Genomic DNA, 141,136 nt, shown 5'->3' with positions numbered 1-141,136 from the left:
TGGGTGGGCAACAGCTCCCCTCGCCCACCAGCCTCTCGGCACCGCATGATCTCCTCTCTCAGGCCAAGCATTGCTTCTCTCCACTCTGCCTACGCATGGCCTCTCCTCCCCAAAGCTTCAGCGTCTCCAGCCCTTCTCAGCCTGTGTCAGCGTAAAGCCTGCCACCATCAGCAGCTTTCCTCTGGAATCCTTCATTCAAACTCTCAAAAGAGGAAACCCAATTGCCTGGTCTATGTGCTCAGGTCACAGGTCTGAACTGGCTGTCTTGGGGTCAGGGGCCACCCTTCCTCTGGCAGCTGAGGCTGGAGGTGCGATGGTGAGCACAGACGGTGCAAGGGCAGCAGGGGTGGATGGGGGTGGGAGGACGTTTTTATGAGGGCCAATGCAAGGTCAGGGGAGGGCAAATGAAGCCAGGCAATGTGATGGGACAGAATTGACCCAGATGTGAATATCAACATAATGAAAGCAGGGTGCTATGGTCTGAATGTCTGTATGCCCCCCTAAATTCATACGTCGAGAGCTAATCCCCAGTGTGATAGTATTAGAAGGGGGGGGGGGTCTTTGGGAGATGATTAGCTCATGAGGGCAGAGCACTCATAAATGGGATTAGTACCCTTATAAAAGAGACCCCAGAGAGCTAGCTAGCCCCTTCTTCCAGTTGGGGACATAGCTAGAAGGTGCCATCTATGAGGAAGAGGGCCCTCCCTCACCAGACACCAAATTTGCTGGCGCCTTAATCTTGAACTTCCCAGCATCCAAGACTGTGAGAAATAAATTTCTGTTGCTTATTGAGCTATCCAGTTTATGGGATTTTTATTATAGCAGCCTTACAGACTAAGCCACAGGATGTGTTCACGCATTTGGCAGATGATAATTCAGTGCAAGATTGAGGCGAAACCTCTCCTGACTGGCATCTTGTGGTGCCCCATGGGCTGGCACTGAAGACAAGAGACCCTTCTATCCTCCTTCCCCGCTCTTCTGGGACAGGCGCAGGAACCACGACTAGTACAAAGTGCATTCTGGATGGGGATGTAGTGGATGCTCTTGGGGCTCGCCCACACCCCCTTACCAGGCCCCAAAATTGGCATCTGCTGCTAACAGCTCACAGAGGCCTCCTTTTCTGGAGAACTGCTCTCAGCCACCTTGCCTTGATACTGGAGAGGCTCCACTCCTCTCTCACCCCAGCTCCTGGCAGCCGGTGACTGCCTGATGCGGGGTATAAGAAGCCGCCCTCTTGCCTCCAGGGGCCGACTCTGTGATGCTGTCCATGGTCCAGAACCTCCCGCCGGCTCAGGCCTCGTCCTTGCTCAGCTTGGCCCGTAGCCTATCCTGATCCCTTCACTCTTACACAATAAGAGGCACACTAAGAGACAATAAGTCACTTGCGAAGAATTCCCATGGCAGGCTCTGCTCGAAGGGAGAAGTTAGACAAGGTGACATCTAAGGCTTGTCCACGCTGAGATCCAGGAGCCTGGGATTCTCTTCCATCTCACAGGAGCTCTCCAGGGGCGAGCACAGGGAGTGCAGGAACCCATCTCCTCCATCTTCCTGGTTCACCAGTCACTCCGTAGACATTCTTAGAGCACTCACAATGTGCTGGGCTCAGTAAAGGGTTAAGTAAGAGGCACAAGACACAGCCTCTGATTTCAGAGGCTTAAAGATGTTTAGTGAGGCAGGTGGAGCCTATAAAAAGGGAAGCAAGCAGCATACGCCAAGGCCTGGAGCTGGCCCCAGCAGACGGGAGGAAACGCAGCAGTCAGGAAGGGCTCCCAGGAGAGCTGCGAGTTGAGTGCACGGGACCTCAGAGAGGATTAAAATTTTGATAAAGGAGGAATGATCCAGGGCTCAGCTGGCCCAATGCATAGGCCATCTGGTCAAAGAGGAACTCTGTAGAGAAGTGAGGGAGATAAGGTGGAGGCGGCAGGTTGCTGCCTGGAGGTACCAGGAGGGACAAGGGTGGAGGATGAGATCAAGATTCAGAGCCAGAGTGATTGGGAAAAGGAAGCTCAGAACGGGGAGCCCCTGGGTCTTGTCCATTTGTCATCTCCACTTCCTTCCCCAGAAAGCTTTGCACAGTGCTGGGCACATAGTAGGTGTTTTGTGTTTGCTGAACAGGACTCCTACCCATAGGGGTCCCCTCCTCCTCCGTTTCTTCCCTGGATCCAGGCTCCTCTGAGCAGGAGCAGGGGCTGTGGAATGGGAATGGGGGTAGTGGGTGGAGCCTTCTAGGTCAGCATGATCTGGTCCCCAGAGGATCCGGAAAAGAGAAGGCCCTCCCTGTCCATCCCAGCGGGGATTTAATTAGGAGAGCTAATTAGTGGACCGGGAGTGGGAGATGGAGGCACTGGCGCCTGTGTGCGTGCAGGAGCGTGCAAGCTGAGGATAATTTCAGGCTCACTTTCCGCAGGGAATGAAGCTGTGGGGAGGGGGCTGCTGTGAGTAGGAAAACAGCCAGGGCCCACATGCTGGGCTGGTTCTGCCCCTCCATCAGGGCCAGCAGACTGGGGCCCCAGGGGCACGCCCACGCTGACATCCATGCTCACATGTTCATCCTCACAGTCACACACTCATGCACATGCACACATTGACACGTACCCAATTCATACACTTCCACTCTCACACCTTTACACATAGTCACACACTCACACAGACAGCCACATACAACCACATCACCCAGTTATGCGCTCACATACACACTCACAGTCACAGACACATTCACACACTCCTATGCCTGCATTCACACACATGCTCACAATGACTCACACACATTCATACACTTACACACTCATACACAGGGTCAGTGGCGAACTCACACACTTGCCTACATGCTCACACATATACTCATGCACTCACATACATTCACATACACACTGACATACACACGTATGTGTGGGGGCAGCACACCCACACTCCAGGGCTCCACACCCACGCCGATCCCTCTTAACTGTGCTAGAATGCTCATCTCAGCTCTACCCCAGGGCCATGAACAGAACCCTGCACCGTACAAACCCCAGCCCTCTGCTGTCACCCTCAGCCCCTCCACAATGTCCTCTCCCACCCTGTGGCTTTTTCAAAGGAAAAGAAACTTCTCAAAGTGGATTCCACAGTCTCCCTTGCTTCTGTGGCCAGCACATCCCAGCAGAGGGAAGTTCTTCCTGCCAGCTACCGTCAGGCCAGTCCAGTTCTCCAGGACAGAGAATGTTCTCACCTGACAGCATGCGCCCTAGAACAGCCCCATAGCCACACTCTGGGGCCTTAGATCTAGGTGACTCTGAGTGACCTTGGGCAAGTTACCAGACCTCTCTGAGCCTCAGTCTTCTTGTCTGTAAAATGAGCATAACAACATTATGTGAGGTTGGGTGAGGAATAGATGAAGTTATATGTGTAACCTGTTTAGCACAGAGCCCAGTGTGCATATGTGCTCAGTAAGTTCAACACTTATCATCCTGGGGCCCAAACCCAACACTCGCAGCTCCCACTCCCCAGCCAGGGCTCAGTTTTGCCCTCTGGGCCTGGCTCTCTCTTCCCTGCCTTCCTCATCTCAGAATAAGAAGACAGGTTATTAGTACAAATTTGATCAAAATGACACATGGATTAGCATGTACGCTGCAAAGTCTAATTCTGTTTACTGTTCTAGGGGAGCATGCAATTATTACAGGAGCTGGGACAGAGTGTTTTTAATAACATTTCTTGTTAAGATTTAATTACAGGAAATTGTATTTTCTTAATCACTGAAAACTCAACTGGCTAGGAAAAGAATCGTGATAATTTTGTTTGCAGTTTATTAAATCCTTAGGATATTCTTTCTCTTACGTTTGCTTTTATTATATGCTGCTGCTAAGTGCTTTTTAACCCTTGGAGCTGTGAAGAGGGAGGCCTGCTAGCCCCTGCCTCTCCTGTCCCAGGCCTTCCACTCCTGGCAAACTCGGATGCCAATAACTCCAGAGACCAAGGCAACTTAGGAAGCGGAGTTGTTTGGTTTCCTGTCCAGTAGGAAGAACAGGTGTGTTCTCCTCCTTGTCTGAGGTTAGTGAGCTGAGAAACCATCCCCAGAATACCTGGCCCTCACATCAGCCTCCCCTGGAAACACAGCCCTGAGGTGTCCCCTTGCCCAGAACCTTTGAGGAAAGTTGCAAAAGTGACAGCATCTTTCACAGGGCCCATTCAAGAGTCTGGAGCTAAGGGCAGTGCCCTGAGGATAAGGTGGCACTGCTGGAGCTATCTGACCCCTGCCGGGTCTCTTTTGGACAGGGCAGAACTGTGAGTGAAGTTTCTGCCCTGTATCTGGCCTCATACAAGGCCGCTTTCCTGCTGGCTGTTGTGCTAAGAATTGGGATACAGAAATGGACACGACAGAGCCATGCCCAGTGTGTCCCCAGGCCCTTCTGTTTTTGTGGGAGCATGAGCAGGGCATGGGGAGACAAGGGGGCCGTGGAGAAGGTTTCCACTCAGGAAACGGGATGTGGGGAAACCAGAGGCACAAAGGAGCCACAGTCTACCAGTTCCTCCAGGAAACCGTGCTCAGGGGAAACTATACAATATCACCAACAACATGAGGAGTTGCTTAGAAAAGCAACGCGAGACACCAACCCCACAAGGGATTTGTGCTGCCGTGGCTAAGTAAGAATTCCTCAGTCAAAGGAAAGCATTTCTGACTGCAAATTTCTGTGATCCCAGAAGTGCACGCGTGCATGAGCATGCACGGAAGTGTGTGTGTGTGTGTGTGTGTGTGTGTGTGCATGCGCATATGCTGGTGGGGGCCCTCTTGGCCTCAGTCTACAGCTCCATCTCCATCTTTACCTGGCCCCACGACTCGCTAAGCCTGGACCATCTCCATACAGACACTGCAGCCACAGGCAGCCTTTCCTCCAGAGAGCACCACCTTTTTGGCCAACAAGTACCACTTGTGTCTCTCCTGCTGCAAATCCAACTCAGGTCCTCTTGATCTTTTGGGAGGTGGGGGAAGAGGGACAATGAGATAATGAATGGAATTCTCAGCAAAACAGCCTCATCTGACACATCTCTGGGTCTTTCCACTCTCTTTTCAACTCTGAGCCCCCAGCTCTCTTAACCATCCCCCAGTGGCCTCTCTGTTCCTTCCACGTCCCTTTGGTCTCTTTGTTCTCTGGGGCTGGGGAAAGCAGGTCTGACAGCATTAACCCTGATGGCAGAGTGCAGGACATCAAAGAGGCTGCAAGAGAGGTGATGGATAATAGATAGGTGGAAGCATGAATGATACATATGCAGATAAATGATGGATAATGGGGCCCGCATGATGTATAGGTGGTCGCCAGAGTAATAGATGGGTAGATACATATAGATTGATGGAGGGAGAGAGTTTCAGAGACAACAGACACAGGGGCAGCTGGAAGGACTGATTCCGGAGTTCTGATAGATGCATTGCTACTAAATAGGCAAGGAGAGGAGAGGCAGGACAGGCACCTAATGAGATAAGACAGAGGGATGTACGCCAAGAGGGGTTCCTGGGCACAAGGGGCTAGAGGAAAGGTAACCATCAATGGATGGACATCCAGAGCCTTCCACTGACCACTGACAGTGTCCCTGGTAGGTGGCAGGATGGAGGGGGTGAGCTGAAGAAGCCCCGGTGTGTGGATGGGTAATGGATGTGTGGAGAGATGAGGAATGGCTGGGCCCATTGATCAGGGTCCTCACTTCCCTGACGTCTCTCTGTCCAGGGCTGGGCTTCCAGGCCCCTGGGTGCAGCCGGGGCGGTGGCGTGCTGCTCCAATGTTGGCCGCGCGGGGGCGCCCACGGCCGGGGCATGGCGCAGAGGGGCGAGGAGCGGGTGCGGGCTGCAGCCTGTCCGGCACCCTCCTAGAGTTTGTTTCCATGACAGCGGGGCCCACGTGACCCACTCCCCACTCCCCTCCTCTCTTTCCCTTCCTAAATAAAGTCCCTGGTTGAAAACTGCTCCCCAAGGAAGGGCAGAAAAAAGGCTTCTTGCTGGGCTGCTTTGCCTAGCATCGGAGCAAGTCTTTGAAGCCCGGCCGCCTCCCAGAGCTGCAGGAGCCAGTGTGCGCCTTCTCCGTTACTCCCTCTGCTTGTCCCTCTTGCCCTGTTTTAAATCGTTTCCCTCTCACCACCCACCGCCCCCAATCCTCAGGGTCTTCCCGACGCCGGCTCCTCTCCAGAGCCAGCTAGTATGGAGCGGAGAGACGGGGAGGGAAGCTATTGTTCTGGAAAGGGCAAGGCTAACTCCTGGAAGCAATGGGGGCTGGGCGGGGTGGGGGGTGCTGGAGCAGATAAGACCCTCTCTCAGAGGAAGCTGCTGCTGCTCCCAGCAGCCCTCCGAGGGACCTGCCCAGCCCAACTGGGGTGAGGGGCCTGTCACAGCCTGACACAGCTCGGCAGCCCCTCCCCAGCCCCCGCCATAGGCAGATGCACCCCTCCCTCAGCTCCAGCTCTGCTCCATCTCCCAGGCAGGTGGCGCACAGCTGCAGACCAGACAGCAGGAGCATAAGCCCCGGCAGCAGCAGCCTCAGGGAGGGCTGGGGTCTGGAGGTGGAGCTGTCACGACAGGAACAAAAGACCTCTTGCCTAAGCCCAAGGTTTCATTGTGTCCACTGGAAGCCAGACACACAGACTCAAGCCCTCCAGAGGAGATAGGCGCTGCTGCCTCAGAGATTTGCCTTCACAGTTCTTTTTAGTAACCACTTATTACCCTACCCCAGGTCCTCTGGAAACAGAAAACCAGACAGCCCAGCCAGAGAGGCACAGAGAGGTGAAGTGACTAGCTCAACACACCACAGTCTGGCAGCTGCAAGGCTGTAGCCACCATCAGACCCAGGGGATTCTCAGCCCTGAAGAGTTACGGAAAACAGCAAGGAAGGGGGAACGCAAGGCATGCAGAGAAGGTAGTGTAAGTGTTGTGGGGAGGGGGTGTTTTTTAGGTACCGGCTTCCCCTCCAAACAATGGCCAAGTCCCGTCCTCTGCTTCACATACCGAATTCTCCTTGAGATTAAAAACAAACAAACAAAAAATAAAACCTGGCTACTGTGCCTCTGTCTGGAAGAAGTGACACAACTTTAAGAAGCAGTGAAGGTTGTCCCGGATTGGCCAGTGGTTGGAGGGGGCAGAGAGAGAATTCCAAGCAGAAGGGACAGCGTAGCAAAGGCAGAGAGGCATGGAGTGTGAGGGGAGTGGAGACTGCTCTATAGTCCCAGGGCAAAGGTGCAAGAGAAAGAGGCAGGGCTCAGATCATAGAGTCTTGTTCACTATCCAACAAGCTTGCAATAGGGAGCCACTGAAGAGTTTTGAGCAGGGGAGTCACCAGTTCAGATTTGCAATGTGGAGATGTATTGGAGTGGGTGTCAGAGACTGGGATGTAAGTTAGGAAGCTTCTGCCACAGTCCAGGGAGGAGAACACGGGGTAGGATGATGGGGAACCATGTCAGAGTAATAAGGATTGGGTTGGGGGAAAGGGAGAGTCAATAAATATTTTGGACATCCAAGCATCAGCACCCAAAAGGAGAAGACAGAGTAAGCAAAATCGCAGTCAAGGCCGACTTCTGGGTACCTGGCCTGGGTGTCGGTGAACCGCAGTGCCACTCTCTGAAAGGTTACATGGGAGGAGGAGCAGACTTAGGGGAAGAAGCCCAGTTTGGAACACACTGAGTTTGAGGTACCTGACGGTGTCCATATCGACTTCCAGGAGGTAATTGAATATTCTGTCCTGAGCTCCACAGGTGAAGGCTGGACTAGCCACGTACATGGTGGCGGAAATCCCAAGGGCTATAGAGGCGACTGCCCAGGAGAGAGAATAGAGCAAGGGCCTAGGTCAGAGAAAGACGAAGAAGGAACTGTCAGAGAGAGAAGGAAGCTGGTGGAGCACTGTGTCGCGGTGGGGTTGGGATAGAGGGGCTCTTGAAGGAGGGAGACCGATCAGATACAGCAGAAAGCACCAATGAGAAAAACACAGGTGTTTCCCATGGATTTGGTGCTGGACCTTCTATTAACAATTCCAGTCTGGCAGTAAACTCAAGGTATATTCAAACTGAGTGATTCAAAGAGAGTTTAATGAAGGTTCAGGCCAGGTGCAAAGGTGTGGGCAGAGTGCAGGGACATCAACAGGAGATGCTGAAGCCCCAGGGCTTGGAACAGGGGAGCTGGGCCCAAAGGGACATGGACAGAGCCATGCGGAGGGCCTGCTGGACAGGAGCTGTAGCCTTGTGTGGAGAGACACAGCAAAGAACCAGCCCCCTGGAGCCCCGCAGGGGAGCACATCAGGAAAATAAAGATCTTGGCTTCACTCTCCTCCCTCTGATCTTCTGTGGGGCGCTCCCTTTGTTGGCCCTCCCTGGCGCAGGGAGCCTGGGCCATGCTGGTCACGGAGGTTGGCCTGGGAGCACAGTGCTGGTGGAGGAGGATTCCAAGACAGAGAAGCCTGCCTAGTTATTGGCAGCTTATCAAGAGCATATTCAGGGCTTGGAGGTCACAGAAGCTTTGCTGTTGAGAACTCAGAAAAGGACAGAGAGGAGAGGATATGAAGACTTGGATGCCTGGGACCCAGGGAGGGTGTTTTTTGTTTTGTTTTGTTTTGTTTTGTTTTGTTTGTTTTGTTAGAGACAGGGTCTCACTATGTTGCCCAGGCTGGAGTGCAGTGGCACAATCATAATCATAGCTCACTGTAGCCTCAAACTCCTGGGCCCAAGTGAGCCTCCTGCCTCAGCCTCCCAAGTAGCTGAGATTATAGGTGCAAGCCACTGTGCCTGGCGAGGGAGAACTTTTTTAGGATAGGAAGGTTTTGACACAGGAAAAGGAATGCAGACACACTGGAGGAAAGGGAAGTGAGAGTTGGAGGCCGACTGAGGAGGCAGGTGGGGGTGTGGGGGCAGTGGAGGGCTCTCTGGGAGGAGGGACAGAAGGGACTTGATCGGGAGGACAGAGGCCCATCCTCTGCTTCCTCCCGAAAAGGCTGCAGAACAGCCTGAAGCCAGGGGGTGGGTCTTTCAGGGCCAGAAAGGGGAGTGTCTCTCTGCCAAGGACCAGGGCAGGGGTCCAAAACAGAGACACACAGCCCAGCCCAGGCCTGAGTGGTGGCTGGAGGGTATGGAGGTGTGAGAAGAGACCCCCATAGTCAGAGAGAAGATTCAGAAGCAGTTTCTGGAAAGGACTGGGATCCCACCACTGGGGCCGTCCCAAATATCCCTTAGCCAAAGTTTGAGGAAACGAAGCTCACATTCAGCCCAGGTAGCAATTAGAAAAGCTGCTCTTCTCCTTTTTTTTTTTTTTTTTTTTTTTTGAGAAGGAGACTCACTCTATCGCCCAGGCTGGAGTGCAGTGGCAGGATCTCGGCTCACTGCAACCTCCACCTCCTGGGTTCAAGTGATTCTCCTGCCTCAGCCTCTAGAGTAGCTGGAACTACAGGCACACGCCACCACGCCTGGCTAAACTTTTTGTATTTTTAGTAGAGACAGGGTTTCACCATGTTGGCCAGGCTAGTCTCGAACTCCCGAGCTCAAGTGATCTGCCTGCTTCGGACTCCCAAAGTGCTGGGATTACAGGCTTGAGCCACCACACCCATCCAGAAGAGCTGCTTTCTAAAGCACGTACTGGAGGAGTCTCTTAACAGGATGATTTAGCAACCACAACATCTATGGAGAACTTCAGTATGTGCCAGTGACCAAAGCTTTATACAGATTAACTTCAATGTCATGAAAATCTCATGGAGCAGCTATTATTATTATTAGTCCTATTTTATAGATTAGAAAACCGAGGCCCTACAAGATTGTATGTTTACATGGGGTCCCACAGCCAGTCAGAAGTGCCAGGATTCCTACCCAGGCCTGCCTGACCCCTAGCACCCTCGTAGAACCACCCCAGCTTGGGAGGTGTAGGGGAGAGCTGGCCTGGGACATTCTCACCTAACAGAAGACCCAGAAAGCCCCAACCCAGGCTGTCTGCAGTTGTTTCTGCTTGAGTGGAATTCCCATTGTGTTGTTTTGCTGCCCTCTCTAAAAGTTACCGTTGAAGGATAAAAGACTTGGTGAAAATCTAAAGGGGATTTCTGCTTCTGTTTCTGAACCAGAAGAAAAAGAAGTAGTGAAACCAGGTGCTTCTTGGCTGATCAGCCTGGGAAGAGAGAATTATTAATAACCAGGACCATTTCAGTTGCCAGTAACAAAAACCCAATTCACATTGGTTTAGGAAATCATAATAGCCAATGTCAGCTGCTCACTATATACTAGGCACTGTTCTGAGCACTAATGTGAATCCATTCATTTAATTCTCAGAAGTATGCTGTGAAATTTACACTATTATCGCCACGGAGGAGACAGAGGCACAGGGATTAAATAAGGTGCTCACATCACTTAGCAAGATTGCAGCCCAGGCCGCTGGGCTGCAGAGTCCACCACAGCCTTAGAGAGCAAGCAAATAAACACACTGGCCCATGTCATTATTGAGACCAGGCGGCACTTGATCTAAAACATCTTGTTCCTTTCTCTCAGCTCTGCTTCTTTCGGCCTGGCCACTCATCCCTCCATGGCAGGGACAGCTGCACATCTCACCCTTTCCTGTGTCTATCACCCCAAAGGGAAGGGGCGCTCCACTTCCCTGCTTGCTCCAGCAGCAAAATCCTGGGGAAGGTGTCTGAGTGGTCTGGCCCAGGCCACACGCCTATCCCAGAACTAGTCACTCTGCCTGGGGCTAGGAGAGAGGGAAATTGTGCCAGGCGGCCAAAAGCAGTAGCCACCCCAGGAACACTCAGGGAAGAGAGTAGCAGCTGCCGGGAAGAGAAGAGGTGGAGATTAAAGCTGGGCGTGTGGTTAGGAGGCAAGCGGGACCCAAGATCTGGCCCTTTGTGTTTCTACCTCAAACAGGAGGTAAGACAGCAGCAGAGGGAAACTTCCCTTCTTCACCACTTGCTGGGTGTGGACCAAAAATACCAAGACTTGTATTCACACACACAACCTCCAAACACACGTGCTTCTATATATATTAAATAAATATTGGCACATACACATGCTTAAACACACATCCCTGGACACTTTACACTCCATACAGACACCTCCACAATCACAGGCATGTATACTGCATCAGTCAGGATAGGCAAGGCTATGCTTCATTAACAAACAACTCCAAAACCTCTACCGCTTAAAACCAAAGGGCTTGCTTCTTGCTCACACGACATGCCAGTCACAGCTTCTGCACATCATATCACCCCAAGGCCCAGGCTGATGGAGAAGCCACTAGCTCAAAGCTTGCTGGTCATAGTGCCAGAGGGAAAGAAAGACCCCTGGAAGATGTTGCATTGGCAATTACATTCTTCTGCCGGGAAGTGACACTTTCTCTTCTGCCCATTGGCAGAACTGGTCATACGGCTCCATCCAACCACAAGGGGGCCAGGGAGTGCAATTTGGAAGCCGAGACCCAGAAATATTTAGCAAATAGCACTAGTGACTAGTGACTAGTGTCCGCGCGCACACACACACACACACACACACTCTTACTGCTTTTCCCACGGTCTCCTTATTTTATCCTTTTGTGTCCTGGACTCCTAAACAATTCCCTGTCCCTAGTAATCAGGGTGGAAAGTCTCCTGCCAGGAGGCAGAGGTCGTGGAAACTTACATCCCCTTTCATTTCAGTCCTGTCTGCTGCCCTGAGTCTCCCCATCTCACTCTGGGCACCATCATCCATCTCCCTCCACGCCCATTCGTCTGAGCCTCCCCTGCCCCAGCTTCTGCCTCCTGCCAAGAAGAGATAAAAGAGACAGCTGCGTATTTATTCAGTGCTACTTCTACTTCTCACTGCTGCCCCACCACTTGCTTCAAGCTCCCCGCTAGCATCCTCCTCCCTTTCTTCTTTCTACGATTGCCTTGAGAGCTAAGCGTGAGCTAGTGGCACCCAGAGAGGCGGCTGCTACACAGGAAGGGAGGAATGAGGGCAGTGGGGGGTGGGACCTCAGGGCCCTTGGGGGTGAGAGGAGCAGGCAGACATGAACAAAAACTCAGAGAGGGCGTGAGATGTAGAATAACACTCACAAGCAGACAGAGACAGAAAAGAAACACAAAATGTGGCAGAGAGAAATGGAGACGCAGCGAGGGACAGAGGCAGATGGAAAGAGACACAGATTGACAAAGACAGAAATAAGTGGAACAGAGACACAGAGACTGGGCCAGAGGGATGAATGCAGAAAGAGAAAAGATGGAAGGTGGAAGTGGGGATGTGTTTAGGGCGTGTGTGTATGTTGCTGTACAGCTCTGGTTTTTAAGCCACGCTTTCACTGAAATGGATTCACGAAGGCAGGTGCTGTGCTATCTTTAAAGATACGGAGAGGATGTGGCACTTTTGAAGCCAGTGGTGCAGGTTTAAGGCCAGGCCATAAGCTCAGGGCGCTGGCAGGGTTCTCTGGAGATCTCTGGTGCCAAGTGGTCAGCTCCACAGCATTAGCTCTGTGGTGGGAGGAGGCTGCAGGTCTGAGTTGTGAATGCCTCCTCAGTGGCCTCAGCCACACTTCTGCTCCAGCTCCAGCTCTGCCTGCAGCAAAGGGACCCTAGGAGAAAGGGGAGAGGGGCGGAAGCAGTCCGTGCCCTGTGCAGGGGTTGAAGGGGGCCCAGGCTGAAAAGGGAGGCAGATTCCTATCTTTAAGGAGCCCTGAGTCTGAGCAGAGGTTTGAGCCTCATTCATTCCTTCAACACTTGGTCCTGGTACCCTACCCTGTGCCAGGCCCCAAGACACAGTGGAAGACAAAAGCTATGTGCCCTGTAGGTTTTAGCCTAATGGAGGAGACAGACCACAAACAAACCCCAATTACATAACAACAAACCAGGTTCGGTGCTACAAAGTAAAAGGGCGTCATCGTGGGAGAATCTTGGCGGTGGGGGCTTCTTTACACTCAGGAAAGTCTCTCCAAGTAGGTGATACTGTGGCCAAGACCTTCCAGATGAGAAGGAGCCAGGTAAGAGGAAGAGTAGGGGGTGGCATGGGGTGGGGAGTGGGGACACCAACCCAGGTGGCAAAAACAACCCAATTCATAAAGCAACACCCAGCTTGGGCACTACTCCAAGGTGAGCCCGCGGCGTCGGAGTGGGTCAGCCAGCTGTTCAGGAGCTGGCAGGGCAAGCCTCCATGGACTGTGGGTTTGATTTTAGGGACAATGGTGAGAGACATGAATGGTGTCCATGCACTCATGCTGGGCACCTATGGTGTGCCGGCCTGAGCTGGGGGCAGGGGGCTAGCTCAGTTGTTGGGATAGAAGTAAGAAGACCTCGGGGCAGAGGGAACCAATGAATCTGATCAGGTCACTCCTTGGGTTAACTCCCTCAGCAGCTCCTACCACCCTCAGGATAAAGGCCAGACCCCTCAGGAGGGAGGCAAGGCCCTCTCACCCTGTCTGTTCCCCATCTCCTCTCTCTGGCCCTTCCACGTGTGGGACTCAACGCTCCCTCCAGGGCCTTGCAGTGGCTGTGCCCTCCGTCTGAAACACCCTCCCCACCACTGTCTCCTCCATTTACTGGACACCTAGCCATCCTTCAAGACTTAGCTCCATGCTCCCTCTTCTTAGTGAGGTTTTTGCTGAGCCCGGCCCCTCCCCAGTGAAACTGGCCATTCTCCTTTGGGCCTCACAGTACCACATGTACCAGAATACTTCACTGCCCTTATCTGTCTGTCTGTTTCCTGCATGAGGTCCCTTAGAGCAGAGGCTATGCTGTTGGCTCAGAATCTTCAGGTGAATCACTCACCTGTGCTGCTCCGGTAGCTGATTAGAGGCAGAAGGGTTGTTCCAATGTCTACCCCCTCAACACAGCCTCAGGATAATTGGAGCCGAGCCCTCGCCTTGTCAGAAGAAGAGTACAGGGACCAGAGTCTGGGAGATTAGCCTAAGAAATGTTTCGAGGCAATTAATGCCACTCAGAGTTCAGAAGGAAGGGCAGGGTCATGGTTTGTGGCAGAGGATCGGGAGCTTCCAGTTGGGAGAGGGTGGGCTCAGGGGTAGAGAGTGTGCTGAGGACTCAGGGTGATGAGGCAGGGCCTGAGAGAGAAGGTCAAGGGAGGAAAGCTGCTGCCCACTCTGCCATCAGGTACCAATGACTCAGGGCAGAGTCCATCTGGGGAGGGCCACCGTGAGAGTCGGGCTAATCCCAGGAAAGTGAATCTGCCACGGAGAGATTTTTATCCAATTTGCCGTGGTCTCCCTCCAGGGACTTCATGTTCTGCTAAGACAGAGGCAAAGAGAAAGCTCACCCCTGGAGATGACCTCTTTAAGTCTCTGGCTGTGCTTCTATTCCGAGGAAGACATAGGCGTCTGTGCCACAGCATCCCCTCGGGAGGACCTGGAGCGGGCTGCAGGGAACAGAGCTGAGAAATCGGGGAGAGGTGGGGAAAGGTCAGGGGAAGCAAGGCAGAGGTTAAGGGAGGCCTTGGGAGAAGGCAGGATCATAAAAACCATGGAAATGCAGGAGGCCCCAGCCCAGCACCATGGGGAGGCTGCACAAGGAGGCCCACAGAGCCCCCGGAAGACAAAAGCCAGGGTCAGAGAGGATGTGGGGCTGAGGCTAACTGCACTGACGGATGGTAGCTTCTCTTTCCCTGGGTGCTCCTGAGGGAGAGGGGGATTTCTAAAGTCCCTTGTGGCTTGGGTCCTCATACACCAATCCACAGAGGATCGTATGACTAAGCAAGACCTCCTGGGCCACCAGAGTGTCCTGTCAGCATCCACTGAGGTGGGGACTGCACTTGGCGCCTGGAAAGAAGACCTCAGTCTGCCCTGAGCCTAATGGCCAAGATGGCTGCATCTGGCCCACTGTAGAGTCAGGGCAAGGGCCTAGGTCAGAGGGAACGGGACGCACTCCCTCCAGATCACGAGGCCTGGACAGCCGGACAGGTATCAAGACAGTCGCCAGGGAGGGATGGAAAAAAGAAGAGGTAACGCCACTGCTGTAAGAGGCTAGCCCCATCTCAGTGGCTCAGCCTGTGAAAGTTCATTTCCTGCTCAGTCACAGTGCAGCACCAGCACTGCTGTCAGGGTGTGCAGCACCGGCACTGCTGTCAGGGTGTGCAGCACCGGCACTGCTGTCAGGGTGTGCAGCACCGGCACTGCTGTCAGGGTGGCCTCCCCTGGCTCCCTCCCTCCTCCGGCTCTGCCCCCTTGAAAAACTCTGACTTCTTGTGCAGCCGCCAGACAGGAAAAGACCAATTCTTGATCCTTCCATCTGAAAGCAGCACACCACGCCTTGCACACAGTCCATAGGGGAGAACTAGAAATTCGGCCCCACCTATACACAAAAGGGTCTGAAAAATGGGGTTCCTGGCTGGGCAGCTACTTCTCAGCCAGACACTCCACACCGAGGAAAGGGGATCCTGGATTTGTAATGGACTGTGGGCCAGGTCTGCCTCCGGTACCAGCATCCACTGGATACCTCTTCTGGGCTGGGCTTCTCATCTTTGCAGCCACTGTTGAAAAGGAAAGACAGCTATTTTTTATGTTTTATGTTTTTTGGGGACGGAGTTTCACTCTTGTCACCCAGGCTGGAGTGCAGTGGCACAATCTCAGTTTACTGCAACCTCCGCCTCCCGGGTTCAAGCGATTCTCCTGCCTCAGCCTCCCGAGTAGCTGGGATTACAGGCATGAGCCACCACACCCAGCTAATTTTTGTATTGTTAGTAGAGACGGGGTTTCACCATGTTGGCCAGGATGGTCTCGATCTCTTGACCTCGTGATCCACCCGCCTTGGCCTCCCAAAGTGCTGGGATTACAGGCGTAAGCCACCGCGCCCAGCCAGGGCTTTTCTTGATGTTAAAAGTTCTCAAGAGGAGAAGAGGAGATTTCCAGGACTTTCCAGGGTCCCATACTCATTTGAGCGTGCTGAGATTACAGGCGTGAGCCACCACGCCCGGCCTAGACCCACTTTACACGTGAGAAACGGAGGAAGCTCAGAGATGTCCAGACTCAGGGGCAGTGGCACAGCTGGCTGTGAAGCCGGGTGCTCGCAGGTGAAGACCACGTCACTTCCTCTCCCCAGCTCACCGGGCTGTTTCTCTAGAAAATGCCCGAGAGATGGAGACAGACAAAAAGGAAGTAGGGGAGTGGTGAGGGGGAAAAAGAAAAGACAGGGGAGAGAGAACAAGCCAGAAAGAGGCACAAATGGAAAGAGAAAATCTCAGAGCCTCACAGTAGTGAAGCTTGAGATGAGAAAGAACCTCACTCAGTCTCCCCACCCACCCCCACTTCTCCTGCAAAAATGAGTTGTCTCCCAGGGAGGGCCGCTGGGCATCCCCGTTCCACACCCCTGCCAGCTTCAGGGCCAACCCTAGGTCACCTCCCCTGAGCTCCCCCTGCTTGGTCTCACCTCTTTGTGGGAAGGTCTGGCTTTAAATGTGCCCCAGATACCCAAGTTCAAATCCAGCCTCTGCACTTACTACCGACAGACCTTGAGGAGTTCAGTAAAGATGCGGTGGGTGAATGAAAGCACTTTGTAAACCCCAGCAAGAGATGGTTCTGGGGTGCCTGTTCTCAGGGGCGAGATGGGGAGCAGCTCAGGGAGCATGAAGGGGATGGCCTTCTGGCTTCCTGCCCTAGACAGCGCCCCGAGGGAGGGATGGGAAGATATAAATAAGACATTTAAAGGCCTCTGTGCTTCCCAGCTGCCCTAAGTCAGGAGTGGCTTTCCTGACACGGAGGGTGGCTTGGGAAATGAAAAGTGAATGGGTTGCTAAAATGTTTTACTTCCCTGGTGTTGTTGGCGGGGCTTTAATGAGGAGCCATGCATCACTTGGGTCCCCTCACCCCGGCAGATGATAAAGGGCCACCGCTCCTCGCGGGCCTCAGAACAACCCAACACTGCCTGGCTTGTAAATTGTTATGGCCCAATGAAGAGCTCGCCCTTAAATGTCACTCACCCAGGAATTAAGGTGAAGACAGGCACAGGGACTTGCCAGTGGCACGGCCCAAGGTGGGGGCTGGCAGGAGTGGGCCCTGCAGGATGGGGTGAAGGGCAGACTCCTCAGGAAAGGCAGTTGGATCCCAGGTCTGGGGTTAATGAAAAGTGCCCCCTGCCCCCTAAGTGATCATTATCTCCAGTAATTATCCCTGCTCCTGGGGGGAGGCAGGGAGGGGCACACTGAAGAGCTGTCATTAGAATGGATTGGCTAAAGAATCCAGACCTGGCGCGCTGGCCTGGGGTCCTCAGCCTCTCTCCCCCTCTCTCTTCCCCACTCCGTCTCCCCCCCCCAACCCCACCTGTCTTCCTCCCCACCTCCACCTCTCTCTCCGCTCCCTGCCAATCTTTCTCTCTCAACCCAGTTGCCTGCACAGTTCACAGGTTTCTCTTTGCCCTGTGGACCCCAGGGCAGACTGAGAAGGAATCTTAATGAGTCTGACTCAGGCCGGCATCACGCAGGCTGCCCCGCTGTCTAGCTTCACTTTCTAACTTTGGGGGCACGGAAAGGTCGGCTTCCACCTCTTCCCTGGAGGCCTTCTCTAGAAGAAGGTAGAACTTCAGGTGCCTTCCAGGAAGAAGGTGACCTTCAGGCGCTTCCCAAGCGTGACCCTGTTCCCTCTCCCGTAACCTTTTAGCGTTGTGGAATAAATCTCACGTCCAGAAAAGGGCATGAAACAAATAGTTCATTAACACATTATTTCAAAGCAGAGTAGCCACCACCTCAGTCACGGACCAGAACCTCGCCAGCACCCAGCAGCTTGCGGATCCCTTCCCCTTGACCTTCTCTTCCCCAGAGGTCCCAGGCAGTCGCTTCCTACCTTTGTCTGTTTGTGTGTTCCCTCAACAACATGGTTCGGTTTTCCCTGTTTCTGAACTTTATATAAATAGAGTCCTGCCGGATGCAGTGGCTCACACCTGTAATCCCAACACTTTGGGGGGCCAAGGTGGGTGGATCACGAGGTCAGGAATTTGAGACCAGCCTCACCAACACAGTGAAACCCCGTCTCTACTAGAAATACAAAAATTAGCCAGGCACACACCTGTAGTCCCAGCTACTCGTGAGGCTGAGGCAGGAGAATTGCTTGAACCCAGGAGGCGGAGGTTGCAGTGAGCCGAGATTGCACCATTGCACTCCAGCCTGGGAGACAGAGTGAGACTCCATTTCAAAAAAACAAAAATAGAGTCCCATGTTACGCATTCTTTCGTATCTGGCTTCTTTCAGCCAGCCTGGCGGTGTTTGTGTGATTCATCTCTGGCTCGGGTAGTCACAGTTCATTCATTCTCATTGTCCTAGAGAGCTTGTCACTGTCTGCATGCTACAGCCCCACCACTCATCTCCCCAGCCCACATGTCACCAGCTTGCAGCATCTTCAAGTTTTCGGGCTCCTGTGCAGGAGAGATGTGACTGATCCTTCCTGCCAGGAAACTCCCCTTAGGTCTAACCTCTTTCTCCCTCACCCGCACTTCGCTGGTTTGCTGCCTCTGATGAAGTCAGGGGAGAGGGAAGATACTGCAAAAATAACACATCAATAGCATTTGTAAGGCATTTTTCAATGTATGAAGCACTTCTTAATACACTAATTAAGTGAGATGGTCATTATCATCCTGTTCTAAGCATTTTATATTTTTAACTCATTTAACCCTCAGAACCACCTTTGAAGTAGGTGCTATTATTATCCCTATTTTATAGACATGGGAACTGAGAAGTTAAAGAATTTGTCCAAGGTAGGGTTGCCAGATAAAATACAGAATGAGCCGTTACATTTGAATTTCAGACAAGCAGGGAATTTTTTAAAGCATAAATATATCCCAAACATTGCATATTAAATTCAAATGGGCATCCTATATTTTTGACTTCCTGAATCTAGCAACCCTGGTCCAAGGTCACAGCGCAAGTAACAGTACAGCCAAGATTCAGACCCCAGCTCCTACCCTACAGCCTTGTGCCCTTAGCCACTGCTCTCCTGTTACAATGGGACCACACTAAGGCTCTGGCGTCCAGGGAGAAAAGCAGATGCATTTGAAACTGTTGAATAAATCAAACAAGCAAGGCTAGGAAACAGATTTGCTATGGAGGCTAAAGGAGAGGGAGGAATTAAGAAAGGAGCTCAGTGGCTCACGCCTGTAATCCCAGCACTTTGGGAGGCCGAGGCGGGTGGATCACCTGAAGTCGGGAGTTTGAGACCACCCTGACCAACATGGAGAAACCCCATCTCTACTAAAAATACAAAAATTAGCTGGGCATGGTGGCGCATGCCTGTAATCCCAGCTACTCGGGAGGCTGAGGCAGGAGAATCACTTGAACCTGGGAAGTGAAAGCTGCCGTGAGCCGAGATCGTGCCGTTGCACTCCAGCCTGGGCAACAAGAGCGAAACTCTGTCAGAAAGGAAGGAAGGGAGGGAGGGAGGGAGGGAAGAGAGCTCAGTTTCCAGCTCCAGTAGGCAAGATTCAGACAGGAGTCTTCTTGCTAGGAATCGCCCAGCTCAGAGGAGATAGGGCATCTCCCAAGGCTGGGTCACCTGGGGGCTGGTGGCCAACCCCTCCAATCCTCATTCTCCATCTGGTCTGAAGGGATTTGGCTCAGCCCTGCCCGGCTCAGATACTTCAGTCCATCCATTTCTCACATGGCCCCAATTTCCAGCCTCAAAATTCATAAACAAACCACCTTATCCAACTGCTCGGCTCTCACCAGGGCCTGCCCTCTGCCCTCCACGGGCCCTGTGCCAGGGCGAATCGCCCTCTTTGGATGGGATGCAACCAAAAAGCTTCCCAACTGTAAAAATCACAAAATGAGTGGGATGGTGTCAGAGGCTGCAAATGTGGATACGTGCTTTTATTTTGCATAGAATAATGCATTTAATTACTTCTTCCAGGGGAAGCCTGTTTGGAAGATAGTGAAGGCAATGCTAATAATAGCACTTTGCACCCAGGGCCTCAGACGTAGAGGAAGAGCCATGAGAGCATCTCATTTCTGTTCCTGAGAACTTGAAAGCTCCTGCAAACACTTGCGCCTTCTTCCTCAAGAGGCAGAGGGAATTGTGAAGAAAATGCTGCGGGTTTTTGCTTTTAACTCACTGTTTTGATCCTCTGCAGCCGCTAGGATGTCGGACCCCCAGAGAGACTGGGCGGGGTAGAGGGTGGTCATTGTCTGGTGGAAAGAGTGTGGAACTGGGGAACATACCTTTTCTTCTCCTTCCTTCTACCATACCCCAAAGGGCAGGGCCAGAGGGAACCCCCCAGAAATGCCTGCCCTGGCTGAGGCGGTTTTATGCACAGAGCAGTGCACAGTGAATCAGGATAATCTATTTTGCCAATTTGGTAAATTATGCTCCTTCTCCGGCCTTTGTCCTGCCCTAGGGTGTTAGGCAAATTACTTAACTGCCCTGAACCTTGTGTTCCTCATCTGTACAATGGGCTCATAACCATACCTGCATAGAGGCATGCTGTGAGGGTTAGATGAGTTAGATCATACGAATGGGCTTAGAACAGCGTCTGACCCATAGGAAGAGCTCCATAACAATAATAATTATTGGTTTCTGAGCAACGAGGAGTTTGAACCAGATCAGGGACCAAGGAGATAAGGGTGTGAAGGGTGTAAGGAGACCTGGTGTGAGGCTTTAGGGAGCGGAGCCAGCTGTGGAACCCAGAGACAGCAGCCTGTGTAAACAAATTCAAATGTAAATTCTAAAAACGCCCTGCAAGCCAAACACAATGGGTCTGTGGAGTGTGCAGAGCTCTGGGACCAGCAGTTTAAGCGGGCTCAGCTTTATGGTTCCTTCTACCATGACGAATCTCTGTTATTTAAGTTCAGGCTCTACCACTCAAATATGGAACCAGCAGGGCCTTAGAGCCCTTCAAGTCCAACCAACCCCTTCACCCATTTTACAGGTGAGGAAAGTGACACCCAGAGAGGGGAAGTGGCTGTTCCCCATGCAGGGCACTGTCCCACACGGCCTCCTAGCTTGCTGCAGTGTGCTCTTGGGGAAGTGGCTCCAGACTGAGTTTTGCCTTTGCTTTGCACCCCTCCAGGCTGGGTTTTGCCTTTCCTAGAGAAGGAAGATCTTGGATTGGATGCCAACAAATGTGGTGAAATAAGGATGAGTTTAGGAGCCAGAGAGGCCTGGATTTAAATCCTGGCTAAAACCTGGGCAGGATCTCTAGCCCCCAAGCCTTATCCCCATCGCCTCTCTAGGGCTTGGTCTGTGGAGATACCACTACTCTAAGTTGCTTTACTTGGAGAAAGGCATTTATTCCTGGGAAGTGAGTCCTATTATTATCCCCAATTTACTGATAAGGCAACTGAGGCCCACAGAGGTCAAGTAACTTGCCCAAGGTCATGCATCTTGTAGGGTTGTCTCTGGGAAGTATTCACTGTCCATTGTGTAGCCCAGTGCCCAGGACACAGCGTGCCAGGCACTCAATGAGCATCAGCCCCATTGCCAATCCAGTCAGTGACTTCTAGGATGATGTCATCACAGCCAACACTCCCAGGAACCAGGAGACCTTTCACACACTGCATGACTGTGGAATTAATAAAGTGTTGTAACCAAAGATTGGAAAAGAGATTAGGGGACTCGGCTCCCAGAGTGGAACTATTAAAAAAGAAAGAAGGCGCTCAGCTCCGCTACAGAGGAGTAAGAATAGGGCCCAGGCCTCCTCTTAGATGCTGGGCAAACACCAGGCGAGGGAGCGTCCCTAACCAGCTCAATGTGTCTGCTGTTGGCCATAAAGACGGGGCTTATTGGCGCTATGGTGCTGGGAGAACCGAAGAGTAACAAAACGGCGTCTTCGGAGGGGGATAAACAGGCAGGTTTATTACCCTCAGCAATGAGGGATGCTCAGGACCACAACCAGCCTCTCCTGATGAGGAGCCACAGCCCACCCCACTGGGATGCGAGGCCACCCCCACCCCACAGTCTCTGGACCTTTGCTCTGACACGACTCCCCTGGCAGGAGCCAGAACAAGCTCCCTGACCTGTGCAGTCCTCCACCCTTGCCCATCCAGGCACAGCTGCGCCCTGCTTCCTCCTTGGTTTGACTGCCTGCTTTCAAATTACTGGCTGTGGGACCTTGGGCAAGTCATCTCACGTATCGGGGTCTCAGTGGCATCATCTGTAAAACAGAGAAATAATAGAGGCCAATTCATGGAGTCGATGTGGGGATCAAGTGAGGGCTTGTAATGTGATTAGCCCAGTGTGTGACGCTGACGAAACCCTCAGTAAAAGTCGCTTATGATTATTATGAACAGTTTGGCCCTCACTGCACGTTGTGTTGTAATTTGATGATTTGATCTCCCCGTTGAGACCATGGGCTCTGAATTCTCATTTCCTCATAACAACCCATGACATAGTTATTAATGTCCCCATTTCAAAGATGATGACACTGAAGCTCAACGAGGGCCCCAAAGTCACACAGCTCGTACCAGACAGGAGGCAGGTCCCAAACGTGGACTCTGTGGTCCTTCCACTCTGCTCCAGGACCTCAGCCCGCTCGAGTGGCCTCTGCAGTTCCCAGCTCTGCCACCTCAGCCTGCACTCTGTGCAGTAAATAGTTAAAGATGCTGCTCCAGGACTCAGGCAGGAAATAATTAAGGGAAAGCAGCCTCAGCTTAGGAGTGCTCAGAAGCCAGAAACCAGGTGTGCAGGCCCCTGGGATGTGGGGAGCCAGGGGGCCAAGAGGGCTCTGAGCTGTGGAAGGGAGCTGCCGCCACTCCCAGCAGAAGCACCAGCCCCAACTGCTTCATCACCAGATGCTGCTGCTGAGAGGACGTGTGCACAGATACAGGGACACACACAAGTGCAGAGACACAGAGGAGATACAAATGCAGAAACAGACCCCCACATACAGAGATGCACACGCACACCCACGCCCACTCACTCTCCTGCAAGGCTGTGTTAGACGGATTGTACCTTCTTCCTAAGGAGAGGGACTGGGTGCTGTGGCCAGAATGGCTGGGGGCTCCTTGTCATATAGGAGAGATTTGGGCAATTGTGGAAAGTTCAACTCACAGGCCAGCACTACAGTGGGGAGAGGGGGTTCCTAGTGTCCTGTTGAGGATAGAGGGTGAGAGGTCAGAGAATCTTAGGGTTAGTAGATCTGCTCCCCCCTGACCAGCATCCAGACGATTATCTGACCCTCCCCTCCCTAGAGGTTTCAGACTTTCATGGATATCAGATCCACCTAGGGTGCTGATTAAAAAATTCAGACGCCTGGGCCGCCCCATCAGAGATTATTATCCCCACCTGGCAGGAATGGACACTGAAGCCCAGAGAGGCTAGGTAACTTGCCCAGGACCACATAGCAGGGCTGGTGTACGGGCGCTCCAGTGCCCAAGCTCTGAACCACCATGCCAGGCTGTTTCAGGCACCTGCAGACCCAGGTGCAGACATCTGAGATCACACCACAACCAGTCCCTGAGGGGAGCAAGATGGGGAGCAGGGTGCAGAGCTGGACACAAAGCCAGGACCCCAGTCTCAGGGCTCTGTTCCCACGTGGGCCAGGACACTCAAGAGAAAAACCTGAGGCCCAATCCCAGCTGCATGAACTGGCTCGACAAGGCTGCGGGATGCAGAGGTAAGTGCCTAGTGGTCAGGAACACTGGTTCCAGAGTTAGCTGGAGCTATGTGACCTTGGACAAGTGACTCAACCTCCCTGAACCTGTAGTAGAACCAGAATAACAACAGTCCCCACCACAGAAGGCTGTTGTGAGGATTAAATAAACTAATACAGGAAAATTAGCGTCTAGAGGTGGCATCTGGGTGGGTGGCAGTTTAGTCTCCTACAGACTCAGCTGTGGGGTAGGGGCTAGGTGCATGGCCAGAGAGCTGCCTGAAGAGGATTGGTCCACTCCTCTTGACCCATCCCAGGGCAACTTGAAGCCAGTATGACTCATCTTCCCCTCCAGGAGAGGGACAGAAGGGAGGCTAACCCTGGCTCCAGATGCAGCTGAGCTAGATTTTTCTGCCCTGATCGTGGGCTGCCATCTGTGCAAGGCTGGTTGGACCCGCCAGCCTCAGAGGGCGGTTAATTTACAACCCGTGCTGCTCCTTGTCCACACCGGGCCAGAGCGGCCTCAACCCCCAATCCCTCAGTCTCCAGCAGAAGAATATGCGAGCACTCCTGGGAACAAGTTCCAGCTCGAGTTCCTTCCTTCCTGCTTCCGTCAACTCCATCCCTCCAAGCCTTGGCCTCCCCTCAGCACCTCATCCAACTGGCAAACTTCCGAGGAGAGGCAGGACAGTGAGCAGGCGCTCTGCCCAGACTGTCTGGGTTCAACCTCCAGAGCTTACCAGCTCTGCAACCTTGGGTAAGTCGCTTAGCTTCTCTGTGCCTCTGTTTCCTCATCTATACAATGAAGATAATAATAGAAGCCTCTTTTTCAGGAAGATGCGGTTATGGGTGCTACAGAGCTCTGGTCCGCCAGTTCCTGCTGCAAGTCACCGCTATTCGCTCACCAAGAAACAAGTTGGTCAGGAAGCTGCACTGCAGCTGTGGTGTTTTTTTGTTTTGTTTTGTTTTGTTTTGTTTTTTGAGACATAGCCTTGCTCTGTTGCCCAGGCTGGAGTGCAATGGCACAATCTCGGCCCACTGCAACCTCCACGTCCCAGTTTCAAGTGATTCACCTGCCTCAGCCTCCCGAGTAGTTGGAATTACAGGCATCTGCCAACATGTCCGGCTAATTTTTGTATTTTTAGTAGAGACAGGGTTTCGCCATGTTGGCCAGGCTGGTCTTGAACCCCTGACCTCAAGTGATCCATCCACCTCGGCCTCTCAAAGTGCTGGGATTACAGCCGCGAGCCCCCACGCCCCGCCCAGCTGTGGCTTTTAAGGACACCAGAGAAACACTCATGGAGCCAGAGGTGGCAAATCACCGAATTAGAATTACCCTAACCAGCTGCAAAGAAAAAAATCCCTGGAGGTGTGTGCTGACTTGATCAGAGGCACCAATGCAAGGACTCTCGAAAGTGACAGGACCAGTTCTGATGCCTCTCAGGACTTTGAGAATCACCCTAAGAAAAACTTGTGGTGGGCTGGGCATGGTGACTCACGCCTGTAATCCTAGCACTTTGGAGGCCAAGGCGGGTGGATCACTTGAGCCCAGGAGCTCAAGACCAGCCTGACCAACATGGTGAAACCCCGTCTCTACAAAAAAATACAAAAATTAACCAGGCGTGGTGGCGCACACCTGTAGTCCCAGCTACTCAGGAGGCTGAGGTGGGAGAATCGCTTGAACCCGGGAGGTGGAGGTTGCAGTGAGCCGAGATTGTGCCACTGCACTCCAGCCTGGGCAACAGAGCAAGACCTTGTCTCAAAACAAAAAAAACAAAACAACAACAACAACAAAAACTTGTGGTGAAGGTTCTAAGATGCAGGATGTGCATCTTCCCACAAGTGACTCATTGACTTGCACCGTCCTCCGAGGTTATCAGCTCATTACTTCCATTAGTAATGTACCCAGGAGTGAAGGCTGAAGTCACCATTGCAGACGCTTAGGTCAACTATTTTAATAAATTGATTACTAGTTGTTAAAAAAAAAAGACATAGCCGCCACCTCCTAGTGCTGTTGTTAGGATTAAACAATCCTATGGACAAGGTTTCAAACAGCCCCAGGCACAGGCTATGGGCTCAATGATCATCAGCTGCTGGAGTCCCTGCAACACGGTGGGTGAGGGGGAGGGGTCAGGGTGTCAGGGAAAGGGATTGACTCAAGGCCTCCAAGCCTCACCCTGGGGAGGAGGAGGGACCTGGTGTGTAACTAACTGGTCCTGAGGGGAGAAGGGCCATGGGTGGTGAGGGGGAAGGACAGAGGGTACCCAGAGGAACAGCCAAAGTAAGGACTGTCCTCTGGGGGGGAAGGAAATGAAAGTTTGCGCTGAGTCTGTCCTGCCTGGCTCCCGCTATTCCTCCTTCCATTCTTCCTTCCCTTTCTACGCCAGTCCTGAGGGAGAGACAGACATGGAGAGATCCGTTGTCAGGCTTCACCCTGCTCCCTGGGCAGGCCTCAGGCCACCAACCATTCTTTTAGGGCCTCCAGCCCTCTAGATAGGCTGGCGTAGGACTCCACTGGGACAGGGTGGTCATTGCTGTAGAAGGCAGGGCTGTGTCCCCCTCAGACTGGGGCTCCCTGAGGACGGGGCTGAGTCTCCTCCCTGGGAGTCACCTCATTTATCTCCTGGAAGAAGACTGACCTCATGGGTGTTCTAGGGAGGGAACGGATGTTCCATTTACTCACAAATTCCTTTCTTCTTGCAGATAGGTGGGCCACAGGATAGAGCATTAAAGGGCCTGGTAGAAACTAGAAAGACCTGGTAAGGGCCATGGAGTCCATGCTTGGCGGTGGGGGCTGATGGAGCTTATGTTAGGGACATACTCTCTTCCCTGGTCCTGCCCCTGGCCCCAGCCAGCAGCTTTCTCAAGCTTGCGCCAGTTTCAGGGGGCAGGAAGGAGTGTGGATGGCTCCCCAATGCCCAGCCTTCTTAGGAGTCCCAGAGGGAAGCCCCCGCGGTGTAGGGGTCTGAAAGACCATCTCCACACAGAAAACACAGGGGTTTATTGAGCTTCAGGGGCTGCCCACTTTGTGTCTGTTGAATAAATAATTGCAAACTCGCAGGCCAGTTCCTCCCCTAGCCTAGACCACTCACCTCTGCCAGCCTCTGTCTTCCCAAACCCCTCAGAGCCAGCCCGTGTTCCCCAGTCGGCCCAGCTGCACACTGTGTCAACCTCTCTGTGCCCTCATTGCACTCAAGCCCGGCCTCCACTCAAGCCCTCAATCTTGTCACTCATTCAGCAATGCCCAGGCTCCACCACCAGAGACTCTGGTTCAATTGGCTGGTGGTGGGGCAGCAGGGCATTGATTCCTTTTCATTCCCCAGGTCATGCTAACATGCGTGCTAGCAAAGCTGGAAGTCTAAGCTGTAGGCTCCTCCAGAGGAAGGGGAGCTACCTTTTATCTCTAAATCCTAGCATCTAGCACGTGCCTGGCTCATAATAGGTGCTCAATAAATGTTTGTTAATCAATGATTGCCTAACAGATGGGCCATCCCCTTCCTGGAGGTGCCTGAAGGTACCCAGGACTGGAGTCACTGTTCCTCTCCAGCAGTCAACGCAGTGATTAAGAGTTTCTCTCTGTTGCCAGAAAGAACTGGCTTCAAATTCTGCCACTTCCTCAACTTTGGGCAAGTTAAACCTCAGTCTCCTCATCCACCAATGAGGCTGATAACATCCTCTCCCTCAGAGAGTTGTTTTGAGGGTGGAGAACACTTAATTCTGTGAAGGCTTAGCTCAGGCAGTCTGTGTTAACCTGGGTCCTGGCAGGAAACAGATGGGTCATTCGAACTGTTCAGGTGTTTACCAAAGGGGTTGTTTGCATAGGTGAGGGCTGGGTTGAGGAAAGCAACAAGGAACGGTGTGGGCTGGGTTGAGGAAAGCAACAAGGAACAGTGCAGAACGCCTGGGCCAACCATGCTGGGGAGCTGGCCATCCATAGGAAGGATAGAGAGGAAAGGGGAGGGAGCGGTCAAAGGAACCCAGAGACAAAATTATGCTGTAGGCCAGGCGCAGTGGCTCACGCCTGTAATCCCAGCACTTTGGGAGGCCGAGGTGGGTGGATCACTTGAGTTCGGGAGTTCAAGACCAGCCTGGCCAAGCTGGTGAAGCCCTGTTGCTACTGAAAATACAAAAATCAGCTGAGCATGGTGGCAGGCACCTGTAACCCCAGCTACTTGGGAGGCTGAGGTGGGAGAATCACTTGAACCTGGGAGCTGGAGGTTGCAGTGAGTCGAGATTGTGCCACTGCACTTTAGCCTGGGCGACACAGTGAGACTCTGTCTCAAAAAAACAAAAAACTATGCTATAGGCAAGGGGCCATGACAGGTACCATGGACATTGAGGGGGCAGCCACTGCCATCCTAAAATATCTACCCCAACCTCACTCACCTTCCTCCCTCCAGTCTCCCATCATTGGGTAACACCACCCAGAGAAGGTCCCAGGATGCAATCCACAGAGTCAGCCTCCCGGGGCACAGTGCAGGGCAGAAGAGGGGGGAGAGTGGATTTGGAGGAGCAAACAGAAGGTATCCAGCACTGACATCAGCCAGCGCTGATTAAATAGTATTGTTATTATTACTGTTCATTTGGCCCGTGAACCCTCTTGTGATAACTGACCTTGATATTTAACTGTATTGTATCCACACACCGGGTCTCCTTGGCGTAGCAGATGGCCTGGGGGCAGGACCAGGTCCTCACAGCAGGTGCAGCAGGTTCCCCGTGCATACTGGAGGAAGAAAGGACTATGTCTTTGCACCACAGCACACTTCCATGTTCAGCCACAGGCATTCACGCTTTTGACAAGCCATCAAATGGCTTTTCTATAGCAAGCTTCATTAAAATGGAAGCACATTGCTCTAGTGGGCAGATGGGGCCACTTTATTACTTTTTAATTTGTTTACAGAAAGCCCATGTTTGGTGTATACCATCTTTGCAAATAGTAACAAATGGGCATGTTTGTTGCCTCCAAAGCTGTGATGTCCCTGGATAAATAGACCGAAACCATGTTGGAGCACTGCACTTGGTTACTCTTAATAGAATCTGACATGCTCTTCAAAATGTGCGGAAGGCTGGAGGGAAGGGGGCCACAGTGTGTATGGCATGTGGCTTTGAGTGACTCTAGTCCCTCTCTGGGCCCTCTTTTTCAATCTACACAGTAAGTCACCAGGCCCAAATGGAGCCTTTGCAGCTCTCCTATTCCACGACTTCAGGATTTCTCTACCTTTACCATCCTGGAAGCTACAAACCTTCCTACGCCACCCGCCTCCCAACTCCCAAAGGAAGCCCTCTTCACTCAAATGAGATAAAACTTACAAATTACCAAATTCATTTTGAAAATGGGTCAAATTGAATGAAGAATACTTAATGGAGCACAACTATTCAAATGGCAGTTAAACACTCATACAATACACCCCCAAAGCACCAATATTCTCAAACTGATCAGGACCCTCCAATTCCAGTTTCATTCATTATTAGCTGTGCAATGTTGTTTAACCTCTCTGTGCCTCAGTTTCCTCACTGGTAAAGTGGGGATAATAATGATACCCTCCACCTGGGCTGTTGGGGGGATTTGATTCCCTTTTGTGGCTTATTTTGAGGCAGAGTCTTTCCCTGTCACCCACGCTGGAGTGCAGTGGTGCGATCATGGCTCACTGCAGCCTCGAACTCTTGGGCTCAAGGGATCCTCCCACCTCAGCTTCCCAAGTAGCTGGGACTACAGGTGCGCACCACCACTTCTGACTAATTTTTTTAAAGTTTTTTTTTAGAGATTGGGCCTCACTAAGTTGCCCAAGCTGGTCTCAAACTCCTGGCCTCAAGAGATCTTCCTGCCTCCATCTCCCAAAGTGCTGGGATTACAGGCATGAGGCACTGCACCTGGCCAGGATTCAATTCTTCTAACCATTCAGAACAGAGTGTGGCATCAGCAAGTAGTAACTGTTAATTACTGTCATTGTCCTTATGCATGGTAGCAGTAGTACTTCTATTACAGAGAAAGGACTTGGGACTATCTCTGTTACATAAAGTGGCCCATTCAGCAGAATCTGTCCTGTCCTGACCACACCCAAGGAAGGACACTTGCCCTTCAAGTCACTTTCTATCACACTCCCCCGGTTTCTTTTTTTCAAGGCACTCATCATCATGAAAAAAAAATCCTTTTTATGTATCTTCCTATTTGTTGTCAGTCTCTCTCCCTCTCAGCATGGGCTCCACGAGGGCAGGGACCTTGTGTCACTCATGGCTATCTCCCCAGTGCCTAGAACAGCATTTGGCAGTTTCTCCATAAATATTTGTCAAATGAATGAACGTCTACATCCACAAAGTGTGTGGTGGTGTGCAGACATGAGCTCTGGGAACTAAGATGCTTGTTACAAGGGCATTGGTCAAAGCCGGGCCCTTGGGAAGCCACAATACACACAGGCACACCTGACCTCTGAAGTCTGAATTCATGGGACTATCCATTAACTGGATCTTTGTTTTAACTTTTAAGATAAAACAAGATCAGAAAAGAATGCAAGGAACAAAACAATATCCTAATCCTTTACCTCCTGGGCCTCCCCTCCAGGGACCTGGGATAAGGTGACATCTTGTCCTGAAAAAGGGTTCCCAGGGTGCAGAGGCTCTGTGGTGAGGAGGATATGCCATTTTGGGTGACCAGCATGTTAGAGTTTAAAAAGTTATCTTGGAGCCATCATCTCATCTGACATCTCCTTGTGAGGATGGAAAGCCCCCACGCCCTCTAGGTGTTATTGCCCCCATTTTACAGATGTGGAAGCCAGGGGAAGAGGAAGAACTGACTCACCCTTCTGACAGCCTACCCACGGCGCCTGCTGATAATACCTTATGGCCTCCGCAGAAAGGAATATTAATAACCCCGCTAAGGCAAGGGACAGAATTTATGCATTTCAAATCAATGTTCAACTGTAGGAGAATGAAACTAAAAGGAATCGGCTATTCTCAGTTAACCAGTGTATACTATTAGCCAGAAACACACACACACACACACACACACACACACACACACTGCCCCCAACATTCTGGCTGGAAGTATACCTTAAAGGTCATCCCACTGGGCGCCCTCAGAATTTCAGAAAGTATATGTCTCTAATTGATCACTCTAGCAAAGATGCAGGAGCCAACATGATGAAATAAAAAGGCTGCTTCTCCTGAGAAGGGTTCAAAGGCATTCTGTTATTATCATTGACAGTAATAACACTCAACACTTAATAAGTTTGCACTAACTATGCACCAGGTACTGTTTTAAGCCCTTCAGACCACAGCAACTTTGTGTTGTATTATTTTCCCCACTTTTCCCCACTGTTTTTTGTTGTTGTTGTTGTTGTTGAGATGCAGTCTCTTGTCAGCCAGGCTGGTGTGCAGTGGCGCAATCTTGGCTCCTTGCAACCTCCACCTCCTGGGATTAAGCAATTCTCCTGCCTCAGCTTCCCGTAGCTGGCACTACAGTATTTTTAGTAGAGACGGGGTTTCACTATGTTGGCCAAGCTGGTCTCGAACTGACTTCAGGTGATCCACCCGTCTCAGCCTCCCAAAGTGCTGGGATTATAGGCGTAAACCGCCACGCCCAGCCATTTTTCTCACTTTATAGATGAGGACACGGAGGCACAGAGAAGTGAAGGGACACCCTCAAGATAACAAAGCTGGTAGGTGGCAGAGCCAGGATTCAAATCCAGGCAGACAGACTCCTGGGCTCACACTCTTCACTCTTACAGCCTGTTGTCTCTCCAAGGGAAAAATCTTAGGAAAAATTGTTTAAAAAGTAAAAATATACGGTGTGGTATGGTTTGGCTCTGTGTCCCCACCCAAATCTCATGTTGAAATGTGATCCCGAGTGTTGGAGGGGGGGCCTGGTGGGAGGTGATTGGATCATGGGGGTGGTTTCTGGTGGTTTAGCACCATCCCCTAGTGCTGGCTCATGAGATCTGGTTGTTTAAAAGTGTGTGGCACTTCCCCCTTGGCCCTTTCTCTCCTGCCGCCATGTAAAGAGGTGCTTGCTTCCCATCCACCTTCCTGAGGCCTCCCAGCCATGCTTCCTGTACAGCCCACAGAACTGTGAGTCAATGAAACCTCTTATCTTTATTAACTGCCTAGTGTCAGGTAGTTCTTTATAGCAATGTGAAAACAGACTAATACATAGTAATACTGGTAAGAATCCATCTTATTGCTAAAATTTTAAATCACAAAGATAATTATTAGTAGTGAAAGCTCATGACTGTCCTGTTGGCTGTAAAACCTTCCATGTAATAGCATTATCGGTGAGTGAGGCTACAGAAGATGGCCCAACATTTTGGCTGGTGGACATGACGGAAACAGCATTTAGGCCACGGTTATAAAACATGTGTCCCATCATGATTACTCCTGGGTCTCGGAAATGGTGCACTCATCTCACCCCTGCTCTCCTTTTACATATAAAGTATGTGAAGCCCAGAGAGGTTAGGTGACTCACCAGAGGTCACACAGCAAGTTGTGGGGGAACCTAACCACTCAATTCAATGAATGCTTAACGTCATATCTGCCATTTGATTGAGTTATGTTCTTTGCATTAGAAGCCAGAGAGAAGCCCAATGCCAGATCAGGATGGGCCAAGTTAGCCAGCAAAGGGCTAGAACCAGTTCCTTCCAGGGCTCCAGTCACAGCCCAAGCTTTTTCTGCCTAAGTGCAGCTGCTGCTGTGGGGTAGTCACTTAAGAGTTTTAGCCCTTGGCTCTCCTCAGGAGAGGAAAAAGGAAAGACCAGAGCCTACTGATCCTTTTGTGTGAGGGCCAATGAATACCTCACACCTTTCAGAAACTTCCAAATAACCCTCTGCCTTCCAGAAATTCTAGGAGAATGGAAATTGACTCCCACCTGCCTCTCCTACCACCATTCAAGCTAATGGCTGGGGGAGAGGCCAGGAACCACTTCTCTGTGTGCCTGCAGCCTCCTCCTCCTCCTCCTCACAGGCCCCGGATATTGATCATCTCCATCAGTGATGTCACAGGACAGGATGGGGAGGAGGCCCTGCCCTGCAGGGGAAACTGAAGACAGAGATCTCCAGCCATGCAGCCGGGAAGTGGGGACAGCAGAGGAAGGGTGCCCAGGAGCCCCTCCGAGGGTCTGTGCTGGAGGCTTTCCAGTGAGGCAACAGCAGCTTATTACAGCTAATTTCCTTCCCCTTGCTAGAACCAAAAATCCACAGGGTTTTCGCTGCATATTTGTTTATCTGGCACTCTCAGCTTGCCTCCCTTTGGGGACCATAAGAGATGCAGAGGAAAGAAACAACACGGCCTTCCATAATTTCAAAGTCAGTTCCTGAGCTAATAATAAATTAAGAGCTGGGGGTGGGGTGGAGGCCTAGATGTGACGGGCCCACTCTTGCAGCATAGACCAGCCCCTCTGGGAACATCTTCTGGAAGTCAGGAGAAAAAGTAGGTGCCCTGGGGACCGAAGATGCTGAGGTGGCTTCGCCACTGTGGAAAGCTTCCCCCTGGACCTCAGGTTTCTGTGGTACCCACACCAGGATGGATGGGGACGGAGGTGGGAAGAACTGGAAAGTATTCTCTCCCACTTCTCTCCGGATCAGGCACCAGCCCCATCGGAGCACCCAGTAGTCCCACAGTCTCTGAGGAGGGGGGAGCATAGCTGTTTCAGAGAGAACAGGAAGACTTCTCTCCCTGGAAGATGACTAAACCCACTCACCTCTGAGGAGGTTTCCAGACCAGCAGCCATGCCAGTCGGAAATCCAACAGTCCCAAATGCCTGTGTGATTTTGTTATTCATTCCTTAGGTCCTAGGAAGACTATCTCCCAGACTAGAAGCTCCCTGGAGACCAGGGCCTCTGACATCTGATGGAAGCTCAATCAATTCTTGTCAGAGCTACAGCGTGAGGGGACTGGGAAGCAGCAGGGAGGATACTAGGCAGGTTTTGCCCCAAGAAGGTGGATTGGGGGCGGTGAACAAGATCACTGCCCTGAAACATCTGAAGGGTGGGTGGTCCTGTGGGCATGGAGTTCACACCTAGGCCAACAAGAAGAGCTAGGATGAATGAGAGATGACACAAGGGACTCGACTTGGGATCCAGAAAAAGGTGAACTTTCTGGGAGTGGCTCAGCGAGAGGCAGTGAGCCTCCCACTTTAGGGGGAGCTTCTGGGGAGGGGCCCGGAGCACAAGGTGGCGGTTGGACCTGGTGGTTGTTAAGATCCTTACCAAGCCCAAGAGTCAGTCCGTGACAGACAGATGTTCCAGTCTCTTCTGCCCCTACACCTAGAGCTCCGCCTCCTGACCACACAGAGAGGGACCAGAGGCAAATGTGCAGGAGGACACAGGGACCCAATCCCAGCCAGGGAGGACACCAAATGAATCAATCAGGCAAACAGCCACAGGCAGAGGATGGACACAGAGGTGGCTGGTGTGGGGCTCTGTCCCCCTCTTCCACACCCCATGGCCTAGAGGACAGTCCCCATGTCTGCCAGCTGAACGGGCTAATAAATAGGAAAATCTGTCTTCCCTGCTGATGGAGAGAGTGTTCTGTCCTCTCCACCGCAGGGGAGTGAGGCCTCAGCTCATCCTGCATGCTACAGGGGACCCACTCATTCTTCACAAGGAAAATGGGGCAGCGCAGAGCCGGGGAGTGACTTGCCCGCAGCCACACAGCTCACACGACTGGTAAGAGGAAGGGGCGAGGCAGAGCCCAGGACTCCTACCCTACTGCCAGCCAGTATTCTTTCTGCTGCCCTTGCCTGCCCCTGTAGCACCATCTGCTCCTGCAGCAATTGGGATTCCTTTTAAAACATATGTTCATCTCAGGCAGGTCCCAAAGTGGATGGAGAAAGGATATATATGTTCTTTGCTGGCCCAGGAAGAGCTGGCAGAATGAGCTCTTGACATTTCTGGGATACCAGAAGCATTCCTGGGAATGCTTCTGGTCTCCATGCTTCCTCCCCACCACCATATTCTCTCCCCAGCACTGGGAAAGCATGGATTTGTCATTCTTCTCCTCCCTGTGCCCATCTGCTTCCTTCCAGGAGCCCCTCCACATCTTGAAGGCCAGGCCAGCTCCTCCAGCTCCTGATGGGCTGTTAACAAGAAATTTGGAGGCCAGACCCCTGTGCACACTGCTGAGGAGCCCAGGGCAGTTCAGGACTGAACACAGCCAGATGCGTTTAGCAGGGACCATGACCTCTCCCCGCCTGTGAGTAACAGGAACTAGTTCTGGAACTAATCCACATCTGAACCCAGACCCCTGAAGTTCACCCTCCTTCATCCACCAAAGCAGACAGCTCCGTCCTACAGATTCGGCCCCTCCTCCACTACCCAGACACTGTCTGAGGCTGGAGACTGGACGCAGTGACCTCTGGGGATCCCTTGCCTGAGGTTTCTGGTTCCATCAATCCCAGGGAGCTGGAGAAGGAGAGCGGATTTCCCTCCAGAACTCCCGCGGATACCGACCTGAGCACATCCGCTAAAGTCCTCGCAGCAGCGCGTTCACAGGCTCCAGAGCAGGGCCTGCGGGTCCTGTCCCCTCCCCCACCCCGCCCCTCCTCTCAGACCCAGGGCAATTTCCCTACAAGTGTGCTCACGATGGGCCCTCTGAGCTACGGCGCCAAATGACTGGATTTCAATCAGAAATCCATCTCCCTTAAGGACCGCTTTGGATAAAAGCAGAAGTAACCTGCAATCTAGATGCTGATGGCAAGCCATAATGGGGGAGCCGGAGAGAAGCCGGGCCCAACTCCGGCCCCAGCGCCCAGCCACGGCGAAATCAGGCCTCAGCTGAAGCGCACGCAGCTTCCAGGGCCCGAGGAAAAGAGGGTAGCCTGAGTTCCCTCCATCTCCGCCACCAGCCGCCACAGGCTAAATCCTGGAGTCTGCCGATGGGGTTAGCCGGCTGCTAGCCGTTTTAACAGTTGGCCGGGGGCCGGGGACCAGCCTTGCACCCCTGGTCAGGCCCTCTGTGTGGTTCTCAGCGCGCGCGCAACAACGGCCCTTATAGGCCGGCTAAGGAGGGTCTGGGTGTCCTTAAGAGCCAGGAGGAGCTGCGGGGCTCAGCACTTGTTCCCACCTACCAACCCCCAACCTCATCGCCAGCTGCCGCTTGCGCCACTGGGTCCTCTCCGGGCTATATTGCGGTCAGGAAAGGGTCACTCCGAGAGAGCGGGGCTGCTCCAATGACCCCCCCGCCTCCAGACCCCGCACCGCGGGCGAAGGCGGGGCTGTAAGGACAGGAGGGACCCCGCGGAGCGCTGTCGCCTCTGGTGCGCAGCACGGACAGCCTCCCTGGTAAATAATGCACGCCTCCCGGGCCAGGCTGCAGCAGGTAGTGTATCAAAGTAATATCGCGCTGCGAATTGCAGTGTAATCGCCGTAATTTAGGGCCCCGTGGGTGAGCCCGTTTCGGAAGGGCTGCGCGCCCGGACGGGCAAGGTGACTGGAGCGTCTGCTCCGGCTTTGACCTCTGGATTTCCTCCAAGCTAAGTGTGCCCATAAAAAATGGAGAAGCCCAGGATGTCTCCCAGCAAATGGGGTGTGGGCAGAGAGATTGTATTATCTATCCAGACCCAGAGAGATGGATGCACCTGCCGGGAGAAAAGCGATGTCACTGCGCGCACAACCCGGCAGGCTGGGTATACGCGTGCGGCGCCCATCCTTTCCCAGGTGGCCGAGAAGGCCGGGCGATGGGACGGCTGCGCCCTGCCAGGAGCTAGATGTTTTCATTAGGACTTGGGCGGCCCCTGCCGCCGTGAGCTGGCGGATCCATGCCTCCCACGGGCTGCTCAGCAACCACCTTCCAGGGCCCCCAGGACCTGACTGCGCCGTGGCTGTTCCTCCTCCCTCCTCTAGTGCTGGCAAGGTGGGGTATCATTCCTGCCCAGGGCCTCCTGCGGGGCCTGCTGCCCGCCTCCCCTCCCCCAGCTCTACCAGGGAAAGTCTTTCTGGGGTGGAGAGATGATAGCAGGAAATGTGTTTGCAGGCTCCCTTCTAACTTCTTGATGGGAGCCAGCTGGAAGCGCAAAAGCTGTGTTGTCCCTCTGTGCTCTGCTCCTGGTGACCTGGAAGGCGATAATCATGAGCCTCTCTCAGGAAAGACAAAGAAATGGAAAAACTTACTAGGGGCTGCAGGCCCGTCACATTGCATTAGCAGAGAGCCTTGTGTCTGCGGCCCTACCTCGGTGCCAGGCAGGGTGTTCCGTGTATCTTTAGAAGCCCCTGCCCCCACCCCATGCCTAATTTCCCGGACCTAGGAGTTACTGGTTCCTCCTCACCCATCTCTAAATCATTTTACGTCTCTCATTGAAGAGCTGGGGCAGACACCCAGCCTTCCTAGTCTGAGAATCTGCTAATATTCCCCAGCCATGTTCCACAGCCCCCTCCAGCTTTTCTTTTTGCCTGGGTGGTGGGCTCTGAGCTAGTAGGGACCTTGGAAACCAGCAGTTCTGGTTAAACAAACCAGAGTGCATCCTTCCCGCAGAACATTCTGCAGCAAGAATGAGGGAGATTTATGTGCATGGGGACATGGAAAGATGTCCAGGATATATTGTTAAACAGAAAAGACAAGTTGCAGAATAGCATGTAAAGTACAGTCTCATTTGTGTTACATTTTAAATAAAGGCTATATATACTCACATGCTTGCATATGCATAGAAAATGTCTGGAAAGATAAAAAGAGACTGTTAGCAATGGTTGTCCCACAGGATAAGGAGAAGCAGAGAGGGACTTTAACCTCTCATCTTACATTATGTACTGTTAAATTTTTTTAACAATTGTATTACTTTCATAATTTAAACATAAATCTTCCTCCTCCCCCCCCACAAAAAAACAACAACAACAAAAAAAAAAAAACAGCAATCTCTCAGCCCAACCCCTTATGAAACTGAGGCCCAGAGAAGGAAAAGGACTTTCCCAAGTTGCACAGCACTTGTAGCTTGGCCTCAGCACTGGTCCTGCCCTCATCTCACCCCAGGCACACAGCTCTGCCAGCCAGACCCACCAGACCCATGAGGGAATCATGGACCACCCCTTCCCAGAGCAGGAAGGGCCCCTGACTGGGGTGTGACCTTACTTGAGGGAGCAGTCAGATAAAGGCAGGGGATCCCAAGATGAGAATTAGAGATGGATTTGGAACCTAGCTGGATGGCCTGCACTTGCCTGTGACCTTATCCAGCCACTGCCAGCCCAGTCTTCTGACACAGCTGGCTTCTCTTGGTCCAGGCTTGGCCAGGGTAGGGACTGAAGGGTCAGGCCTAGGGTGACCTACCATCTTGATTTGTCCAGGACTGAGAGGTTTCCCGTGACGTACGACTTTCATTGCTAAAACTGGGCAGTCCCTAGAAAACAGGAACAAGTCGGTCACCTTTGTCTTGCCAGACATGTCCGCAGCAACCTGCTAAGAGTCTGGCAAGGACACCTCCTGGTAACTCAAGGGCAAAGATTCTAGAAGTTTATCTCTGGGTGAAGACAGCCAGCCCCTGCTCTGATTTTTCTGAAAAATATGAAGCTGCAAGAGTTAATTTACATTTTGTCAGTTGTGTTTCTCCTTGCATTCATCCACACAGAGGCACACACACACACACACACCGCTCCTAGTCTCCCTTAGTCTACTGAGAGGCATGTCCACCGGGGCCCAGCAATACCACACAGAGCCTACTGAGTCTCTTTGAGCAACATAATCCTCAAGAAATTCTAGAGCCTATAATTACACATGGGATGCAGCGCAATTTCTCATCTCTCCCTCCCCACCCCAGGAGACAAAAAGGAAATTTCACACCCTGGTGAGCCCGGCTCATCTTTTCCTCTTTGATGCCAGCCTGGGGTTAAAAAGCAGGGACAGACGACACACACCTCCTCTGGGGCCTGATTCCTTGGCTGATTTTGAGATTCAAAGCATGCATCTTAAAGATCATAATCTGATTGTGCTATGCCCGCCTTCCCGGCCGATTAATGGCCTCCCGGCTTCCGCACTGCAGCACCCAGTGCTCTGCAGAAAGCCACCTCCCACACCCCAGCTCCACCTGAGTCTGGCAACCCAGAGGAGAAAAGGCTAAGGCTAAGCAGGGGGCGTGTCAAGGAAGGAACAGAGATCTAAGTTCAAGTCCTAGTCCTGTCGCTAGCTAGCTGTGTGACTTTAAATAAATTGCTTGCCCTCTCTGGTCTTTGATTTCCTCACCATGAAATGAAGGTATTGACCTACATGGTCTCTAAGCCCCTTTAGACCCAATAAACCAGACTTCCTTGGTTAAACTCTCGACTCCTCCTTCTAGGTGGGTAAGCTTGGGCAAGTTTCTCCACTTTTCTATGTCTCTGTCTTCATCCACCTCATTGTGGATTCTTAGTAAGAATTAAGTGAGTTAACATTTTTAAAATGCTTAAAACAGTGCCCGGCACATGCCAAAGCACTTGTGGCAGGTATATCGGTGCTCCGTCTTTATACCCCTGGCACTCACTAGTCCCATGCCTGGCTCTTGGACTCCAAGCATCTGTGGTTCTCTTCCCTGCCTGAAAAGTTTCTTTGATTCCCACACCCCTACCCCATCACTCCAGTGTCCTTGCCCTGAGCTCCACGCAGGCTGAAAGCACAAGGAGTGTAAATGGCTCAGAGCAGCCCTCAACCTGATGACTGTAGGGAGCTGGCATATAAATACCCCAGTGGTCCCTCTGAGATAGCTCTGAGGCTTGTTCTGCACAGCCTCGCAGAGGTTCAGCAGGATTGAGCCCTGTACCCAGGAGGCTAACTGCTCATTCACACACCTTTTATTGTCTTCCCTCCTGCCCCTGGCTTCCCCACCCAGTGCTCCTCAGGATCACTCTCCAATAAACCGCTTGCACCCAAATCCCTCCCTCAGTTATTACTCTGTGCTAATGCACTTCACAAATGTACCTTTGTTCCTTCTTTTCTTTCTTTTTTTTTTTTTTTTTTTTTTGAGACAGCATCTCACTTTGTCACCCAGGCTGGAGTGCAGTGATACAATCATAGCTCACTACAGCCTTCAATTCCTGGACTCAAGAGCTCCTTCCGCCTCAGCCTCTCAAGTAGCTAGAACTAAAGACATGAGCCACCACGTTCGGCTAATTTTTTAATTTTTTGTAGAGGTGGGGTGTTTCTATGTTGCCCAGGTTGGTCTCAAACTCCTGGCCTCAAGTAATCCTTCTGCCTCTGCCTCCAAAGTGCTGGGATTACAGGGATGAGCCACTGTGCCTAGCCTACCTTCTCTCTTCACAACCACCTGAGAAGTGAGTGTGATTGTGCCCACGTTACAGATGTGGAAACTGAGGCCAATGGAGGCTAAATGCCTTGCCCAAGACCACACGGCAGGTGAGTGACCCAGCTGGGATTTGAAGCCATGTCTGTCTGACGCCACAGACTCTACATCTCCATCCATCTCCCTCTTTTCCCTCTGAGGGGCTGGATCCTGCTTCAGAGATGGAAACCTCATTCCTTCAGAGGTACAGCAGCAGCTCCTTTGCTCCAGGCAGACAGCAGAGGCACAGGGCTAGGGCCATCTGTGATAATTTCTCCTTTTCCAGTCACACTCATAGAACCCTTGGGTGGCACGGTCCCAGGCAGAGCAATCAGGCACTTGGTACCACAGCCCCAGTTTACGTGCAAACATGTGGAAACCCTTGAGGGAAAGTGGCCTCCCAAAGTGCCAGGGTTGGACCGAGCTGCTGCCTGCCCCAAAGGGGTACAGCACTTCCTGGTCCCCAGCTAAGCCCCCCTCTCAGCCCCTGCAAGTGTGTGCTGATGGCAAGAGCAACAGGCCATATGCCTGAGACTTGGGGAGCCAAGCCTCACATCATCCTCTCAGCGTAGAGAGCTCACTTCAGACCTGGCCTTGTTACAGTTCCTGGCTTTATACATATCAATAGCTTTTATACGCACATGGTTCCAAATCCACAAAAGCCTTCCTCTTTTCCTGTGCCCCAGCTTCCCTCTCTGAAGACAACAGCCGCTGTCACCAATCTGCTATGAGTCCTTCCAGAGATAGTCTATGCACAGACAGGCACATAAATGCAGTCATTCCAAACACATTCTTCTTTTTCTCTAGAACAAAATGTCTTGGAGATCTTTCTGTGTGAGTACAGAAAGAACTTCCTAATTCCTTTTTTAAAGCTATATAGTATTCCAGTGTATTTACATCCCATAATTGATTTAACTGGTTCTCAGTGAATGGAAATTTGAGTTATTTCCAATCATTTATTAATATAAATCTTGTACATAAGTTATTTTACACACTTGGAAATAAAACAATAGGAAAAACAGCTAGAGATAGAATTACTGGGACAAGAGGAATACACATTTGTAATTTTAAAAGATATGACAAACAGACCTCCAAAGGTGCTGAATCATTTACACTCCCACCGGTTATGTGCTGTGCTGAGACCAAACTGCATGCCAGGGATGGGTGTGGATTATCGACTTTGGTCTCACCACATTCCTGGAGGGGTGGCACTATTATCCTTATTTGATGAGAAAGTTGAGAGAGTTCAATTTTGCCCAAGAAGAACCAATAAACCTTTTATTATTTCATGACATACTAGGGTCTGTGCTTTACATTTATTATCTTATTTAACCTTCACCATGGCACTATGAGGTGGGTACTTTTACCATCACCACTCATTTTACACATGAGCCTAGTGTTGCAGCTCAGAGAGGTTAAGTAGCTTTCCTAGCATCACACAGCCAGTGGTAAGTGGCAGAGCCAAATGTGAGCCTGGGCTCTCTCTGCTCCCACCAGGAGTCTATCACTGGCTTCCTGCTTCCTGCCTTATGTGTGCCTCAAACTCCTCTAGTTTGGGAGTTAGGGGTTGCAGAAAGCAGAGTCCCCTGGAGGCATTAGACCGAGAATCAAGGAGTCGGCGATTGCTAGAAGGTAAGAGCTGGAAAGGATCATGAAAGGGGCAGGGCGAGTGGGGCTGGAAATACGAGGGGTGGTTGCCTCAATGTTTGGGAGAGGTGGGGCTGCTGGGATGCTAAATTGTTGTACCCTGCATGGGATATTCCTTCCCCCAACTTGTCCACAGTGTCCCCTATTGAGAAATTCCACATTTCATTTTGCAGATGCAGAAATAAAGGGAGGATCCCCTTGGAAAAGGCACAGGAGTTCTGCATTGGAGGCAAAGCCAGGACGAGAAATTGCTCTGCCCACTCCAGGACCAGTGCTCTGAACTCTGCGTGGGGCTGCCTCCTGCACAACTTGAAACAAAGAGAACCAGACCAAGCAGCCTTAGTGTGTGTTGGCAGGGGAGGAGGGGCTCACTTACCAAGCACCTGCTGTATACACATAACCATTTAAGTTCCATGATAACTCTATCGTTTTACAGGAAAGGAGATTGGCACTAAGTCCCCCAGCTGAAGGAAGGTGTTGGAAGGCAGATTTTGGGAGGACTGAAACCCAAGCAAGGGGCTTTATATTGACTACAATATTGACTACAATGAGCTAACAAGGCTGATTACAGGTTCTTGAACCAGGACGTAACTTACGTGACTTGATCAAATTCGTGTTTTAGGACACTCACTCTGGTGGCAATGCTTTGTACATGCCATTCCCCCTGCTTGGAATGCCTTTCCCAGACTTGTATGCCCCAAGAACTGCAACTCAAAGCTCTCTGTGAAGCATCCCCTGAACTCTGATCCCCCCAAAGGCAGGGGCTGGGTTTTAGCTTTTCATCCCCAAGCTCTGGTCTAGTGTCAGGCACATCGTGGGAGCTTAACAAATGTTTATGGGGCCGGGCGCGGTGGCTCATGCCTGTAATCCCAGCACTTTGGGAGGCCGAGGTGGGCGGATCACGAGGTCAAGAGATCAAGACCATCCTGGCTAACACAGTGAAACCCCATCTCTACTAAAAATACAAAAAATTAGCCGGGCGTGGTGGCGGGTGCCTGTAGTCCCAGCTACTCGGGAGAATGAGGCAGGGGAATGGCGTGAACCCTGGAGGCGGAGTTTGCAGTGAGCCGAGATCGCACCACTGCACTCCAGCCTGGGCGACAGAGCGAGACTCCGTCTCAATAAATAAATAAATAAATAAATAAATGTTTATGGGATGAAGGAATGGAGTGATGAAGGCCTGACTGAGATAGCGGCAGCAGGAAGGAAAAGGAAATGTGAAGACAAGTTGAAGGAAGATGGACAAAGCCCCTTGACTGGTTAGATTTGACGATAACAGCTTGTACCTTCATAGCAACTGCTGTATACCAGTTTTCATAAGGGAAGTGCTATTAGCACCCGCATTTGACAAATGAGGAAACCAAGACTCGGAGAGAGTACACAGCTAGTCAGTGCTTGAGGTCACATAGCTCGTAGGCAGTAGAGCCAAGCTTTGAACCCAGGCTGTCTAGCCTGGGATTCATGCTCTTAACCTTTGGTCTGTTTTGTACAACTTACAAGGACAAGCAGGTGAGTAAAGTCAAAACTATCCATCCTGGAAAACTGGATAATGATGCTCAGAGTCCTGGGTCTTCTGATCTCTAATCTGTTGCACTGTCTGCCAGGTGACCCCGCTCCCGTTCATCACCTCCTTAAAGGCTCAGCCCAACACCCACCAGGATCAAGCTCAGTCTCCACAGAATGTACTGCCTGGACAGAGACCCAGTGTGCAGACGCGGGGGCTGGGGAAGATGTGGGAGCACGGGCGGGAATCTAGGTCCCACCCCTCAGGCTCTCAGCCTGCCCCAGCAGGCTCCAGGCAGGAAGCCAGTCCAGCCTGCCATGCCCTCTCTCTGCTGCGCCTCCTCCCTCACCCAAGTCACACTCCACACGCTAAGGTTCCTTTGTGGTGGGTGTTTTGATTAATTTTATTCTAATTAATTCAGTAATCTCAAGCTGTTTGCAAAATCTTGCACCAAGCGCCGTTCTGTGATGGATCTGCAGAAGGGGCTACAGACAAACACCCGATTCGTGTTGTTTCTCCATTGGCACTAAATATATCTTACGACTGGGAGAGAGTGGGCTGGGGGAGAGCAGCAGGACACTGCCTGCCTGCCGGCTTCTCACTGTCATTCCCCAAATGTCCTCTATTTGCCTGCGGCCAGGGCGTGGGGTCTATGGTTGGGGCACAGGGACCCCGAAGGCTTTCCTGCAGGCAGGCAGGCTGGGTGGCAGGGCTTTGAGCCCTACTCTGCCTCTTCCTCTTTGTGGAGCCTCGGGTGGTTTGCTTAACCAGCTTCAGCACCCTCACCTAGAAAATGGAGATGAGCTGGGCGCGGTGGCTCATGCCTGTAATCCCAGCACTTTGGGAGGCCAAGGTGGGTGGATCACAAGGTCAGGAGTTCAAGACCAGCCTGGCCAAGATGGTGAAACCCTGTCTCTACTAAAAATACAAAAATTAGCCGGGCGTGGTGGCAGATGCCTGTAATCCCAGCTACTTGGGAGGCTGAGGCAGGAGAATCACTTGAACCCGGGAGGCGGAGGTTGCAGTGAGCTGATATTATGCCACTGCACTCCAGCCTGGGCAACAGAGCAAGACTCTGTCTCAAAACAAAAAAAAAAAAAAAGGAAACAGAGATGAAACGCCTACCCTGGCCACCTCAGACGCACTGAGAGCCAGCTGGAGTATGGGGACAGGCTTGGGAAACTGAAAAGACCTTAGGGTACTGCTGATGTCTTTATCAGAGAAGCCGTAGAGGGTGATGGGGAAGACTCAAACCAGATTTCCTGGGTTGGAATCCTGCCTCAACCTCTTACTAGTGGGGAACTTTGCAGAGGCTACTTCACCTCTCTGTGCCTCAGTTTCCATGCCTGTAAAATGAGGGTGAAAACAGCACCCATCTCAGAGGGTTCTTATAAGATTAAATGAATATGAGCAAAGCTTTTAGAACAGTGCTTGGCATGGAGTCAAGCACTATACAGGATAACTATTATTATGGTTATCTTAGTTGTCTTCATCCCTTCAAAATCTTCCCAGTGCGTTGTAAATGCCTTCTCTGAATAACCAGAATGCACCTTGCACTCCAGTCTCAAAGCACTCATCCTTCCCTCATTTCTCTGAACGTGTTAGTCTTGGCCCACAACTGGTTTCCACTCCAAGTGGCCAATATCTCTCACCCCAGGTCCATAACTTCCACCATGGTAGGATTAAGGGGGCTTGGTCCGTGAGTGTTCCAGTAGTCCTATCCAAAGGGGACTCGGAGGCAACAAGATGATTAGAAGCGAGTTCATCTTAAAGCTGAGTCTGCTAAGTATACACAATGATTCTACTTAAAATCCAAATACAGGAAGGTTTTCAAAAATTGAGGTAATGTCAGTTGTGTATATGAAGGGTTATTTTTCTTTTCTATGGAAGGACATTGGGAGGGACATACGGAAATGGGGGACATGCCTCCCAGTACACTTTTGGCACCTGTACTCATGCCATGAAGAGGAAAACAACTGACCCAACCAACAGGGCAAAGGAACAGGGTGGGAGGTGATGCTTTAGGTGGGTAGTCAGGGAAGGCCTCTCTGAAGAGGTGTCAAGCCCTGAGAAAAGGGAGAAAAGCCCATTGTGTGACAATATGAGTAAAGAGCACTCCAGGAAGAGGGTACAGTGTGCAAAGGCTTGAGGCGGGAATGAGCTTGGGGGTATTTGGGAGACAAAGTACAGCAGCGGAGGGGGACAGCAGGATAAATTAGAGTGACGAGGCCACAAGGTCCAGGCCAAGGGCCATCAGCCATAATAAGGAGCTGGATTTCATTCTAAAGATGCTGGGAGACTTTGGAGAGTTTTAAGCCAGAAAGTGACCTGATTTCATTTATGTTTTTAAAAGACCACATTGGCTGCTGCTCTAGCATTCATCCATCCATCCTTCCATCTGCTTATTAACAAGATTTCCTGCATACCTACTGTGTGCCAGGGTCTGTGCCAGGCACTTGCAGTTTAGAGAGTTGAGTAGGATATTGCCCTCCCTCGTGGAGCTCAGCATGGATGAGAAAACGAACTTCTGATGCTTTCAGAAGCAGGGGTTGAGTGCCTGGCAGAGCTGTGTGCAGGGTGTGCACTGTGGAGGAAGGACTGGGGCCCTGGGATTGGGGACAGGAAGAGCTATTGAGAACAGTGGTTCTCCAAAGTGAGTGGCATCAGAATCTCCTGAAAGGCTTGTTAAAAACAGATTGCTGGCCGGGCACGGTGGCTCACGCCTGTAATCCCAGCACTTTGGGAGGCCAACGCGGGCAGATCACCTGAGGCCAGGAGTTCGAGACTAGCCTGACCAATATGGTGAAACCCTGTCTCTACTAAAAATACAAAAATTAGACGGGCGTGGTGGTGCATACCTGTAGTCCCAGCTACTCGGGAGGCTGAGACAGGAGAATTGCTTGAACCCGGGAGGGGAAGGTTGCAGTGAGCAGAGATGATGTCACTGTACTCCAGCCTGTGACAGAGCAAGACTCTGTCTCAAAAAAAAAACCAAAAGCAAAAAAAGATTGCTGTGCACAATCTCCCCCCACCCGCCACACAGATTCTGATTCAGTAAACCTGGGGTGGGCCTGAGAATTTGCATTTTTAGCAGGTTTCTAGCTGGTTCTGAGGCTGCTGGCCCAGGGACCGCACTTTGAGAACCACTGTGTAGGAGGATCTCAACTTCTATGGACCAGAAAGAGCTATTTCTAGGAATTCTTCTCAGCACCCGAGGTGTGGACAGCTCCCCAACTGGCTCTTCATTGTCATCCACCAGTCAGGCCTGAGATAGGGAGCCCGCTGAGGACAGCATTTCCCCGCCATCTCCCTCCACCCACCACCCACCGCTTGGTTTCCACTCAGACCCCTGCCTCTCCCTGCTCCCTCCTTGGGAAGCACATCCTCAAACTCTGTCCTGCAACCGAAGGAGCAATTCCACTCTCAGTCACCTTCACTGATTCCTTTCAGGATGCAGAAGACCTCAGTTAACACTGCACCCGCCTCCTGGCCAGCCAACTGCCCCCATCTGTTCCTTTCCCAAAACTGCGCCCTGGGCTGGGGGACTTGGAATCCCCCAGCTCTGTTATCTGCATGCCACAGGCCTGATTCATTTCACAGCCACGTGGTCAGATGTCTCCTCACCCCCTTCTCCTCTTCCTGCCCCTGCCTTTCTCTGAGCTCTGAATGTCCCCTTTTCACCCAGCCATATTTCCCCAGCCCCCTCCTCTCCTCACTCCTTTGCCCATCCCATCTGTGATAAATTTGGCAGATTACCCCATGAAAGCCTAAATTATCAGTGTTCCTGGTCACTTTGGCCCTTAGTCCCTTAGAAAGACAGTGTTGAAATTGCAAGCATTCATCAGAACCTGAATTTCAAAATTTCTAAAATTTCCCTAATTTGAGGTTGTCTCAACTATCCTTCAAGACCAGAACTCTCCTTGGATTTTTCAGCAGGCAGTTGAGCCCAATCCCTACTTCTCTACCAGACTGTAAACTCCCTGAGAACAAGAAGCTCAGCCGCTCAACTCTGAGCCACTCGGCCTAGCACCGTGCCCAGCTCCTAGTAAGTGCCTAGGAGGTGGCCACTTTATTATGACTATTACCGTGCTAGTGTTGTTGCTGCTGTTATTGCTATCTGCTCTGCTCTCCTCATGCCTTGCCCAATGCCTTGCACACAGTAGGGTCTCAGCAAAGTCTTACAGGTACACAGATGACAAATGCATAGTTGTCATCCTCACCTCGCTGCTCTTGCCTCCTACTACTTCATTCGCCTGTAACAGCTTCTCCCTCATTTGCCTTTTTTTTTTCTTTTCTTAACTGCTGCTATGTTCTGAGCCAGAGCATTTGAACGATTTTTGTGCAATAACTCCCCACCCCCACGCCCAGATCTTTGAGGCCTAGGAGATTAGTGTCAGGAGATTTGGTGGGTAATGGGTTCTGGGCAGTAGAAAACAGCCTCCTTTACAGAGATACAATTATACAGGTTATACTTCCCTGAGTTCAGACACAGCCACAGACCTCGGGGAAGCTGGTGTCGGCACAGATGGTGCATGGGGCCACATTATATGGAATATTCTCCACTTGCTATAAAACTGTTGACAAATATAGGAAATGAGATGTTTTTCTTTTCCATGTTTTTTTTTTCTTTTCCTTAGCCAAACACTGCAGGCCCTCATGACTCACAAAAGTTTTGAGATATTACTCAGAAATATAGGAGGAAAACGCCATATTTCCCCCTGTCAAAGGTTTGGTTTTCTTATTTATTTATTCGCATGCCACTGGGTAAATTGAACCCTGAACAATATTAAAAGGAAATAAACATATCTCTCAGCCGCTCACGGACCTAGCACTCACCAGGGAGCTGGGTTATCAACAAGCCTCCCCAGATGGGGACAAAGTTGCAGTCTGGAGAGGGGGTGGGGGTCCAGGGGCCTGCAAAGCGGGGGCCCTGCAGCTCCCCACTCCAGGCAAGTGGAAGCTCCCTCTCCCCTGGCCAGCCTCCAAGACCCACAACTGATGCACACATCCACTCGGTGGCCATGGCAGCTCCCAGAAGGTGGAAAGACTCCATTTTTATTTCCACCTTTCCGGTACCTGTGCCTCTCACTGACCCATTCCAACACACACACAAAAACACACACATCAGCAATGACTAACATGTCCCAAACCATAGCAGAATGTCATTTCAGAGTCCTATCTGCATGGTTGAAATCAGAGGGTGGGATGCCTGAGAGCGTTCATATGGCCTGTTTACAGTCACTGAGAATCGATACTTACTTTGGGGGAAGAAAAAAAAATACATTAAATATATATATATAGAGATATATATATACACACACACACACACACCCCCACACACACTCAGATACATATCGGTGGTGGATAGATGGATCTTTCTCACCCTGAAAACCATGACAGATGAGTTTTGTTTGGGCCTCTATGCATTTTAAAGGTGCATTTAAACTCACTAAATTAGAATCTGGATCGGTGGCGGTGCCCACCCAACCCTGGCCTCCTCTTCCCCTCAGCAGGAAGGCAGCCAACCAGGTTCTCATTCAGAATTTAATCTTGCCTGAGTGGCGTGACCACTTCTGTCTCTGCCCAGTTTCTTTTTTTCTTTTTTTTTTTTTTTTTTGAGACGGAGTCTCACTGTGTTGCCCAGGCTAGGGGGCAGTGGCGTGATCTCGGCTCACTGCAACCTCCACCTCCCGGGTTCAGGTGATTCTCCTGCCTCAGCCTCCTGAGTAGCTTGGACTACAGACACGCACAATCACTCCCAGCCAATTTTTGTATTTTTAGTAGAGACAGGGTTTTCCCATGTTGGCCAGGCTGGTCTCAAACTCCTGACCTTCGCCTCCCAAAGTGCTAGGAGTACAGGCTTGAGCCGCCACCCCCAGCCTCTGCCCGGTTTCTGCAATGAGAAAGCTGGGCCCTCTCCCCAGGGGGACAGGTCTGGACTAGGTGAGTTTACAGGGTGAAGTCAGAGACCCCACTACCCTGGGGTCTTTAGAGGGTCCATCCCCCACTGCAACTGAGTCAAGGTTGGTGGGATCATGACAAGCAGTTCACCCAGGATCCAGGAACACAAAACCTGTTCTGACACCCATTCTCCTGCTCAAGAACATGCAGTGGCTCCCAATTACCCACAACAATGACGTTTCCTCTCAACGGCAGACCATAGGTGGGGACTGCCTGGAGCTCTGGGTGGAACAGATCTCTGAGGCCTTGTGTGGGTTCAGCAGGGAGAGTGCAGTGATCAATGATCCATGTCTGCCACGAATGAAGGAGTGGAGACTGCAGCCACCCACACTGAATGTCAGTCTTCCCTGGACTACAGAAATAAGTCTAAATGCCTCTGCTGCTCTACCAAACTCCTCCACCATCTGACCCCTCATTTCCCCTCCAGAGTCATTGCCCACTCCTCTCCAGCAAGGCCACCCCCGTCACACCAAGCTTTGCATTGTACTTGGCACACACCACCTCAGACCTACCTCTGTGCCTTGACTCAAGCTGCCACTCCCACGCTCCCCCTCATCTTCATCCTCCAGGTATCAGTTTAGTTCCTAGCACTTCTTAAGGTCCAGCTCAAATCCTCCTCCTCCAGGAAGCTTTCTTAACTGCTCTGATCCATCCGAGCTCTCAAGGCACTCAGGGGCGTTACCACATATTGAAATAGTCAGTGTTCGAAGAGTTTCCTATTTCCAAGTACTCATCTCACCAACTTAATTGGAAACACACCACCACCACCACCAATGAGAATCACATCTGACTTTCTTTTTTCTTTTTTCTTTTCCCAAGACGGAGTCTTGCTCTGTCACCCAAGCTGGAGTGCAGTGGCACAATCTCGGCTCACTGCAACCTCTTCCTCCCAGGTTCAAGCAATTCTCCTGCCTCAGCCTCCCGACTAGCTGGGATTACAGGTGCCCGCCACCATGCCCGGCTAATTTTTGTATTTTTAGTAGAGACAAGTTTTCACCATGTTGGCCAGGCTAGTCTCAAACTCCTGACCTTGTGATCCGCCCACCTCAGCCTCCCAAAGTGCTGAGATTACAGGCGTGAGCCACCTCACCCAGCCCTTTCTTTTTTATTCTCCACAGCATTTCACACAATGCTTGCCAGGAACCAACCTGGCCACAAGCACTTACTGATGTCCACAAGTTTACCTTAGATGCTTTAAGATCCTTGGGGTCTCAGAAACCAAACTTGTGGGGCCAGAGGTGAAATCAGAAAGGCCCACCCTGGACTGAGAGTCCTCCCCCGACACAAGTTCCATTCCTGACTCATTGTGCAACCTGTGGTTTATGGGCAGAGTCACTTAACTAAATGTCTAGCCCTCGATGTGCCCATCTGCAAAATGGGCAGCTGTGTTCTGCTCTTTCCCCGCCCACACCAGGGGCAGAATTTTAATCTCTACCCTTCCACTGACTAGCCGGTGGAGCCAGGGACCCGCCCTTCTCAAGCCCCAGCGTCCTCCCCTGTGCAATGTAACATTCCCAGTAATGGAGCAGGTGTGCGGGGCAGCCCCGCTCCCCTGAAGGACAACAGCAGGCCGCTGGGGAAAGGTGAGGTGTCAGGAAGTAGCAGAGACGTGAGCCCCAGCATCTCATTTTTGGTGGGCTTTCCTTCCCCCAGAGCTCTTTTTTCCCCCTTGTCTTTTTTCTCCCATTCCCTGGGGCTAGGAAAAGGTTTGGGAAGACAGATGTGCTCCACGAGGTGTGGGTGGGGGACCCTCACGCCTCCCCTGGCTGAGGTGGAAAGGCATCTCTGAGGTCTGGAAGTCAGTCACAGGATAAGACAAGGGAGGTGGGGAGGGCTTGAGGCCCTGCAGCCTCCCTTTGGACTTCGGAGAGGGCCTGAGAAGGCAGGCAGGCCCCAGGAGGAGAATCAAAGAGGGGCAGTGAGAACATGTCAGCCAGGCCAGGAGGGCCCCGGCTCCATTCACCACAGGCCCCACCTAGGCAAGTGCCCACAAATCCTTCTTGACCCCACAAGGGAAGCACAAGCCCCTCCTTTCCCCCTGTTTACTGCAGACTGCAGCTGCTCTGCTTCGCCCTTCCCTGTGGAGCCACCACAGATGGTGATGACAGAAACTACGGGAAATATCTGTGGCTCTGTTAACTGAGGAAAGCAGGGCACAGGGCAGGGCATGCAGCGAGGGCACCGGAGCGCAAGGGTGCTAGAGGCGATGGTGGGCTCTCCAGCAGACCACCCAGGTCAAAGCCAGCTCTGCCTCACATAAGCCGTGCGACCGTAGTGAGTCATTTGACCTTTCTGTACCTCAGTTTCCTCGCCTGTAAGACAGAGGTGGCTAATGTGGGGACCCAGCTTGCACGAGTTAGTCGTCAGAAGCAATTTGGATCGGGCGCAGTGGCTCACACCTGTAAGGCTCACACCGGCACTTTGGGATGTCTAGGCGGTAGCATCACTTGAGCCCAGGAGTTCGAGACCAGCCTGGACAACATGGCGAGACCCTCATCTCTACAAAAAATCAAAAAATTGACTGGGCGCAGTGGCTCACGCCTGTAATCCCAGCACTTTGGGAGGCCGAGGCAGGCAGATCATGAGATCAGGAGATCGAGACCATTTTGGCTAACACGGTGAAACCCCATCTCTACTAAAAATACAAAAAATTAGCCGGGTGTGGTGGCACATGCCTGTAGTCCCAGATACTCGGGAGGCTGAGGCAGAAGAATTGCTTGAACCTGAGAGGTGGAGGTTGCAGTGAGCTGAGATCACGCCATTGCACTCCAGCCTGGGTGACAGAGCAAGACTCCGTCTCAAAAAAAAAAAAAAAAAAAAATCAAAAAATTAGCCGGGTGTGGTGGTGCACACCTGTCTGTGGTCCCAGCTACTTGAGAGGCTGAGGCAGGAGGATCACTTCAGCCTTAAAGGTTAAGGTTGCAGTGAGCTGTGATTGCACCGCTGCACTCCAGCCTGTGGAACAGAGAAAGATCCTGTTTCAATTTTTTTTTTAATGAAGAAAGAAAGAAAGTACTGCCAAGAGTGCTTGCTTTTTTTTTTTTTTTTTTGCTTTTTTTTTGAGACCAAGTCTCACTCTGTTGCCTAGGCTGGAGTGCAATGGCACGATCTCGACTCACTGCAACCTCCACCTCCCAGGATCAAGCGATTCTCCTGCCTCAGCCTCCCGAGTAGCTGGGATTACAGGTTCCCACCACCATGCCCAGCTAATTTTTGTATTTTTAGTACAGACAGGGTTTTGCCATGTTGGCCAGCCTGGTCTCGAACTCCTGACCTCCAGTGATCTGCCTGCCTCGGCCTCCCAAATTGCTGGGGTTACAGACGTGAGCCACCTCACCTGGCCGAACAGTGCTTGCTATCACTATAGAAGCCGCTGAAATGTGAGCCCCAGGGTACAGACTTCTACCTCTTTTATTCATGGCTTCATCCCTGTATCTAGAACAACATCCAGTGCATAAGAAGCACAAATATTTGTTGAATGAGTGAACTGGGGAGGTGAACACATGGATCAATCAGCGGCCGCCACACACCTACTCCAGTCAAGGAGGCAAACGCACGTGCTGTAACTGTCAATACAGGCCTTTCTTTCTGCAAACATGGAGTGTTTACTATGTGCCAGGTAATGTGCTGTGGGGTGGCTTGGGCACAACATAGGGATGAATGAGGCAAGGGCCCTATGGCAGAGATACTGGTTGTCCCCATTCCACTCTCCCCTTCTTCCCTAGTCCTGGAATTCTTGGCCAGGCACATAGCCATACAGAATAAAGACTAGATTTCTCAGCCTCTCTTGCAGCTAGACATAGCCCTCTCACTAAATTCAGACCAATACAGTGCAAAGCGTCAAGTGATAGCTTCTGAAACTCCTTAAGGGATGGCTGGCACTCACTCTTCCCCCAGGTGACTGAAAAGTGGATGAAATGGCTGGAATTGAAGCAGCCACATTGGACTGTGAGGAGATGGAAGTCACCCCTCACAGAACAACAAGATAGTAGGAGCCTGGGCCTCAGAGGACCATATCAAACAAAGCCACCAACCAGCCCCAGACTGCAGACTTTCGAGAGAAGAAGAAATAAAACGGCTAAATTGCATGAGCCAATATTTGGGGTTGTACTACTCATGACCTACAGCCCATGCTAAAGCTAACTGATAGAGATGCATCACTAGAAGCTCACAATCAGCTGGGGGAGGCACACAAAGAAACAGACCAACCCATCCATCAGAGTGTGGTGAGGATGTGTAGACACAGAGTATTGTGGGAGGAAACACAGGGGAGGGATCAGTGGGAGGGGATCTAGGAAGACTTCCTGGAGAGAGTGACATCTACATCAAGTCCCGAAGAATGGGGAAGCCTTTGGTGGGAGGTGGAGGGAAAGGGAAGAAAGTGCTATAACTGAGATAGATATATGCAGAGAGTTGGGGCGTTCAGGAGCAGGAGAGAGAGAGAGAGACAGAGAAATTTTATCCCAAGGGACTGAGAAAGATTTTTTCCAAAGTGAATGGAACAAAGCTCTGAATGATGAGAAAGACTTAGACAGGTTGGGAAGAAGAACGTTCCTGGGTAAGGAACAGCAAGTGCAAAGACAAAGAGGCCACGACTGGACATGGCTTGAGTGTGGCGTGCTCAGGGAGGGGTAGGAATGACGGCAGATGTTGGGGAGGACTTGGAACTATGTACCGGGTGCTTCACATTTTAAGTGTGTAACACGCATTAGCTGGCTTACCCTCACGACCCTCCGAGCTAAGTGCAGTACTATCATAGCCTCCTTGCACAGATGCAGAAACCAGGCACAGGGAGATTAGGCTGCTTGCTCAAGGACGCACGGCAGTGCCCAGCAGGGCTGGGAGTGGAGCCTGGGCAGTGAGACTCCTCAGCCCGCATGCTCCACTCTCACAAGGCAGAGGGGTTTGAGGGCACCCATCGCCCCTTCCCTCTCCTGACCTGAGCACCCGTGTCCACACCCAGCATCCTCCAAGGCCTCCTGTTCATCCATGCTGGCTTGTAGACAGATCAGGAGGTTTTAATATTGGACATGGAGGGAAAGGGAAACATAACAGCACCAGGGAGGCCCAGGGAAGTCCAGAGCTGCCAAAGAGAAAGGCAGATCTGAAAAAGGAAGCCTTGGGTTTACTCAGACATGGCCCTCTTTTCATTTCAGGGATGAGAGTTCCATCAGGAAGCATCACGTCTCCCATCTTACATGTGTGATAAGGAGGTAGCAACTAATTATATACTAATGTGTTTCTTACATTGTCTCGTTTATAACCCTCACATCAGTCCTATGAGGCTGACAAGCTGACTCTCACTTTATGGATGAGATGAAGCACAGAGAGGGTAAGTAACTTGCCTGAGATTGCCCAGCTCATAAATGAGGGAGCCAGGATTCACCCCAGGTCTGCCTCATGCCAAGTCCACATTCATAGCCACCTCACTCTTACAAGTCCTCAGGCAAGGCTCTTTCTACATCCGTGACAGAATTCTGTTCTGACACTGCGGCCTCCTCCCGCTTCTCCTCCCTTCCCCTCCATCCTGCTGCCACAATCTGTAGTCAGCATATGCCTCAAAAAGGCGACAAAGCCACAGACGTGTCCTCAGAGGTTTTAAAAAAAAAATGTAGCATTATTATGCAAGAGCTGAGAGAATTGTTGCTAGAAACACCCCTCGCCTTACTTAATCCTGGCAAGTTGGAAAACCCATCCAAAGACATGAATCTGAGCCTCTGGGGCACCGAAGACCTTGGACTGGTTTTCTCCTCCATCCCCTGCCTCTGGAAGGAGGCCTCTTAAATACGATCTGAGACAGAGAAGGGCCCTCCTGAGAAGACATGTGTTCCCCTTGCTCTATAGGGAGAGGCCCAAACCAGGAGTGCCCAGTTGCACAACTCCAGGAGTGCCATTCCCACAGGGTACAGCGTGCCTGTGTCCTGCAGCTGCTGCAGGCAGCCTCCCTCCTTCCCGACTGCCCTCAGTCCTCCAGTGCCCCATGGCCCAGTCCGTCCTCCGGGAGTTTTGTGCTGGCTCCAGGCCTGCCCGCTCCAGGCCTTGTGGCATCTTAAGCCCAAACCTGAGTCTGACGGATGGCTGGATGCTGGGTGGCACACGCGTGTCTGGAGTCCTTCCCGGGAGAAGCCCCAAGTACAGCCCAGTAAATCAATAAACAAATTAATAAGCAAATACTGCTGTCTGCTGAGCTGAACTGGGACTCCCGGGCGAACAGATTTAAAATCAACAACAGACGGCCACAGGGCATGCCGGGACCGGGCACCATACCTGTGTGGAATTTTCAGAGCCTCCATCCCGCAGCCCATTGCTCTCAGGACTAGAAACACGGTGGGGCGGGGGTGGGGGGACTCCTGATTTGGGGCTGGCAGGGAGCAGCACGGGACAGGCTGTTGTCTGGGAAAACCCCCCCTCTGCCAGCTTCAACTCTCCCTCACTTGCTCTAGTCTGCTGCTTCCTGCCAAGAGGAGGGCTTGGTGCACCGCTGGCAGGACCTTTGATCTGGGTACCACAGATGATGACGTGACCAAGGAGCCTCAGTCACGTAGGGCACCAGTTAAGGGGGTTGGCCCTTCCTAGCTGACTCCCGGCCACACTGCAGCAGCTTCTGTTCACTTCTCAGCGGGCTGCAGAGGCAGGGAGGGGGAGGCCAGGTGGTAGAGGACTGACCCCTGTGGATGCCACCTCATCACCCTGTTGGTGAGAGAGCAGGCAAGCAGTGCATATGGGCCTGGGGAAGACCACAAGGCCAGGTCCTCCAGGCAGGGAGGCTCTGGCAGAAACCTCTGTGCCAACCCCCTCCTTCCTGTTCCCGAATGCAGAGGCCTGCCCCTCCCCACCTCCCCCCAGTGCCCAGGAGGCCAGGGTGAAGAAGCAAACAGAAACGCCTGCACGCCTGCAAATAGACTCCAACCGATCTCAGGAGAATTTCCAGCCAGCAGGCCTGTGGCGCCCTTTGCTGAAAGGGCCTTCTGAATGCCCGAGTCTTCTCTTTTGTGCTCACAAATGCCACCCAATCGCAGCGGCCGCGAAGCTGCATAAATATGGCAGAGAGAGTGTCTGCCTGGGGCGCTGGCCTCTGGGCTGCCTGCCAGGGCTGTCAGGCCGCCCAGACTTCAATACCAACAGACTTAAGGGACAAGAAAACAGCTCAGGTAAAGGCTTGGAAGCGCAGGAGGGAAGTGATCCGTCTTGTGAGGCGACAGAGATCAGTCTGCTCAGGGCCTTCTGATGCGAGGCTGTCGTGAGACCCATGCCCCGCAGGCTCTCCCCCACCAGGTGGGCACGAATGGTGCCCAGCAGCTGGGGAAGCAGGCCTCTCAAGCATCACCCTGCTGCATCCCACATCTCATGCTGCTGATGAGCCGGGGTTCACCCTTTCTTTTCCAGCCCATGGGGAGGGGGCTCATCAGGCTGCTAGAGCTCTCAGCAAACACTGCAGAAAGAAAGGAGGATGCTGCCGGGCATGGTGACTCACGCCTGTAATCCCAGCACTGTGGGAGGCCAAGGCAGGCGGATCACTTGAGCCCAGGAGTTCGAGACCAGTCTGGTCAACATGGCAAAACCCCGTCTCTACTAAAAATACAAAAATTAGCCGGGCTTGGTGGTGCGCACTATAGTCCCAGCTACCCGGGAGGCTGAGGCAGGAGAATTGCTTGAACCTGGGAGGCAGAGGTTGCAGTGAGCTGAGATCTTGCCACGGCACTCTAGCCTGGGCAACAGAGTGAGACTCTATCTCAAAAAAAAAAAAAAAAAAAAAAAGGAAAGGAAGATGCCAGCCAGCCCCAAACACCCCAGGACGCTTGGAGAATTCTGGCCATGAAACTCACCTGCTGGGAAATTCTGGTGACCCACCAGGCCCACAGAACATTGTCAAGACCTTTGAGAACATTCTAACGTTCCTCCACAGAGTCTAGCAGTCATTGGTATATGCTGTGTCCCAAAGCACCTTTGAGGAAGGTATCGGGTGGTGACACTGAGGAAGATAGATATGGCTCCTGCCTTCCCGGAGTTGCAGTGAGGGAATCCGGGCTCTCAGATTTACAAGGCGGAGTGTGGTTTTGCTGGGCCTGGAAGGCTGTGGTGCATCTCATGGGCTAGGGTAGCAACTCATTGCAGGTGGTGGGGAGGGAGGGTGAGAAGGAAGCCAGCCTGCTGGGGGTTGTCTGGGCAAACAGAAACCTCTCCCACCTCCAGGCTGGCCGGGAGAAAGGCGCAGCCCCAGGGCCTGACTCTGCCTCCCAGGCTGCCTGCCCTAGGGCGCTGCTCATTAATTACCACAGTGCCGCCAAGATAGCCCTGGCCTGGACTCGATCCCACCCCGATTGCCACGTGAGAGGAAAAGAACTGGAATTTGGGAAAAATGACAGAGAAAAAAGAGATTGGCTTCAAGGGAACAGGCCCCGAGTGTAACTTTCTTTCTGGCCCTGGGGAAGACGAGAAGCTACACAACGTGGATTGGAGCACAGGTCCTGGGGCAAGTCCTGGCTCTACTCTACATGCTGTGTGGCTTTGGGTGAGTCACTTGACCTCTCTGTGCTTCAGTGTCCTCGTTTGTAAAATGAAAGTAAAGACAGTACCAGTGTTCACTGGGCTGTTGTGAGGATTAAATGAGTGAATGCATATTCAGTGCTTAGGCTGCTCCCAGCACATAGGAAGAGCTATATACATGTGATTCATGATTACTCTCAGCGAACAAGGTGGCTAGGCCTCCCCAGGGAGGCAGGCACTCTGGGCTGGACCACTTCAGCCTTGTAGGGATGGGCTAAGAGGAGTGAGAAGAAAAGACAGTGAGGGAGGTAGCCCTGGAGCTACAGGCAGCCCCACCTCCTGGATGAACAATGGAAGAAAAGGGAACCCACTGGTCCCAGATCGGTGTGCAGTGTGACACGGCCACACACGCCTTTCACATGTGTATACACTCATATAATCACCATGCAGATCAAGATCATGTTCCCATCACCCCAGAGTGCTCCTTCAGGGCACTGGCCTTTTAACCTGGTGTTCCTCAAAGCAGGAAAAATACACCCCCACGGGGCGTGAAAGAATCTATTGGGGGCAGAAGAAATGGAATAGAACTTCCACTTCTATCTATTTTACCACATGCTTTTGAATGCCCCTTTTTCTGTGTACTTTATAATGCACATACTTTATAATACACATATTAGCACAATTGCACATTTAGAATTTACTAATAAATAAGTGTACATTTGCTAGGGATACACGCTGAGTATCTCCTGCTTACCCCTGGTTCCTCACCTCCTCCACCCTGCTCTGAGGCTGCCCTGCGTGGTCCCCATCACCCGGGCACCCTGCCCTCAGGTGTCAGGTAGGATTTGGCTAAGGGGAGACTTGGGAGATCAGAGGACACTGGCAAAGTGCAGCTGGGGAATTGATTCCACCCTGCAGGGCTCCATCCCTGCATGGCACTGCAGGCAACTCTTTCCTGGAAGCTGCTTACAAGTTGACTCTCCTTCCAAATTTGCCTCAGCACCCGCTCCCCTCCTGGCGGTCACAGCCCTGAAGCAGCCAGCCCCTGCTTACTGCACTGTCCCTCCTGGCTCCCCTGCACTCGCACCTTTATAAAGAGTCCTTTGTGAAGAAATCTGCTAGTATTACCCTAATATAAAAGTGGCATCTACCTCCTGCTGAGACCCTGACCTGATATGCAGCACATCCTCAGAAATAGTCTACCCACTGGGGTGTGTGATCCAAGTATTTGGAGATGACTGTTAGTGCACTGGATGGTCCCCATTGGTGGTTCAGGGCGGCTTCCCCTTCCTAGGGGAGGAGTGGAAGGAGCAGCTTTCAGTGTTTGCACTCAGCTCCATGCTTGGAAGCAGCAAGCACTAAGATAGTCAGTGGAGTTTACTGAGCTCCTGCCTGTGCCTCACCAAGGGGTGCCTCCATTCCAGGAGAAGGATGCCCAGGAAGTGGCAGCCGTGCCCTCCTACCCACAGACCCTGCTGTCTCAGTCCCTGTTTCCTGTCTGGGGATTCAGCTCTTCCTCAAGGGGCCAGCACTGGATTCATGCAGGGTGCTGGTAGCACTGTGATGGCAGCCTCACCCTGTGTAACGTGAGGAGACTTGAATAAAGGATCTCTACAAAGATGGAGGCAGGGTTTAGGGAAACCAACATGGGGAGCCTCAGAACCCTAGGACTAGCAAGAGTGGGGAGCCCCCTCTGAGAGTAGCTGCCTGATAGCAGCTGCAAGTGGGGTCAGAGGGACACGGCCACCCTGTGGTGACCTTGAGGGGAGGGAGCTGGGGTAATAAATTCCCTGTCCTCACTCTCCTCCCTTCCTCCAAACCCAGCTGCAAACCTTGAGGGGAGGGAGCTGGGGTAATAAATTCCCTGTCCTCACTCTCCTCCCTTCCTCCAAACCCAGCTGCAAACCAGAGGGCAAGGGAGCCCTTGGATGCAGAGAAGTCAGCACTCCAGGCCAAGAAGGAGGGGGAGCCGGGTGTGGAAAGGGGAGTATGCATCGGACGGGACAAAGGGAAGGTTTCCTGGATGCACTGCAAATGACCTCTGTGCCACAAAGGCCTGGCCCCTACCCACAGGGCTGCTCCTTGCCCCTCAGGTGATCACGGATAACCACATCCCACCTCCACACAACTTCCCTACAGGAATGAGAGCAGAGGGACTGAGCGGTGAGGGTGAGGAAAGGCGGGTGGAGGCTGGAGGAGTGAGCTTGGGCGGATCAAGGCATGCTTGGAATGTCAGATGAGAACCCTGAACTTTCCCCGCAGGCAGAGCAGTGTAAAGCAGCCGAGCAGTGATCTGGCTAAAGCCAGGCCTGAGCAGGTGCCCTCGTGGAGGGGATGCAGGCAGGAGGTGGGAGGAGAGCTCTCTGATTCCTTACTCAGCTCAAAGAGAGGAGGCAGGGAGACAGGAGGCCACCGATACAAACGCTGATGCCTCCAGCGAGACATTTAGGAAGAGCCCCCTGAGCCTTTGTTCACTGCCATATACACAGCTCAGCTCAGGCTCTGACTTCCCCTCCAGAGCGGAGGCTTCTGGTGTTGAAGGCTCTGAACTAGCTGCGAAGACGCAGCTGGCAGAGAAGGGGACGAGGGAGCTCTCTCCCTCAGCCCCGAGGAATTCAGCGCCAGCTCTGACCCACTGTGCCTCCGACTGACTGTGCAGCTCTAGGCAGGCTCCTGCCTTTCTCCGGGCGGCAGTGTGCTCATCTGGAAAGTGGCAATAAAGCACCCACTTGCCAGGGTTCTTGGAGGGTGGAATGTGACAGCACAGGTGAAAGCATGTGTTTCCCATCAGAAGAAATGCGGGGATTTGGGGGTAGGCAAGTGCCACTTGATGGGAAGCCCAAAAGAAATGCTAGTCGCTGCACATGTCTGATGGAGATGACAGCACCTTTCCCTCTCCCCATGAGGGTTTACTGAGCATCAATGGGGGCCCCTCGCCCTGTGGGCTTCTTGGCACACAGGAGGAGATGGCGGTCTGCTCTTGCAGGCCGGAAGTGGGGCTGCAGACAAAACACACCCGCAAAACAACGTGAGAACTCTATGAGGCTGCATTCATCATTGGGCTGAGTGGAACAGTACAGGTTTCAGTGTATAGGGATCCCAAAAAGGGGGAAATTGGTTGGAAGAGGGAGGGAGTTTAGCTAAGCAGGACTGGAGAGGTCAGAATTCCATGACAGGAGTCGCCCAGGTAAAGGCAGGTGCTGGGAGCAGGAACATGGCAGAGGAGGGAGGGGGGCAGGGGGCACCCCTCTCTCCACCAGCAAGAGCTGGCCGGGAAGGGCTGGATATAAGTCCTGGGGTCCATGCTCTTCCACACCACACCATGTGTGTTGATAACCAAAGACATGGAGACCTCACCCCAGAGGAGTCTCTTAAAGCCCTCACCCGTCTTGCTGACTTTCTTTTGCCTGCTCTGAGCCAAGCCCCATCCCTGAATCAGGCCAGACAGCTGCTTTCATCTTCCAGGCGGCTGAGATCAGCAAGAGAAAGTGACACCTTCCTGTCAGTTCTGGAGTTCCTATAAATTCATTCATTCAGCAAATATTTAGTGAACATTTCCTATTATCCTTCACGACGCTAGGCCCTGGGGATCCATCAGTGAGGAGAAGGAGCTACATGCTAGTAGAGGAAGACAATAAGCAAAACAAATAAGCAAAATATACAGGAAATGCTATCAAGAAAAAGCAAGGGGAATAAGGGAAATTCAGAGGGGATTCAATTTAAAGACAGTAGCCAGGGAGGGCCTTGTGGAGAAGGCAACTTTTGAGCGAAGACTGGAAGGAGGGGATGGAGGGAGCCGTGTAGGCTTCAGGAGGGAGGGCATGCCAGGGCCAGGAGTAGGGTGAGAGAGTGAGGCACCTCAGGGACAAATGTTAAGGAGGTGTTCCCTCTGGGGTCGTGTTGCAGCCCTGCTCCCCACCACCCTCCCTATTGCAACCAGGCTGACTGTTCTCAAACGCAAATCTGATCACGATGGCGCAAAACCTCAGAGCTGCCCAGGGGCTCCCCTTGGCCTTGGTATGAAATCAGACTCCTTAGAATGGCCCAAAGACCCAGCTGTCCTCCCAGTCTCCTCTCTCCATTCCCTCCTCCCTGTGCACGCCATGCCTCGCCTTTCTCATGCCTCCACCCTTGCAACCTGGAGCCTGGGCCTGGAACACCCTTCCCCCATCTCTGTGTTCTCCTACCTCTTCTAAGTTTTTTTTTCTATTAATATTATAAATATTTAGGACCTATATAAAAGGTATAAATAACAATAAAATTAATCCCCATGCACTACCACCTCCACCCAGCTTAAGAAAGAAAACATTACCCATGCAATAGAGGCCCCTGGGCACCTGCCCTAGGCACATCTATCTCTCCAGTGACTGGAGCTGTCACTATCTTGCTTTTTATATTTACCATTAGTACAGCACAGGTTTGAAAGTTAGCCGTGCTGTGGTTTGAATATTTGTCTCCTCCAAAACTCATGTTGAAAAATTAATTACCATTGTAACGATATTAGGAGGTGGGATCTTTAAGGGGTGATTGGGCCACCCTCATGTGTGGGTTCATGCCATTATAAAAGGGCAGATTCAACCCCCTCTGGCTCTCTTTTGCCCTTCCACTTTTCACCATGCAAAGACTAAGCCTTCCTCGCCTCTGGAGGTCACAGCATTCAAGGCGCCATCTTGAAATCAGAACCACCAAATCTGCTGGCATCTTCATATTGGATTTCCCAGCCTCCAGAACTGCAAGCCAATACATTTCTTTTCTTAAATTCCCCAACCTGTGGCATTCTGTTATTGCAGCACAAAGGGACTAAGACAAGCAGTATGTAGCACTGTTTTGAATATTTTGAATGTTTTCGAACTTTAAGTGAATGGGATCCTCTGGTTTACATTCCTCTGCAACTTGTCTTTTCATGTAACATTATGTTTGTGAGATTTATCCATGTTGATATGCGTAGATCTAGATCAGAGCTCGGTGAAGTTTTCTGGAAAGGGACAGATTGTTCATATTTTAAGCTTTGTGGGCCCAACAGTCTGTTGCAGCTGCTCAACTCTGTCATTACAGTGCGAAAGCAGATACAGACAATATGTAAATGAATGAATGTGGCCACGTTCCAATACAACCTCATTTACAAAAACAGGCAGCAAGCTGGATTTGGTCCATGGGCCATAGTTTGCCGATCTAGACCATTTGTTTTCATTGCTGTATAATATTTCATTGTATGACTACACCACAGTTTATTGATCCATTCTTCTATTCATGGTACGGTTGAATTATCACTCCCAATTCTTTACTCCAGGACTATATAGGACTATACATTCAAACTCTTTGATGTAGAGAGTAGATGGAGAATATATCCCCATCCCATTGACTTGGGGGTTGGCCTAATGGAATTTAACCAGGCAAATGCTAAAGAATGTGTGCAAAAGGAGGTTTTTTGTTGTTGTTCTTGTTGTTTTGAGATGGAGTCTCACTCGGCTCACTGCAACCTCCGCCTCCCGGGTTCAAGCAATTCTCCTGCCTCAGACTCCTGAGTAGCTGGGACTACAGAGGCATGCCACCACACTTGGCTAATTTTTGTATTTTTAGTAGAGATGGGGTTTCACTGTGTTATCCAGGCTGGTCTTGAACTCCTGACCTCGTGATCTGCCCCCTTCAGCCTCCCAAAGTGCTGGGATTACAAGCGTGAGCCACTGCGCCTGGCCGCAAATGGAGGTTTTTAATGTGCTTTTATGGTTTAGTTTGGCATCTTGCGGTCCTGCCCTTTGCCATAGAAGGGCATGTTCCCAGTAAGCTGTTGTCTCTTCAGCCTGAGTCCCCGAATGAGAGCTACTTGTAGCCAATGTGAACGTGAGTTCACCCCAGCTCACCTGCACTCCTGTGTGCGAGAAATAAATGTTTGTCATTATAAGCCAATGATATTCTTAGGATTGTTTGTTACACAGCTTTATTGCAGCAGTAGCTAATGAATACAATGGACATTTACATTTTTGATTCTTTGCTGTTGCAACAAAATTCACGCTCATATACCTCAACTGGTGCACAAATGCATCTTCAACTTTGCTAGTTAATGCTGATTTGCTTTCCAGACTTTTGTACCCACTTAGTTTTGTCAGGTGTCTGCTGATCTGTGGGTGTGAAATTCCATTGCCCATCTAACTCTTACTCATCTTTCTCTTCCTCTGGGCCTCCTTCCCTAATGCCCCCATCTCAACTGGGTCCATATACTCATTGCATCCATAGCTCCTTACACTTGCCTCTTTCACAGTCCTGGTATTGTATTTATCTGTTAATCTGTCACCATACAGACAGCCCCTGTCCCCTAGCCCAGGCACTTAGCAAATAATTGTTGAACGAAAGTTTCATGAAAAACTTCAATCAAGCTGGTCAGCTCCTGTCCTAGGGAATATATACGCTGAGACAACTACCTCATCACAGGTACAGCCCTCATATCAAGGTGTATCAAAGGACAGAGACTGATTGCTTTTCATGTGGTTATCACACTTGGGCTTTGAATGTGACTTGTTTTTATGCTGAAAATGTAATCATTCCAGGGTGGAATTACAGTAGCTAGAGAGATGTGAGTGAAAGCTAAACCCTAAGGGTCTAGGAAGGTTTTGTGGGAAAATGCCATCTTTAAAAAGCAGGTTACTCACATAATAAATAGCCTGCATTGCTGCACACTGCTCTAAGCACTTTACACATACGAGATAAATATCAGAGGAGGAAACTGAGAAAAGTAACCTGCCCTGGGTGCGCAGCTGGTGAAGACCTCACTGTAGCCACCATCCTGTTGTTATTTATCACTCCCCCACCCCAAGGTAATTGCTTTAGAGAACAAAGAACTTGACACCTGCCAGAACTACCCCCACCTCCCACCACCACCTACCCCCAGCCCCAGCACCACCTACCCCGACCCCCACCACTACCTACCCCGGCACCACCACCTACCCCCACCCCCCACCACCACCTACTCCCACCCACCACCACCTACCCCCACCCCACCACCACCTACCCTCACCCCCCACCACCACCTACCTCCACCCCCACCCCCACCTACCCCCACCCCTCCCACCACCTACCCCACCCCCAACACCACTACCCCCACCACCACCTACCCCCACCCCCAACATCACTACCCCACCCCCCACCACCTACCCCTACCCCCACCCCCCACCACCACCTACCCCCATCCCCATCACCATCTACCCCCACCCCCCACCACCATCTATCCCTACCCCCACCCCCCGCCACCACCTACCTCCAGCCTTTGGATGGCATGAGTTTGTTTGGTGTATCCAAGGTCACATTTAAAGAACAGAGTTCTGAAAAATCAATGGGGAGATGTCTTTGCTGCCAGTCAGCATGATGGAAAAACATGGGTCTTGGAGCTGGGAGGCGGGTTTTAATCCAAGCTTGGCCACAATCTTAATTTAGGTTATTTTGGTTGTAAGGAAAAGAAATCAATAACTTTAATAACTTCAAAACTCCCAAAATGAAGAGGAGAGATGTGTTGTAAGGAATGGGTGGTGCTCTCGTAGGACAATCAAGGCTTGGAACCAAGAATCGGACCATTGATATAACCATACTGTCATTCTGTCCCCTTCCTCCCTGGGCTAACTAAGACCAGCATCTCATCCTAGGGTCAGATTCCTGGGAGTTAAAATCTGATTGGCTCAGCTTTGGTCAGGTGTGTTCTTCTGATCGAATCAGCTGTGACTGGGTAGGTGGGATCACACAAACCTCAGGAAAGGGGGCCTATTGTGAGCTAGGCAAATATTCTCTAGAAGGTGCCTAACGCAGTTACTAATTCACAGTAGACCTTAGGGAAGATACCTTCCTTCCCGGACTCGCGGTTCTCATCTGTAAATGAGAGATTTGATCTGTGTCTGGTTCATCATTACATCTATTATGCCTGTTTAATAAATGCTGAATGGACTACAGTGATCTCTATATTAGCTTCTGGTTCTGACTGTCTGTCTTTTAGAATTCTCATAAGTAAAGTGTGCGGGTACAAGGAGCTGACAGCGAGGGAGAAGAAGGGGAGAAGGAGGGTGTGCCGACACTGGCTAGGGGTGCCTGGGGACTTCAGCTTAAGGAGTCTTTTCTCTGGGCACCTTTCCAGGGCCAATCTTCTGTCCCCACCAAGCAGCATTCTGGCCAGAATTTGGCTTCTCTAATAAACACTGTCCCTGGAGGGACAGTGCCCTTTATAAGCTATTAAATTGGCCTTCTGACAGTTGCAAACACAATGCCATTTGAGAAGCAAAGTCCAAAGTGGGGGGACTCCGGATTTGATTCTGGTGTCCAGAATCCAGAATCTTCCACTTATTATGTGACCTAGTGGGTCACGGCCCTCTGAGCATCACAGTCTTCGCTGCCCAGACAGATATGAGAATCTTTGTTCTGCCTTATTCATAGAACTGTTTGAGGGATATTGTGTATAAAATTATCCATAATAATTGAACTATATTTGTGGTGTGCTAACTAGATGCCAGGCATAGCGTCATATGCTGAAAAGGATTATTATATGTAACCCTCACAAGAGCCTTACGAAGTAGCTGCTACTATGATCTCTGTTTCACAGATGAAGAAACTGAGGCTCAGAGGTTAAATAACTTGCCCAAGGTCACACAGTTGATGAACAACTAGGTTCTAGTACCTTTGTTTGTGGTCCAGTTGTAGACAGATACATTATTATGATTACTTCCCAGGGCCTAAGACCTCTTGGATAAGCTGAACATTGAGACCCACAGAGCTGGGAAACCAAAACTTGGACAGCAGAGAAGCAAACTTCTGGGTTTATTCCTTCAGTCTAAAAACTACATGAATCAAAAAATCTGTGGGCTGTAAATGAAGTAACTCAGCTCAAAGTAGCTCACTCAGAAGAGGGAATTTGTTGGCCTCCACTCTCCGAGGGGCAAAAGTGAGGCTAAGGTACCTGGAATTCAAGTTTCAAACAAGCACCCCCAGGGCAGTCTTCCTCATCGTCTCTCATTGCTGCTGCCCTGTGCTGGCTGCCTGCCCTCTTTCATACTCCATGAGCTTTTTCTCAGGAAGAGAACACTGTTGCCAGCAGTTCCAGGATCACACGTCAGCTGCTCTGCAACCAAAGCTAAGGTGGGATTTCCTTTCCCAGCTACAGGTGAAGCAAATCTCAGGAAAGGATTCTTATTGGCCTAGCTCAGATCATGAGTCCTCCCTTCTGAACCAATCACTATGGCTAGGGACATGTGGTTCTATGATTGGCTGCCCCGCTTAGATCATATGCCACCCATGTGAACAGTGGGAGTGGATCTGTTATAAGAAGATGGGGTGGGAGGGGGAGATGGCAACACCGATGTGAACTCTGGGGGACTCTCTGAAGCCTGGGTCAGCTCAATTTGTATCCTTTCCAACGGGCAACAGCAACCTTGGTTTTCTCCTTCCTCAATCTATATCTACTAAGAAGTCACCTAATAGGCTGTTAGTTTCTTACTCTTGTTTTCTTCAGAGAGGCTCATATGGTCTTCTATAAGGAGGGAGGGGGTGAGTATCTTCTGCAAACTTTTCCATGTCTGGAAAATTGGGGCAATGGAGCCTGCCTTACTTTCCTCACAGAGGTATGTGAGGACCCACAGAGTTAATGCATATAAACACTGCTGTAGAAAGAACAAAGTGCCATATTTACAAACACAGGATCTATTTATTGATTTATTTATGCTCCTTTGTGTTTCATAAAAGGATTTGAGGTAGCTTACCAAAATGCACACAATATAGTGGGATAAAAATAGTAAGGGGATAGAGCAGAGGGAAAACATGGGTAGAAAAATCAAATAAAGCCAGGGAAAATTCTTGTACCTGGAAACTTATGCTCAAAGTCCCTGAACAAGTTTGGTTCTGAGCTTCCTCATGAACAAAGTGGGAAACATGATCAGTTACAAAAGATACAGCAGTCATAGGATAAGAGAATATCAGCATGCCAGGAAAGACCACAGGGCTTAGCTCAGCACCAATGTCTGATAGAAATTTCTTCTCATCAAGAGGATACCGCAGGGTGGGCTGGGCACGATGGTTCATGCCTGTAATCCCAGCACTTTGGGAGACCGAGGTAGGTGGATCATCTGAGGTCTGGAGTTTGAGACCAGCCTGGCCAACATGGTGAAACCCCATCTCTACTAAAAATACAAAAATTAGCCAGGCGTGGTGGCAGGTGCCTGTAATCCCAGCTACTCAAGAGGCTGAAGCAGGAGAATCACCAGAACCCAGGAGGCGGAGGTTGCAGTAAGCTGAGATTGCACCAATGCACTCCAGCCTGGGTGACAGAGTGAGACAGAAAAAAAAAAAAAAAAAAAAAAGTGCTGAGGATGGAGTGGTCTGCATATTCAACAATATATAGAGATCCTTTGGTTTTCATGTCACTGGATGTCTAATTCAGTTTCATGTGGATTCACTGTCTACAATTTGATTTACGTTAACTAAAAACTGGATACCAACTAAATAGCAAGCACATTCTTTTCCCCTTCCTTCCTTCCTTCCTTCCTTCCTTTTCCTTCTTTTTGCATGGTGACATGAGGTTGGGTGCAAGGAGTGGTATGTGAGTTTTCCCCAGTGAAGTATGTGGACAAAAAAGTTCTAGCATCTTGGCTTAGCTGAAATGTATAAAACTCACTAAGACATAAAACTGTTCCAAGCAGGCCATAAAGGCGCTGCTGCCTTTGCCTCAGAACTTGGGCTATAATCTGCTGTCCTGGAACAAAATGCAAACATAAATCAGCTTTCACAGTATTTTTAACCACCTACAAAATTCTTCATTTCCTGCCTGAAATGCTTCTGACAGTCAGCGATGCCACTCTCCCTCATTCCTGCTCTGAAAAGCTTCCCTTTGGGCAGTGATGGGGACAGCTCAGGCAAGCCCAGAAGGAGGCATGGGATAGAGGAAATAGTCTCCCAGGGTCTCTAGGACAAATAAGCCAGGGATGTGGCTAGTGTATTAAGTGCTTTCGTGCAAAGTTGGAAAGGGCGCCCCTCCTTGGCACAGGAAGCCCTGTGGTTCCCACCTGGGATGCCCTCTCCTGCATCTTTGCCTGATGCAATCTCATCTGTCCTCCTGGACCCATAGCCTCCACAAAGCCATCCCCAAATACCCACCCCATTCTCTTATTTCTGCACTCCTAATGCATCAACAGTGAGTACCAGACAGCTGGCATTTAATTATGTGATGTCTGGCATGCCCTATTTCATGTTGCCAGTCTGTCTCTCTAACTAGATTAAAGAGATCTTGAGGTAATCGTTAGTTCTTACTTTATATGTCTCCCTTACAGCTAACGAGAAGCTTTATGTCTTCCTCGTTATGTCTTACACATAACAAGGTCATGAAAAACAGGAACCTAGGGTGACTGTCTCGTTCTCCCCACTGTACCCATTGAGCAGACAAAATTAAGAGCCAAAGAGGAGGCTTGACCGGCCCAAGGTCATGTAGTGAGAACTTGGGTTAGCCAGGAACGACTCCAGTTCTCCTGTCTGTCAATGCAGCATTCTACTTTCCTGAAACACTTAGTTCTAAAACCCCCAATAGGAGGTTCAGAACCACAGCTCCCTGGGGTAATAAAGACAGACAGACAGACAGCTGGCCCACAGTAATCCATCTGCTCACAGGCAGAATTTCCAACATGGAGGCAAGTCAAGCTGCTCTAAGCCTCAGCAAACAGCCTCCATGGGAATCCAAGCTGGGTCTCTGTGCCCGGGGGATGAAAGGACCTCAGTGGGGTACCTGGAACGCTCGCATCCTCCCTGACACCACGCAGGTCACTATTGTCTGCGATGTCTGGGGCAAAGGAAACCCGTAATTGATGGTCTCAGCAGGAAGGACACATAGACAGGTGGAGAGGGCATCTCCTGTTTACAGAGAAACGCTTGTGTTTGCTAGGGGCTGCCTTTTTGCAGTGAACTATGCACCCTTGATAGCAGGAAACCACCCAAGTATTTGACCCAAATTTATAACAACAGATACAATAGTGTCAAAGCTGATAGAAATTGAAAACAAAATAATAAGAAAAAATACCCATGGCAACAATTGCTAAACAAAACCCTATAACAACAAGCTGGCAGTAGCCTCATCAGTCCTGCTGAGCCTCTCCTGGGCACTCACAAGCCACAGCACCCGCCACTTAGTACTTCTCACAAACACCCTATGAGTTTGATATGATGTGTTTGTTTTATAGATGTGGAAGCTGAGGCTTACGGGGGTGAAGTATCTTGCCTCACATCACGGGCTGCTAAGAAGCAGAGCTGGGATTGGCATCCAGGTTGATCTCCCTCTAAAAGCCTCCCCTTTCACTACAACCCACATAGACTCTCATTCCAACACCACTTCAAGCATTTCTTCCCATTATCAGACCTGTGGGACAAGGTTTGGTTGGGAAAACATGAGGCTCTTCAGGAAGACAGACAACAGATTGCTCATCATTTCATGGACAAGGGACCAACATGAGGCGCACCCAGATCTCTGTGGCTTTTTCTTGGTGCCAAACAAATGAAGAAGGAGCCACTTCTCAAAGAACACAGTGTTTTTCTTCCTCTTCTCACCTCCCTTGGGCCGGTGCCTGTGATAATTGGGAAGCACAGAGTCTGGTTTTTCTGGGATTGGAACCAATGCTGTGACGAGTGTTCTGACAATAAATGTTGATTGACAGTTGATGGACAATGTTCTTGAATCAGTTTTTCCTGTGCTGGGTGTTAAGCTGAGAACTGCACTAAACAACTGCTCAACAGCCTGCTTCCTGTTCAGATAGAATTTACTACACTCTCTCTCTGTGGGCCTCAGTCAGGCAGCCAGGAGAGATGGTATCTCAGGCACCTTCCAGCTCCATCACTCAATGTCTCTATCAAGAAGAGAACACAGATCTGAAAACATTTTTCCCCCTAACACTGAGTTGGAGTTATTATTCACACACAAAAACACAGGCACCAACAGAGATAACTGGTCAGGAAATAAGGAGCTTTGATTCTGGTCTCATACTCTTTGACCTAGTAATTCTACTTCTGTGAATTTATCTTAAAGAAAGAATCCAGAGGACAGAGCTGTGTGCATGAAAAGATTTGCTTTTGCAATATTTGGAATTACTTTCAATAAAATGATGTCCAATGCAAGAATGGCAGAGACTCACTTGGTGGCACATGAGGCCACCGCAAATGATAATTTCAAAAACACAGAAAAACATCCTTGGCAGTGTTTTTCAAATTGCAGCTCAACCTCCATTAAGGGGTCATGAAATAAACCTAAGAGGTGTCCTACCACCATCTTGTTTTTATTTATTTTTTTGAGGTGGAGTTTCACTCTTTCACCCATGCTGGAGTGCAGTGGCACAATCTCGGCTCACTGCAACCTCCGCCTTCCAGTTTCAAGTGATTCTCCTGCTTCAGCCTCCCAAGTAGTAGGGATTACAGGCGCCCACCACCACGCCCAGCTAATTTTTGTATTTTTAGTAGAGACGGGCTTTCACCACGTTGGCCAGGCTGGTCTCAAATTCCTGACCTCATGATCTGCCCGGCCTCCCAAAGTGCTAGGATTGACAGGTAAAGCCAGCTGGACTTCCTGGGTTGAGTGGGGACTTGGAGAACTTTTCTGTCTAGCTAGACGATTGTAAATGCACCAATCAGCGTTCTGTGTCTAGCTAAAGGATTGTAAATGCGCCAATCAGCACTCTGTAAAAACCCACCAATCAGTGCTCTGTGTCTAGCTAAAGGTTTATAATGCACCAATCAGCACTCTGTGTCTAGCTAGGGATTGTAAATGCACCAATCAGCACTTTGTGTCTAGCTAAAGGATTGTAAATGCACCCATCAGCACTCTGTAAAAACGCACCAATCAGCGCTCTGTGTCTAGCTAAAGGATTGTAAATGCACCAATCTGCACTCTGTAAAAACGCACCAATCAGCACTCTGTGTCTAGCTAAAGGATTGTAAATGCACCAATCAGCACTCTGCAAAATGGACCAATCAGCGCTCTGTAAAATGGACCAGTCAGTGCTCTGTAAGAGGGACAAATAACGGAATAAAAGCTGGCCATCCCCCAGTCAGCAGTGACAACCCACTCAGGTCCCCTTCCATGATGTGGGAGCTTTGTTCTGTCACTCTTCACAATAAGTCCTGCTGCTGCTCACTCTTTGGGTCCGTGCTACCTTTAAGAGCTGTAACACTCACCATGAAGTCAGTGAGACCAAGAACCCACTGGAAGGAACCAACTCCAGACACAGGATTACAGGCCTGAGCCACCATGCCCGACTTTGTTTTTTTAATTAAATAGGCAAGAATAGAAAATAACAGAGTGCATCACAGGTGGTAAAGGTACTTACTGTGAAACTTTGGTTTTGGTTTCATGGGTAACTGGGACATGGTATAAAATACATTTTTTTTATCTTGGGTCACAGTCAAAACATTTCAAAGGCCGTGGGTCTATGGTGTACAGTATAGTAGGATTACAACAATATAAAATACTGTGTGTGAGGCCAAGCCTGGGAGGAATAAACAGAAGCAAAGAGGAACTGATAAAGTTGGTAGAATAAAGGATGCTGCTTCTCAGTTATATGTTTTCTGTGATGTTTGTAGGTTGTTCTTACAATAAAACAAACCAAAAAAAAAAAAAAAAGAAGTCAAGACACAAAGGAGAAATAACAATAGAGGGCCACTATCAGATTCCATTGGCCAAGAAGCTCAGGGCTCCAGCACGGGCCTTGAAGGATGGACAGACTTTGAATGGGGGGCGTGGCCTAAACAGGGACGGGGTTGTCGCTGAAACACAAAACACACTGAAAGAGAACATGGGGTTAAAAAAGGCTCTCAGTGATGCAAAGCGGCTTAAAACTGGGGAAGAAAGGGGCAGGTCCACTCCCGGGCTGTTCATTCTGCCTCCCTGTACCGACTTTTCCTCCCTCCACACACCTAGGCTGAGGTCCCAAGCTAGAGCTTGCCCCTCATAAACATGTCCGCACCAAGCCGGCCGCGCCCCTCAACAAGATGGCGACGGCAGCAGCCCCACCTCCCGCTGCCTCGGTGGCCAATGAGGGAGAAGCACGAAGACTTGAGCATGCGCATATAGCGACTTGGTGGGCGCGTCCAGTGATGACTGGGGGATCCCGGCAAGTAACATGACTAAAAAGAAGCGGGAGAATCTGGGCGTCGCTCTAGAGGTGAGGGGAAAAGTGGGGGTTGGGCCACCTCGTTAGTTGCCTTCTCCTGGCCGCGGGATAAGGGATAGGCTGGGCTATAGGTGGGAGGAGGAGCCAAGCGTAGGAAGAGAGGGCGACGCGGTTTGGGGACAGGGACGGGAGGGGTGAGAAGGCCCATGGGGTTCCCGGAGGCGAGGGAGCCCGAGGAGGTGCCGGATGGGCGAACCAGACTCGAGGGCATCTCTAGAGAAGAAGAGACATGGAAGTGAAGGGAAGCCCCAAAGACGGCCTGGCATAGAAGTGAGGGAACTCAAAGCGGGGGACACAGAACAAAAGGGATGGGTACAGAGGTGAGGGAGACCCCAGAGAAATAGGGACCTGTAGAATCTGAGGAGAACTCCCAAAGGGCTAGGACGCAAAGATGAGGGAGCCCATTCTGGTGTATATTATTAATGGTTTAAATATCCTCTAAAAGGGGAAATTTTTCCTCCAGAGTAGGGAAGCTTGTACCTTCAAAATTACTTTGGGAATATGTAAAGAGAATTCTGGAATTGGTGATGTCACTGAATGGCTTAAAAATAATTTGCTGCATATAGAAGGGAAAGAAAACATGCATATTGAGCAACCGCTATGTGCTACTTTCATTGTTAATCCTCACTGCAAGCCTGTGAGGTTTGTACAGAGGAGGAAATTGAGGTTTCAGGTGGAACCCAGGCTGAGATGGTGGAAGTGGTGGAGCCTGGGAATCAAGCACAGGTGGTCTTCCTGGAAATTCATCTTGCTTCCCCTGTTTTCCTTCCCTTAGGGCATCCTCCTGGAGGTTGCAGGAGAGGTACAGGGTCATAGTCTTCTTCAGGCTTACTAGTAAGTTCAGTGATTCTCAAACTTTAGCATGCATAGAGTCACAGGGCTTGTTAAAAATGGAGAGTTGAACTCTTCCCACACCCCGACTAATTCAGTAGGACTTTGATGTGCATTCTTAACAAGGAATCTGCTTTTTTTTTTTTAAGATAGAGTCTCGCTCTGTTGTCCAGGCTGAAGTGCAGTGGCGTGATCTCGGCTCACTGTAACCTCTGCCTTCTGGGTTCAAGCAATTCTCGTGCCTCAGCCTCCCGAGTAGCTGAGATTACAGGCACGTGCCACCATGCCTGGCTAATTTTTGTATTTTTGTAGAGATGGAGTTTCACCATGTTGGCCAGGCTGGTCTTGAACTCCTGACCTCAAGTGATCTGCCCGCCCGCCTTAGCCTCCCAAAGTGCTGGGATTACAGGCATGAGCCACCACACCCGGCCAGAATCTGCATTTTTTTTTTTTTTTTTTTTAACAAGCCACACACACCCCGTGGTGATGCGGGTAGTTTTAGTAGCACCCCTTGAGAAATATTGGCCTACTTGGTAGGAAAAAGGTTGATGGAAATGTGAAGAGGATGGTTTATGAGTGGTGACTGAGATGGCACTGTGTGGCGGGAAGAACACAGACGGACTTTATAACCTGTATTAGGGTACAATAAGCTGCAGTAACAGAGAAACTCCAAAACTCAGTGGCTTCAAGAACAAGAAAGTGAGTTTTTTTCTAACAGACTAGAGCAAAGGGCAGCAGATGTCTGCAAATGGTCAGATAGTAACTATTTTAGAAGAGACATGGTCTCTTCTAAAGAGCCAAATGGTCTGGGTTGCAACTACAGTTGATCCTCATTATTCACGGTTTCCACATTTGCGAATTTCCCTAATGGGTAAAATGTATTTGTAACCCCAAAATCAGTACTCACAGTGCTTTTGTGGCAAATGCAAAGCAGTGGGAAAAAATTTGAGTCGCTCGAGGTCCATGTTCTCAGCTAAAGTTGAACAGGTGATGATGCCCTGCCTTGTTTCAGCTGTCCTACTGTAAACAAGGGTCCTTATTGTGTTCTATTTAGTGCCCTGTTTTTGTTTTTTGTTTTTTTCATTCTCGTGTTTTTTATTGGTGATTTCGCTGTGTTTTGCTTTTGAGACAGAATCTCACTCTTGCCCAGGCTGGAGTGTAGTGGTGCACTCTTGGCTCACTGCAACCTCCACCTCCCGTTCAAGTGTTCACCCCCACCTTCCCCCGACACAGCCTCCCTAGTAGCCAGGATTAGATCACCACCACATCCGGCTAATTTTTGTATTTTTGGTAAAGACGGGGGTCTTGCCATGTCGGCCAGGCTGGTCTTGAACTCCTGACCTTAGGTGATCTGCCCACCTCAGCATCCCAAAGTGCTGGGGTTAGAGGTGTGAGCCACTGCCTGATTTCGCTGTTTAAAGTACCCCCGACCCCCAACCCCAAGCATAGGGCTGAAGTGCTGTCTGGCGTTCCCAAGTCCAAGAAGGCTGTGATATGTTGTAGAAGAAAACAGGTTTCTTAGATAAACTGTTCAGGCATGATGTAACTCATAATGTAACAGCACAATACGTGCTGTTGGTTGTGAGTCCAGTGTTAATGAATCAACAATGTATATTGAATAAGGTCACTTTAAACAGAATCACACATAAAACAAGGTTGCAAAAATGTTGTGTCTATAGGCTTGCAGGAACCTAACCTGGTTCGGTATTTGCTAATTCAATATTAGAGGCAACTTTATAGGACATAGCTACCAGGAATAACAAGAACCAACTGTATTCAGGCTAAGGAGTATGTAAATGCAGGAATATGTAAATGAGTGGGTGTGTCAGTGTTCCACTAAAGCTGTATCTGCAAGAACAGGCATTAGACCATTTGGCCACAGGGCTTAGTTGCCAGCTCCTGGTTTAGAGTACCAGGTCTATGGTGGTTCTGCCAGATTCCCTTCCTCTGTAGCTCCACCATCTCTTGGGATCTTGTCACCTTATCAGTGGAACCAGGGCATACCCCACTGATGTGTCCACTGGCAGAGAAAGAGGAGAATGGAGGAAGCACACCCACTGTCCTGGGCCCAAACTGCCCACTTTCCATTGGCAAGAACTAAAACTCCACCTGACCGCAAGGGACCAGGGAAATGCGATCACCAGTCAGGAGGCCACATAGCCAGCTACTGGTTGCTCACTATGGAAGAAGAGACCAGTGTGTTTTCACAGACAGCCTGTAGTCTCACTCCAGATGGCACCTCACCTCACAGTGTGGTTGTGAGGATTAAATGAGACATTGCGTTAAGTGCCCAGCACGTGCCTGGCACCGGATTGGTAATCAATACACGGTAGCTCCAGCCTTTGTATTTCTTTTGCATCCTTCCACCATGGCTAAGTTAACCTCGTTCTTCGGCCTTCGTTCACTCATCTATAACACGAAGGACTTGAATTTCACCCGGGGTTACCAACTCCTTGACTACGGCCCAAATACAGATCACAGATGTCTTCTGTTTGGCTGACACAGATTTTTAAGTATTTATTTATTTATTTATTTATTTTTTTGAGACAGGGTCTTGCTCTGTTGCCCAGGCTGGAGTGCAATGGCATGATCTCGGCTCACTGCAGCCTCCACCTCCCGGGTTCAAGCAATTATCGTGCCTTAGCCTCCCGAGAAGCTGAGACTACAGGCGTGCACCACCACGCCCAGCTAAGTTTTGTATCTTTAGTAGAGACGGGGTTTCACCATGTTGGTCAGGCTGGTCTCGAACTCCTGACCTCAAGTGATCCACCCGCCTTAGCCTCCCAAAGTGCTGGGATTACAGGTATGAGCCACCACACTCGGCCGGATTTTTACGTTTTTAAACTTGGGGCATGTATTTTCCAAGTGCCTTATACTGGGGCAGATTCCATTGTTTTACCTTCTCCATGCCACTGTAGATATTTATATTTGCTATCTTGGTCCCTAAGTTTACTTTTTGCTTGGATATTCGAAGATTTGACATCTGTAACCGTGTGCCTTGGAAAAAGCCTGACATCTGGCTGGCTGTCTCCCCACCTTGCTTCTCAGTTGCCCCCAGTGGGTCTGAGTATTGAATGTGCACTGATGCTCAGTAGCAGTAGATATTGTCCTCTTATTAAAAGTCGTGTGCTCAGAGCCAATGAAGTGGTGATTTAATCAAAAATGTTTGTTAATCTGACAAGTGCAATAAAACCCCCACAAGTGAGTGAGCTCAGCACCTGCAAACAGTCTCCACTTGTAATGGAGCAATTACCAAGCAGGCAGCACTCACCCCTAGGGCTGGCTCGGGCCAGCTGTATAAGCAGTCACCTCTTAGGACAACCAGGGCACCCTCTAGCCTCCCCCTCAAAGTGGTTCCTTTTGAGGTCTTTTTATCCAATTCATTTGCCACCATATGAGATCTCAGAGTTGGAAAAAACTGTGAGTTTTAGCTTCTGAGATTTCATTCTTAATAAGAAAAGAAAATTATAGTTCAAATGAGAAATCACCCACCCAGTACTGATTTTAATGTTGTGTGGGAGGAAGGAAAGGTTGAATTTCAGTCTAAACTGATAGGAGAATTTTGACTGATGTAAAACCTGTCTGTGTTTTCGGATCTCTGATAGTAATGAGCTGTTCCTTGGTCATTGCACTTTTCTTTTGTAGCTGGACTGTTCAAACTGGTGTCTTTAGATGTTTCAGTGACCAGTTGGTCTTCAGTTAACAGATGTGTGGTGTCTTAGCCGGTATCCTAAAGTGGATAACTTGGTTGGATCTGACCCCTAGTACAGAAAGTTTATCAGTTTGGAAAGCTTTTGGCTACAAGTTACGGAAAACTGACCTCAATGACTTAAGCAAATGGGAGTAGACTTTTCCTCTTATAGAAATTTGTAGGGGCCGGGCGCAGCGGCTCATGCCTGTAATCCCAGCATTTTGGGAGGCTGAGGCAGGTGGATCATTTGAGGTCAGGAGTTCAAGACCAGCCTGACCAACATGGTGAAACACCATCTCTACTAAAAATACAAAAATCAGCTGGGAGTGGTGGTACACGCCTGTAATCCCAGCTACTCGGGAGGCTAAGGCAGGAGAATTGCTTGAACCTGGGAGGTGGAGGTTGCAGTGAGCCGAGATCGCGCCATTGCACTCTAGCCTGGGCAACAAGAGCGAAACTTCGTCTCGGAAAAAAAAAAAAAAAAGAGGGCAGGATCACTGACCATGAGAAGTGGTAGGCTGAGGGGAGAGAATGGCCTAGGCCAGAAGAGCACCGGAAGGCTTGACGCTTGTGGTTATTTGTATGGTGCCAGCCACTGCAGTAGCCTCCGTGGGGCAGGGCGGGCAGAAGCACCAAGTGTGGCTGAAGACGGTCTCCGCTCTGGAGCAGGCTGTGCACAGGGCTCAGGGGAACCTCCCACTTTCCTGAGACAAGGGCTAGGAGCAGGTGAGTGGACTGTCAATAAATATTTGCTGAACTGGCTCGATTGGCAGGAGGAGGCATTGAACCTTCCATCCTGACGTCTGGGCCCAGTTGAGTGGGTGGGTGGTCAGAGGTGAGGAGGTCACGGTAAAGCAGGCGGTTAGACGCCACCTTGCTGGGAACCCTGAACCCCAAGCCAGGGGCTGGGAGAAAGGCTCACAGCGTGCAGAGGACTGTTCAGGGGCCGCTGACCATTAAATGAGCCTCACCTGCTGCCAGGCGAGAGCGACAGGTCGCCATTGGGCAGGTGATTTCTCGCGGCTGCCTGCGTCTGGCTCTGCGCCACTTGACGGGGGTCAGGAGACTAAAACCTCATTACCTAGCGCGGCTGGGTGGCGGCGTGTGTGGAGTGGCTGTCTGCCAGCATCTTAATTAATGAATTCATAAGGCTCGGGGTGGATGCCAGTTCTTGAAAACTGCGTTGAGCCTTTCAGTGATGAAGAAGCTTTTGCTAATTTATCAAAAAGTAGATACGGGGGGAAAGAAGAGAAAACAAACCCCACACCACCTTCCGGCCCAGGGACAGCTGATGTCTTCCGGCGCGGACTGACTCGGGCGCTACTTGCAGGGCTGGCTCGGCCTCCGTCTCCGCGCGGGAAGGCGTTGGGACTCGCGTGGGCTGCAGCGGCCCCTTCGCCTTTCCGACCTGGCATGGGGGTGTGTCCAGGCAAGCGACAAGCCCCTAGGCTCTCCCTGCTCTTCCTGAAAATTGTTCATTGATTAAAAACTGGGAAGGTCTGCCGTCTTCAGCTGCACAACCTGCGAGAGAAATCCTCACAGGGCCTGTTGATGTGGGAAGCCATATGCGGAGGTTTTTCTGCCTCCACAGAAAAACATCCCCTAAACGATGTGGGGATAATGGGCCCTTTGGGGTTTGAGGCTGGTCACCTGGAAAATTGAGGCCTAAGAACCCCGTGTGACTTGCTGTGGAGCCTGAAGGCCCCAGATGGAAAGCCCCTGCACTCCTGCCAGAGACCATCTGGGCAGGCACTTGGCGGCTTTACCCATTATAATAAATGTCCTGGGGTCTCCTGACGTGTGAAAATGAGTGGATTTTCAAAAATCCAGTTCCCAGGCTGCTGGGGCTGCAGATGACACCACTCTCCAGGCTGTGAATTAGCAAGTGAAAGGGAAGGCTTCGGTACTGCTGGGGAAAGAAGGGTTTATCAGGCCCAAATAGCCCACCTTTTTCCTTCTCCAAACTGGGTCTGTTTTGTGTGAATTTTGGAGGATGCTTTGACAGTCGAGGTGATCTGGGGCAAGATGCCTGGGATGTTTGTGAAGCTCATTGAGTCGGCCCAGTGTAAGGGCAGACGCTGGGCTCCTGTCTCCTCTGTCTCAGCAAACAAATTTCAATCAAGGCTTTCCCTCACAGAGAGTATCTGTTATGTAGACAGAAACTGAGGAGAGCCTTGTACAAGATTATTCCGAGTAGAGAATCTGTTGAAGCCAGATCAGCAAGCTTAGATGGGCTTCAGCTGGGATGTGGAATGACTGTTCTGCAGAACTCTTCTTTGTCCTGAATGTTTTCATGAGGGATTTTGGAGAAAGAGCTTGAAGTGGTGGAAAGAGCATAAGCCCTGAAGCAGAAAAACCCAGATTCAGGCTTCAATTCTGCCCCTTCCCAGTTACACGACCTTGGGCAAGGTGCTGAAAACCTCTGCACGGGAGCTTGCACCTCTGTAAGATGCAGATGGGCCCTTCCTTGCAGGGCAGTTGCAGACACAGGAAGCTGCCCACAACCTGCCCAGCTCCAGGGGTAAGGTGTGAAGGTTGTGCCCAGGAGCTAGGAGTCCCTCAGAGCTGATGAGCGCTGCCTTCTCCATGTGGCATGGTGGTTAAGGGCACCTGGCTGCCTAGCTCCCGGACTTAGTGCCTGTGTGACCCTGGACAGTTACCTATGTCTGAGTTCCCTCATCTGTCAAACGTGGATGCTGATAATACCGCCCACCTCACAGAGTTCTTGCAAGCATTATGCGAGTTAATCGGTGTAAAGCGTGTAGGTCAGTGCCTGGCACACAGCACAGACTACAGAAGTGTTGCTGCTGCTGTCACTGTTGTGGTTCCATTTTGCTGGGACTTTTGGTTTCCAGAGGCTGCTTACACTCATGCTGTCATGCAGACACTGGAGACTCCGTGACTTGGCTCGGCTCAGCTACCCTGGCACCACGCTCTTTATTGGAAGGTCTCAGTACCCAGTAAGGACCTGGCCAGCCAGGTGCAGGGTATGCCCCATGATCACTGCCTGACCCTGTAGCAAACCTGTCACTCGCTGGCCAGAAGCTCCCAAGAGTAAAGCTGGAGAGACAGCAAACAACGTCCTAAATCAGAAAGCAGAGTGGCCTGTGTGGCCCAGCGCCAGGCCCCGGGGGTGCCTTCTGCCCTTTCCCAGAAAAAGGTCTGGCCCTAGACAGTAGCTCATTAGGGAGTGGGCAGAGAGCCGCCTCCCTGGCTGTCTAGATGCTCTGTGGGCGCACCATTCAGTAGGAGAATGCAGTGGCATTCGAGCCTGTGGCTCGAACTGTCTCGTGCTTGTTGGCAGAAGAAAAGCTGCATATGAGGCCCCCAACAGCAGCTAGCCCTGGAACTGGCACCCCATCAGCTGACCTGGCCAGGATGCTGGGGCAGTTATCTGTGCGTGAGCTGGCATGAAATTCCCTGCCCCCAGTGAGGCCTCCGTGGGGCTCTGATTCTGAGAGGGCCTACACTCCTGAAAAGATGCCTCGCGGGGATTTCAGACGAATTTTACAGTTTCTCTTAACACAGTGGTTTTATGGCATATAGGACCCCAGGGAGACTTCCTTAAAGCTCCCAGAATAAGGTGATATTCCCCAAGTCAGGCTGCAGAGGAGAGTTTGCTTATCTGCCTGGGGGCTGCTGAACTCCAGGCCCAGGTGCTTGGAGCTGCATCTGTCCGACGGGCTCTCAGGGAGGCTGCAGGAAGAGTCCCTGCCCCTGCTGCTGGGCATGAAGAAGCCCTTTCTGCTCTTGGCACCTGCCAGCAGGATTGATGGCCCTTGTCTAGGGCCTTGTCCCCAGCACCCCTCAGGCCTACAACACAGCCTCTGCAGCCTTGACTGCTGGGCTGACTTTAGATCTTCTTATTCTTCTGCACAGAACATCCCCTCTGTGGAGGGCCTTTGGTCTCATGGGTCTCCTCACTGAGCTCACTCCTCCACCCAGCAGGCCTCAATTCCCTGCCCCAGGCTCTGATACTGAGAAGCAGCAGTTCTCATACTAACTTAGGCAGCATCACTACGGGGCTTTTCTGTTAAAAGAACGGACTTGCTGGGTCCCAGTCCCCAAGGCCTCCCCTGGGGCCTTTCCCACCTGTCTACCTGAGGGATGCTCCTTCTCCATTCCCTGCCTCATATGCCTCTTTTTCCTTCCTCCTCCCTTCTTCCTTTGTGCTCTGTGTCTCCCCTGCCTAGGCAGACTCCCCAGCCATCCCCCCAGGCAGTTTTTAGCCACTGCTGGTCTCTGGGTAAAGAACAGATTTTCCCCCAGGACACCCTTCACACTCGCCAACCTGTTCCTTGGGCCCCTGGACCGCTCACACAGGGCTTCACACAGCGCCTCCCAAGGGCTCAGGCTGGGCCAGATGCCAGGAAGCACAGTGTGCTGGCTCACAGTGGGTTCATACCACCGCCTCTCTTACTTCCTGGGGTCCCCAGAGCCCCTGCAGATAGCAGCCCTGTGCCCCCTGCTGACTCATCTTAGTGACTGGGACACAGTGCTCTTTTTCCCTATGTAAAAATTGACCTTGGTTTTCTGAGTGTAAATACAATGCACGGGTGGTTCTTAATGTTATTGTACAGCAGGGGGCACCTGCTCTCTGCCCCCACACTGTGCCTGACTGAGTGCCGTCTAGGTCTCTGCCTTGGCTGTTTCTCTACTTTGCCGGTCACAGTCACAGCCAGAAGTGCTGCCCCGATAGCTCCAGGCAAGTCCTGGCCCCTGAGCCAGCCATGCCTCTTCCTGCCAGCTGGCCCTACTATGCAGCCTGTCGGGCAGGAGTCCTGGGAGCCCCCGTGGCCTTCAGAGTATAACTTTCCCCTCCTACTGGGCTTGGTCGGATCCCTTCCATGGGGCCTCTTTAGGCTGCCTAGAACCATGGTGTGAGTGAGCCCTGGCTCTGGCTGCTGGGCCTCACCTGCTGTTCCACATTTCCTCAGATGCCCACTGATGCCCAGACCGCCCCGAGGCTGTTCCACCTTGGACATGGCTCCAGGCCTCTCAGGCTAGGATTCTACCAAGTGCCACATCTGCAACCTGGCCCTGGCTCCAGAGGCCCACCCCAGCTTTGTCCCAGGGCAGGATTGCAAAGTTCCCACCGTGCCATGTCTGGAGTAAGCGGAGCGAGCTGGCCTGTGGCCTGTTGTTGTTCTGACATCTATCCTGGGGGCCCTCCCTGCTGAACCTCTTCATGGACTGGGAATGGGCACATCCAAGCTAGAGGGGCCCTCCTCCCTGTGCTGCCAGTCAGCAACTCATGGAGATTCCTCTCCACCTCACACCCGTGCTTTTTTTTTTTTTTTTTTAGATAGAGTCTCACTCTGTCACCCAGGCTGGAGTGCAGTGGTGCCATCTCGGCTCACTGCAGCCTCCACCCCCTGGGTTCAAGCAGTTCTCCTGCCTCAGCCTCCTGAGTAGCTGGGACTACAGGCGTGCGCCACCACGCCCGGCTAATTTTTGTATTTTTAGTAGAGACAGAGTTCAACCATGTTGGCCAGGATGGTCTGGATCTCCTGACCTTGTGATCCGCCCAAAGTGCTGGAATTACAGGCATGAGCCACTGCGCCCAGCCACACCCCTGCTTCTGTCACCTTCTCTTACTCTTGCCATGGACTAAACCAGGTTTTCTTTTATTCTCCAAAGATCCAGTGCAAACCACTCTCTGATAATAAAGGTAGCAAACACTTACTGAACTCTGACCTTGTAAAGCATGTTCTGGGCATCTTACCTGTATGGCTCCATGTCATCCTCACAAAACTCTTTGAAATATGAAATGTGGTTATCTTTGTTTTACACGTGAGTCAACTGAGCACAGAACTAAGGGAGTTGCCCGGTGATACCACAAGTGAGTGACAGAGCCAGGGGCACTGATTATAGCCCATGCTCCTTACCACTCGCTTACCTGGAACCACCATTCCAGGCTTCTGGGCACTTGAGCTCCCAACTGTTTGCCCAGTTCTGGCCCTTACACTTCTAGAATCTTCTTGACATTTGTCTTCTTATCTGGTCCTAATCCCCACGTCTTCTCTCCTGGTCCTGGCTATCTTGTCCTGCGTTGCCTTTAGCCTGGCGGTGGCAGGGACAGAGCTAACCAAAGACTGCACATTTGCCTTGGGTCGTCTGCAAAGTGCATAATCCGGGTGCATGTAGTTGAGAGCTGGCTGAAAATTCAAGTCGAGACTTCCTTTAAGACCTACTTTCTGGGTCCTCTCCCACCTTTCAGGCCCATCCTGCTGTGTCAGCTCTGCTCTGTAGCCACCACTCCTGACCCCAGCCACAACTAAAAGAGGCATCTGGACCTACCTTCCCTCCCTGCCTCTGCAGCCAGGTCCCCCAGAGTCTCTCCACTCATGTTGACAGCTGGCTCCTGCTTCAGCAAATGCTGCAGGGTGTTTGTTTGATTGTCAGCTTCCCGAACCAGGCCCAGTGCTGGGGACCCCGCAGGGTCACCTTCTGAGGATGGGTTTGTGGCCTCTGAAGAGCCTCTTTGACAGTCTTAGCCTCCCCTCACTCAGCCCACATCAAGCAGCTGGGTTATAAAGAAGGGGAACTTGCTATTTAGAAGGGAATCAGCAAGAGCTGTCAGCAGGACATAAATATTCATAGAAGGAGGTTAGAACTTGAGTCCCTAAAACCTTGATTTGTGTTCGACCGTTTAAGCCTCATTAAAAAGTGGCAAATGAAAGTGGGAATATTCAGTGGAACTGCAGATAAATTGGGCTTGTTCAGATAAAGGCCCCCGACTGCCAGCTCCGCAGGCTTTGCCCAGAGCATGATAGCAGATTGGCTTGGCCACTTGTGGTTTGCCAACCTCAATTTTAAGATTTTGCTTAGCATGAGTTCCTGGCCTTGCTCTGGGGGCAATTACCACTTGTTTGGGCACTTGGTAGCCTTCCAGAGGTGTTCAGGGATGGAAATCCCCAACCTGCTCCCTCCCCAGAATGACATGGAAAACCAAGGCCTGGCTCAAGGACTGTAAGGAGAAATCTCACCTAGGACTAAGACTTGCACTGGGCAATCTGCAAAGCGTATAATTTATGTGCATGTCTAGTTGCTTCTCCTCCTCCTAGCTTTTTCTAGCTTCTGTGGACATGAGGAAGGGAGGATTTCAGACTCCAGTTGCTACATGAGACCTAAACTGTCTGTCCTAGCCCCTCAGTCCCACCCAAGCTCAACTCCACTCATTGTGGCTAAAAATACAAAGACTGCAGCAGGCTAGGCCTTGTGGTGGGCACAAAGAGGAGACAGATGGTCACTCTTCCTTCTAGGACAGGAGCTTTAGACTTGGGCCTCTGCCGGGATCAGGCAGGTCACATATATAAGTGGAATGGGCCAATCTGTGGGCTAGACCTGATCTACGGGCTGCCAGTTGGCACCATCTAGAGACCCCTAGAGTTTGGGAAGATAACGTTTAGACACAAACAGAAGGGCAACAAAGAATATACTCAGCCTCATGAAGGAAGGACTGGTTAATTTCCCAGGAGAAGGAGGGTGGAATGTACCCCGTCCCCTGCCCCCCAACCCCCACCCCCCTGCCACAGCCAAGGGCAGCAGGGAAGCCTGGTGGAGGAGATAGAGCATCAAGAATTAAGCTTTATTTGTGCTCTTGAGTGGAATCTGAGTCTCAGGGTACTGAGGGGCTGGGCTGTGTGCTGGGGGTGCTGCTATAAAGGGGAGGCCACATGGTGGCCTGAGGCACTGGCATGGGGCTGCCGCTCTTCCCTGAGTCTGGCTTCCCAGTGTTCACTTCCCTGCTGCACAGGTTCTAGGTAGGCCTTTGGCCTCCCCAGGGACAGCCCCATCTCCTGGCTGGGTCTGTTTCCCAGGACAGCCCTCCTTTTGGGTGCCCATTAGCAGAGAAACGACACAGTTAACCAGGCAATTAACTCAAGGGTCTGTGGTCGCTTTCCCCCACAGGGCCCTGCTTATAGGGCTGGAGGTGGCAATGGTGGGGCTGCAGGGCAGGGGGTGGATGGTGTGTCAATGCCAGGCTTCCCTCGGGAAGAAGGAAAAGTGGCTGACATGGAAGTGGCTGAGATGGGTGTTGGCCAGGGAGAGAGGCAGAAGGTCCAGAGACTTGGAATGCGACTCTCCTGACACCCAGCCCCAGAATGCCTGCTACCCTCTAACCAGCCATTGTGGGAGGCAGGGATCTTACCTGCAGTTATTGATTACTAACCCTGCAGGGGCTAACTCCAGAAGCGAATGGGGCAGAGAACTGGCTGAGACTGATAAGGAGAGGGGTGCCCCACCCTGACTTCTCAGAAAGTCATTCCATTTGGGGGACCCCCATTCTTCCATTCGTGAAATAGAGGTCTTATTTGCCATGTCTCCTAGGGAAGTGGTGAGAATGAGTGAAGTCAGAGATGGGAAATGGAGCATTATGGGGCTCCGAGGCACTATTCAGTCAGCTGCTGGGAGGGTTGCAGAGCCCCCTGAACCCTTCCACCCACTGACACCCAGGCTCGCCCCAGCCAGAGAGGTGGCCAGCTAAACACCTGGAGACTAAGTCAGACACAGGGAGATGGACTTTCAATGCCAAATGCATGGTACCAGGACCCAAGTTTGGACAACCCAGTCCAGTATGTTATTAAACATTTCTCCACAACTCAAGTATTTCCCCAAGAACACTTCTCTGAAACTCTAATCAAACAAATGGAAAAAACAGATACCTTAACTATTTTGCTACCTTGATGGTAGGTAAAGTTTTTGCTTAAGAACCAAGTCAGAAAGGAAGAAAGGTGTTTTTGAGCATTTTTCTCAGTAATTTTTGCTTCTCACAGAAAAATGTATATTTTTACAACTTGGACTACTAAGTTATTAAGATGAAGTATGTCAATGAGAAAAACACCTTTGTGTTGCCCCTAGATGTCTAATCACCCGGCCCCACATGTGTGGAGTGTTTGGAAGCCAGTTTCTTCACAGCATCTCCGCCACTCTAGGATACACCCGTGGGGCAGGTGCGTGCGGTGTTCAGGGTTCTGGTTGCTCCTGTTGTGCGCCCAACTGGGGCATCGTGCTGGGGAGACAACAGACCAAGGGGCTGCTCCTCTCTACCCCCAACCTGTGCTTGGCCCAGAGGGCTGGGACAGCTGTGAGACCCTGGGCAACACCCACTACTGTTTCCAGTGTGGCTCAGGCCACTGTCCTATGCAGTTCAGAGCTGAACCATGTGGAGGCAGAGGACAGCAAAACAAAGACACTCCAGGGAAGATAGGCCTGGGTGCCCTGCCCTGCCAAAACGAATGAGGGGGAACACCTGTCCAAGAAGACTCCCGGAGGCCCTGCTTCCCAGTCCCAGTGTTTTGAGAGCTAGAAGCCTCGGCAGCCCACCTCTCTGTGGCCTTTGTTTCAGATCGATGGGCTAGAGGAGAAGCTGTCCCAGTGTCGGAGAGACCTGGAGGCCGTGAACTCCAGGCTCCACAGCTGGGAGCTGAGCCCAGAGGCCAGGTAATGCTCCTGCCCAGCCACCCCACCCTTCCCCATCGGGCCCCCACCCCCTGTATCTATCCTGGGTCCCCAAAGTAGGCCTGAGGCAGAGGGTTTGGGTCCTTGACATCTTAGCTTCAATGCACCCCCACCACCGAACAAGACCCGAGCCCTGCCAACTGGCATGCCAGCTGCCCCTCAGGTGGGGAAAAGGAAAAGGGTTTGGTCCATGAAACTCCTTCCCCCTCACAGGAGGTCCCTGGAGAAGGAGAAAAACAGCCTAATGAACAAAGCCTCCAACTATGGTAAGAAAGTTCCTTTCAGTTACCAACCCCGGCCTCCAGTCCCCAGAGCCAGGAAGAGTCAGACGCCCAAGGGGCCTGACAAGGCAGCAGGGAGCAAGGGGGTTCTTTGGGAGGGAACCAGCCCCCAGAGGCTGCAGACACCCCTGCTAGGCTCAGCAGCCTGCGGGAGAGCGGGTTCGTTGCTTTGTTCTAAGGGAGGATGAGACGGCCTGTGGGTCTGTCTGCTCTTTGGGATGAAGGGCTGTGGCCGTGGCCAGGTCTAGGAGACACTCATTCACCTAGACATCGGAAGTCTGCTCTCCCCACGCCCCAGCCCAGCCCAGCCCAGCCCACCCCACCACACCCTCCCAGGAAAACCATGCGGTGGAAGTGAGGGGTAAAGGAAGCCGAACCTCCCACTTGGGTACAGCAAGGGCTCCTGTGGGTGGAGCGATGCCGCCACCTTCTGGGCACTGGGGGCAGAGGCAGGTAGAGGCCAGGCCCAGCGGGGCGCCAGAGGGTGGCTGGCAGGCTGGTGGGCTCCCTGCTAAAGGCTGGGGAGGACCACGGTCTACAGATGCTCCTCAGACTCGTCGGTTCTGTTCTCCCCTGGGGGACCAGGCCTGGCCAAGAATCAGCCCCAGGAAGGCTCTAATGGCAGGGAGTCCCGCAGAAGCGCTGGTCTGATGAATGCCGTAGGCACAGTGCACACCTACCAGCCCTGCCTGGAGTTCAGCATGTCTGGGCCAGTGCACCCTGGGCCCTGGACTCAGTCTGGCCTGCCCAGAGCAGCTCTGCAGGTGTCTCCTCCCACTTCCCAGCACAGACAGGGATGGGACATTAGTTTCCCTTCAAGTTTAGCGGTTTTCACACAAAACCACACCACCACTCAATTTAGCCCTCACAGAGTACCCCCTACCTGCGTGTCACCTGGAGGGGATACTTTGATACAAGTGTGGCCATAGAGCAGCAGGACTGATTTCCTCTAGAATCAAGACCAGCTGCCTCATGGACACAAACTGCATCTTAGCATCCCTAGATTCTGCTCAACCAGGCCACCCAGGACAGGGCAGGGACTCAGGAAACACGCGGCCCTACCTGGCACCTCCTCCACTGTCAGGCCCAAGGAGGCCCCAGGTGCCCTCAGTTTCTGGTTGGCGGATGAGATGCCTGGAAGGATGAGCACCACACAGCCAACCCCATGACAGGCAAGCAGACTCACCTGGCGATGTCACACCACCTCCTAGCTTGGCTTTCAGGTGTGGCATTTTTGGTGACTCCTCACCCACCTCACCCTCAACCTCAACCACATTTAAAGAGCAATAGTTGAGCAGCACTGGGCACTGGGACTTTATCAGGCTGGTTCTGTAGCCAAAAGGGTGTCAGGATTTGGGCAGATTAAGAAGGGCAGGATCATTTTTATGGGTAAGGAGGTGGCTGGAAGGGTGCGTCTCTGCCCTCAGCAGTTTGTACCCACTCGTTGGAGAGGCAGAGCAGAACAACAGACGGGCCTAAACTGCCTGTCCTATCCCTATCACCCTCTTTCCTCCCAGAGAAGGAACTGAAGTTTCTTCGGCAAGAGAACCGGAAGAACATGCTGCTGTCTGTGGCCATCTTTTTCCTCCTGACACTCGTCTATGCCTACTGGACCATGTGAGCCTGGCACTTCCCCACAACCAGCACAGGCTTCCACTTGGCCCCTTGGTCAGGACCAAGCAGGCACTTCAAGCCTCAACAGGACCAAGGTGCTGGGGTGTTCCTCTCCCAACCTAGTGTTCAAGCATGGCTTCCTGGCGGCCCAGGCCTTGCCTCCCTGGCCTGTTGGGGGGTTCCGGGTCTCCAGAAGGACATGGTGCTGGCCCTTCCCTTAGCCCAAGGGAGAGGCAATAAAGAACACAAAGCTCTTCCCGTCTGCTGAGTAAATGTCATGGTCTGACTAGCGAAGGGTGGGGGGCGGGGGCAGGAAGGGGCAGCAGCAGCAGGGGCGGCACTCAGGAGTCAAGGAAGAAGAGATGTTCAAGGGAAAGCTCTGGATTACAATTCAGAATAGAGGAGAAGGCCCCCAGCTCGACTGGGAAGTAAGGAGACAGTGGGAAGCACTTTCCAAGCCAAATAGTAGGAGTTACTTCCAGGGCTCGGGCACTGCTGGGGTTGAGCAGCAGATATTGTGCCACCTGTCCATCCCCCAACCACACACTGTCATGCCCTCCAGTCAGTGCCATTGCTTGTAATTATGGCAGAAAAAATGCAGTCTGTGCATCGAAGGGCGGCTTGGGGACTTGAAGTGGTCATGTGGCGATCCCAGGGGAGTGCGGAGTTAATCCATCTTCGACAGGCAGGCAAGGCTGGGGAGGCTGCTGAGTGGACAGGAAGAGTCATGGTAATGACCAGTCAGACTTACGGTGACAGTGGCCAGTAAATCAGGTAGGGTTTGTAGTGAGAAGTAGGGGTGGGGCTGATCAGAGAGGGAGTTGTGGCAGGAGCAGCAAACTCAGATATCCCCCTTACCCTTCCACCCCCCAACTCTAACTCCTAGCTTAGGAATAAGGAGGGGAGCAGGTGGGAGGCTACAGCAAGGCAGAACAGAGGAAGGGCGTGGATGGCTGAGATGAAACCAATTAAGTAGGAAAAACAAGGGATGGAGTTGCCCAGGGAGCTAAGGCCATACACGAAGGACTCTTGGGGCCAAAGTGAGGAAGTCCAGCAAAGTGAAGGCGGACTTTGGGGGGCAACCAGCACCAGGGTGATGACTAACTAGTGGAGAAACCAGCCAGGAACAGAGAGGGAGGTGCCTGCAGCATCTGCATCCCCCGTCCCCAAACACAGCCCCATGCAAGCAGAACCAGCCCTCCTTGGAGGGGAGGCAGGCTAGGGTCATTGAAACCATCTCTCCCTCCCTCTTTCCCCCAAGTCTAGTGACACTAATTGGTCTGACGCCTCTGTTATTTTAGTCACACAGACTGATCCTGGATTGTCACAGTGCCACCATGGAGTGAGCTGTGTGATTTATGTAAGGGGAGAAGGTGCCTCTCTGCCCTCCCGGGGCTGTGGGTTCATTCATTCTGCAGTCCCTGCTTGTAACAGGAGCTGCACAATTTCCCCCAACTCTTCTTTGGGCCCCCTCTTGAGCAGCAAGCAGCAGCCCTGGGAGCCCTGCAGGGGCCCAAGAGCTTGGACAGGCTCCGATTAAACAAACCCTCTTTTCTCTCCTCTGCTTTGAGTAGAGCTGCCTCCCCTTCACCTCTGGCTCAAGCTGTTTCATCCAAGCCAGTCTCAGATCACAAAGCACTGAGGACAAACAGCAGCAGCCCCAACACAGAGCCACACAGGCATTAAAAATATGTTTATCTTTAATGATCCAAGATTCTGCAAGACACACTGATATACCCAGAATTGGGTGGAAATACAGCATCTCAGCAGTGCTGCTGCCAGCCTGGGGGTAGGGAGCTGGATGCTGGCTGAAGGACCCCCATGGTGAAGTTGATTCCAACCTCACGGGTGCCTCAGTGCCCTATCTCCATGGAAACCAGCCTGGCACTGGGATGGGGCCCTAGGGAGCCTGCATGAACATCTCTGAGAGGTATTTCCCATTAAAAACAACCACAGGTGCCCACCCCCACCCCAAGCTACTGCCCAGCTCCCCCTCCTCTCTGTGTTGTCGGCCAAGATAAAGGAAATGGGAGTGACCACATAACGACAAACAAAAGCAGATTGTACCTCCTATTAGGGAAGAAAAAGGAAGGGAAAGGGTAGTAAGGGAGCTGCACTTCCAGCTCAGAATTCTGCCAAGACCCTAGAGCGGCTATGGCAGACAGCGGTGCATGACTGCCAGAGGGCAGTGCTACCCAAACCCCTGGAGGTACCCTTTGTTACTGCTGGGGCCACTGCTGCTGTGGGGGAGAGAAAGACGGGTCTTCAAGGCTGCTTCCTGCCATCTAGCGCTGCCCAATGTTTGGACCAAAAGGGGATGGGACCTAGGATGGCTCTACAACTCCATACTCAGTACGAAAAGAGGGCTCCCAGGATCTCAATGTGGTATCAGGGACGAGAGGTCCACGCTCCCTCCTTCCCACCCTGCTGGACTGTCAGAGCTCTGAGCTAGGAAGAACTCCAGGGAAGGCCAGGATGAGTGGGGGATGGAGACAAGAAAATGGTTTCCAACTTGGCATCAAAACAGAGTAAGTTCAAAGAAACAAAACCTTGATTTTTTATAGCAGGTTCTCCTGGCCAGCTCATGACAGCAGGTCTCTACCCACTCAGGGATGGCCCAATAAAAAGTTGGGCAAAGCAAGGGCATGGCTACCCTCAGGGCAGTGCATGGAACTCAGAAAAGTGAGTCTACAGCATGCAGGAGAGAACAGCAGAGCCCACAGCTCTGCCACTCTGATATGTTCTCCATCGGCCCCACGTGCCCTAGGCACTGACCTCATACCTGCCTCAGGAGCAGCTTCCTTCAGGCTGAGTCCTGGCAGGGGAAAGTTCCCAGGCAGGTGTCCCAGAAGGAACGTGACAGTGTTCTCTGCAGGGCCCTGCCTGAGCTCTTCAGGGGATGGAGAGGAGGCCACCCACTCCTCATGCCAGGTGCAGTGCTCCCCAGTCCCTTTTCAAGAGGGGGAAGAAGCCAGCACTGTGGGCCCCAGGTGGCCCCATCTCAGGAATGACAGGGCATTCTGCAGGGGTGGCGCATCCTGAGGCTCTTAGGCCCTGTGCATCTGGATGAAGGAGAGGACATCCTCCTTGGACAGCTTGTCCTGGTCCTGGGGCTTCTGGGAGTCATGCACACGAATGCCATCCCCCCACTCCCAGAAGAGCCGGCCATAGTAGCAGATGCTGGGGAGGAGAGGGACGGGAAAGAGGTCAGGACTGCACCCAGATGGCACAGGGTCACGTGTTCTTAAGGGTGTGGGGCGAAGGGGTCTGTCAATGACTTTAGTTGAGGTTCTTCCCCCTGGCAGGCAAAAGGTACCCAGTAGGCCCTAACTCCCCTGCCTCCCAGAACCAACTTTTCCCAACAAACAGCTGTTGCTGCTAATTGCATCCAACTGGATTCCTACAGTGACTGATATTCCTGGCTTATCTGTCTGTGCTTCTCTAATATACAGTATTAGTAGTGTGGTGACAGAAAATGTCAGTGGCTAATTACAGGCACATTAGGGCTGCTGGGGAAGCCTATGACCAACAGTCTGACTAATGGACACCAGGTCCTAAAGAGGGACAGCTGGGACCTTGAGTGCCAAGGGGCAGGGCTGTGGGCCCTCAGCAGGTTCCCACCATCAGGCCAGTGTTGGAATGTCACGGAAACGTGGCTGCTCCATGGGGGGGATACGCTGCCACCCAGATGGGCCTTCACAGCCAGGCCCGTAACCATTAGCAGGTCCAGGCATCGTGCTTCCCTCACCAGCTCTACCCAGGTCCAGCCACACCTGCAGGGGGCTGCCATCCCCACAAGTATTCTCAGGCCTGTGCTCAGGGGAACCCCTGCACGGGCAACAGTCTCAGGACTCAGGGTGTGCCCCAGGACAGCTGGCTGGCATCCTCCAGGAGTATTTGAGGCTGCTAAGGAGGGCAGGCTTGGAGGAGAGCTACTTACTGAAATGGGGCAATGGAGTCTGCAGGGAGGTCAAAAGTAGAGTCCTTGGTTTTCTTGTTGTAGAAGAACTTCTTCTTGAAGCTTTTGCTGAATCCCATAGTCCAGGGCTCTGATGGGAGGAAGAGGGGATGAAGCCCAGAAGGGACACAAAGCACTTGTGGAGGACAGGTGTTGTGCCTTCCTCCACTCCTGGTGGTCCTATTCCTGCCTCCCACCAAAAGCAAGCAGGGAATAGCCCGTGAGGCAGCAGCCTTCATCACCAGCCCAAAGGGGCTCCAGGAGAATGACTAAGCGATGACTTGTCAATGACCCCACCCCAGTCCTGCCAACCCTCCATCAGGGTAACATCTCTAGGACTCTGACAGATGTAGGACTCTGTTAGCCAGAGCGCTCTGAAGAAAGGGGGATGCAAATGGACAGAAACCAAGCTTGACTTTCTGGATCTGCTGCTGTCTACTGAGAAGGCCCTTTTCCTGCCATGAGAACAGCACGTGCGTATGTACAAGTTGAGCTCCTCTCCGTATTCCCTAACCAACTCCCAGGGCCCACAGAAGAACAGAAGAGGCTCAGGGAACACTGTCCCCTAACATATGCCTCAGAGAAATGCCAGCCTGGCTGCTACCCACCTTAGCTGGGAGCCCTTCGCTCTGGCTCAGGTGGGGTCTGGACCCATCACCTGGCAAGGAGAGGGGAGAGGGGAGGGGATGGCGGGAACAGTCCCTCCTCACCCACCATTCACCGTCCTGACGATGTAGAGGCCCATGGGTACAAAGTGCCGGTCATCACGCCCTGTGTAGCTGAGCTTTGGGGTGCCACTGGAGCCCTTGATGATCTTCATCTCCAACCTGATTTCCCCGAGAAGGTATGTGCATGAGAGAGAGAAAAGGCCCTGGCTGATAAAATTAGTCTCTAACTAATAAAATCACCCCAACTGCAGTATCTGATCCTGGTTTGACTTAAGACAAAACTGAGGCACACAGCCGAGGGAGTGGGTGGCCATGCTGAGTTTAGAATTCAGGCCCTGAATTCCCACTCAGGCAGTGGAGGCAGGCGAGTAACAAATGACCCTGCTGTGTCACTGCTGCTTGAGGGATTTCAGGGTGACACCAGTAAGGGTGAGATCTGACACCATGGGTGCCCATGGCAACACTGCGGCCACTAAAGAGTTAATGTAACCTCTACATAAACATACCCAGAAGGAGACTGAGATCTGTGAGCACCCGCACACCACTAAGAATATGGGGACGCATTTATGCCCCTTCTACCCCTCCAGGCTCAATTTCTCTCCCAGCACCGGGAGCTAGGATTTATGGTATTTCAAGCAGCTTGCTGCTCTGCCCCTTGCAGGGCCCATCGTAACTATGACAGCATCAATGAGCCCGTATTTCTGCCTGACACAGCCCGCCTGGCTCCCTCCTGATAGGATGCTGAAGCAGCTCTCAGCCGGGGGACTCTTGACTGCAGCGGTGCTGCAGCGAGGCAGGTGAGGTGAGGGGACCGCTGGAGGCAGCTCACCACCCCACCCCTGACCCATCTCTATGAAACAGAGGATGACTCTAGGACATGGCCGCACTCCCACCTCCTCTTGAATCTGAGCTTCACTGGTCAAGTCACTCACCTGACAAAAATCTTCTCCATCTCTTCCAGTCTGTACACCTCCTTCACCCTGCGGGTAGAGGGACAGAGACAAGACAAAGGCTTCCTGGGGGACATTCTCATCCAGGAGGCAGCTGGGAGGCAGGAGACTGCACCTGACCTTGGCTTCTGCCCCAGGCCCTCCCTGAAACCACCCAGCCCACCGGCAGCGAGGACACCAAGCCTGCCACGTGGCTGTTCTACACAGACAAGCCCTGGGTTTCAGAGCTGCCAAGCAGCTCCTCAGGCCTGCGTCAGGGCAATTGGGGAGTGAAACTGGATGCTGGAAGACAGGAGGGAGAAAGAGGAAGAAAATCTGGCAGACAAAGATGTCTCTGTCAGCATTCCCACCCCAAGTCATCTTCACCATCACCAGAGGGCAGAAAACAAAGGAGTAGGCTCTTGCCCAGGTCTGTCCACATGGATTTTAGGCCTTCCATAACAAGTTACTGCTAAACAGTCGTAATAGTCCTATTACCCACAGTGGGTGGGGAAACCCTAACAAGGATGCAGGGCTCTTGTTTGATGCCCATGCTCAGCTCTTGGGGGCCCTGAACATGTCTTTGGAACTGCTAGTGGGGAAGGTTCCCAGAAATCCAGCAACCAAACCACAAGCAATGAAGGCAAGGTTCCCCCTGGGAGCTGTCTTTCAGGACCTAGCAGACAGGACATTTTAAAGGGCAGACAGAAATTCCTTTGAAACTTTCACATGCCATCTATAAAGTGCATTCTCAATATTGGATTTAATTTTAACAAAGTAAATTGATGTTAAAAAGAACAAAAACAATGTGGATAAAGTGTAAATAGATACCTCAATCTCCAGCTGCATGAAGCCCCCAGGAGCAGGGCTAAGCAGTGCCCTTTGGCAATAACCTCAGACCTCAGCCTACCCTGGAAAAGTGTGTCCTCCATCTGTCTCCTCCTGACTCTGTTCTCTTCCTCCTTTCCCTCTCAGGGTCCTGGAACTTTCCCACTATCTAACATTACAACAACCCTGGCCTCCTTCTCCCTCAGCACTGGGGGTCCCATTCCCCCAAACCATCCTTCTCTTTTTCATGTTCAAAATTCCTATTCCCTCAGCACCCATTTCTTACCTGAAAAAAAATTAAAAGGCCAGGTGATGTGCTAACAATGTTCAAGTGGCAACGGGTGATTCATGAGGTGGGCTGGCACTCTCAGAAGTACGTGGGTCCTAAACAAGGATGCCTTAACCCCTCAGAATGAAGTTCACCCACTGCCAGGCAGGATGGGGAGATGCTCTGGGGCAAGTCACCTACCTAGCACCCCCAAACAAACTTCACGGCAAGAATGGTCTTGTCTCTAACACCCACTTGCCTAGTGCCCTCCACTGAGCCCTCCCATCCCTCACTGGACGGGAGCAGCAGGTACTGGCCAGAAAGAAGCATGGAGGGTAGGGACCACATGCTCACCTGATGGGATTCATGTCAGGCCGACTGGGCTTGGAAACAGCTTTCACAAATTTCTCAGCAAGCTGAATTCTACAATCCAAACAGTCTCTCTCAGAGGCAAGCCAAGGATGCCTCCACCAGCACCCCTACCCCCAGGGCATTTTCACAGCTCCAGTAGGAGAACCTTCTGAATCTGCGGCAAGACTGCTCCAAGAGGCAGCACCCATGTCCCCCAGGAAGCCCGCCCTGCCCTTCTCCACCGACGTCTTTATTCATGCCCCACCCCTGTGGATTCTGACCTCTAATTTCACTATGTCGGTTGGTTTTCCTGAAGTGTGCCTTCAGTTGTGCTCAGTCACCTCCACTAGAACTTCAAGTATCATCTTTACTGTATGTGTCTGCCCTGTCACCCCAAAGCATGGACACCACAGTGCACCCACTCAGATGAGCAACTTAAATGGGACCACTCAAGCACAGGATATTTCTTCCAAGGAGTACTCCCTCTTCCTGCAAGGTCATCCTCTTGCTCAACTTTAACATAAATACCTCAACCTGAGCAGCTGTGGCAAAATGGAGTGTGCTGTTATCTCTGATAACCAGGGCCCAAGCCCTAGCAAACTCTGAAGTGGCAACTCCAATTCTCACCCTGACTTTGGGACCAGCCAGTGGGTGGGAGAGGGAAACTCTTAGGATGTCAACAAGCAGAGAAGGCCTAGATGAGGGGCCACACCTTGGGAGGCCACTGTCCTCCCAAGCTGCCCTGGCCTACCCCCACCCTCCCTACCCTGGGGCCCAGGTCAGACCGCTGGTTAAAGTGCTGCTCCCGAACATCGGTGCCATTCAGCACAAGGACATCGAGGATGTGGATGGCACTGATCTTCCGCTGGGCCTTCCCCTAGAAGGATAAGTAAGTACACTGCCCACTCTGCCAGGCATCAGCCTTCAGCCCCCACTACCCACCATGGCATGCTGGCTCCATTCTGCCTACAGCTGGGGGAAGGGTAGGGCTCTAAATGCAGGATATTTCTCTTGTCTCTCTCCCAGCTGCTCCTCAGCATCAGACTGGCCTGGGCTTCTGAGCAGGGTAAGATCCAAGGCATTGGGTGATAAGGCCCCTCGAACCTCAAACCCAGTGAGGCTGCTGCCTGGATCTGGCTTACCCCCCTTGCCAACTGTTCCTACTGACTGTTCTGAATGTCACCATATAGATTTCATACTCATGGTTCCTGAGAAATAACAAGTCTCTTGTTTCCCAAGGGATCTCTGGTCAAAAACTAAATCAGCTGCTAAAAAATACCCAGTAGACTCACCAGGGCCCTCAATGCACAGAGACAATCGAGGTCTCCTCTGACGCACAGAGACTGCGCTCCTCCTTACCTGAACCACTATGGCTTAGAGCAACTGCTCGGGGAGAAAGAGTCATTATAAACCCTTACCCCAGCCCTGGGCCCTGTCAGCCACCACACAATGTAACCAAGTTAACTCAGGGCAAAAGGCCAGGTTCAGCAGCCCCCTAGTCCCCTAGCTGCAGGGCCAACACCTGAGCAGAACCATCTCTGACCTCCCCTTTCAGCTCATGCACAATTTCCACAGATAGCAGAGTGTCCCGGGGCAGCTCTGTCTTCAGGTCTAGCTTGATCCAGCGGTCTGACTGGCGGCCATCCCACGTGTAGATCTGGGATTTCTACAGGCAGAGAGAAACAGCCAGGTAAGGAAGGCATGGAGATCGAGGGATAAGAGGATTACTTCTCAAAAGAGCTTTTAGTTGGCAGCTACAAACTGATGGGACTGGGACATGTCACAAGAAAATGTCTATGAGAGATTAAATCCATTATACTGATAATGATAGTAGTGTTCTCCAGTGCCTCAGCAGAAGAGAAGCAGAGATCTGGCTCAGCCTTGGAACGGGTTGCAGGGCACCACTCAAAAGACCTAAGTTCATAATTAGTGGCCCTCAAAAAAGATCCAGTTTCGTATATGTCTAAGGTGGGTTTAGTGAAGAGTCCAGAGAGCAGAGAAGGAAAGAGTAAGTAAAATGAGAAAAAGACAAAGTGTGAGAGGGCACAAAAGAAGTAACTGAGGAAGACAGGATCAAATTATATAGAAACACAAGTCAAGAGTTGAAAGAAAAAGCAATGACTTTACCCAGTTAAGTAAGATAAAGAGCTTGCCAAGGCTTTCCCTCACCTAATTTTAGACTCCAGGGGGCCCAGGGTAGGGACAGGGAGTGTCTTTGCACGACAGGGGATGGCATGGGGTGGTGGTCGTGTTGCAAAGGAATGGCTGCATGGGCTCAAGCCAGATTAGCCTGCTGACCACTCTGCTAGCCTGGGAAGCTCTGTATCACAAGAAAAGTAACAGTGTTCCTTTTAGCAATGCACAGAGTTGAAGAAACAAATGAAAGAATGAATGAATGACACTTGGCAAACTCAGAGGAAGAAAGGAAATGAAGTTTCAAGAAATACCTTCACTAGTGTCAAAGCAACAGCTACTTAATGCCAAGAGAACATGTACCAAGTGTGGCAGGCAGCTGTCCAGATTCCACAAAGGGCAAATCCACCATCCCAAGCTGGGCAGGAAGCCAGCTGCAGACTTACCCCCAGGCCGATGAGGAACTTCTGCTCACTGCCAGATACCATGCAGCGGTAGTCAAACACAGGGCGGATCTTCTCCAGGGTTTTAGAGGTGAGCAGTGTGGGCTTGTAGCTGAAGATGTCAATCTCAGTGCCCTGCAGCCACGAGTCAGAGAAAACACTGCCGGGTTGGGGGAAGGGACAGTATGGGTGCCTATATGGGCTGGGGGCAGGCTCGACAAGGTAAGGGACAGAAAGCATTGGCTGTCTGAAATATGCTCCCCTGCATCCCCTTCTCTACCTAACTGTGCACTAAATGGGATCTATTTCCATCTGCTTGGAATGTTCCTGGAGGACCTATCAGGAGAGGCTGGAAAAGGAAAGAACACTGAGTCCCCAAGTACAGATCAATTTACCAGACCTATAAGAAAATGTCACCAGAATATAAAAGCTGCCCCTTCAATAAAACTAAAAGCAAGGATTCTCCAGCAGTTGGTTTGGGAACAGTTTAGTGATCTCTTTACCCCATTTAGAAAAATGTACACATACTATTCTTTTGAGGGCATCTTGAACCTCGGTCTCTACTCCCTGACCCCCACAAAACCAGCACAATTGCCCATGATCTGGGACAGATTTAAATGAGGCCCAAGTAAAAGCTGGAGGTTGAGTGGTAGGAAGAAACATGGCAAAAGAACTCTGAGGACCACCTCACCAGAAATAAGACAAAGAACCTGGGGTTAGGCCAACCCTGCTGTGGGCTTCCCTGGCAGCTCCCTTCACCCTGTGCCCAGCTCCCTTGCCTAAGATTATCCCACACTCTATGTCTCCTTTGTAGGCAAATCCCACAGGACCCTGAACTTGCCAGGGTGACACAGCCAGAACCACCCTTTGGGTGGCAGGAATGCTGAGCACAAGTACTGAACATGAGAATCTTCCGTTGGCCTGACTGTGCTCTTGGGGAATTCAACACCCTATACCAAAGGTTCCCACCTGTGGCAGCCTTAGCTCCGCCCCTTAGAGCCCATGGGGGGCATCTGCACAAGCCCTCTGGAGACCATGCATCTGGGGCCTCAGTGATACCATCCACATCTAGAGACAGATCTCTAACTTTTTATGTCCACCACAGATACCAGTCTTACCTGGATTAGCTCAAAGAACTTCGATTTAGGGTCAGAGGAAGAAGGAGCCACACGAGCCTGGTCTGGGATCTGAAATAAGACAGCAAAGAGCTTTGACTTTCAAATGCCCTTTTGACCAAGACCATGTATGAGTGTATGCAGGTGGAGGATAGGGTCAGACTGGGGAGGAGGAATGGCACACAACAAAGGAGGCTAGGCTGACAGGGATGGAGGTGGATAATTCACTCACTGCTCCCTTTCAGACCCTGTGGCAACGCACCCCAAAGGCTACTTCCTTTTCTCTGGGGCTCTCTGTTGTCAGTGCTGCTACATGGGGCCACCAGTTGCAAAACTGACACCGGCCCACCTCCCCACACCCCACCCCTTAGTCCTTTCTGACCCAGCTGCAGGGCCAAACCAGCAGTGAAAGGGCCAAGGAGGTAACTACTAACAATGCCGAGATGTCAACTTCTGGGATGCTGTGAGGGTAGCAGATATTTTTGGATGTGGAGAGACCCTAAGGTGACAGGATTGGGAGTCAACCCCATTCTTCTCTATGGCTTCCCTGCCCTGAAGCAGCAATGGGCTGGGGAAGATACTTACCCCCCAGAGTCGGAGGCACTCCTTCCGTATCTCTGCCTGTCGAGGCTCACTCAGTGTCCTGGGAATATGAAGCCAGTTAGTGATTAAAATCTCTAAGAGGCACAGGAGTGCCCCCTGTGCACCCCTCATATCCCATAGAGAGGAGGCCTGAATGAATGAACATGTGAGTGTACACGCAGTCACTATGCTGCCACTGGCCCAGCGTGATTACAACACATGCAAGGCTCTCCTTTTGAAGACAGGAGCTCAAACATACACAAAATGGGATTACCTGCCCTTCTTACCACAATGGGAAAGGAGAAAGTGCCCTCCAGACCACCTGGATGCCAGGGTCCTCCCCGACACCCTTTTCAATCACCCATCAGCATGTTCTAGCTCCTCTTGTGCTGACACAGGCCACACTAAACCCATCCCAATGGATGTCACCATGCGCCACAAAGCTGAATTAGCTTATGTTCACCCCCTACCCGAGGTTTCTCTGATCAGTCCTACCTCTCCTCTCTTGATCACTCTTTACTCTGTGTCCCCTGAACATTATGTATTCTACCTGTGCTATGCCACTCTACACCCTCTGATGCACTGTTAATAACCTTTCCTGTATCCTTTTCCTGGGTTACTCTTATCTACCCAAAGACAATGTAAAGTATCTGGGGACAAGGTTCATGTCATATGCTTCTCTGGCATCCTTCAGAGACCACAGCAGAGTATGAGCTAAAGTAGGTGTTTTAAAATGTTTGTTGAAATGAAAAAAACAAAGAGCTTGTGGGGAAGAAAAGCAAGATCTTCCCTTGAAATAGGTGGTTTCTGAAAAGTGGGCAACACTCACGTGTCTTGAACAAAGGCATGGATTTTCGCCAGAGCTTTGATCTGCAGACTACAGTGGCTAGAAGAAAAAAAAATTATTTGATCTCAGGATTACCAAAAAAGACAGGTAACTGACATCAGGACAGAGAGGTTAAACTGGAGCAGTGGCCATCTATATTTGGTGAAGGAGCTGGAGAGTTGGGAAAGAAACCCACACCCCTACCCCACAGTGCAGTTATGTGGGGCTTAATGAAGGATGAGGGTAGAACAGGAAAACCGGGTCACTCAGTTCTTAGATCCCAAGTCCTACTAAAAGGAAGCTTCTAATCCCACCCTTAAATAATCTGAAAGTAGTGGTGAGCTCATTCAAAGCCCAGATTCAGTTCAACTATAGACTAAGCTTACTCGACCTATGTATACTAACAGCCACCCTTTCTACTTTAGTCTTCACTGTTCTTTACACATAATGTCTGGCATGTAATAAAAAATTATGAGGCATACAATGAAGCAAGAAAATGCTACCCATTGACAAGAGGGAAAACAGGCCAACAGAACAAGACCCGGAGATGGCCCAAATGTTGGAATTCTCATATGGGGCCTTTAAGATAACTGTGATAAACATGTTAAAAGATCTACTGGAAAAGGTGAATGACGGCCAGGCACGGTGGCTCACGCCTGTAATCCCAGCACTTTGGGAGGCCGAGGCGGGCAGATCACGAGGTCAGGAGATCGAGACCATCCTGGCTAACACGGTGAAACCCCATCTCTACTAAAAATACAGAAAATTAGCCGGGCGTGGTGGCAGGCGCCTGTAGTCCCAGCTACTCGGGAGGCTGAGGCAGGAGAATGGCGTGAACCCAGGAGGCGGAGCTTGCAGTGAGCTGAGATCGCGCCACTGCACCCCAGCCTGGGCAACAGTGCGAGACTCCGTCTCAAAAAAAAAAAAAAAAAAAAAAAAGGGTGAATGACATATATAAAAAGGTGAAGATTTTCAGCAAAGATATAGAAACTATATTTTTAAAAGGCAAATAGAAATTCTATAAATGAAAATATGTTAGAGATGAATAATTATTTTGCTGGGATTGGCAGACTGAACACAGTAGAGGAAAGAATCAGTGAACTTGAGGACAGACATGTCAACAGAAATCTAAACTGAAACATAAAAGAGGAAAAAAAGTGAAAAAAAAACCCGGATCATCTAGGTATTGGGGACAATAGCAAACTGCTTAACATAAACATAATTGGAGTTCCAGAAGCAGAGGAAAGAATAAAACAATATATTAGGCCAGGTGCGGTGGCTCACACCTGTAATCCCAGCACTTTGGGAAGTTAAGGTTGGCGGATCACCTGAGGTCAGGAGTTCGAGACCAGACTGACCAACATGGCGAAACTCTGTCTCTACCAAAAATACAAAAACTAGCCAGGCATGGTGGTGGGCGCCTGTAATCCCAACTACTCGGGAGGCTGAGACAGGTGAATCACTTGAACCCCAGAGGCGGAGGTGGCAGCGAGCCACGATCACACCATTGCACTCCAGCCTGGGCAACAGAGCAACAGAGCAAGACTCCATCTTTAAAGTGCTAAGAGAAAAAATATCAACCTCAAATTCCATACCAGGTGAAAATATCCTTCAAAAATGAAAGGGAAATAAATAGTTTTTTTTTTTTTTTTTTTTGAGACAGAGTCTCACTCTATCACCCAGGCTGGAGTGCAGTGGCACGATCTCGGCTCACTGCAACCTCCATCTCCTGGGTTCAAGCGATTCTCTTGCCAGAAGGGAGTTTCGCCATGTTGGCCAGGCCAGTCTCAAGTTCCTGGCCTGAGGTGATCCACCTGCCTTGGCCTCCCAAAGTGCTGGGATTAAGGCGTGAGCCACCATGCCCAGTCTAAATACATTATTTTTATTTATTTATTTATTTTTTGAGATGGAGTCTTACTCTCTCACCTAGGCTAGAGTGCAATGGCACAATCCCGGCTAACTGCAACCTCCGCCTCCCAGGTTCAAGTGATTCTTCTGCCTCAGCCTCCCGAGTAGCTGGGATTACAGGTACCCGTCATCATGCCAGGCTAATTTTTGTACTTTTGTAGAGACGGGGTTTCACCATGTTGGTCAGGCTGGTCTCGAACTCCTGACCTCAGGTGATCCACCTGCCTCAGCCTCCCAAAGTCCTGGGATTACAGGCGTGAGCCACCATGCCTGGCCTAAATACATTTTTAAATAGACAAAAGCAGGGAATTAGTCTCCAGCAGACTTATACTACAAAGACAGGCTAAAAGAAATTCTTTAGGCTGAAGCGAAATGATTCCAAATAGAAATCTGGTTCTACAGGAAGGAATGAAGAACACCAGAAAGGCTAAGTATGTCAGTAAATACCAAGGACTTTTTAAAAAAAATTAGATATATATGTGCATGCGTGTGCATCTTTAAAAGACTGAACGGTTTAAAGTAAAAATAGTAACAATATAAAGTAGAGTTTATATAAAAACAAAAACACAAAGACAAAAGAACAATAGCATGTATCGTGTTGTAAGGTTCTTACACTGTTCATAAAACAATGAAATAGTTTTGGAAGGCAGACTGATTACTTAAAGGTGCATATTGTAATCTCTAGAGCAACAATTGAAACATAGCAAAAAAAAAGGCATCTAAAAAACCTCAAGGAGATAAAAAGGAATACTAAAAAATACTGAATTATTTTAAAAATACTGAATTAGTTATTAAAAAATACTGAATTAGTCCCCCCCCACAAAACAGAGGGAAGAAAGGAAGAGAGGAACAAAGAGCAGACAGGATAAATAGAAATCAAACAACCAAGATAGGGGATTTAAAGCTAAACATTAATAATTACACACAATGTAAATGTACCAATCACCCCAATTAAAATGCAGAGACTTTTATCCAGATCAGACTGGACAAAAAGGTAAGACTCAACCACATGTTGTCTATAAGAAACATATTTAATCATAAAGACAAAGGTAGAAGGACAAAAAAAGACCATACAAACACTAAGCTAAAGAAAGCTTATGTGGCTATACTAATGTCAGATAAAGCAGACTTTCAGACAAGGAGTATTACTGGAAATAAATAGGGTATTTCATCACAATAAAAGGTCAATTCATCAAGAAAACAAAACTATCTTAAATGTGCATGTGCCTAATAACAAAGATCCCAAATAGCTGAAGAATTGACAAAACTAACGGGAGACACAGACAGCTCAATAATCATAGTTAAAGACTTTAACAACCCTCTTAGCAGTTAACAGAATAAGTACTCAAAATATCAGTTAAGATTTAGAAGATTTGAAAAACACTATGAACCAACTTGACCAAATTAACATTTATAGAACATTATGCCAAGCAACACCAAGATAGAGCATGTGATGGGCCATAAAATAAGCCTCATTAAGTTTCAAAGACCAAAATCATACAGAATACATTCTCTGAGAATGGTGTGACTAAATCTAATAGGTATCTTGAAAATCCTAAATTATCTGAATATTAAATACAACACATATACATAATCTATGAATCAAAGAACAAATCATAAGGAAAAAATTTAAAATATATGAGCCATAGGTTAATTAAAAGACACATATCAAAATGTAGCAGATTCAGCTAAAGCATCCTTTTTTTTGAGACAGGGTCTCGTTCTGTCACCCAGGCTGGAGGGCAGTGATGCGATCTTGGCTCACTGCAACCTCTACCTTCTGAGTTCAAGCGATCCTCCTGCCTCAGCCTCCTGAGTAGCTGCTACCACAGGTGTAAGCCACCATGCCCAGCTAATTTTTGTACGTTTTGTAGAGACAGGGCTTCACCATGTTGCCCAGGCTGGTCTCAAACTCAGTCCTGAGCACACGTAATCAACTGCCTCGGCCTCCCAAAGGGCTGGGATTACAGGTGTGAGCCACCGTGCCTGGCCCTAAAGGATCCTTAAAGGGAAATTTATAATACTAAAAATTATATATATATATATATACACACTTATGTGCAGAAATAGAAAAACCCATCCTAAAATTTATATGGAATCTCAAGGGACACCAAATAGCCAAAATAATCTTGAAAATGATGAGCAAAGTTGGAGAACTCACACTTCCTAATTTTAAAACTTCCTACAAAGCTACAGTAATAAAAACTGTCTACTACTGGCATAAAGATAGACACATAAACCAATGGAAGAGATAGCCCAGAAATAAACTCTTACATATATATAGTCAAATGACAGATGCCAAGACCAATCAATGGGGAAAGGGCAGTGTTTTCAACTAATAGTACTGGGAAAACTGAATATTCACATGCAGAAGGACCCTTACCTAATACTCTATACAAAAATTAACTTAAAATGAATCAAAGATCTAAATGTAACAGACAAAACTGTAAAACTCGGCCGGGTGCAGTGGCTCACACCCACAATTCCAGCACTTTGGGAGGCCGAGGCAGGAGGATCACGAAGTCAAGAGATTGAGACCATCCTGGCCAAGAGATCGAGACCATCCTGGCCAACATGGTGAAATTCCGTCTCTACCAAAAATACAAAAATTAGCTGGGCGTGGTGGCACACACCTGTAATCCCAGCTACTCGGGAGGCTGAGATAGGAGAATTGCTTGAACCCGGGAGGCAGAGGTTGCAGTGAGCTGAGATTGTGCCACTGTACTCCAGCCTGGTAACAGAGCAAGACTCCGTCTCAAAAAAAAAAAAAAAAAAAAAAACCTGTAAAACTCTTTAAAAACATAGAGGAAAGGCCGGGCACGGTGGCTCATGCCTGTAATCCCAGCACTTTGGGAGGCCAAGGCGGGCAGATCACGAGGTCAGGAGATCGAGACCATCCTGGCTAACACGGTGAAACCCCGTCTCTACTAAAAATACAAAATATTAGCCGGGCGTGGTGGCGGGCGCCTGTAGTCCCAGCTACTCGGAAGGCTGAGGCAGGAGAATGGCGTGAACCCGGGAGGCGGAGCTTGCAGTGAGCCGAGATCGCGCCACTGCACTCCAGCCTGGGCAACAGAGCGAGACTCCGTCTCAAAAAAAAAAAAAAAAACATAGAGGAAAGATTAATGACATTGAATTTAACAATGATTTCCTGCATATAACACCAAAAGCACAAGGAATAAAAGAAAAAAATTGGTAAATTGGATTACATCAAAATTTTAAACTTCAGTGCATCAAAGGACACAATCAATGCAGTGGGAAAAAAAAATACCTACAGAATCGCAGATATTTTCAAATCACATATCTGACAAGTGATTAATATCCAGAAATATATAAAGAACTCCTACAATTCAACAACAACAACAAAAAAACAAACAAAAAACAATTAAAAACAGCCAAAGGTCAGCCAGACATGGTGGCTCATGCCTGAAATCCCAGTACTTTGGGAGGCCTAGGTGGGCAGATCACCTGAGGTCATGAGTTCGAGACCAGCCTGGCCAACATGCTGTAACCTGTCTCTACTAAAAATACAAAAATTAGCTGGGGGTGGTGGCGGGTGCCTGTAATCCTAGCTACTCCAGCTACTCACAGGACTTGTATCCAGAATGTAAAATAATTCCTGCAACTTAATAAAAAGGCAAATCAATTTTTAAAAATGTTCAAAAGACTTGAAGAAGCACTTCATAAAAGAAGATATACAAATAGCCAATAAGCACATAAAAAGGGGTTCAATATAATTAGTTGTCACAGAAATACATATTGAAACCACAATGATATAACACTACATCGCACCAAATGGTTAAAATAAAAGACTGATAATACCAAATGCTGACAAAGACGTAATCAGAACTTCATACTTTGCTGGAAGGAGAATAAAACAATATATATAAATTGTTTTATTGTTTTTATATATAATATACTTTTTTTTTTTTGAGATGGAGTCTCGCTCATTGCTCAAGCTGGAGTACGATGGCGCGATCTCGGCTCACGGCAACCTCGCCTCCTGGGTTCAAGCGATTCTCCTGCCTCAGCCTCCCCAGTAGCTGGGATTATAGGCATGCACCACCATGCCCAGCTAATTTTGTATTTTTAGTAGAGATGGGGTTTCACCGTGTTGGCCAGGCTGGTCTCGAACTCCCGACCTCAGGTGATCCACCCGCCTTGGCCTCCCAAAGTGCTGGATTACAGGCGTGAGCCACCACGCCCGGCCATAATATACACATTATATGTATACTATATACATATACATTGTTTTATTGTGTGTCTATATACACACACACACACACACACACACAGCATTTTAGAAAACTATGTGGTATTTTAAAATAAACATACATCTCCTCTATGATCCAGAATTTCCCACTCAGGTATTTACCCAAGGGAAATTACAACATTTGTCCACCAAAAGCTTTGTACAAGAATGTCTGTATCAGCTTCATTCGTAACAGCCCCAAACTGGAAATATCTCAAGTGGCCATTGACAAAAGAATCCTCCTACAATGGAATGGAATACTAGTCAGCAAGAAAAAGAAACCAACTAACATAATATGAATGAATCTCAAAAACATGAAGAGGAAAAAATCCCAGACACAAAATACGAAAGTAAAACTAACTTGTGGTGATAAAAATCAGAAGAGGGGTTACTTTGGGGTTGCCTGAGTAGGGGCACAAGAAAATTTCCTTAGGTGATGGAAACGTTTTTTATCTTTTTTTTTTTTTTGAGATGGAGTCTTGCTCTGTCGCCCAGGCTGGAGTGCAGTGGCGCGATCTCAGCTCACTGCAAGCTCCGCCTCCTGGGTTCACGCTATTCTCCTGCCTCAGCCTCCCGAGTGGCTGGGACTACAGGCGCCCGCCACCACGCCTGGCTAATTTTTTTTGAATTTTTAGTAGAGATGGGGTTTCACCATGTTAGCCAGGATGGTAGACGATCTCCAGATCTCGTGATCCATCCGCCTCAGCCTCCCAAAGTGCTGGGATTACAGGTGTGAGACACTACGCCCAGCCACATTTTTTATCTTAATAGGGATGTAGGCTACAAGGATATATGCATTTGTAAACTGATTATACACTTAAGATTTGCATTTCGCTTACAGAATTATACCTCAACTTTTTTAGAAAAAGAAAAGTAGCTGGTTATAGAGTTGCTTAAACACTCTGTGTTATTAGAACCACTGAAAAGAATTCCAGTTCTGCCATGCATCTATGCACACTTGTTCAGCCAAAAGACATGCTGCATAACTCAGAAGTGTTACAAAGCCCTAGCCAGGCAGGTCCCTGGGCCTGTTTGCTTCCTCATCTATAACATGCTGAAGTTTACTGTCTGCTCCACTTTGGTGCCTACCATTGCTATCAAAATGAGGGAGCTTATATGGCAGTACTGTGGAAAGTTAAAACACCAGGCAATACTGGAAAAACAGGAGAGAATAGGATAAAGACTTCCTCCCCTTCTATGATACTCCACGGCCACCTCTATCTTCAAACTTCTCTGGGGGACTTAAGGTTGGACTCTTAACTAAGGCCTTTCCAACACCTGTTTAGCCCCCTAAGCGAGCACCTTCTATTGAATCACTGCTACTATACAACCCTCCAGCCTATCTCCAAACACTTTTTTCTAACGCCTGCCCACTGAGAAAACTAAGCCAAATGTCACAACTTTAAATTATTACCACTAACAGGGAGTGGGGAAAATAAAGAAGATACAGAAAATAGCATTTGGATCACCAGCTGGGGAACTCATGAAGAACTGGCAAAAGTTTGAGCACTTCCAAAGCATGTTGTACACATGCTTTCCATTCATCTCCTGCCTCCAAACAGGGACTTCACCAGGCAACAAGCATGATGGCCTTTTACAAACAGCAGCAATTAAAGGGAAATTACTCCTGCCTCCAGGGACACAGGCTGCTCTGTCAGCTTTCACTGTTATACACAGGCTCCTGCAGGCAGGCCTCTACTAGCCAGGCACCTACCTGCCACCCTTGGGATAGGGCATGGCAGCAGGAAGGGGGTCCCTGAGGGTAACTAACCAAAGTCCCAGGGAGCCCTGAAACCAGCAGACCAAACCCAGTTGCCAATTTGTCAGGGTTGACAAAGTGATACCAAGAGCCAACCATTCAGTCTTTCACTCTCTGGTCTTCCTTAGGACCTCCGCGTTACCAGCAAAAACCAGCCCATTGGCTTACCTCTCATTGGACCGTATCATGTAGTCAGTAAATTCATGGTCTCCCTTGATCACCTCCAGGGGGACCACCAAGTTGACATCAGAATCCGTGTTCCGCAGCTGATTGAGTTTAATGTTCACTGCGAAGAGGTAATCCCGAACATCATCTATGCCCACCTTCAGGCCCTTGCACACCACATACCTGGCAGGAGATACTCTGTCACTCCACCGAGCAAGGGCTTCCTCCCCATACATTCCTTTCCCCCCAACCCTTTGTGGAATCACAAAGCTTAACGGCTTCCCTGTTCAACCTTAGGCCTACGCACAAAGAACAACACGGACCCTTTGTGGTGCTAAAGTTCCCCTCAAATCCTTCTCTGTTAAGCTCTATTTCTACTCTCTATCGCAGTAGTTCCTAACTTCCCTGTGACAGACGAGCTGTGTCACAATCACCTGGGGAGTCTGTTAAATTACAGACCTAATGAATCAAACTCTCCCAGGAGAAGGCCCAGACATATGTGTTTGTGACAAGCCACCGAGCAGTTCTGATTGGTTGCATTTTCTCTCACCTTGTGTGTGGGCAGTGTCACACTGGGACCCCAGTAGTGCCTCTGGATAGCGGCTCCTTGCCCCTTCCCAGCCCAAGACCCCTGAAGTGTCCCTACTATTGGTCACCTTCTCCTTGGCCAAGCTGAGAATCCCTCACATAAGCATGGAGCATAAGGCTTGGAAGAAGGAGGCAGAGGCTGAACTGGCATATCACAAGACCAAAAGATCCAGGAATGCTGAATCCTGTTGGCTCTCATCACTTCTTTAAAGTCAAAGGTTTTAAACGTAGCTTAAGAGGTCATGCCAGAGAGATGCACCGTGATTTGCTGTTCTGACATTTAGCCAATTAATCTGGCTAATATAGAGAGAAAGGCTTCACCTCTCTGAGTTGGCAGGACGGCTGGTAATAGGCTTGAAGAGACAAACTCGTTCAAAGCAGCAGTACAGCAGGTAGACAAGCCCCACACTAAACGGTGTGAACAGGTCAAAGGTTTTACAGATGAAGTGGCCTCCTAGATTAGAGAGAAAACACCAAAAGCAGCCAATGGGTCTATTCCAAGAGATGGGTGAAGTAGTCTTGGGAGTAAATATGACAAAGTCAAGGAAACCAGCACCTGGGTCTGTTAAAACTCAGAGACAATTTAAGGGAGAGAACCATCTTTGGAGGGGACTTTGAGGATTCCACAGCCCTTTCTTCCCTAAATTACTCATTTAGCTACCTGTCATCTAATATAAGTAGATTTTTTTAACTTCCCCACCAACCCCTTGTACATGTTCTTGTCCAATAGGGCCTCTAAGTGGGTCCTGGGGTGAGGAGACAGCTGAGGAAGTGTCACCTGTCCGGACAATGGACAGCGCCATGAGGAACTGACACAGAAGCAGCTGCTTGCTGAGGATCTCCTGCAGGTTCTCCTGCCCCTCCACCGAGAAACCCTGAAATGAGAGCACAAGGAATGGGGTGGGAAAGAGAAAGGAGAAGAACTGAGAATAACATCACTACCTCATCTTCATCAAGAGTTCTTGAAGTGTTTTCACTGATCACCATCTGATTGATGAAGAAGCAGCTCAGTGTTGAGTTATTTTAGAAGGTCACTGGGCTTGTTAGATGGAGTAAGCACAGGACCCAGGCCTACTACTGGACCAGCTCCACTTTCCTGCTCTATCATTCTCAGGGGTTGGAACCAAGCCTGCTTTTCCAAGGAGATGGTTTAGAAAGTGTTTTAACTCATGGGAATCCAGGGAAGAGTAAGGCAGAACAGAGGCAAAATATTGGCTAGTCAGAGGTCAACCACAACATAGGAAACCGAATGCTCTGGTGAGTCCTAACAAGACCAGGGAGTGAGTGCAGTGAGAACACTCTGCTTCAGCTTCCCACTCTGATGACAGGAGAAAAGTTAACTTTCCTAGTCACAGTAATCTCTCTCTGTTGACTCAGGTTTTACTTATAATACCCCCTTTCCTGTCCTAAGACCACGGTGCCTCTTCTCTCCAGCTGGCAGACTCTCTGGCCAGGGTATTTACCGAAAGAATGTGTGATGCTATTTCTAGAGTGGTCTCCCTCCTTGTGAGATCCCAGCAGGAGACAGAGTCAGGCTTACATAAAAGTAAAGGAGGCCAGGGGACATTGGGTGGCAGAGTGTTGTTAAATGGGTACAGTTTCTGTTTCGCAAAATGAAAACTTCTGAAAATCTGTTGCACAACAGTGTGAATAGACTTAACACTACTGTTAACACTTAAAAAATGATTAAGATGATCAAATTTGTGTTTTTTACAATAAAATAAAGAAAAAAGGACGCTCCCTCTATTAAACACGCCCCAGGTGTCCCTAACTCAGTTCTACAAAAGTGATAGCTAAAGGATTCAGGATAAGAAATGTTTAGGAGTGTCTTCCAGACTTAAAGATGCTACTCAAAATGCATGCCTGATTATGGGATCAATTAAAAAAAAAAAAGCCCAGGTCACCCCTCTACACTGCTGAAGTGCTGAAGCAGAAAGCCCTTGAGCTTCCAACTCTATAGCTGCCGCATGGCAACAGCTGCCTCATAAGCGCTATCAGACTCCTACATCTGCTCAGCCAGAGCAGCCCCTCCCTCACAGCCAGCCCCAAGCCTGTCATCTGTTGTTCCCTGCTGTGCACAGTGCTTTGGTGAGCCTAGGCATCTTTGGATATCATGCTGACATCCTGCCCACCTTCCTTCACTAGCCACACAGCTACTGCTTAAGAGGCCACCCAAAGAGTCCCAGAGGCTTTTCTCAACTCTAGCTATATGACCCTGGAGCAGCTCCCACATTGCCTGTCCTTCCTCTAGAGTAAGTGGTGGCTCACTCCAGAAAGGAATGCCTGCATTGTCAGATTACTGGGTGAGAGCTTCTGCTGAACAAAGCTGCAATGGGCTTGCCTCTATGCCTCAAGCAGCTACCCGTAGACAAGGCCTCTTGAACATTCACTGTAGCCCAGCCCTGACAAAAGCCTCCTGTGGATTCCCCTGTGCTGCCGTCTTTGGTTAGGTGGCCATCTGTCAGCCTATGAGAGGCTTACAGGTGACCACGTATAGACAGCCTCCACCAGGAGCAACACCAAGATCACCCTGCTCCAGGCAAAGGTATCCACAACATCAGTCTCTACACAATTATCATTTTTAAAATGTACAAAAAGAATAAAAATGCATTCCCTACAATCTGAACTGTGAAATACCATCTTTGGGGGCAGCTAAAGAACCAGATAAAACAAACAATTCTCAAACCTCTAAAATAACAAATCCTTAATGCATCAGTCTATGGAAAAAAGGTAACCTACCCCATCAGCCATCAGAAAGTGGACACCCTTGCGATCTGTGTTATCCAGGACAAAATTCCGAAAAGCAGAGATGTTCTCTGGGCGGGTGATATCTCCATCTCCATCAATCCCACCCTCACCTGTCAGAATACAAGAGTCGTAGTGAGTTCATCTGCCCTATACATGTCAGGAGCTGGGACACGAGTGCTCTGGGTCAGTGAACACGGGCATCAGGTGTCTCAAGAACTAGGGCCCATCCTGCAAGGCTCCCTTACAGTGATGGACCAGGAGGAAGAACAGTACTCTGCTATAATGAAACACAGCCCCAAAGGAGTTGACCAGTCAAAAGTCATCAACTCGTGGAACTTTCTCTTTAAGACCCAAGTTGTGTTTAAGGCACCTACATTTAGGCATCAATTTTTTAATAAGGACTGTTCAGAAAGGACTTAGGATTTGCTGTCAAATTACAATCAACATAGAGCAGAGGGACTGCTGTGGGTTGCCGAGCTGTCTGCAACCCAGTGCATTCTGCACCTGGCACAGAGGGCGAGAGATGGGCGTGGGTTTATATTTGTTAATAACCCTGCCAGTTCTCAGCCAGAGATCAGGCAGTTTCATTATCTCCTGCTACCACAAAAGCAGAGTGCTCCTGAAAGGAGGAATTAATAGGGCCTTGATGAGAATCTGCTGAGGGAGTGTTTGACCTGTATTCTGCAGGCCCAGGGTAAAAAGGGATAGTCCAGAGGGAACCAAGATTCTGATATGAACTGTGAAGCCCATGGTAAGAGACCTAGGAAAGAAAATATGGCATGTGGATAACAACTGCTTCTGACCTGAAGTCCCCATAGAGGGGCTGTCCCTCATACCTCCTAGTACCCTCCTCAATGTCCCTACCATAGTAGGGTTCGAAGAGTTCACTGGAAGCAGAGTAGAAGTCCTCCAGCTTGAAGTCATTAGGGCCCTTCAAAGTCATTCCAAAGCCCTTTGCATGCCACTTCTTCCTCCACAGCACATACTCTGAGAAGCCACCTGGGCCTGCGCAGACGTCAGCAAAGTACAGAAGCTCAGCTTCCCGGTCCTTCACCAGTGGCTTCTGCAAAGGCAAGTGGAGGACAGGAGAGGAAGGAAAACAAGACAGCTCAATGGGGAACAGGAAGGAGAATGCAGGGAGAGTAAAATAAGCCTTTCGGCAAGTACAATCCAAAGCTCCCACCAGGGCCACAGCACTCAGGAAATGTATCTTCTGGTGATTAACACCCTTTAGTATTGCCTCACCCACCCTCAAAATACCCACAATGCCTATCACATCACCAGGCCTGGCTCAGACTCCTCATAAAAACATCTTCATGGAGCCGGGCGTGGTGGCTCAAGCCTGTAATCCCAGCACTTTGGGAGGCCAGAGAGGCAGATAGCCTGAGGTCAGGGGTTTGAGACCAGCCTGGCCAACATAGTAAAACCCCATCTCTACTAAAAATACAAAAAATTAGCCAGGTGTGGGGGTGCACACCTGTAAACCCAGCTACTTGGGAGGCTGAGGCATGAGAATTGCTTGAACCCGGGAGGCAGAGGTTGCAGTGAGCTGAGATCGCGCCACTGCACTTGAGCCTGGGCGACAGACCGAGACCCTGTCTCAACAAAAACAAAAAAAAATATTTATGGGTATCTGACTACATTTTTTATCTCTCAGAGTGTTTTCCTCACCATATCCTGCCTTTCAAGAGTCCTACTGAACAGAATATGCTCCACATATACAGATAGGGAAAAGAGGCACCAAGATACAAAGTCACAAAGTAATCTGTTCACAGCCAGTCTGCAACAAAGCTAAATCAGGGTCCAGTTGGCCTAGCCACTAGACTCAGGTCTTTCTGTCCAACCAAAGGCTGGGGGGCTCTAACACCCTCTCCCAGCCACAGGAACCTCCCTTTTCCCATCATAGCCTCTGTCTTCTTTCTCCCTTTCCTCCTCGGCTCTCCCAACCACCTTTTAAAAAATCCCAAATAACTTTTTATTTTGGAATAATTTTAGATTTACAGAAAAGTTGCCAAGATAGTACCCCTCCCCCAGTTTCCAGTTTTGTTAACACCTTACACCATGGTATGTTTGGCAAAACTAAGAAACCAACATTGGTACCTTACTATTAACTAAACTCTAGACTTCATTTAGATTTTCACTAATGTTCTTTTTCTGTTTGGGATCCAATCCAAGACACCACACTGCATTTGGTCTCTCTCCTTTTTGCACTCCTTTTTCTTCTCCTGCCCAGCGCTGGGTGTGGGGTTGGAGCAGGGCACAGTCAGAAGCTGACAAGACAGAGAGGGAAGGAAATACTGGTGTGCAGCAACGGCAGCTTCCAGGCAACCCTCGGAGCACCCAGCCAACTCAGGACTGACTAATCATCATTTGAATTTTGGCATAATTACATTTGTGGCCCCTTGAGTAGCTTTCGCTCTCTCTCCCCAGTTTTTTTTTTTCTTTTTTTTTTTGGCAATGAGGTCTCACTCAGCCCATGCTGAAGTGCAGTGATACAATAATAGCTCACTGAAACCTTGAACTCCTGAGCTCAGGCAATCCTCTTTCTTCAGCCTCCTGAGTAGCTGGGACCCCTGACACACACCACCATGTTCAACAAATTTTTTTTTTTTTTTTTAGAGACAGGATCTTGGTATATTGCCCAGGCTGGCCTCAAACTCCTGGACTGAAGCAATCCTCCCACTTCAGCTTCCCACAGTGTTGGAATTACAAGTGTAAGTCACCATGCCCAGCCTAGCTTTATCTCTTAACCTCACATTTATGCTGAACCCAGTACTGGACCATATTGTATGTTTATACTTCTCTTACGCAAATGCTAGGTATGCTCTTACCCACACCTGAGCCCTAGACAGTGAAATTCTACCCACCCTCCACAGCAGACAGGGTGAACCATTTGCGCTGGTGACAACAACAAAAGATTGAGTTCTACAAGTGAGTAACTGCAAAAGACTACAGTTGGCCTCAGACCATGATGAACACTCAGCCAGAAGGGGCTTAGGGACCTCAGTCTTCCCTCTATACAGGTTCGGCATGGCTGAGTGCTGGTCTGGAGTTCTGCAGCTGCTAGATAACGATCAGAAAGCTTTAGGGGAAACTGTCCCAAGAAAGAAATAGACATATTAATGTTTACAACCCAATCACTTCTAGGTGAGATGGGCCTTTCTTCTGATGATAGCTATCTGGCTTTATCAAAATAGTGAAAAAGTCTCCGGAGAAAGTGACTTTAGCTAAAAATAAATGTCATCATCCCGTGACAAGCCCACTCCAGGCATGCTGGGTCTTAATCGTTCTTTCCCCACTTCCTTACTAAGCCGCCCCAGCATTCTTTGTTCCTGAGCCATCGATTATTCATCTTTTTGGATTATATTCATTTCCACACAAAAAAGACTTAATGGTATTTGCCAAGAACATTATGTAGCATCTTCGAGTCAGCATGGTGGTAATGAAGCAGGGGTCACAAGTTTAAGCCCTACACATACTGCAAAGAGAGAAAAGCAAGGTTCCCTGCCACTGGCCGTGCCCTCTAAGTGAACCACTGGTCCAAAGGAAGACTGGGAGAAGGATGCAGAATGATCGATGCGAACACCTCACCCCTGAAAAGGGGGCAAGAATATGACCTCGTTCTGTGATTTCAAGATGTATGGCCCTTATAAGTCATGGCCAGGAAGTCTTTTCACAGGAAGGACAGCTGGGGTTCTTAGCCCTGCTACTTACTGACTGTGCAGTCAAGGACAAGCACACAATTTAAGTCATTAAGCTTGAGCTTGCTCAGTTATAAATGGGGACTGATGCAGGTATTTCTCCAGGCCGTTGTAGGACTAAATAAAGTATCCTATATTGAAGAGCTTTACAAACTGTAAAGTATTAAACAATTAATGCAAGATGATATTGTACTCAATCAGATCAACTTCCTCAGAGTCAAAACTCTTATCCTTTTCCATGTTTTTCTCTTTCCAGTGGTGAGTACAGCAGCACTCCACACTCAATGGAAATTAGACAAATGATGTCTAATTTCCTCAGCTAGGACTGAAACTTAGAGATCTACCTTCAGTTGTCTTCTGCAATGCTTCACAGACAATGTATTCTTGTCTCAACAACATTCCCAGGCACTCGAACCCCTGACATAATGTAACAGTTTATACTATGCTTCCATATACTCCAAGGATCTAAATTTCCCTCCTTCGTCTATTCCAGTTCTTGCTTATAGCTTCTTTATTTTCCTCCCCTTTCTCCTTTACCATAACCTGCAGCACCAAAGACCTACTTAAAAACTTCAGAGTTGGCTGGGCGTGGTAGCTCACGCCTGGAATCCCAACACTTTGGGAGGCCAAGGCAGGCGGATCACCTTAGGTCGGGAGTTTAAGACCAGCCTGACGTGGAGAAACCCTGTCTCCACTAAAAATACAAAATTAGCCAGACGTGGTGGCGCATGCCTGTAATCCCAGCTACTTGGGAGGCTGAAGCAGGAGAATCACGTGAACCCGAGAGGCGGAGGTTGAGGTGAGCTGAGATCGTGCCATCACACTCCAGCCTGGGCAACAACAGCGAAACACCGTCTCAAAAAAAAAAAAAAAAAAACTTCAGTCTGCTCTCTCCATCACTTGTTATCTCCTCCTGACCTCTCCACATTCCAAGCTTCAAATTCTCCTGCTCTTAGTCTATAATTTGCCTGATCCAAGAGCCACATGACCCTAGCAAACATGGGTGTGTGCCTGGGCCTTCAGCCACTCCCTCTTCTGCTGGGGACTGCTCTAGTGTCTCTGCTTGCCTGAAAACCACACCAAGCCTATTGGGCTTGGCTGTAACTCTGGTCCTCAGGGGAAAACGGAAATGAAAAGAGAAAATAAAATACTAGGGGCTCAAGAGAAATCACTTTTTTTATAGTGAAGCGTAGAGAAACATCTCTGAAAGGGCAATTCTCCGTGGCCACTAACAATCAATTCAGGTCAAGAAGCTGCCTGAAGCATTACAAACACGGCTGCCTTTTCCTATGTAACTAACATCTCTACCCTCAACCTGAATGGTACAACCCTGGTGCCTACTTCATTTTCATGACAGCAAAAGGCAATAACCAGATACCAGCTGCTGGAGGCATTTGTATTCAAAAGCCAAAAAAGACACTGTGACTTCCCATCAGCTTGACAGAGCTCCTCTGCCAGGCAGGGGTTTAAAGGAAATCATTTGGAGCTCAGAAAATTAAATCAACATTATATCAACCTAATTTTCTCAAGATGCTAATTCCAACAGCCCTTTTGTGCTGCCTGCTGGTACTGGAGAATGGGAAGGGAGACCTGGGAGTGAAAAATGAGTAATGGCTGGAGGGGCTACATGCCAGTTTTACCAGCAAGGAGGAAGCAGTTAGGTAGGTGGAGCTGAAACATTAAAGAACTTGGAAAATAAAGTTTCTTTAGCCAGTGGATAATCAGGGGGTCTAATGGAATGAGGGTGAGTGAAGCAGAAACAGGTTTGGGGATAGCTGGCTCCTGGCCCTATCACTGTCAAAGAAAAGTAACTTTCTAGGACCGGGTAAAAATGCTTTGAAACCCTGAAGGGAATTCTAGAATGAAATTTCCTTTTTTTCTTTCTCTATCACTATGGAGAGTCTATGTTCAGAGAAATGAGATGCAGCAGAGTAGAAACTCATTTTGCTTTACCACTTCTTGAAAAGGGCCAAAGCCTTATAATTATGATCCCACGCAAAGCTTGTTCAGAGAGGCAGAGAAGGAAAGTGGCCCAGTCTAAAATTACAGTCTTAGTGCTGGGACAAATCTAAAGAGCCTTTTGGTTCTACCCTAGCCCTCTGGCAGGTTAGTACGGCTCATTTCAGAATGAGGCAGCTGAGGCCCAAAGAAGGTATAAACTTAAGTAATCCATCCTGCTTCATAAATGCTATGTCATGTCCCTCCTCACCACATTCCAACAACACAGGCTAGATTTTCAGATACAACACTGATTTTAAATAGATCAATGAAAATGCCCACTGAAATGCCTACATTTCATCCAACACTCAAACCATATTTCCCAGTACTCCCCTCTCATTACCAGAAACAGCACCCAAATCATGTGATGTCACCAAGTTTCAATTTGGAAAATAAGCTTGCTATATAAAAACAGTATTCACCCTTCCACTCTACCTTCTGTAAGGTTAGGGGCTTGGATTCCAGGACTGAAGCCCTGGAGACAATTGCTTCACTCCTGGGACCACAGAAGCACTGTGGGACCCTATCTGAGGAGCTCAAAGCAAAGTATCTCCATCACACAGTCAGAATACTCTCCTAGCATTGAACAAATGGCAATGGCTGAGCCACTGAAGCTTAAGCCCTCTTAGCACCATGAATTCAGAAGCAGAATCTTGTTCTCACCCCATAAGAGTCCCGTGGATTTGTGAACATGCGATCAAACACAAAATCCATGTTAGCCATCTTCATTGCTGCCCTGCAATAAAGCAAGACAGAAAAGTACTAGATGTACTAGGCTCAATTGAAAAGGTAGAGCAGGGAGCATCAGGGGAGGGGAGGGAAATGTCAGCAAACCTGTTTAGAAAGAAGACTCCTCGGATCATCTCATAGGGATTGGCCCGAGTCCGAGCTCGCCGCATCTCTTCCCCATCCAAGACATCAAACACGCTCTGCCCAGAGAATCAGAACCTCAAGGTGAATTCCAGGATAGGAAAGGGACCTTAAGAGCCTGCAGAGCCCAACTCACAGCCCTCCAAGGAACAAGATTCCTGTGGCATCTCAGCTCTGAAATGTCTCACTGTGTGACCCTACACAGGCTGCTCAATAACTCTCTCAACTACCTTGCCAGTAAATTGGTTAAAAAAAAAAAAAAAATGTAAACAGGTGCCTGGCACATGGCAAGTGGTTAAAAAACGGTACCCGCTGCTACACACAGAGCCACCTCTGGGCATTGCTAATCCTTACAGTAAATCTGTTTCTCCATCCCATACCAGCAGCTACTCTCCAAGGGATCAAAGCTCTGGTATGAAGGCTTACCTGACTAGACCTCACTTAGAGAGAGGAGAAACAAATAAACAAGACTAGGGTTTTCTGATGGCACCTACCACACAGTAGCGATCCCTTCTCTCAAACTCCCCTGACTAATTTCCTTTCTAGATAAAGAAATCCTCACATTACCTGAGTTCCAGTTACCTTATGGATATTCCCAACCCTATGCCTGCCAAAAAATAAAATCTGTGAGGCTAGTCTGAGGCCTGCCTTTTTCACCAACCCATTTCCTCCTCAGAGTTTCCCTGGCTCATTCTGCCCACACACAATGTGATTCTCAATTAGGACAAAAAGTGTCAAGGGGAGGCTAACATTTACCCAGGTACTTCACACCCACTAGTTCATTTAGCTCTCACAACAACCCTGAGAAAAAAGTATTTTCCCCTCATTTTATAGATGAGGAAACTCAAACTCAGAGAGGGTAAAACCACCGGGCCAAGGTCACACAGCAAAGAGCTGCAGATCTTGGATTTGAATCCTGGTCTATCTGATGCTAAGGAATGACTCCAAACCTTTTACTACACCAGGCCCTCTCAGGATTACAATGAACAGACCCACTGAGGTTAGGCAGATCCTTTCTTGGCTGCTGACCACAGGGACAGCACAACACCCACATGGCAGAACAGTCACCCAGGAAAAGGACAATTTGCAGATATAAACCAAGCTATGCATCTGATCTCCAGCAAAAATCTTAACTTTAGCTTCCCACAACCAACTCAAAGGAGAAATGGAAAAGTCCAGCAAATCACCTCCCACAAGGCTTTCATTATCTGGTTCTAGCCACAAGACCTTACCTTACACTGCAACACACTGTGAAGCAGCTCTTCCCCACAAAACTCTGTTTCATCTTCAATAATCATCTTTCTCTACAGGGAGAAAAAAGCAGTAAGTAATGACCACATGTGACTGCAATTGTCGGGGATGAATGAAGAAATTAGGGTTCCAAGTAAGTAGAGCAAGAAGGGACTTGGTTCTCTGCCAAGAAACATCAATCCCTGAAGGGTGGGAAAGAGAAAATCGTAAATCCCTCTGGCTATTCTCCAGATGGCTGTGAGATGAAGCACCCCCTTACCCCCCCTCCCAGGAGCTCTGAGTAGAGCACCATATGGACACAAGACTCATGAATGCTGAGGCTGGGAACACCAAACAGGAAGGAGACATTCAAGCTGTCTAACCCTGGAGCATGGAGGCAGAAGGATGGGGAATGCCTCAAATGACAAAAGCTTGTCCTTCCACCAGGAAGCTTCTCACTCTGTGATGAGTACAAATGCATGATACCAGACACTGACCTGGTAGCATTTCAGAAAACAGGGATGCTAAGGGGTCTCACAGGGGTATCAAGTGCAACCCCAAAATGAGTGAAGCCACCTCTAAACCAGTGAAACTCAATCTCTTTGGTCTCAGGTTTTACACTCATAAAAATTATTGAGGATCCTAAAGAATTTTTGTTTATGCGGGATCGATAATAGATAGGTTATCTATTATCTAGAATTCAAATAATGATATTATTAGAAATTAAAACAGATTTTAAAAATATTCTTAAATTCAGTTTAAAAGGCTCATGTTAACATAAATATTTTTCAGAAATATATTTTCAGAAAAATAACATTTCCAAAAAAAAAATGAGTGAGGAGAGTGGTACTGTTTTCCATTTTTGCAAATTTCTTCAGCATCTGGCTTAACAGAAGGCCAGATTTTCCTCTCTGCTTTTTCAATTCAATCTGTTGTAATATCACATCATAGCCTCTGGAAAACTCCACTGAACACTTGTGAGAGAATGAGGGTGAAAAGTGCAAATAATTTTCAATATCATTATGAAAATAGCTTTGCCTTTGTGGACCCCCTGAAGGGGTCTTAGAGATCCCCGGGAGCACAAATACTTTGAGAACTGCCCTCTAGACCATATTGATTTGGTAGCCATCTACTTTATTCTCACAATTTTCCAGAAGATTAAACAAATTCCCTCTGTAACAATTCCCTCATTACTTTCTGAGGACAGAGACAATGTCTTTTCATCTAGCAGTGATCAGAATACACAGATATGTATGATAAGCCACTTCAAAAGGCATCCATGAAGAAGACAGAGGTTATACATTTTGTCTGTCTTACAATTTAAATAACTCAGAGAAAAGAAAAAACCCTGTCATATCTCCAAGGGGCATACTCGTAAAGCTCATGACACTCCCTCTTGACACAGTTTTATTCCTACCAACGTGAATGGTCAGATTCACATTTTTCTTAAACTGCAAGCGTATGTACATACCAGACTCAAGCAAGTGAAAAGTCAAGAAAATGCCAAGAAGTCAGGGTACGTTTTCCTGAAAGCCTACCTTTCCCACGACCATCCAATCGCTCATTTCCTGAGTGTCAGGAATTTCAGTGGTACATTCTGGAAACCATGATACCTGCTCACAAGCACTGGGCTGCAAACAAAAGAGAGGCTAGTAAGACAGATATGACAGACCCTCAAAGCTAAACCCCAACTCATCAGGACTTCCCCAAAACAATCAAAAGGGACTGAGACAGACCGAGAAGGGTGCAGGTTGCTGAAGCCAAATGCAGTGGTCAGACATGAGAAGTGAGAGCCAGAATTCTAAAGTTTAACTTCTAAAGCCAGCTCCAATTTTGGTTAGAATTCTTAGAAACTTCTCAAACCTAAGGTTTCTTTCATTTGTTCCATTATTATTTAATGAATACCTACTATGTGTTAAGCACTCAGAATGCAGAGTTAAATAAGACATGGCCCTTGGCAAAAGAGGTTTGTAATCAGAGCAGCAGAGACACAGAAAAGTAAACAGGCAGTTATCACATACAATGTAGGTCTATGACAAGATAAGTATATCAGAAAGACTTAATGGCAATGAGTCTCATCTCCTGATTCCTTTCAAAGTGTTATTCACAAAACAATCCAGAAACTGGTAAATAGGATTCCTAGCCCATTCATTCTAAGACAGAACAAAAACTGACATCTCTAATCACTGCTTCCTCTTAATTTTTCAATTACTTTCCTATCAGGCCAAAACAGTGCATTAGGATCATCTGCAGTGCTTCTAAAGAGTACTGATGCAGCTGGGTGTGGTGGCTCATGCCTGTAATCCCAGCACTTTGGGAGGCTGAGGTGGGCACATCACTTGAGGTCAGGAGTTCAAGACCAGCCTGGCCAACATGGTGAAATCCCGTCTCTACTAAAAATACAAAAATTAGCTGGGCATGGTGGTGCACATCTGTAAACCCAGCTACTTGGGAGGCTGAGGCGGGAGAATCCCTTGAATCCTCAAGGTAGAGGTTGCAGTGAGCTGAGATTGCGCCACTGCACTCCAGCCTGGGTGACAGAACAAAACTCCGTCTTGAAAACAAAATAACATAACATAACATAACATAACATAACATAACATAACATAACATAACAAACATAACATAACATAACAAACATAACATAACATAACATAACATAAAATAGTACTGATGCCTGGGGCTGGGCCCAGTAGCTCGCACCTGTAATTCCAATGCTTTGGGAGGCCAAGGTAGAAGGACTGCTTGAGGCTAGGAGTTTAAGACCAGTCTGGGCAACACAGCAAGACTCTGTCTCTACTAAAAAAAGTCTAAAAAATTAGCCAGGCATGGTGGCACAGGCCTGCAGTTGTAGACACTCAGAAGGCTGAGGTGGGAGGATATCTTGCGCCCAGGATTTCAAAGTTGCAGTAAACTGTGTTTGTGCCACTGCATTCCAGCCTGGGCAACAGCGCAAGACCTTGTCTCAAATAAAATAAAAAATAAAAAATAGTACTGATGCCTGAGACCCACCTCCAGAGTGTAAGATTCTGCTGGTCTGAGGTGAGGCCTGGGAACAAGTTTTCAGAAGTCCCCAGGTGATTCTACTGTGCAGGCAGCTAAGTGCCACCAGGATAGAGAAACATGGACTCTAAAACCTGAACAGGCGGCTGACCTGCATGGCAGCTTCACATATTGGCTCCCAAGCAAGTGTGGAGGAGAGATTCACCATTGCAAAGTGAAGCAAAGTGATTAAAAGTAATATTACATGCTCTGAAAGGCATAAAATGGTATCACAATGCAAGGTCTTGAGGGCAAGCCAACCAGCATCAACAGAGACAAAGTTGAAAAGAAAAATTACTGAAGTCTTTTGTCCATGAAACTGGCAGTGAATCATGGCTTCTTCTCCTGGTCAAATCCATCATGTTTAAGCATAAAGGTGATAGAGTTGGTTATAAATTATAAACTCTAGAGAACAAGAAGCTCACATAAACTTGGAAAGAAAAAGCAGACTCAATGTCCCTATGGAAGTCTGATTATTATAACTACCTACAGAGTGGACTTTACCCAGAGGGTCATACCCTGTCCTCCACATTCCTAGGCTGCAGTAGCCACTGAGCATTTATCCTGTGGTAACCCCACGATTGGATATCCACCCCTGGACACCCAGACTCACCTACTGTAAAGAAGTGGCTGCCAACTGACACTTGACCTCTTTTTTTTTTTTGAGACGGAATCTCTCTCTGTCGCCCAGGCTGGAGTGCAGGGGCGCAATCTCAGCTCACTGCAAGCTCCGCCTCCCAGGTTCATGCCATTCTCCTGCCTCAGCCTCCCAAGTAGCTGGGACTACAGGTGCCCGCCACCATGCCAGGCTAATTTTTTGTATTTTTTAGTAGAGACGGGATTTCACCATGTTATCCAAGATGGTCTTGATCTCCTGACCTTGAGATCCACCCGCCTTGGCCGCCCAAAGTGCTGGGGTTACAGGCGTGAGCCACCGTGCCCGGCCCCACTTGACCTAACTTTTACTTACAAACTTTTACTTACTTATAGGGCTTTTTTTTTTTTTTTTTTTTTGAGACAAAGTCTCACTCTGTTGCCCAGGCTGGAAGGCTAGAGTGCGGTGGCACGATCTCTGCTCACTGCAACCTCTGATTCCCAGGTTCAAGTGATTCTCCTGCCTTAGCCTCTCTAGCAGCTGGGATTACAGGTGTGAGTCCCATGCCTGGCTAGTTTTTGTATTTTTAGCAGAGATGGGGTTTTGTCATGTTGGTCAGGCTGGTCTTGAACTCCTGACCTCAGGTGATCCACCCGCCTCGGTCTCCCAAAGTGCTGGGATTATAGGCGTAAGACACCATGCCCGGCCTATAGGGTGATTTCAGATTTTGAGTTTAGTAAAGTTAGTTCAACTTCTGCCCCAATGAAAGGATGTGGACTTTTGTTTTAACACGAATGAAGACATAGAAACCATCAGGTACTTCTGAGATGAAAGCCCACAACCAGCAACCAGCAGCACGTATCTACCCTATTCCGCATTGCCAGTCTGCTGGTCTCAATGCCCACAACTACAAGGCAACAGCGAGACTGGCCCCAGAACCCATGAGCCCCTCACTCATCAGAATCTTACTCAGAAGGCTTATTAGGCTTTTATCACATGCAGATTCACGGGACTTCTTTCCTGAACTGGAACATTAGGGAGACAAATAAAATATCAATTTTCCAGAGTTCAGAGCCACATTTGAAGCTGAACTACAGGAACTATGCAGAAAGCTAGATGTTTGAGTTCCATTTTCTCTAGTTTCAACTCTGTAATGGTAATATCTCAATGTTATTTTTAGGTATTTTTATTGTACCCACTACAGATCCTTTGTGGAATAAGATAGGACATAAATAAATGAATAAAATAAAATCTCACATTATCTGTGCCATGAAAAGGGATAATGAGAGTTTCCTTTGGTCTTCAGGGTGAAAACAAACTGGTACCCTAGTAAGCTGACTAAACCCACAGTAGAAAAGCAATGTGGCATAAAAAAGCACCTATTTAGAACCTGGATGGCACAAACCTGAGGAGGTACAAGGATCTTCTTAGAAGGCACCTACTCCAGTTACTCACACAGTGAGAGAGTGGGTGCTCCCTTGGCCTGCCTGAACACTTTCAGCAGAGAGCACACTGCCTCACAAGGTATCCTAGTCCACTAGTGGAGAGCTGTAACTATTTATTAAAGTTTTTATGGAGCCAAACTCTGCCTTTCAAGCATCTTCTACCCATTGGTCTTAGACAGTCCTATAATGCAACAGGAAATCCACATCCCACCGTATCTCCCCCAGCCTTCTGTTTTCCATTCTGGATATCCCCAGTACTTTCCAAGTAAAAAAACTAATTCCACTTTGCTCATACTGCCTCTGGAGATTTCTAGTTTGTTGATATGGCTTCTTAAAGCCATGCATCCAAAAACACAAGTGGCTTTTCCATCTCCTCCTCACTTTAACACTTACCTCTGGCTCATCTCGCCAGTCCACGTTCAGCTCCTGGTCAAAGCCCCGGAGTGTCAGACCCAAGCCTCTTCGACCTTTCTGACTGGAAGCCTCAACGATGTCCTTCCGACCCTGGCTGTATTTACCCAATCCTTCACCTTCCCTGAAGCCCATCTTGGCCTGAAAAAGAGAAGCAATGGAGCACAATTAATTAGGTTCAACAGACATTTATTTAGCCCCATCACATGCCAAACAGTGTGCTAAATCCTAAGAAAAATAGATGAGTAAGGTCTAAAGTTTGTCTTAGCCTAATGAAGAAAAGAAGCATAAATAAATAACTGCAGTATAACTGTGGGCCCAGTGGCTGGCTGTTCTGGAGGTTAAAGTCTAGGGCAACCAGAAATTGGATAAATGAGAAGGTACCTCATAGCCATAATTAAAAGCACCCAGAGTACTTAATGAATCTCTCATTGGACATTTGCTAATCTGTCTGATTAAGTGAGAAATAGATCTAGAGTAGACTTGATAAAGAGAACATAATTTAAAATGGAACCGCTTCAAGCTGTAACTTCTACCTTACCCTTATCCAGTCAAACAGCCTTACTAGGCAAGGATAAGTGGCTTTGCAGGAGCCCACTTAAGAGATTAAAAAGTTGCCTCATGTAAAAGTGAGGTATGGGGCCGGGCGCGGTGGCTCAAGCCTGTAATCCCAGCACTTTGGGAGGCCGAGAAGGGCGGATCACGAGGTCAGGAGATCAAGACCATCCTGGCTAACACGGTGAAACCCTGTCTCTACTAAAAATACAAAAAAATCAGCCGGGCATGGTGGCGGGCGCCTGTAGTCCCAGCTACTCAGGAGGTTGAGGCAGGAGAATGGCGTGAACCCAGGAGGCGGAGCTTGCAGTGAGCCGAGATCACACCACTGCACTCTAGCCTGGGCGACAGAGCGAGACTCCATCTCAAAAAAAAAAAAAAAAAAGTGAGGTATGGGAGGTACTATAATACTCTGGGACAGAAACAGGTTTTTAATGCCACAACTATCTGTAAGTTCTCACTAAACTTTAGAGTTACTGGGCCCAGGTATATACCCAAAGATTAGAGACTTGAATCCCAAACCCCACAGACTCCTGCCTAATAAAAAAAAAAACTGCAATCCTAAGAAGATCTAAATTTCCCTGGAGGGTCTATATTCCCTCTGAAAGGGGTATTACCAGCTAAAGAGCTGGATGGAATTCCTATGGTAGCCACAAATACTTCTCCCAGGTCAAACAGGCTGACTGAGTCACAAGCCTTCACATCTTTAATTTTCCCAAATCTTGTGGCCTGCAAACTAGAATCCTGACCTATGGCTTTAGCAGTGACAATTCTCATTCTTAAATGAATCAAAGAGAAAATGGAGGAGTCAACTATAATATTTCTTTCTTTTTTTTTTTTTATTTTTTTGAGACGGAGTCTCACTTTGTTAACTAGGCTGGAGTGCAGTGGCGTGATCTCAGCTCACTGCAACCTCCACCTCTCGGGTTCAAGCGATTCTCCTGACTCAGCCTCCTGAGTAGCTGGGATTACAGGCACCTGCCACCATGCCTGGCTAATTTTTTTGTATTTTTAGTAGAGACGGGGTTTCACCATGTTGGCCAGGCTGGTCTCGAACTCCTGACCTCAAGTGAGCCACCTGCCTCAGCCTCCCAAAGTGCTGGGATTACAGATGTGAGCCACTGTGCCTGGCCCAACTATAATATTTCTAAAGCTAGACAGAAGGTAAACTTGGATCTCTCTAACGTTTGCACATACACTAAGGAATATCAGCAGGTCTTCCTAGTCACCACTCTTCTTGTGATACATCAATTAGGTATAAAAGTTAGGAAAGATAACTTTCAGAAAAAGAATAAATGGAATACTTCCATTTATTTTAGGCATCTGGGAATGAACAGGATTTTAGTCATTTCTTTTGACACCACTTACTAGAGCAAAAATTCACAGCATGAAGCTTCTTTACCCACTGACAGACATCCATGTTTAGGGAAGTATATTCACACATGTTAGTAATAAGAATTCATTACTATGTATATGAAAAGGTGATCCAGTCCAGATAGAACAGCAGAAACAGGCCTAAGCAGTTGCTGCCCATAGATGATACAAATGTGATAGATACTTCTATCAAGAAGTGGGTCACACTCTGCTAAATTTCAGTAGCTGAAAAGCAAAGGAAAAACCTATGGCCAAACTTTTCTTCTTTCATTCAAATACAAATTGCCCTTCTTTCACTCTGCTGGTGGGGCTTGAGAAACCCAACCCAAGCGCTGACATACCATAAGCTTCTGGGAGACGCTATTATACATGGAATAGCGAGAAGAAGTTCCCTCCACAAGAGAGTCTGCTTTGAATGCATCGTCAAAAGAGTCAGAGCTGTGTTGTTTCCCCTCGGTCTCACTATCAGACCCACTAAGGCTTGTAGTAGATGCTGAAAAAGAAAAAGGAAAATGTTTAGGTAGGTTTATGGCACAAAATAGCCTCCAGAAGTCCAAGTTTCATTTATTCAACTACTGTTCAGTATACACAATGCACATATAAAGTTCATTAAATGACCCAAGGTCAAATCTATTTTCTACCTCTTACTAGCTAGGTAATCTTGGGCAAGTCACTACTGAAAGTTCCTAATGGACTTGACACAATGGGAGCTCAAAAGTAACAGTTTTCCTTCCCCACCCTTTCAATTTCCTCCACTACAAAACTGAGATGGTAATACCTGCCTCACAGGATTGTTTAAAGATTAAACGAAATAATGTATTTGAAAATGCATTGTTGGCTGGGCATGGTGGCTCACGCGTAATCCCAGCACTCCAGGAGGCTGAGGTGGGCGGATCACTTGAGGTCAGGAGTTCAAGATCAGCCTGGCCAACATGGTGAAACCCTATCTCTAGTAAAAATACAAAAATTAGCCAGGTGTGGTAGTGCATGCCTGTAATCCAAGCTACTTGGGAGGCTGAGGCAGGAGAATTGCTTGAACCCAGGAGGCAGAAGTTGCAGTAAGCCGAAATTGTGCCACTGCACTCCAGTCTGGGCAAAAAGAGTAAGACTCCATCTCAAAAAAAAAAAAAAAGAAAGTACATTGTCAAATATAAAGTGTATTTACTGAAGATATGATTGTTATCTGCTGGTGGTTATTATTTGAACATCAATATCCAAACATTGATGCCTGATTCCATTTTCAACGATTCCATTATAAGGCTAACATTTTTATTTCTTATAATTGCAAAAAGTGCTTTTGGAAGGAACGATATACAAGACCAATAAAAGTGATTATTCACACATTCAGGGGTTAGCATTTGGAGACAGAATACCAAAACAATTACTTGGAACTAGTGAAAGTGAAAGTGAAACTTGATTTACATTTTTATAGCATGAAAGTTTACAATGGCTATCTTTTTATATTTTTTGACTTATGAACCATGTGAATATATTATCTATTAAAATTTAAAATAAATATGAAAATACTGACTTAGCAATGTGGCATAATTCCCTTGAAGAAGAAGGGACACCACTCAGAAAGGGTGTTGATTCAAAACTTGGCTGCTTGTGAGAAGTACTGAAGGAAAGTCACAGACGGCAGTGTGTAAAACATTTTTTAATAGACCCGAGGTGGTCACTATTCAGGTATTTCTAACTTGAAGAATACATTATAATTCTGAAGCCAATCTTAAGTGATCCATCCATTTCCCTCCCAGAACCAAAACCTGCTAAGGGTTGACATTCAAGAAGAACAAAGTTTTCCCCAGCACTCCAGGCCTAACTGATTATCCCCTCCACTGTGCTCCAGTAGCACCAGTGTCATTGGCGCAGCACTCATCACATTGCCTTAGAGCCAGTTATTGTTTGCCACCTGCTGTCCCCACTGGACAGGGTCACTCCTGGAGGGCAGGAACTATGTCACAGTCTGTACCCAACACCTGGACTGAGGCTTTCCATTTAATAGAAATTAATTAAATGATTACTGTAGTAAATGTAAAGATGTGTCAGCCAAGTATCACTTTCCTAAGGACCTACAGAGTATATGACTCCTTAAGACATTTCCTCTTACAAATAGTGCAAGCTGTTCAGGCCTCAAAAGTTTAAGGATGAGAATGGGATCTCTATATCTTAACAGAGAACGGAGCCCTCCTGGGCTATGATTTAGCTTCCCCACCAGTAGGTTGAATTAGGACATCTGTCATAGTTCAGAACACTGATACTGTTTAAAAGATCAGACTACTATACTGGTTCAGCACCTATTCTATAAAAGATCATGCTACATATAATGGGGTACTGTGCAAAAGTAACAACCCTCAGAGAGCTTAAAAATCTAATAGATAAGGTTAATATGCATTTTCAAGGATACAACATTTTATAAAAGAAAGAAAAGACAGGTGAACATGTGTGAAAGAATAAACTTAAAACCAAAATTCTGGCTTCTAATAAGTTAGCAAGGAGAAATTTTGGTTGAGAATGTCCCTGTATGAGAGGCACAAAATCTGCCCTTCCCTTTATGGTGGCTGTCCAATTCTCTTAATCGAGTTGACTTGCTTACATGAACCAATCTGGCAAACATCACAGAGTGCCAGAGTGTGCCACTCAGAAAACCCAGACCACTAAGAATGAGTAACCATGGAAACTGAGAGGTGAACTGGTATTTCTTTTGTTTTGCATTTATTTCCTGCATGTTCTGCATTTATGAGACACAAGAATGTATTAGTTTGAAAATCAGGGGCCAGGCACGGTAGCTCACGCCTGTAATCCCAGCACTTTGGGAGGCCAAGGCGGGCGGATCACCTGAGGTCAGGAGTTCAAGACCAGCCTGACCCAAATGGAGAAACCCCGTCTCTACTAAAAATACAAAATTAGCCAGGCGTGGTGGCACATGCCTGTAATCTCAGCTACTCGGGAGGCTGAGGTAGGAGATTCACTTGAACCCAGGAGGTGGAGATTGCGGTGAGCCGAGATCAAGCCATTGCACTCCAGCCTGGGCAACAAGAGCTAAACTCTGTCTCAAAAAAAAAAAAAAGAAAATTAGGGTTAAAAAAAGCTATAAATAAATAGATTAGCACTCCAAGCCTTGGGAAGAGGTTGGTTCCTTTCCAGGGAAATTTTCCAAGAGCAGCAAATCTGAGGGGAAAGGCCTTCTAAATGGCTCAAGACTGTTCCAGGGCCTCTCATCTATTCTCCCACGCAGAGGAGAGAGATGCACTCTGCAAAAGAGTGCCCACATGCTAAAGAACTGCACTTCCAAAGGTATGGATTCTCTTCACTCAGTTGCTTTCATGCCTTCAACCTGTACTACTTAATACAGAAACAGGTGGTACCAGAAATGTGGGCAGCTCCCTAAGCACAGCCCTAAAGTTCCTCTTGGGCAGCCCAGGGATCCAGGACCCTGACTAATCACAAGCTACAATGCTAAATCAGTTGCTATTCCTTTCACCAGCAATCTGGACATTCATAGGTCTACCTATGAAAAAGTCTGAAAACCTGGTATCCTTCTCAAAGGAGGGTATGCCCTTGCTCCAGCTCTAAAGAGTTGCCAGGCTGTTAGATTTGCCTGAGGGCCCAACAATGAGCACAGAAATAGTACAAATAACATTCCTGGGCACACAGGGTTCCTGCTACCCTAAGATCTCAAAGAGAGATCTTTTGTTTCCTTCTGTCTTCAGAATATCTCTGGGCAAAAATGACAGGGAGAACCAAATTTGAGTGGAAGGCTCACTAAGCAAATCAGTGGTGACTCTGGTGTAAAATTCTAGTACCAGACTTTGGCACAAAGATTTTTCCCTCCTACTCTTCCTCCCAAGGTGTTACCTAATGTACACTGTCCTTTCCAGGTTCTAAGAGTGAGGTTAATGGCAGTAAAATATCACCCTACTAGGCAATTCCTTGTAAGATCAAGAAGTGTGCTAGATAAGCAAATAAGTCTTGTTTTTTTCTTTTATTCACGTGGTATAGGAGACCACTTCTTAGCTTGACATGCTTTAAGCCAAAGTTCCCTAGATTATTCCTGATGTCCACAGACTGCCACAGCCACTACTTATTCTTACTCAGGGACCTTTGAGGCTACTCTTTTCATATGAAAGGGAGACAACTGTCACGGCTGCAGCAGGAACTAAACAGGAGGCTTAGCTTCTCAAGACCGATAAAGAATTTAGCAAACATTGAGCAGATAATTTTGTAATGAGGTTGTAAATTAATAGGAGTAATAAGGTCAGTCTATTCAACTCATTAGTTTCAATAAGAATTTGCCAAAGCTGGATGGCATTCCCATTTACCTCCTGGGGAGCTCCCCTCCTAAAACCTACCAGAGAGCCCAAACAGTATGTACGGTTTTAAGATTTCTTCTCCACCTGATACAAATCACTATTAAGTCATTACAAGGAAGAAAGATTCAACTTTACAGAGGAAACAGAGGTCTCCTGGCTGTTGGCAAAATTTTTCACATGGCAATACAGCAATGGGACAAACGTGCCAAGATTAAAATTGGCAGTGACAAGCTGGGCACAGTGGCATGTGCCTGTAGTCCCAGCTACTTGGGAGGCTGAGGTAGGAAGATCACCTGAGCTCAAGAGTTCATGGCCAGTGTGGGCAACATAGTGAAACCCTGTCACTAAAAAAAGAAAAAGAATACATATACTATGTTTAAAAAATGACAGTGACCACAAAGAGGGGCAGCTCCAACCGCTAATGGCCAAGGTGAGCAGCACACAGATACAGAAAAATAAAATTATGAATTTTAATAAACATCACATCCTGCTTAACAACTGTTGTGAAATAAACTCATTCCTACTTAAAGACTCAATTTCTCCTTCATGCCAGACAAATGGTAACTTGTTAGAGCAATTTAAACAGATACCAATAAAGGAAGCTTTTGATTAAGGTCATGAATCTGGGCTGACAGGAAAGCGATGGTGTTTCAGGGCAAATAGCCTATTTAGGAAAGAAACCTGGTGGAGAGGAAGGCGCCTTTAACGTGATACTGGTGAAGGAAGCTGGCAACTTCCAAAGCAACTGACTGCAGCAGGGCTAGGAGCCTACACTAGATGCACAGCTAAGGAGAGAAGGAATTTTCTTAGAGTCTAGACCATAGTTTCCCCATGAAAAACAACCAAAAAGAACAAAATGACCTCATCTGCCCCTCCTTACTTCAAAAAGTTATTTGACAGCAAATTTTTAATAATGTATTTACACTTGAAAATACCTTCAAACTCCTTTGAAAATACTCAAAAGATCACATGATGCAACAGTGGCCATGACAACAACATCTCTTTTCTTCTTTACTCTGGCCAGACGTCAGTCTTTGACCTGGCAATGCAGCTACCATGTGAGTAATGTAAAATAAACACACTGATTAAAGTAAATAGATCTAATAATGAGTCATCACATTGATTTGGCAGAGGAGGAAAAAATAAGGTCCACACAGACAGAAATAGTAACTACTGTTTTGTTTTTCTAATTGTCCTCCCTAAAGAGCATTTTTCAATCATCTACCTGAACATATGTTCAGGTAGAAGTGGCTGCAGTAAATGGAAACACTCCTGCTTTAATAGAATGATTTGAATAGGAAAGCTGCGTATACATTTCAGGGGATATGTAGACAGCAAACCACCAGGGTATACTGTCCAGGGGACACCTAAGAGAATTAGATACAGAACATAGATGATATAAATGCTAAGTACTTAATGAAATGATCTTCTGCAGACTGGAGGAGACAGGCAAAATGAAAACTGTGAGGCATTTTAAGCTTCTTGGAAAAGATACTATTGTTGCCTTTTATCAGTTCTATTCAGTAACTATTTACTGAGCTTTTGCTCCAGGCTAGGCATGGTGGGAAAGAAGGCACAGGGAGCAGTCTTGCTGATAAAGATACTGCCCTTAGTTTCTGTGTCAATGCACAGCTGCCCCTTCCTAAAATAAATTAACCTAGGGAAATCTAGAAATGTTGGTTTGCCTCTGCCTCCAATCTCATTTTCTGCAAATGAAAGGACCAAGTGGCCTCTTGCCAGACACATACAAGGAACTGGACACCTCTGGATTTCCATTCTTTTTTTTTTTCTTTTTGAGATAGGATCTTGCTTTGATGCCCAGGCTGGAGTGCAGTGGCATAATCTTGGCTCAGTGCAACCTCTACCTCCTGGGCTCAAGTGATCCTCCCACCTCAGTCTCCCGAGTAGCTGGGTCTACAGGTGCATGCCACCATGCCCAGCTAATATCTGTATTTTTTGTAGAGGTGGGTTTTCACCATGTTCCCCAGGCTGGTCTCAAACTCCTGGGCTCAAGCAATCCGCCCACCTCGACCTCCGAAAGTATTAGAATTACAGGCATGAGCCACGATGCCCAGCCTGGATTTCCATTCTACGCACACAACAGCAATAGTCAATCCTGACTGAGTCATATAGTACCACTTCCAGAGAAGGGGGAAGAGTAATCTCAATTCAGTCACAAAAACTTGAAATTTAAATCAGAACGGTTTCCTTGAAGGATCCTTACCCTTATACACTTACCTTCTTTTATCTGGGAGTTGCCCTTTCCTTACTTCAAAGAGATGTTACTTGAGAGCAAATGTCCCCCAAGATCCACTTAGAACCAGATATCACTTGTTCCCCAGACATACTCTCTCTTTTTCCCTTACAGGCCGTCTCTCCCAATACCCCTATCCAAGGAGATTCTATCTTCACCAAGCTGCTCAAATTCCAGGTGAGAGGTAAAATTCCCTTTCCTCAAGAATCTCCAGAACCATCGCATGCAATAAGTTTTTGCCTTCCTACTCAGGAACTTCAATTCCTACCTACCCTGGAATCTACTATGACTTTAAAGCAGAGGTGTCCAATCTTTTGGCTTCCCTGGGCCACATTGGAAGAACTGTCTTGGGCCACACATAAAATACACTAATGACAGCTGATGAGCTTTTTTTTTTTTTTTTTTTTTGAGATGGACTCTCGCTCCGTGGAGTGCAGCGGCGCGATCTCGGCTCACTGCAAGCTCTGCCTCCCAGGTTCAGCCCATTCTCCTGCCTCAGCCTCCTGAGTAGCTGGGAGTACAGGCGCCTGCCACCACGCCTGGCTACTTTTTTCTATTTTTTAGTAGAGACAGGGTTTCACCGTGTTAGCCAGGATGGTCTTGATCTCCTGACCTCGTGATCTGCCCGCCTTGGCCTCCCAAAGTGCTGGGATTACAAGCGTGAGCCACGGCGCCTGGCCAGCTGATGAGCTTTAAAAAAAAAAAAAAAAAAAAAATCCCCCAAAAATCTCATAATGTTTTAAGAAAGTTTACAAATTTGTGTTGGGTCCCATTCAAAGCAATCCTGGGCCACATCAGCCCACAGGCAGCAGGTTGGACAAGCTTGCTTTAAAGGCATGAACACCTCCACACACAAAGCTGCAAGTGACTCTCTTATCTAGCCTGGACTACAGCGACACCAATGCTCCATTCACTGTACCACCTGTCAAGCTTCTTTCTGGACCAGCTTCTCAGTAGCAGCTGATGAGTAACTGCCCTTCAATAAGCTTATCACTTGTGAATAAACTGTATTTCCTACTACCTTCAAAGGCTGCTTCACACCCTTTCAGTCACCAATCTGTTACGAAATTTCATTCCAGTTTCCCAGTGATCCAACAGAGGATCCAATATGCAAGCCTGCTGGTGTGCTGGGTTGAATATGGTATCCTCCCCAAAGCCTGTAAATGTGACCTAATTTGGAAATAGGGTCTTTCCAGATTACATCAAATGTAATACTAGATTACAGTCGACCCTATCCAATGACCAATGTCCTTATAAGAAGAGGGAAATTTGGATACAGACACACACAGAGGAAAGGTAGAGGCAGAGACTGGAGTTATGCTACCACAAGCCAAGGAACACCAAGGAATGCCAGCAGCCAGCAGAAGCTAGAAGTGGTAAGGAAGGTCTTCCCAAGAGCCTTTGAGGGAACATGGCCCCACCAACACTTTGATTTTGGACTACTAGCCTCCAGAGCTGTGAAAGAATAAATGTCTGTTGTTTTGGGTCACCCAGTTTGTAGTAATTTGTTACAGTAGCCCTAGGAAACTAATACAGCTGGCAAGTCAAGGTAAATGCAGATTTACGTTGAGGTATTTGAGGCAAGCTCCCAGACATTTTACCATTTCTCAGAAAGCATCTATGGAAACTGTGAATAACCCTAAAAGACAGGAAAAGCAAAATGCTAGTTTCAACCAGATTAGTGAAATCTTTGACGCTTAATGCAAACAGTGAACACAGCAATGCTCCAGTACAGTTGGATGTTTCTGACCACAACTGCTGAAGGAACTGAGAAAACAGTATGCATACAAAAAAAGTGAAAATTAGGCTCGATGGCGATGGCCGCAGCAAAAGAGGCCCTCCCTTACAAAAGAGCCCCAGGATAATTAACAGCTATTAAGGGCACACAGCACTCAATGCTCACCACTACTTCTAACTGGTTTAAGGCAGCAAGAGTGCCACCTACTGAAGGACAACCAACAGAAAGCAACTTCTGGAAAAACTACCATTTTTTATTTAAAACAAGTTTCCCCACTCTTAGTAGGAGAATGGCAGAAGGGAAAAGAGTCTATAGCCAACATCTCTCTGTAGAGTATTCCTAATTTTCCTCAAGGGACCAAGGGTCAGTGGACTATAGTCTGCTCCACCTAGATTAGACACTGTATGTTCAAATAACCAGATGGCCAGTGGCCTCAGACCACACAACACACGTACCTTTTGCTCCATGACTGACAGAGGAGGGAGGTTCATCATCGGACGTGGAGCTGAGGCTCAGGGCAAGCTCTGCAACTCTTTTTTTCTGTTTCTTGATGGGGGCAGTGCATTCTGGGTCAGTTCTCCTCTTCATCGTTAACTGTAACCATAAATCCAGTCAGTCAGCTGCCCCTGGGTCACAGCCACTGGGATCACAGCAGGGATTCCAAAGTGTAAATCATCGATGGGATGAGATTTGGCAACTCTACACATCTTCCAGTGCCAGCACTTGAATAGCCTCTTCCTCAGAATGAGGTCTAGGAAGGATGCCAGCCAAGTGTCGGTTTTCAATGATAGCTGTTTTACTGGAAAATGTGGTGCTCACAGACTGAGAGAGCCCTGGGCCACTGGTGTCAGATAACAGAAAGTCATGGATCAACTCCACAAGCCACTGGAGGAAAAAGCCTTGGTACCTGTAGTTATTCTACACTTTTGATGCAATATTGGCCATGCATGACAATGTACACTGAAAATGAACTATAAAACCTAATAAATATTAACCAATATTCCCAAGGTGAAGGGACCATCCCAGAATGACTGTTTCATCAGCATTATTTTACCAAAACAATTAAGAAATTACATAATATCATAAAAATACTGGTTTCGGTTTACTTCATAATGTTTGAAAACATGAAAGAATTGGGAAAGTTTTTAAGCAGAGTAAGGAATGGAAGCAGTGAATGACTTAAGACTGAGGAAACACAAGAGTGGGAAAGTTATTGGGACTGGAGGTACCTATACCACAGAACTCAGTTACGAAAACAACAATTTTAAGGACAGAAATCCACCTCCACAAAAAAGAATGGAAACCGGCTGGGCGCGGTGGCTCACGCCTGTAATCCCAGCACTTTGGGAGAAAGAGGTGGGCGGATCACCTGAGGTCAGGAGTTCAAGACCAGCCTGGCCAACATGGTGAAACCCCATCTCTAGTAAAAAAACACAAAAATTAGCCGGGTGGTGGCACATGCCTGTAGTCCCAGCTACTCAGGAGAACCGCTTGAATTGCTGAGGTGGAGGTTGCCGTGAGCCGAGATCACACCACTGCACTCCAGCCTGGGCAACAGAGCAAAAAAAGAAAGAAAGAAAGAAAGGAAACAGGCACCATGCCACCATCAATCATCCATCCCCATGGTTAGGTACATGAGAGATAAGCACGAGAAAAAAATAAGATGGAATGAAGTGATTATGAAACCCTGAAATCTTAAGGAATGATCAAGTTAAAGAGCAAGCAAGAGAAGTAGTGAATAAAGTGTGGCTTACACACAACTGATTGGCTGTAGAGAACTCAGAAAAGAGGACTCAATACAGGGTGGGCGACCAGCTGGGAAACAATCCTTAGGGAAGGCGAGGTACAGCAAGAAAGTATTGAAACCCAAAAGTGTCACTGATGCTCCCAACCTCATAAAACCCTGAATCACGTTTCAGTTCTCTCCAACTCAAGGAAGAGCCAATCAACCCAATGCACAACCGCCACCTTCCTGAGAAAGCGGCCTCTTACTAGATACAGGCAGGGGCTGTCCCAGGGAAGAACCGGAGACACTGAGCAAACAGAAAGCAAGACCAAGCTAAGCCACTTTTCACTTTAAGCAGTAGTCTTAAATACCCCCAAAAGGCCCCCAGGGTGAGCTAAAGGAAGGCTCATCACAGAGCCTGCTTCTAGCCATTGCAAGCGCTAAAAGCTTTTAATTCTTAAGTGACTCGGGGGGAGACTGGAAGTACAGCAAACTCAAAGCGGACTGTGTTGAATAGTTGTGTGAAAGGCAGGAGAGGCGGATGCTCCTCCCCAAACCACATCACCTTAGATTTGGGCCTTCCAAATCATCTCATCCAACCCTATCATCTTCCACGGGAAAAGACTGCGGCCACAGAGGGGAAGGCCACACAGCTAACCAGTGCCCAGCTCAAGTGACTCACACATGCCAGCAGAATGCTCTGGCAGGGAACTTCTAAGCGGAAGGTAAGCGGCCTGGTTCTACCTGCTGCTTCCGCACAGAAGGGGTTCAAATCCCCTCTGCAGTCTTCTCTCCCTGGGCCTCGGTTTGGCACTGTCACCCCTAATCACAGAGAGAAGAGATAAGCTCCCATGTCTCCCGGCCAGTCCCTTCATTTGAAGATAACATGAGCGTGTGAATGTGTGCGCAGAGACGTGTGTCAGCGGCAGCTCAGGCTCCAGGGAGCCGGCGTTGGGAGTGGGAGGAGGAGGGAAGACATAAGGGGCCAGAAGGCGAGGAGACTCACGACCGCGGGTGGGGGGCCCAGGCGGCGGTGGAGGGGAGAAGGATGCTGAGCCCGCGCGCCCGCCCGCTTGCTCCCCCTGGGCCGCGCGTCGGCACTCACGCTGAGGGGAGAAAGCGAGCTGCCGGGGAGCGGAGGGGGGGGTCAGGCCGACACTGTCGCCGCCGCTGCCAGAGCCGCCGCCTCCTCCCTCAGTTTCGTTTCCCCACAAGCCAGCCCAGGTCCGCCAGCCGCACCGTCGCGCTCGGGTCCAGTACTGCGGGCAGCGCAGCCTGATGACGTCACGGACAGCGCCGCGCCTCGGTCCTCCCCCGGCCGGGTCCTGGCCCCGGGAAAGGCAGCTGAGGTTCTGGCCCGCTCCACCCCTCAACCTGGGAGGTCCAGGGGCGCCTGCGCGGAAAAGCCGCCCGGAAAAGGCTGCAAAAGCAAAAGTAACTATCTCCTCCTTCGGCTCTGAGGAAGAGAAACCAATACAAAAATTATAAGTGCTAGGTACCCTCACACGACCTCATCTTACTTAATCTTATCATTGATCTTCATTTTACAGACTAAGAACAAGTTCAGAGAGGTAGATGGTAAACTGGTTGAGCGAACGCAGTGTTCTTGTTCCCTGCTGTATCCCCAACATCCAGCCTATGGGACATCTCAACAGATTTTGAACGAAGGACGGAAGGAAAGAAGGAATGCCGCCTATAGCATCTTACCATATGGGCACAGTTGGCTCTCCATCTCAAACCTCTCTTCTGATTTTCAGGCCAATATGGCCAAACGTCTGTTGGACATCCTCACTCAGTCACCTCAAACCCCATGAATTCAAATTTCACCTTATGTTCTCCCATCAGCTCACTTTTTTCCTGGTGAAGGGCGCTGCCATCCATCCTGTTGGTCCAGCTAGAAATCTGAGGAGTCTCCCTCTTCTTCATACCCCAAAGTTTCTCATACACTTAATTGCGTTTACCTCCTAATTGTCTTTCAAATCCATCCATTCACCCCCATCCCCATTGCCACAATTCATGCACTTACCCCCTCTCGGCAGAATTTCTCCAGTAACCTCCAAACTCCCGTGACTGTCTCCAGTTGTGATCCCTCTAATGCGTTCTTCACAAAACCAAAGTGATTTTTATAATTTTCAACACCTGTGAAAAGAAGGGAATTTAAAATTGATTAATTAATTAAACCTGATCCTGTCACAACCCAACAATGATTAAAATCCATCAATGATGTCCCATTGCTCTTAGAATAAAGCTAATGTCCTTAAAATGGCCTCTGAGACCCTCCAGCATGACCCCCTCTTCAGGTATGCCTTGTACTGCTATCCCTTAGTTCTCCCCATGCTGACTCTTCTCAGTTTATCAAATATGCGGTGTCTCCGCCGGGCGCGGTGGCTCACGCCTGTAATCCCAGCACGTGGGGAGGCTGAGGCGGATGGATCGCCTGAGGTCAGGAGTTCCAGACCAGCCTGGCCAACATGGTGAAATCCCGTCTCTACTGAAGATACAAAAAAAGTAGCTGGGGTGTGGTGGTGCGCACCTATAGTCCCAGCTACTCAGTAGGGTGAGTCAGGAGAATCGCTTGAACCTGGGAAGCAGAGGTTGCAGTGAGCAGAGATTGCGCCACTGCACTCCAGCCTGGGCGACAGAGCCAGACTCTATCTCAAAAACAGAACAGAACAAAACAAAACATGCTATGTCTCTTAAGAGTTCAGCCCCCTGCCTGGATCATGCTTCTCCTCTTTGCTGGGCTAACGTCCATTTATCCCTCAGGACTCACTTTAGTGTCCTTATCTTGAAATATTTCCTGATGTCACAAGTCTAGGTTGGGAGACCCACCTCTGAGCTCCTAAAGCACTCTGTCCTTCCACTATCAAAGCACTTACCACGGTGTTGTGTAATGGCCTGTGGACTCATCTGCCTCCCCGACTCAGCTGTAAACTGTACAGGAAAGATTGTCTGTCTGTATTAAATTCACAAGATTTAACAGAGGCTGGTGGTCAGTGCTGAATAGATATTTACTGAATCTGTGGAAGTGTGGAATATGAATGAAGGTTGAGTGATATGTTCAAGGTTACAGAGCTAGGAAGCAGCAAACAGGTATTTACCCAGTTCTCTATGTTCTAAAGCTTAGTGTCCTTCTTTCCACCTCACTAAGGCTTCTTAACATGCATCGTGACATGAACACTTTTGGTAATCTTGTAGAGCTTATGGACCCATTCTCAAAATAATAATTTGAAGGGTATAAAATAAGGTATAGGAAATGAGTTATATTGAAAAAGTTAACATATTTAGCAAATTTAATGATTTAATTTTTATGTAAAGCATTAAATAATGAGAGAATGCATTCAAAATATAGTCAAGTTAAAGTTAAATTTTATTTTTTAATGTATATGAGTATACCCAATGAATAGTGCTGGAAAAACCAGATAAATATATAGGGAAACATGAACTTTGAATCTTTTTTTTTTTTTTTTTGAGACAGAGTCTTGCTCTGTCGCCCAGGCTGGAGTGCAGTGGTGCAATCTCCGCTCACTGCAAGCACCACCTCCAGGTTCACGCCATTCTTCTACCTCAGCCTCCCAAGTAGCTGGGACTACAGGCGCCCGCCACCACGCCCGGCTAATTTTTTGTATTTTTAGTAGAAACGGGGTTTCACCGGGTTAGCCGGGATGGTCTTGATCTCCTGACCTCATGGTCCGCCTGCCTCGGCCTCCCAAAGTGCTGGGATTACAGGCGTGAGCCAACGTGCTCGGCCCACTTTGATTCTCACTTTATGCCAAATGCAAATTAAGTTAAGATAGATCATAGACCTAAACATAAAATCTAAAATGATAAAGCTTATAACAGAAAACATAGGAAAATATTTTTGCAGACTTTGGGTAAACAAAGATTTTTTTTTACATGGGACCCAGGGAGCATTAATCGAAAGAAAAATAATGATAAAATGGAGTTCATCAAAATAAAAGGCTTCTACTCAACAAAAGACACCATTAAGACATTGAATAATCAAACCACAGAATCAGAGGAAAAGATTCAC

General features: G+C 49.3%; 4 protein-coding genes and 3 long non-coding RNA genes across 10 annotated transcripts; 3 read left to right on the top strand and 4 right to left on the bottom strand.

The window, feature by feature from the left end:
• Positions 1–8,019: 8,019 nt before the first annotated feature.
• Positions 8,020–15,469, bottom strand: LOC129060224 (uncharacterized). The gene is made up of 3 exons (XR_008526765.2): positions 14,209–15,469; positions 13,707–13,844; positions 8,020–12,517 (listed from the first exon to the last, which is right to left on the bottom strand). It is a non-coding gene; the product is annotated as an uncharacterized LOC129060224 (long non-coding RNA).
• A 6,071-nt stretch (positions 15,470–21,540) lies between these two features.
• On the bottom strand, positions 21,541–32,385 carry LOC129060223 (uncharacterized). Its single transcript, XR_008526764.2, has 3 exons — positions 30,501–32,385; positions 28,068–28,176; positions 21,541–22,016 (listed from the first exon to the last, which is right to left on the bottom strand). It is a non-coding gene; the product is annotated as an uncharacterized LOC129060223 (long non-coding RNA).
• Positions 32,386–35,680: 3,295 nt separating this feature from the next.
• Positions 35,681–38,893, bottom strand: LOC103890883 (putative uncharacterized protein FLJ45825). The gene is made up of 4 exons (XM_054557090.2): positions 38,885–38,893; positions 37,699–37,768; positions 37,068–37,092; positions 35,681–36,493 (listed from the first exon to the last, which is right to left on the bottom strand). Exons 1-4 carry the CDS (start codon positions 38,891–38,893, stop codon positions 36,145–36,147), a joined length of 453 nt encoding a protein of 150 aa, XP_054413065.2. The 3' UTR covers positions 35,681–36,144.
• A 484-nt stretch (positions 38,894–39,377) lies between these two features.
• LOC129060222 (uncharacterized) lies at positions 39,378–43,194 on the top strand. Its single transcript, XR_008526763.2, has 3 exons — positions 39,378–39,753; positions 41,177–41,311; positions 41,500–43,194. It is a non-coding gene; the product is annotated as an uncharacterized LOC129060222 (long non-coding RNA).
• Positions 43,195–72,263: 29,069 nt separating this feature from the next.
• Positions 72,264–88,592, top strand: CCDC167 (coiled-coil domain containing 167). 2 transcript variants are annotated; one of them, XM_002816833.3, is made up of 4 exons: positions 72,320–72,439; positions 86,323–86,417; positions 86,649–86,701; positions 88,234–88,592. In XM_002816833.3, the coding sequence occupies exons 1-4, from the start codon at positions 72,398–72,400 to the stop codon at positions 88,335–88,337; spliced, it is 294 nt and encodes a 97-aa protein (XP_002816879.2). In that variant the 5' UTR covers positions 72,320–72,397; the 3' UTR covers positions 88,338–88,592. The 2 variants fall into 2 exon arrangements, with proteins under 2 accessions (XP_063580834.1, XP_002816879.2); XM_063724764.1 differs by lacking the exons at positions 86,323–86,417; positions 86,649–86,701; positions 88,234–88,592 and adding exons at positions 73,224–73,282; positions 77,563–78,767 and having other exon boundaries at positions 72,264–72,439.
• Positions 88,311–138,390, bottom strand: CMTR1 (cap methyltransferase 1). 3 transcript variants are annotated; one of them, XM_009241826.4, is made up of 24 exons: positions 138,209–138,390; positions 135,833–135,971; positions 127,414–127,565; positions 125,126–125,284; positions 121,189–121,281; positions 119,653–119,724; positions 118,385–118,479; positions 118,214–118,286; positions 112,716–112,914; positions 111,843–111,961; positions 109,882–109,978; positions 109,425–109,557; positions 108,519–108,698; positions 100,435–100,491; positions 99,609–99,666; positions 99,027–99,095; positions 97,912–98,043; positions 96,876–96,998; positions 96,118–96,209; positions 95,336–95,404; positions 93,889–93,936; positions 93,003–93,115; positions 92,271–92,379; positions 88,311–89,037 (listed from the first exon to the last, which is right to left on the bottom strand). In XM_009241826.4, the coding sequence occupies exons 2-24, from the start codon at positions 135,963–135,965 to the stop codon at positions 88,998–89,000; spliced, it is 2,415 nt and encodes an 804-aa protein (XP_009240101.1). In that variant the 5' UTR covers positions 135,966–135,971; positions 138,209–138,390; the 3' UTR covers positions 88,311–88,997. The 3 variants fall into 3 exon arrangements, with proteins under 3 accessions (XP_009240101.1, NP_001125983.1, XP_024103637.1); NM_001132511.1 differs by lacking the exon at positions 88,311–89,037 and adding an exon at positions 90,013–91,510 and having other exon boundaries at positions 138,209–138,356; XM_024247869.3 differs by lacking the exons at positions 88,311–89,037; positions 138,209–138,390 and adding exons at positions 90,013–91,510; positions 137,848–138,181.
• Positions 137,799–139,366, top strand: LOC112133785 (uncharacterized). Its single transcript, XM_024248335.3, has 4 exons — positions 137,799–137,828; positions 138,014–138,117; positions 138,255–138,537; positions 138,654–139,366. The coding sequence occupies exons 1-4, from the start codon at positions 137,799–137,801 to the stop codon at positions 138,915–138,917; spliced, it is 681 nt and encodes a 226-aa protein (XP_024104103.2). The 3' UTR covers positions 138,918–139,366.
• Positions 139,367–141,136: the final 1,770 nt, after the last annotated feature.

Source organism: Pongo abelii, chromosome 5 (assembly GCF_028885655.2).
Source record: "Pongo abelii isolate AG06213 chromosome 5, NHGRI_mPonAbe1-v2.0_pri, whole genome shotgun sequence".
NCBI classification, from domain to species: Eukaryota; Metazoa; Chordata; class Mammalia; order Primates; family Hominidae; genus Pongo; species Pongo abelii.
This window is presented reverse-complemented; position numbering and strand designations above follow the sequence as displayed.

What these genes read in the sequence shown, in the direction of transcription:
- LOC112133785 (XM_024248335.3), top strand. Translation starts at nt 137,799, where the DNA reads ATGCTCTGGCAGGGAACTTCTAAGCGGAAG. An exon ending in AGGGAACTTCTAAGCGGAAG is followed by an intron (nt 137,829 to 138,013) that starts GTAAGCGGCCTG and finishes ATGTGTGCGCAG; the next exon opens with AGACGTGTGTCAGCGGCAGC. An exon ending in AAAAGGCTGCAAAAGCAAAA is followed by an intron (nt 138,538 to 138,653) that starts GTAACTATCTCC and finishes TTCATTTTACAG; the next exon opens with ACTAAGAACAAGTTCAGAGA.
- LOC103890883 (XM_054557090.2), bottom strand. An exon ending in GTCCTGGACAAATCAAGATG is followed by an intron (nt 37,093 to 37,698) that starts GTAGGTCACCCT and finishes TTATCTTTCCAG; the next exon opens with ACATTTTCTATGCATATGCA. An exon ending in TTCTATGCATATGCAAGCAT is followed by an intron (nt 36,494 to 37,067) that starts GTGAGTATATAT and finishes ATCGCCTTCCAG; the next exon opens with GTCACCAGGAGCAGAGCACA.
- CCDC167 (XM_063724764.1), top strand. Translation starts at nt 72,398, where the DNA reads ATGACTAAAAAGAAGCGGGAGAATCTGGGCGTCGCTCTAGAG. An exon ending in ATCTGGGCGTCGCTCTAGAG is followed by an intron (nt 72,440 to 73,223) that starts GTGAGGGGAAAA and finishes TCCTTCCCTTAG; the next exon opens with GGCATCCTCCTGGAGGTTGC. An exon ending in AGTCTTCTTCAGGCTTACTA is followed by an intron (nt 73,283 to 77,562) that starts GTAAGTTCAGTG and finishes GTATGGTGCCAG; the next exon opens with CCACTGCAGTAGCCTCCGTG.
- CMTR1 (NM_001132511.1), bottom strand. Translation starts at nt 135,965, where the DNA reads ATGAAGAGGAGAACTGACCCAGAATGCACTGCCCCCATCAAGAAACAG. An exon ending in ATTGGATGGTCGTGGGAAAG is followed by an intron (nt 119,725 to 121,188) that starts GTAGGCTTTCAG and finishes TTCTCCCTGTAG; the next exon opens with AGAAAGATGATTATTGAAGA. An exon ending in GGAGTCTTCTTTCTAAACAG is followed by an intron (nt 118,287 to 118,384) that starts GTTTGCTGACAT and finishes GCTTTATTGCAG; the next exon opens with GGCAGCAATGAAGATGGCTA.